The sequence below is a fragment of the Necator americanus genome, chromosome X (assembly GCF_031761385.1).
Source record: "Necator americanus strain Aroian chromosome X, whole genome shotgun sequence".
In the NCBI taxonomy this organism is placed as follows: domain Eukaryota; kingdom Metazoa; phylum Nematoda; class Chromadorea; order Rhabditida; family Ancylostomatidae; genus Necator; species Necator americanus.
In genome coordinates, this window is record NC_087376.1 from 27148007 (window position 1) to 27249947 (window position 101941).

General features: G+C 36.9%; 7 protein-coding genes across 16 annotated transcripts; 3 read left to right on the top strand and 4 right to left on the bottom strand.

Annotated features, from left to right (window-relative positions):
• Window positions 1-15333: 15333 nt before the first annotated feature.
• Window positions 15334-15618, top strand: RB195_025667 (uncharacterized protein; the record flags this gene model as incomplete). 2 transcript variants are annotated; one of them, XM_064213905.1, is made up of 2 exons in its annotated part: window positions 15334-15360; window positions 15418-15618. In XM_064213905.1, 2 exons carry the CDS (start codon window positions 15334-15336, stop codon window positions 15616-15618), a joined length of 228 nt encoding a protein of 75 aa, XP_064069786.1. The 2 variants fall into 2 exon arrangements, with proteins under 2 accessions (XP_064069786.1, XP_064069787.1); XM_064213906.1 differs by lacking the exon at window positions 15334-15360 and having other exon boundaries at window positions 15394-15618.
• Window positions 15619-31978: 16360 nt separating this feature from the next.
• RB195_025668 (uncharacterized protein) lies at window positions 31979-32523 on the top strand (the record flags this gene model as incomplete). Its single annotated transcript, XM_064213907.1, has 2 exons — window positions 31979-32137; window positions 32368-32523. 2 exons carry the CDS (start codon window positions 31979-31981, stop codon window positions 32521-32523), a joined length of 315 nt encoding a protein of 104 aa, XP_064069788.1.
• A 3968-nt stretch (window positions 32524-36491) lies between these two features.
• Window positions 36492-45307, bottom strand: RB195_025669 (uncharacterized protein; the record flags this gene model as incomplete). Of its 2 annotated transcripts, XM_064213908.1 has the most annotated exons (10): window positions 36492-36541; window positions 36877-36885; window positions 36940-37018; window positions 37509-37547; window positions 37610-37746; window positions 38657-38809; window positions 38883-38985; window positions 39511-39631; window positions 39778-39863; window positions 39986-40054. In XM_064213908.1, 10 exons carry the CDS (start codon window positions 40052-40054, stop codon window positions 36492-36494), a joined length of 846 nt encoding a protein of 281 aa, XP_064069789.1. The 2 variants fall into 2 exon arrangements, with proteins under 2 accessions (XP_064069789.1, XP_013305678.2); XM_013450224.2 differs by lacking the exons at window positions 36492-36541; window positions 36877-36885 and adding an exon at window positions 45260-45307 and having other exon boundaries at window positions 36902-37018; window positions 39986-40057.
• A 4913-nt stretch (window positions 45308-50220) lies between these two features.
• On the bottom strand, window positions 50221-51425 carry RB195_025670 (uncharacterized protein; the record flags this gene model as incomplete). Of its 2 annotated transcripts, none has more annotated exons than XM_013450225.2 (5): window positions 50221-50313; window positions 50377-50525; window positions 50588-50720; window positions 50806-50943; window positions 51324-51425. In XM_013450225.2, 5 exons carry the CDS (start codon window positions 51423-51425, stop codon window positions 50221-50223), a joined length of 615 nt encoding a protein of 204 aa, XP_013305679.2. The 2 variants fall into 2 exon arrangements, with proteins under 2 accessions (XP_013305679.2, XP_064069790.1); XM_064213909.1 differs by lacking the exon at window positions 51324-51425 and adding an exon at window positions 51019-51021.
• Window positions 51426-53076: 1651 nt separating this feature from the next.
• Window positions 53077-54142, top strand: RB195_025671 (uncharacterized protein; the record flags this gene model as incomplete). 2 transcript variants are annotated; one of them, XM_064213910.1, is made up of 5 exons in its annotated part: window positions 53077-53106; window positions 53337-53474; window positions 53565-53697; window positions 53795-53943; window positions 54050-54142. In XM_064213910.1, the coding sequence occupies 5 exons, from the start codon at window positions 53077-53079 to the stop codon at window positions 54140-54142; spliced, it is 543 nt and encodes a 180-aa protein (XP_064069791.1). The 2 variants fall into 2 exon arrangements, with proteins under 2 accessions (XP_064069791.1, XP_013305680.1); XM_013450226.1 differs by having other exon boundaries at window positions 53077-53079.
• Window positions 54143-54658: 516 nt separating this feature from the next.
• On the bottom strand, window positions 54659-69175 carry RB195_025672 (uncharacterized protein; the record flags this gene model as incomplete). Of its 4 annotated transcripts, XM_064213911.1 has the most annotated exons (13): window positions 54659-54799; window positions 54863-54955; window positions 55018-55163; window positions 55337-55469; window positions 55993-56136; window positions 58020-58147; window positions 59477-59651; window positions 59768-59859; window positions 59934-59997; window positions 60073-60156; window positions 65472-65632; window positions 68893-69027; window positions 69127-69175. In XM_064213911.1, the coding sequence occupies 13 exons, from the start codon at window positions 69173-69175 to the stop codon at window positions 54659-54661; spliced, it is 1545 nt and encodes a 514-aa protein (XP_064069793.1). The 4 variants fall into 4 exon arrangements, with proteins under 4 accessions (XP_064069793.1, XP_064069792.1, XP_064069794.1 ...); XM_064213913.1 differs by lacking the exon at window positions 68893-69027; XM_064213912.1 differs by lacking the exon at window positions 69127-69175 and having other exon boundaries at window positions 68893-69013.
• A 3093-nt stretch (window positions 69176-72268) lies between these two features.
• RB195_025673 (uncharacterized protein) lies at window positions 72269-85344 on the bottom strand (the record flags this gene model as incomplete). 3 transcript variants are annotated; one of them, XM_064213916.1, is made up of 33 exons in its annotated part: window positions 72269-72409; window positions 72677-72798; window positions 73624-73705; window positions 73760-73856; window positions 73926-74062; window positions 74529-74647; window positions 74719-74815; window positions 75506-75578; window positions 76015-76124; window positions 76294-76491; window positions 76669-76797; window positions 77026-77187; window positions 77246-77323; window positions 77762-77845; window positions 77995-78153; window positions 78686-78782; window positions 78845-78942; window positions 79189-79299; window positions 79367-79483; window positions 79621-79725; window positions 79782-79937; window positions 80009-80110; window positions 80175-80253; window positions 80340-80470; window positions 80691-80797; window positions 81584-81662; window positions 81716-81880; window positions 81935-82022; window positions 82299-82426; window positions 82506-82520; window positions 82667-82801; window positions 83955-84064; window positions 85329-85344. In XM_064213916.1, the coding sequence occupies 33 exons, from the start codon at window positions 85342-85344 to the stop codon at window positions 72269-72271; spliced, it is 3627 nt and encodes a 1208-aa protein (XP_064069795.1). The 3 variants fall into 3 exon arrangements, with proteins under 3 accessions (XP_064069795.1, XP_064069796.1, XP_064069797.1); XM_064213914.1 differs by lacking the exons at window positions 82667-82801; window positions 83955-84064; window positions 85329-85344 and having other exon boundaries at window positions 82506-82595; XM_064213915.1 differs by lacking the exons at window positions 72269-72409; window positions 72677-72798; window positions 73624-73705; ... (26 more) ...; window positions 82506-82520; window positions 85329-85344 and having other exon boundaries at window positions 82634-82801; window positions 83955-84059.
• Between the last annotated feature and the right edge of the window lie 16597 nt (window positions 85345-101941).

The following is a 101941-nucleotide window of genomic DNA, read 5'->3' on the forward strand; positions in this document are numbered from 1 at the left end:
AGTGAGAAATTGAGATGGAGCTACAACAACATATAAAATAGAAATGAGGTTAATCAAGAAAAAATCAGAGAGATTTCGAATACATCAAGCAAAACGTTGAAATCATAGCATAGGAGCGAATATAGGAGGACATAAATGTGGGGTGGAGTCAAAACTCCTGAAAGTACTATGCATTCGAGTTTATTTTCATGGATATAGCAGCTGAATTCTAAACGACACAATACTAAATGCCTTGGAGACGAAATGGATTGCATGCACCAAGAGAGAGAGAGAGAGCTGTGAAATTTTAAAAATCCCCCTACAAAAAATGTTATTAATCCTGAAAAGAGGAGTTAGGAACTGCGGAATAAATAAGAAGATATCTTCTGCAAGTTATATTTTCGATTTGTGTTAGTTATTAAAAAAATAAAATAGATGAAATTGACCTTCAATTCCACGAAGATTTATTGTGAACTGCTGTTGTGAAGTACTAGAGGGTAGGATTAAAGGAAGAAGAACACAAATTATGTCTTTACTCATATCTTTCCTGATAACCTCGAATATTCACTGAACCACAGGCTATAAAAAATTAAAACTGCTGCACTTTGTGAAGTTCCACACGTAAACAGAATCCAAATCGAGAGATTAGTGAGGTTTGTGTTTGCAAAAAGACGGGCGAATAAGTGCAATTAATAGCCTCAGCGCAGTGCAAAATGACCTATGGTTAATCCGGCAAGAAAAGGGAATTAACAATAGGAATAAGAGTTGCCGTCTAAATTTTTTTCTGCTCAAGTGGCCGCGACACGTTTTCATAACGTACTTATTTTTACCCATCCCATTTTTACGCACCCATCCGGACTGCATGATAAAGGTAGCGTGGATTTAGATCTCTTTGTGAGGAACTATAGAGATCAGAATGAAGATTACGAGTATAAACTTCATCCCGCTCACTTCTTCCCTATCGTCCTGAAGAACACCGTGGGAGGTGGTGTTTTTTTTCTACGTTAGAACGCCGCACTCATATCCACATGTCGCATCCACGAATGAGCGGTCGAAATTCGGTGGGGTCTCCTCAGCAGACTATTCAAGTAAAACCAATGAAGAGGCTGCTGAGGAAATCGGGACGTGTACGTGGGAGGGTGGTGCGTCCTAACGTACATCGTAGGAAAAAAAAGGCCGTTTTGCACGGTGCTTTTCAGCACGATTAAGGCGAATTGGGCGAGAGCACATTTATACTTGTAATCTGCACCCCCGAACTCCACATTATCTCACAAGAACTCCAACATCGTCAATTTCCTGATACGTTGCCTTTAAAGGCATCACCCCCACGAATTTGAGGTGATGCAGATTTCAGGTGGAGTATTCTTATGAGGAATAGTAGATTATAGAGAGGAGGATGATTCCGTCCATTTCTTCCTAAAAGACGGTCTGGAAGATTCGGCGCCGCACATGACTGGCGCGCTCTAGTCGAACTCCTTGTAGAAAATAGTGTGCCAGAACGCCGGAGGCCGTATCTTCTAGGCCATTTTTTAAGGCAATCGGGAAGAAATGGACGCAATCGCCCCCCTCTCCATAATCTAATACCGTATACAAATACTCCACCTGAAATTCGTACCACCTCAGATTCGCGGAGTGATGCCTTTAAGATCTTAACCCGTAATGGATTCATGAGATCAAAGTAAAGATTCCTCCAAGTGGATGAGATAGCGGCAATAAAGAGGTATTATATACGGAGACCGCCGAAACTGATTGAAAAATAGCTGATAACTGTGCGCGAAATAGATCCAATGATCCGATTGAATGTGTGAAGTGTACGGTAAGTTAAAACAGTCAAAAGTAATATGTATAAGTAGCACAAATTGAATAAGAATAAACAGTGGACAAACAAACGAAATGACAAATGGTTTTATCTCGTACAAACCTAGAAAATACAATGTACAGTAACGTACATGCATCGTGTTTATTTCTTCCATATTTGTTTTTTATAAAATTATTAATATGTGAAGGGTGCGCCGTCGTTAAGATGCTTTCTACAGCGATTACACAGGCGATGGTTCGACACCTCACTAAAGCCAGCCAAACTTTCATCCCTTCCCTGTGAATACATTGGTAGTAAAAGTGACCGTAATCACAAAAAAACATACTTTATTTTTAATTGATTATTTACAAATCAGTATATAACAGACAAGTTGTATAATTACTACTAAGGTTCTATCAACCAAATCCTGGCCGCATCCTTATATTTACACTGCATTTTTGGCATATTTTCAAGGAACAAATAAACTAAGAAGTAATTCTAATGCAAATGTTTATACCTGAGCATATTTTCATTGTTTTATTGAATATTCTAACGAGAGAATGAAAACAGAATCTCTGTAGATGTGTATCCATTAAGAATTTCAGAAATGTATTTGTTTAGTGCGTTAGAGGAACTGTTAACCCCTTTAGCGCCTATACTGTATATATCCAACATGAAATACACTTTGTGTACAGGCGCGCGCCGCTTAAAGGGAGCGAATCTGACGTAGTGAAGGAATCCACAGGAAGAGCTAGAGATAGGGTTGTAAGTGGCGGGATTAGCTCTGATTCCATTCACCAGTCCCTGATCGTGGTATGAAACGTCGTGAGAAACATTTTGCTTCCTGCGAAGCACGTTAAAACGCTCTTCTATCCCCAACACGTTCCAATCCCCGTAGCACTCTCCCTAGTCATTGATTTTACCTGAACAGGCTGGTAAGGAGGTCTCATTGATCTTCGACCGCTCGCACTTAGATGCGGCGCGTTGCAACAGAACTGAAAAACGTCGCCTTCCACGCCGTTTTCAGCGACGATCAGGGAGCGATGACCGAAACCACTCTTGATCCCGGGAACCTACAACCCTTGACAATAAACAAAAACTCAAAACAACAAAAAAATAAATCAATAAACTCTAGATTTTATCGCCTATTCCCTCTTTACATCAGATTCGTGGTATCCTGCCTTTAAGAAGTTAAGGAACGTTCGGTATGTGCTTAGTTTCCACTCACAATAAACGTAGAAACGTAGAAGTGTATACTGTTTTGACTGAGGTCATCCTCTAAATGTTTTCCAATCATCATTTCAACATTTTCGACCTCGCCTTTTTTGCGAGCATGAAAAGGTTCTCTGAAACAATATTATACTGTGAAGCAGAAGCAATTGCTGAACCTTTTTGTGGCGAATTCGGAGAAATGCATCCTTGAAAATTCCATGAAATTTCTTCACGTTTCACTTCCTTTTTGATTTCCGTTTGCAGTGCTCTTTTTTTTTTCTCATCCATGCGCTATACATAATTTTCAAAGTGAAACAAAATCTTTCAAATATGGAGCAGTTGGGGAATTTAGGAGTGATACTTCTATAGTAATTTCTAGTGATCTTTTGTTAAAAGATAAAAGAGATAAAATGAATAACGAACAATACCGAACACTAGAAAAAGTTCATGGACTTATCGCCATAAATAGAGATTGCATTAGATCAGCTGATGTTTTCATCAACTATTCACTTTATCTATTTGCAGGGAGAAATGAAAAAAAAACATGCAAACTCTTTATTTTCAACCACTTGCTAGTTCTCACAGTTTTTATGCGTTAGCTCCAGCATCGAAAATGCAGACCTTTTTTTTGCAATGACTGTCCAGGATCTCATGATTATTCATGTTCTAGAACTTTGTGTCTGAATTTAGACAAGTTTTCGAGGGATCCTACATAATTCAAACCTCTAGGCATTAGCTTTAGACTTATCCAGAGTTATTGTCGGGATGAATATCGGGGAATCCTGCACACCGAAATCAAATACAGTGTGCAGAAGCGGGATTAGAGTACGGTACTATTTACATGGACGAAGCAATAACTTCCCGGACGCAATATATTCCTTTTTTTCAACTTATTCCATTGAGTATCTCGTGAAAAGCTTTCTACTAAGTTTTATGACGATGACATCATTTCACTAATCCTAAGGGATTTCTGGATCTAGACATTATCGAATACGTTCGAGGATTCTCACCGAATCAAAAATTTGTGTTTTGCTTTGTAGTAAAAATAGATCCTAATAAACCAAGTAAAACTTTGTTCAATTTGTCGTTGGAAATTTTGCTCAATGAAAAAATAAGCTGCCAACATAAAAGCAATTTATAGATCATAGAAAAAATATACACGGCTTGAAGAAATTGGATCCCTATGAAAAACTGCAAAGAAAGAACAAGGAAAAAGAACCTTCTGCATGTATGCAGAATAAAAACCTGCAATTAATAAAATATTATAAAAATTTAAGAATTCTTTGTTGGAAAGGTGCATACGTAAAAGTAAATAAAAATAAATAATAAATACATATAATAAATATAACGAAAAGACAAAGATGTAAAATGTAAACATATAATAAATATAAATAATAATAATAATACATGTAAGAGGGTGCTTTTCGCAAATCACAATGTTTTTCGCTACCGCGACTGTATTAGAAGTCCAGAAAGGATTGCGAGCATTACTCCAAAAGTTTCAGTGGTGAGTTAGGATGTGGATCGAACGGATGGTTTCTTTTTACATTTTAAAGTTTAAGGACGTAAAAACACCTTAAATTATAACTACTAGAAATGAAATCAGAAATAGAACAATATATTGAAAATAGTGTTTGCAGACATTACATCATTTTTAATTTCTTTTGAAGCGTACATAGTTCCAGGATGATTCGCATTTCGCAACAAAGCAATTTCCACGATATTGTTAAAATATTCGGAAAAATTTTCAGGAAATGTGATGTGCTTCCAGCAGACACGCACGAACGAAAGCGGAACTATGTTCTCTTATATATACCATGATTAATAAGATGATTAATGAGCGTAATTTTTGTTGTTGATTTGGAATTTCAACATAAATGTAAATAATTCGTGAAAATATGTATAGAGTCATTCATTTCGTGATTGTTCGCCATGGATTGAGAACCAAAAACATGTTTGAATATTCGATAGTTCCGGATGGATGATTACAATTGCGTAGGTTGAAACAAACAAGTAAGAAGAAGTGGTTCAGATAGGAAAACAGTATGTATGTCCAGAAAGAATCATTTATACGTTATATACGAATTCTATAAACAATATCTTCCTTAGAAGACCTTGTTCCGAGCAATGGCTAGAAAATTGTGTCACTTTGTAGGATGCTTGTTATCCGCTAAGGTAATTATACCCTCATATTCTGGATTCATAAAGTAGGAAAACAGTGAGTTAGTTATGTAAAAATATGAACATTTTGAAACAAAGCAGCACCTCTCAAAGGCGAGAACGTTCCTAGAAGCTGACGTCACTTTTTGTTTGCGGAAGAGCAGTGGAATTTAGGGAAAAAAATATCCCTGACCGTATGGTCCAGCGATATTCACATTTTTGACTACTGTAGAAAAGTAGACGTAGCCGCGGCTTTAAAGGCTTCACCACAACGAATCTGAGGTGGTACGGATTTTAGGTGGAGTATTCGTACACAGCCGTTCCGGCGCGCTATTTTCTACAACGAGTTCGATCGGAGCGCGCTGCATCTTCCGGGCCGTTTTTTACCGCAATTGTGAAGAAATGGACGGAATCACACCCCTTTCCATAATTTACTGTACCATATACGAATACTCCACCTGAAATCCGTGCCACCTCAGATTCGTGGAGTGATGCCTTTAATATATACATATATAATGTAGAGAGAGTAAAGAAGAGAATCAAAGAATTTATGGAAAAGTGACTCATATCTGATGTGTTGAACATTCTTCTGAGAGAAAAAATTCAACTTGAAAAGAAAGCAACAAATCCGTAATTATTCCCGGGACATTGTATGTGACTTGGACTTCAAGATGCGACATATCCACGACACTGATGCTGAAGCGAATGGGCGCCGCGAAATGAACTTAAAATTCCACTAGTTGCACTCAAGCACTCACATTGCACAAATTCTCGCCATTGCCATTGCATGCACATTGTATGTATAAAACATGAAGAAATTCTGGATCAACTTACATTCTTTCATGGAAAGAAAGGAGAATAACTTTCGAGATGAAAAGAACAACTTCAGTTTCCATCATCGCGATTAAATCTACTAAAAACACTAAAACACTCTATTTGTGAGCTCTGTTACCACATAAGGCAATCATATATTGCATACTGCATTCTATCATTATATTATGTGTTATTGGTGATTAATTAATGAATTAATTACATATTATTATACATAAAGTGTGGATAACATCTTTGACTCAATATCACGTTACAATAGACGACTGTTTTGTTGTATGTTAGTAGGAATACCCTTACAATCCTTTATAAAAATGTAGCACCACATATGTTCAAAGCTATTAATCACGGAATCGGTTCCGATTAAACAGAAATTCATAGAAAATTAATTTTAAGTAAGAAATTACTGAGACTGATGGAATATGTATATGGTTTTTCATAGCGGGGAAAATCATTGAAGTACGTTGTGTACTTTCTCTACATTAGGATCGTAATAAACATACGTCAATTCCCCTTCTGGATCTGGAGGCTAGTATGGAACATTTTTAAAATAAAACAAAGATATCTTATATCTAGCCTTATCACGTTTAAAAATCATCTAAACACTATGCAACATTTCATATAACTCTTCCATGATTGGTTAAATAGCAACAGCCAATCATGTTCTTTCATTCAAATTTGTTTCATTTAAACTATAATGTAGGACTACAAACTACTACTATTACTAAAACTTTTGTTTTGTCGATTACGATTGCTTGAAAAACTATTCTGGAAGTATTTCTATTTCTGTTAATGCCATTTTTATTAAAATCATTAGAAATAAAGATATCTGGAATAAAGCTAATAAGTGGGAAACGTTTTATTGCAATGAGGAAAGTATTTTGGTGAACACTAGTCAAATATTAGGTGCTAGAAGTAAAATAAACCCTGAACGTGAAGTGTAAGCTGGATAGTTAGTTAAAAAATTATTTTCGGAATCAGATCAACGATGTTTCATCACCGAATTTATATGAATCACGCTCAAAATATTGAATCGTTAAAAATTATTTGGAGTGATATCTTACTGAAAAAAATCCTTGAAAATAGGCTGCAAGATATTGATTTTTCTCGCAAACACGTCCTGATCTGGCTCGGATAAGCAGGTAGAAATTTAACTGATTATACTAAATTTTGTGCAATGTGGTACAAAACTAGGATACGGTTAATTAAAAGGACGTAAACTTATGAAGTGCTACACATTTCGATCCTTCCCCTGACGCGAAAAAAGTTCTAAAAATCCTCAATTTCGGAATAGTTAGCGGATAATCAAATGCACAAAGAAACGTTTGTTGATACAGCTTCGAGCCCGTCGAACATATCAAAAAATATCATATTTACCGACATATCATTGTTTATATTCTGTAGTGTTCGATATTGTTTAAAAGCTATGTATACCTTGCTTGTGTTCATTGGCCAGGATTGTATCCACCATTCAATTACGTAATGAGAACGGCTTTGTGGATTGTGAAATAAACTGGTTTCGACTAAACACCGAACAAAGGTAATGAAATTAAATAGCGCATAGTCGGGGAGGATTCAGCATAGAAATATCTCGGATACTGATTGAAATTGAGTCTGGTTGCACTACCTTATATAGAATCTACATAAAAACACTTCTAACAATGAATTTGTCCAGAAATTGCCCTTTCATTTCGACAACGCTTTTTTCTCAAATAAAATGCATAGCATATGAGGTAAAGAGATGCATAGCAGATGAAGTAAAGAGATGAGATAGATTCTGGATTGTTCGTTCGAACTTTTTGACTTTGACTTACTAGATTCTCCTAATCTATTTCAAATCCTCACCACTACTTTATTTGCCATTTCGTACAAACTATTCATTAACTCTTCGAAGTTCTGATAAGCGATTTTGACCAAAATCTGAGCACAAAGTTACACGATACAATTAGTTCACATAAGAAGATGTTGTCTCTCGAGGATTAAACCATATTACACATTATAACATTTATAACAACACAAATAACCTGTTCACTTGCAATACAATAAGTGAGAAATTTATTCTTCCATTTATTCTTCCCAAAATTAAACTGAGCTCTTCATATGGTGGTTCAGGTGGCAGTTTTGAGTTTCTCAATGCAGCTTATATAACCAGAATATTCCCATGACAATAAAAAAAAACCCTGCAAAATGGCTATGTATCGAAAACCAGATTCGATGTAATATTCAGCGAGAAACAGGCGATGCAAAATGAAAAATTATTGAGGAATAAAATAACGTTAGTCCAATGAAAAGTCCTCTACATAACAATATAAATTGTTTGGTTATCATTTTGCAAATATAAAATTTCAAATATTTAAGAAAAAAAATAAGTAGCATTAGTGTGGAGAAGAATGGATAAATTGCCTCTCGTCGATCAATATGTTTGGGATGCGCCAACGCTATCGACTTTAATTCAGAGGTTAACGAACGCGTATCACTCTATAATACGGTGGTTTACGTGGGCTAGCCTATTTATCATGTTTTTATCCTCCAAGGGAAGCGTGGAAAAATTTATCGACCACGAATGAATAAAGGGCTTGGTTGGCCCCATTGAACTACGTTATATCTGCCTCAAAGGAAGATGGCTGCAGTACAGTGGTAAGAAGTTCTCACAGAGCATTTAAGCGGTGGATCGTTCGTGACCGCCCAATGTCGACCAGGATTTTATCCCACCGGCATAGTACTAGACCTGTCTAGGAGGATAAAAAAATCTAGGATGAATTGATACATCGGCTGAACTCCGCAAGTAATAGCCCGCATACCGCATTCACATAAATCTCAAACGATCCTGAATTGAAGTCAAATTCTTTGTGTCGCATCCAATTCCCACTGATCAATGCAAAACACCTAGTCTTTTATTCTAGTCTGTAGAACAACAACCGTAGAACTATACATTTAGGTGGCATGCTTAAATTCAACCCAATTGTTACCTGTTATTTTTTTTAATTCGATAAAATCGCAAGCATTACTGAGCTGAGCTGGTAATTTACCTGAGACTAGGCTTCTAAATTAGTAGCCTGTTCCTCCACTGCTTCCAGAGCCGCCACTTCTACACGGTGATGAAAAATCGAAACAATGGTTTGTAATCTTGTATCTCACATTGTACCGATCTGATTCGTTCCTTTAAAATATTCTAACTTAGACACGGTGTGTTTCTTTTTTTTTCCTGTGCATCATAGGTGTACGTGAACAAAAAATACAGATATAATATGAAATAAATAAAATATAATACATAATACAACATGTAATTTAACGAAATAATATAGTATGATATAAAATAAATAACAACAAAAGATCACCAGAAATGTTTTGTTTCCGAGTTGTTCACTTTAAAAAAAATTTTTAAACGATTCAGGAAAGCTACTCCATGGGTCTTTGTCCTTATGATATCATAAGCATGTGAATATTATAACATCTAAATTCATAAGTTGCTCTCCTTTGCAAAAGACAATTGAAATACGGTAGCTAATGAAAAATAGACTAGGAGAACATTAATATGCGCGACGTGCTTGTTTGCATATAATAATAAAAAGACCACGCACTTCTCTTGAGATTAAAGTTTTTATAGAAACAGCTATGGTACCAGGATAAAAATGTTCTATTCTCAGTTCTTCAAAGATTCTTCAGTTATTAGTCTCTTAAAAAATACTTATTTTATTCGTACAAATATTGGTACAAATATTTTAAAAAAACATTTAAGCGAATTTTTTCACAAGTTTGTACTGGAGAGGGACGGCACCAGATCGTACAGTATTTCAAAGAGATATAATTTCTCTTAAATGTAAAAATAAGATCTTTAGAGCATCCACCGCTCTGAAGGACGTAGACGTGGTGGTCTGTGTTCCTAGACCACCACATTTCAACAGAATACTTTTGACTCCTTTCATTAAAAGCAAAAATTCAGTGGTAAAATGTGTAATGTAAGAATATATAGCGGTGCAGATTATTACTACTCTCATCTTCATGGATTATTGATCGCAACAAAAAACTGTTCACAATGTTAGTATCGAATGTTCATATCCAAAAAGCTTTTCTTACAGATGAAAATTAGGACTAACGTGAAAAGAAACTGAATTTTAGCTACACCATCCAGTAGGACTAAATGAAACTGTTGCACCGTTTAGAGAAATCCAAGACATTTTACGAATGATAAAGGATATAGCCTAGGGTGACATCAAATCAATCTGCGTGGGATGCGCGAACACATTCACTTCAATCCGGAATCGTTTCAGTTTTACGGTCAAGCCTCTAGAGTGACTTGGAGCGGTTTACCAATGTATGACGTCAGTGTTTTTATCCTGTCAGGGAAATTTGGTGCCAATTTATTCTTTTCGGAGAGATGAAAGACTTTGTTGGCTCTGGGACGATTTCGAATCAACGACCGGTTGTGATGTGGAACCTCTTATCCACTGCGCTACACCCGCCGTACCCGAAAAGCTCCTATACTCCAACGAGACATGAGTTTATTTATAATGCATGCTTTTAGACCTACCTTAATCCTTGCGCTAGAATCTGGAGCCTTGATAATATTACTGTAAGGAAGAATGGAAATGTTATAACATCTAAAACACTTTTTTAATGAGAACATTAAACTTACCTGCTTCAACTATTTCTGAAAAACAATCTGGTTACCATTTCACCGTTGCTTCAGAAGTTTAAAGGTATCACTCCATAAATCTGAGGCGGTCCGGATTTCAGGTGGAGTATTCGTATACGGGATAGTAGATTATGGAGAGGGGGGTGGATCCGTCCATTTCTTCCTAATTGCGCGTAAAAAAAAGCCCGGAAGATGCGGCGCGTGCACAAGGCTGGCGCGCTCCAATCGAACTCGTTGTAGAAAATAGCGCGCCGCCGGAACGTTCGAAGCCTTATCTTTCGGGCCGTTTTTTACGACAATGAGGAAGAAATGGACGGAATCACCCTTCTATCCATAATCTACGATCCGATATACGAGTACTACACCTGAAATCCGTACCACCTCAGATTCGTGGGGTGATGGCTTTAATCATTTAAACCAAATATATCTGGAAATTACTTAGACACGACTGCTAAATTATGACTACTGCAACTATAAACTATTTCTCCTATTTCGTTGACGTTGAGTAAGCACAGCAAAAATGGTTAGGACCGAAGTTGACAGTACCGTGCCATTATTGGATAAATCTGCCTTGCCACGAGTATATTTCTGGAATATTTTCAACTCTGGAATAACTGATACTTTGTGGCAAGAACTATTTCGGAAATTCACTAATATCATTGATGGTTCTTCCACTAATCTAATTACCAAAATTTATCAAAAATTTAGGCCTTTGTTAAACTGTTTTCAGAAACATTTAATTAGGAGTTATTAAGAAAGAATTCTAGAGAGAGAAAAAATAGAAGAAGTTGAGTGACATAGTTTATGAGGAATCCGAAGACATTCCACTTAAAAAATCAAAAAATCAGAATTAATATTTGTTAAAAAAAACAAGTTTATATTTTATTCAACCACATAATTCTCAAAAACTAGCAAAGCTGTAAAGATGGAAGAAGTGTAAAAATAAGAAGTATGAAAGTAAAAGTAATAACACAGTATGAAAGATTTCATCCGTTTATCAAATTATTATTTACGAAATTCAAAGTGCATCCTGAAAGTACACCTCTATTCTCAAATTTTCCCACATTTGCATAGTTGTGTGGATATATGATTCAGATGATATTGAAAGGAAGCTGATTGCGGTGTGGTGCTGGACAATTCTTCACGGAGAAACGAAACGAAAAACAATTTTCAAAACGAATTATGTGAGACTCATCATAGAACACTCTTTTATACTTTGTTTTGCTGGTTATTTCATGTGAGTCTGCAGTTATTAGTGAAGACTTTGACATCAAACATTATTTCAGAAGATTCTTAAGATCTTTTTTGAAGGGAAAAAAACGTAAGATGAGGTAGGTCTACTAGTAACGAAAACGCATTGAAGAGCCCGTAAGCCATTAACAGAGCTAAATTGTAGGATCTCTTATGAGGAGGCGAAATATAGCGTCCGCTGGACAGAGTTGCGCATCAAAATTAGCCAAATTTATTGTATGCGATGCTCATGGGATTGACACTTCCTAGAACTGTCTCGGGTTCAGGAATAATATTTAATACTCGGATAACTCCTGACTACTGCTATTCACTATCGAATAAATACCAGTGATTTAGAATTGTTAATGGTTTATAGTCTAACCGGAGCGACTGTCGCTTCCCCTCCGTTTGTCTCTCGCGCAGTTATCACTATTCTTAACACAAATACTAATCTGAGAAAGCATTACGCACTTGAGAGAACACTTAGTTACCTAAACACACAATAAGTCAATAGATTATCCTTAAACGTATGGGGATTTCATGGCATATGTGAAAAGTGTGATCATTGCATGTAGGAAAAACCTCAACTACCAACTTCCCACCGTCACATGACCACAATCGGTCAATCTCGTTAATAAGAACAAAACGACAATTGCTTGGAGGTATTGTCCACGACATATCGATATCCACAAACAGCACTCTTGACTAACATTGCAGGAAAGTTTTACCCGCATAAACTCTATATAAATAATAATTGGCGGAGAAGATGCAAAAAGGATGAGAAAATCAAATGTAGGATGAGTACGTCGTCAGTATATCATGGATAATCTTGATCAGCATCGTCGATTCTCTCTCTGAAACGCATGTTCCGTTCAATTCCGTACCTTTCGACAGGATGGACATGATTATCGCTCCAGACAATGTTCCCCGATTTCCTAGACTCGTCTCCTTGCTCATCACAGATCGCTTCGATGCTGCTGAACAAGGCATTTCGTTCAGATGTCGTCTCTAAGGTCGAAATGGACGCTCCGTGTGAATATCTCTAATCCAGGACGTACGATGAGCGGCATCATGACATGCTATGCCTTGGATCGTCTAAGAAATCAGCCTAGCAGAAAGTAGACACAGTTGCGATCTTCCCAGGAAAAGATAGCGAATGTGTTAAACTTCAATTTCTCCTGAACAGCTGAGAAATGACGTGGGAAACTACTTTCCCGCTCGAATCTCCTCACGAGGCACCTCATAACACCATCTTAGAACGCGCATTGGTTCTCTCAGTAACCTATCCATTGGTTTTATTTGGATAGGGTGCTGGGGAAACCTCACCGATTATCGTTCGCTCGCTCACGGACGCGGTGCATCCACAATGACGCGCTGTAGAGTTCGTAGAAAAGTTCGTAGGAGACTCGTAGGAAAATTCGTACAATATGTTGATAGATCGCACATGATGATCGGATATCGGATGATCGCACAAACTTACATCACTGTGTTATGTTTAAAATACACTTAATTAGTTTTTTTTTTTTACTCTCAAACATTAAGACTCATTCACTACCATACTGCAGGAATTTGTGTTAATATCTAGGAATAATGTAAATAAATGTAGCTCTAATTTGCATGTTTTAAAAGTTATATTTGCTCAAGGAAGAAGAAATTTGCAGCTAATCGGTCATCCCGTAACTAATTCGTCTTCTTATTTCATTCACGTAAATTAGCATCTGATTGAAAATTTAAAAGAGAGGCATCGAACCTCTACCAGAAAAACGGAAAAAGATAGTAGAAAGTAAAAAAAAAACAGCACAGCTTATAAACTGCTGCTTATATTTTAAAGGCATCACCCCACGAATTTGAACTGGTACGAACTTCAGGTGGAGTATTCGTATACGGGATCGTAGATTACGGAGAGGAGGGTGATTCCGTCAATTTGTTCCTAATTGCCGTAAAAAACGGCCCGGAAGATACGGCTTCGGGCGTTCTGGCGCACTATTTTCTAAAACGAGTTTGATTGGAGCGCTCCAGACTTGTGCACGCCCTGTATCTTCTGGACCGTTTTTACGGAAATTAGGAAGACATGGACGGAATCATTCACCTCTCCATAATCTACGATCCCGTATACAAATACTACATATGAAATCCGTACCACTTCAGATTCGTGGGGTAATGCTTTTAATTCTAAAAAGCAGAAGAAGAATGGAATACTGCATTATTTGTAGAATAAACCAGTACTGTGTCACTTCGGTGCGGAGGCAATCACGCTGTATACTAGCTAGTTTCGAAGAAAGTAAATAAACAATGAGCTTCTTACCTAAAGAACAGCAGAAAAAACGGTAGGAAAGCCTGACGTATTCCAAAAGCTCTGGATTATTTCAGAGTTCTTACGGTGTTGTTTCAAAGAATAAATGACAAATACGCCCTAAATACGGCCTATGCAGTCTGAACGTTTTTCTAAAACGAGTTTGAACTAGACGATTTGTGTTTTTTCTGGAATTGTCACATGTTCTGGAGTGATCCTTTCCTCTCTTCTCCTCTCTCTCTCTCTCTCTTCCTCACTTCTTCTCTCTCTCTCTCTCTCTCTCTCTCGCTAGCTCTCGTTCTCATCATCATCGCAAATGAGAAACAGAAATTCTTTGAAGAACGTGAGAGAGAAATGTTCTAGAGAGTAAAATCCTAGAAAGACAGACATTTTTAAAGATATGTATCAGACAGTACTAAGCAAATTAAAAACAACATCTCTATCCTTCGTTTCTAACTAACTAATCGTTTCTGACTAAAGTAGCAAATTTCAAGTTGGTCAAAAAAAGTTCTCCTGTATATACTGACTCGTGAAAGGAAACAAAAATACAGTATGAGACCCTTACTACCTATTGAATGTAAAAGAAAAGAGAAAGTTTGTGAGGTATTTTTATTAGTGGACACCCTTTTGTTGATACAAAGGGATGTCTGAGGGCAATAAGTGAAAATTTTCACTGAGCCGAGCAGCACAAACGTGTTTGGAATGGAAAAAAACTTTGCCAGTGCGTCCTCTAATTGCAGAATTTCGTAAATTTCCCGACAGAAATAAAGAAAAGGGAATTGATTCTTTTATTGTTTCATTGATTTGAAATAAAATTTACAAAAATTAAAATTAAAAAAAAATTAAAAAATTAAAAACGAAAATTATCCAGGTGTTCAAGTTTGTTTCTGCGGTGTGTTAAAAATGATTGGAAGTTGAACAGTAATCCTTAAAGGGTAAGAGGATAACGTCTCTGGCGTTAATCAATCCGCTTGGGATGCGCCACCGTTAAGCATTAGGTTAGCTACATTTTTTATACACCTATACCCTTTACATTTCCACAGTTTCTCAATCATTCATTATGTCTATCACAGTGCTTCATCTTTCCAAAGGAATTACAATTCACTGGGACCAGAAGCTGTCCTCTTCAGACTCAAAGAACAATTCAGCAGCGGATTTAAAGACGGCGTAGGAATCGAACAGGTTTTCCTTCAGAGAATGTTCGAGGACATGGAATATGTGGTGGTATGATACGGCGAGATCTGGAAAATACGGCGAATGGGAGATCTCTTCTCAATCCAGGGCTTCACGTTGACGGCGAGTGGCCAAAGCGAGCATTATCCTGGAGGAGATGAACGGCAGCATGTCTCAGCCGCTTTTCTGGGTTGGATGATTGACCGACTTGCGGAACTGCCGCCTGTAGACGTTGCTGCAGCGTCGACCGTCCGCCACAACATTCTCTGCAAGTCCCAGGACCAGCAGAGAACCTTCCATTGGTGTTAATTAGTTGTGCGGCTGAACGCCTCGGAGAGTTAGCAGGCACGTTTGAGGTTTTGAGGTAACTGGCCTATACAATCATTTGCGGTGGGTAGCCGATGTGTCAATTCAGTGTTTTTATCCTCCCAGAGAAGTCTGGTACCAATTTATCGACTCCGAAGGGATGAAAGGATTGGTGAGCACTAGGGCATATTCGAACCTTCGATCGATCGTGCAGTGAGCGGAACCTCTAACCGCTACACCACACCCCCATCCCTTGAATATGATATCGACTCAATTGCATTTCAACGGTGGCAAAACAGAGACGCGACGTTTTTATAGAACTTTGGCAAGGAATCTTCCAGAAACACCTAGCGCTTTCCTGAGCCGTCGAGAGAAAGGTGTGTCCTAGCTTCCAGACGTGAATTTTCTTCAAGGTCAGAAACTAAGTAGCCAACCCAATCCTACTTCACTTCTGAGTGAACTCTTCCGTTTTGCGGTTTTCTAGGCCCAAATATTTCTAAAAATTACATTCAAGGCGCCTTAGAATAGTTAGCTACTGAGAATTCATCTTTACAAACGATTAAAAGTACCAGATACTTTTTAATGAGCAGAAAAGAAGGAAAAGACGTCTCGAACCATTTTACAAGATAGCGATGTGTATTAAGGATACTTCCAGTGAAAGTGTTTCACGCACCATTGGCAAAATTTTCAGCAGAATTTTAACCAAAGCATAAACAACAACTTGCAGTTTATTATGAATAAATACATTTAACATTTCGCGTAGGATTAAACTTTTTTTAGATTTTTAGACCTTTTCTAGCATTGGAAAGAGCTGAAAGTTTGATATCTCCGGACAGATAGAGGAATTGGCTGCGTACTAACAGTAGCAATAACCAATGAGTTTTGATTACTTTCAGTGAGAAGTAGATTTTTTTACTTTGTAAATATACTGTTTTTTTTGGATGCAAATCACTAATGTTAGCTTCCCTTCTCTCACTTCAAATAACACTTCTTGGCATGTTCGATAAACTAATCTTCCCCCCGCTTATTGAGTAAGCTCAAAACTTATTACTGCAAATGCATAACTTGTATTTATCACGTAATTTTTAGGAACTTTTTTTTATCGCAATTTTTCAATGAGACTGGAATAACAGGAATGTTCCGATTGGGTCCGTTACCGTTTGTGCAGATTTCACAGAATAAGGTAAATAGAATCCTTTCTTTCTACCTGAAAGGAAGACTGAGGAGGCAAACGAATTAAGGCAATTTATATATCCGAAGGTAATAGTACGAAGGTTATATGCCTCTTTCATTCATAATTTTTGAAATCATCCCAGGATCCGCTATCAAAAGACGAACTATATCCTCGAAATGAAATGACGACAAGTCCGGTAATTTCAGGTACATATGTACATATGTGAAGGTAAAATAACTTAAGAACACTTAAATATATTATAAATCTGTAGATATTTAGCTCAGCAAACAATCTGAAACCTCAGAAAACTATACACAATGCAACTATCCGTAAAATTTCCATTCACAAAACTCGAACAGTCATAGTGAAGTGAAAATAAATAGTACTTTACCTAGCGCTCACCACTAATGTTCTTCCTTTAATTTTCTCAAATAAACTCAATTTTTATAAAAGAAAAGAGAATCATCTATTTCACCTATCTATCTATTTGCTATGGCATGAGGATATTTTAAGGAAGAACCCTTTCCTAATAAAATATGACTGATTTGGCGGAGTTTGTCGTTTAGTAGGGGAAAAGAATAATATGATCTAAACCGATCATTTTATATCAAATCCGAAATTTAAAAATAGTCCAAAATAGACTGCCATAAAGCTGAACACACAGTACATCTATTAGTACATCATTACTTTTATGGCTTACTGGATTTAATAAAAATATAGAGTGTTCGTGCTCTCATGTCACAAATATTGAAGACGAAATTTTTTTGATACATAGAAGATAGTACACAGTTCATATGACAAATGTATGTACGCCCACGCGTGTAAATAATACTAAACATTTCCCAATCTGAATGATACATAACAGATCTTCACGGATCTTCACCACTTTTGTATTGATGTATAACTTCGTCTATCTATATGATACAAGCTTATATTTATACATCATGAGTTAAGTAAAAACTGTATTGAATTCAAGGTGACAGTCACAAGAGCTTTCTTCCCGGAAAATACTGCAACCTTCTCCCCGCATTCACAACGGGTCTTCTTCGCTGTCTTAACGTCATAACTGAATAATCATTCTTAAAAATTACTAATCATAAGTTTAAATTTTTTTGGTCATCTTTCTCGGAAATAGATCCGATTTTTTAATTCGTTTGTGGTACGAGAGGACCGTCACTCTTAAGCATAGTCGGATTCGACTTTATTGAAATTGAGAGTGTAGTGAGTTCGATGTACCATCGATTGGCGCAGAGTAGAGGTGTGAGAGAGAGCGCGTCCTCCTGCGGACGCGTCACGCCTACTCGGCTCAGCTATGCTAGGATCCACTGTCGATTCGCGACCTTATTTCTCGGGACGAAACGATAGTAGTGCCAAATGTTGTGACGCCAGAGTAATTAGAGAGCACACGGAGTATACAACAGATTTTTTTTTTCAATTATTCGATTCAACTCACAGAACTCACAGACTCAACCATCGGAAAAGTACTCTATTTAGTAGGTAACTATCTAGGAGATTTCTGCAATCATTTTCAACACCAGATATATTGCATAAATTCACGAAAATATTGCTTAAATTCACAAATGCTTTGAAGAAAGCCCTGAGGCACTTTCTCTGAATGATTGACCTTACCTCTAATATGACTTTTTATATGATGGCAAGTTACTTTCATATCTTCACATACAGTATTCATATTGCGGTTGTTGACAACAGAAAACTGTATACAGAAATATTTTTTCAAACATTTAATTATTGTCTGCGAACCCAACAGCTAATTTAGCAATCGTTTCTTGAAATTCTGAATATAATCCAGAAAGAACGAGTCTTTTTGTTTACATCAAGAGCTTCGTCAATTTCCATCGTCAACAAAATTAAACTCAACTGAATCGGATCTCACAGATTTTTAGGGTCATTCAAGTGTAAATATGCGACCAAATTTTTAGAAGATGTAGCAGTAGTAAGAAGACAGTAGCAGCAAGAAATGAACTCGAACTCAATCCACGAAACAGTATGTTATGGATGTTTTTTTTTCTCCAAAAATCAATTAGAAGGAGGTCCGTACTGCTCAAACGTCAGTTAGTTGCAGTGAGAACAAAGTAAGACGAAACAAGACCTAAGGGACATTGTTAGTATGTTTAGAAACATAAATTATCAAATAAATGATTAAATATTTAGAAACATTGTTTGCACACATGTTCATAGCTGAAGTATGCATGTATCCTGAGCAATACTAACAATTCCTAGGAATTTAGTATATGTAGTCTTTCCTTGCCACGAATTTATTCCATAGAAAAATCAGAAAAATCAGGAAAAATAGCAAAAATAAAAAATAGCAAAAATCAGCATAGAAAAATTAGTGTAGAAATAATAATTTTTTCGATCGAAAGAATAAGAGTCTATAATGGTGGATGGTGATAATTGCCAGAACCCCTGTAACAGTGGCAAAGACTTTTAAAGAGCAGACGACAGGATTTCATGAGTCGTCCAGGATAGGCAGAAATGTAAAAAAAGCCTAACCTTCACTTCTTCCATCTGAATGCATATAACTTGCAAAAAGTATTTTTAAGTGCTCAGAAAATATATGCATCGACTCTAGTTAAACATGTACAAGCGAGGAAGAGATGTACGAATTCCATGAAACGGTCGTCCTTAAAAGTGGGGAAAATTAATCCTGAGTTTGTCACTTCACAAAATACGTAAAATGCCACCATGCATATCAAGAAGAAATTCTTAAACAATGTTTGAAAAATGATTTCATGGTCCACCACAAAATTGCACCCTTTTTTTTCGCACGAATGTCTGTAGTCTTTTACCCTGTCATATCTATTTAGCGGAATTCTAAATGCAAACTCAATTTGAAGCAATTTCAACCAGTAATAGCTTTGGTTATCCAGGAAAGAGTCCACTCGTCGTATTGCAGATGATAGACATAATAAATGTATCATATATGACTGCTGCTAGCGAAGAAAGTCAAACCGTCTGATAGATCAATAAAAACAGATTTAAAAAATAGCAGTTAAATAATTTTAGGGAAAAATTAATACATTTTGTGAAGGATATCATTAGAGCAACCTGGAGGAACTATCCAGAGCAAAATAATCGCAGATTTTTCGGGTACGCAGAAGTGGATATCATGGTGCATAGCGATGTTTTGGGCTAATGTACGAATATTCCTAGAACTACCATAGAAAAATTATTCACAAATTTCTAATTGTTCCATTAATCCTATTAATAGAGGAATGTGTGCACTTAGAGGACTCTACTCCTGGCAATATGGACTATGAATAATAGCGTTAGTGAAAAAGAATAAATAATGAAATAGTCATCATATTAAATAGGACATTGTGGATAATGGAAATGTGAACTTAGGAACTATGTATTGATTAACAAATAAAGGGAATAATCAGAAAAACAGCAACAGATTTTTATTTCGTGATTTTCGAAAATTACTGGATTCGATGAGTTGATGGGGTTGAATTTCTGCCCCAATTTTTGAAATGATTACATCCATAATTTCAGCAAAACACTTTTATTAAATGATGACAGATGCCGAAAAGATTCAGGGAATTCATTAAGATCGGCTTCATTGCGAAAAAAAAAAGCTACGTCCTGGACGATGTGCACACAAACACAACAATAGCCGATAATTGTGGTTTATACTATTCCAAACGAGGAATAGCAAAGATAATAGCGTAGAAAAAGGGTCAAATAAACAAATCCTCGAAAAACATTTATTGTCCCTTATTTTATCGTTTATAAGGGAATTTTTCTGAATGGTTTTAATTAAGAGCGCATGAACATTTAAAAAAAGCGTCTCCGGCAGAGGAAGCTTCAATTAAACCTATAAAATCATTTAATAATTCCTTCAAGTTTTTCGATCGACAAGAACAAAAATTATTCACTGATTCCCTATAAGAGAAAAATAATGGATTCCGTTAAATATTGGACGCAATGACAGAAAAATAGGTTGAGATATCAAAATGATTGAAAAATATTATAATTTTGATTGATTACACTGAAAAGCCTTCTCCACCCTAACCCTTCTAGGTTTGGGTTTACAGGTCAACTTTTTTTTTTAAATTCATCTCAATTGAAGCAACTTCTATAAGTTATTGCCATTTAGTCATCAAAACATGAATATTTTGAATATGTTTTAATATAGGCAGATATTTCTAGGTTTCTTAGGTATGCAGAAGTCTACAAAGGTGAGGTTATAGAAGTTATACTGAGTTTTTTGGGTTTTTGCACCATATTTTTTGTATCCTATTGTATCGTTAGTATTTGGTAACGTTCCTGGTTCTCCATTACTTATGTGCATTTTTTCAAATAGTCATTTTAATCAATTTATAAAAGTTATACTATAAAAGATGAGAAGTCACTTTTTTACTGTGCATCTACTCCAACGTGAACGTAAAATTTCGGGATTCATAATTTGAAACAACACAGTGATCAAATTACTGTGGATTAGTAGTTTCAAGTTCACGGATTTTAAACTCAAAGTTTAAATTTAAATCCTATTTTCGAATTTTCGTTTATGAACGTTCTATGTGTATTTATACATTCATTGAAACCGTTTCCAATTTTCAAGCTATTTTTACTGTTAAAACCTTCTTTCGATAAAACCAAATGTACTATATATCACATGCACAGACTTATTTTAATCCACAGTAACTGGTTTGATTTCAACAAACAAAACAGAAAAGCAATGAGCAATGGAAATAATACTATTTGTTCAACCACAGCGGATTGGCCCTCTGCTAAGAGAATAATATTTCCGGAACTGACTATGAGACTTTGTCACAAGCAAGTGATGCAGAATGTCGTAAGCATTTTTAATGAAAACTGATGCAATACACCGCATAATCCTTCTTACTTATTCATATAGCAAAATCCTGAAAAACAGTCGCAGAAATCGGACACAGAAATATTTAAAGCCAATGAAAAAGAGTTGGTTTTCAGAGTTCTTCTCCATCTCTGAGACAAGAAAGGCCACTATCTAAACAGTTCAAATATTGCGGAGATAGATCCACAATGTACTGATGAGTTCCAACATCTCGTAGTTGTTGGATTTACAGTTCTTTACCGAATATGAGCACGAAGTCATAGCACAGAGGAACAAAATCTGATAACTTGTCATTGCAACTGACTGGAAAAAAATCCTAAACATGCATTATAAAGCATGACCTTTCACATGATTTTTTTACTGGATATTGCTTCACTACCTGAATTTAAGATTCAGCAAGTAGTAAAAAAAATATAGTCATTTACTTTGGATTAGGAGAAAATTTTTATCCGTACTCTTATTACATGTTTTTTCTTCAGCCCACATCTATTGAAATCGCACTTTATGTTGGTGAAAACTAAAATAAACCTACGAATAAATTTAATTTACAAAGTGAGGAAAATCTGGTACTCTGAAAATGCATCTCCCTTTTCCACGAAAAGGAGAAATGTGAGGAGAAACTCGAGTTTATCCCGAAGAGGTTCTTCGCACTTTTGAAACATATTTGAGCTTCGTTTGACCAATACAAGAAGCAGGATAAGAGTTATCGAGGAGCAGTAACATCCATTGATTATCCAAGAAGACTAAGGAACTCCGCTGATTTACAGTTACATGTCTCAATAAAGTCTATACACATTGTGAGGCTGCAAAAATGAGACCAATCGAGGACTGTGAGGAACAAATGAGTTCGTGGCGTTTGCAAAACACTCTATGTATACTAAAAATACAAACAATATAGACATGCGGTCCTACTTCTGATCGCTGACACTTTCGAAAATTGTCGAGGCTTCAGAAATTAGCTTTAAGTAGATTTTGGCAAACGATATAATAACTTTCATCTCAAAACAACTTTTTTCCCCCTTTAATGAATTGTGGAAACAGAATTAGTTCATCAGACGGAATTAAAAGAGAAGCTGCCAGACCGCAGATGTGTATGCGAGTTCAATGAAAAAAGTAGAATTTCCAACGAGAACCAAGATTACGGTAATGCTAAAATTGAAAATCGTCATGAATTTGTTACCAAAACTTTGCAATGAAAAGAAGGAAAATATTGGATTTAAACAAATTGATGAGCAATAAAAGAAAAGGAAAACGACTAGACAAGATCCACCAAGCACCTAAGCAAGCGAAAGCAACAAAAGTCAATAGTGTTGAAATAAAAAACAACAGTAAAAAGCTATTGCAGTCGGTGTATTCAAAATTTGGAAAGTCATGCATATACATATAGACAAGTGACTGCATCATATGCTACAAATTATAGAATATATATCTTGAATACAAATCCACAAAAAATTCATTTAAATACTCACTAGGATTTAACTGCAGAAATTTGATCGAATTCTCGAGAATGGAGAAGAACGATGCGATATGATACTTTATTTTTCTTACTCGTGTTGTTTCTTTGAAAAATCCGTTGCTATTGAGGACGATATGGATGAAATCTAATATTGACCATTAAAAAAACTGAATTTGCATGTCGTACAGCATTTATAAAAGGGATATACAAGCAGAATCTATTGAGACATAGACATTAATTGCAAGCAGCAAGATAAGTGGAATAGCAAAAGAAAAAGTAGAAAAACCTTTTTTTCATAAAGAAGCTTCTTCTCATTCCTTAATGAACACTTGAACGTAAAAAAGTACCGGCAGAATACTTTTGTCACAGTATTTTTAAAATATTCACTACAGTACTCACTAAAATATTTAATGTATTTTGTAACTACATATATGTTAATTCCCTAACTCCTTTTTCTCGCCCCCTGATCAAAAACAGAACTAATTTCATATGTTAAATCCTGAGTTTTTAGGATATTATTTGAATGCATTCTCGCCGAAGTATTTGGAAACCAAAGGCTTAAATGTATCACGCGTCGGAGTTCACTAAAATTCCTTTTTTTCTTTGTATACTACAGCAGATTTTTACACTGGATTCATTATTCCTTAAAGAAACCTAATTTGGTCAGTAGACATTCTATTCAGTACATGATAAATCCAGACAAGTATTTTCTCAGCAATACTCCAGAATGAATACTAAGATAAATAGAAAAACAGTTTTAAAAGGCAGAGAAAAAAATTGTGGAAGTTCTAAACGTCACCAGAACCCTCACACAGCCTATCCTACCATGAACGCTTCAAGCCTTGTTTTATTAATTTGAACGGATTTCACGGATTGATACTGCCATTGTTTATTTCTTTGAACGACAAGTGACCAGGTACGTCTCCCTAAGAATAAAAAAAGAAGTCCTTCATGGATCTACGCCCACCATACATCGCATTTATTTAATCGCAGATGCCGTAAACAACTATTTAATTTTTGACAACATTAACTCCTTATCATTTAATTACTGGATAGTCTATTAGAAATTCTCTCCCATCAACGTCATTGCACCAAAGTTGCCTTCAGTTCCTCTATTTTGTTTTTCAAAAGCAGGAACTTCAAACAAACGATGAGTCCACCAAACATGATTTGGTTTTTGAAAAAATTGACCGAATGAGAATTACTATTTCCACTTGCATCTCAGTTTCAATTTATGTTTTTTTTTTTCACTTACTGTGCTCCACATTTTTCTTTTCATTCTCAGTTAATATGCGGTGAAAGAAGAAGTTTTGTAATACTCTAAAAAAGGCAAAAAAAAATATGTTGAAGGACTGGAAAAAAGCCATTATGGACGCTCACATGAGATACCTTTAAAAATAGCAAATTATTCTCAAAAAATTTTTTACAGGATTGGAATGTCATGCTTTAGAAGGAGAAGAAAAGGTATGACATCGTATCTCTAACGTACCTACATCCGAAAAGGAATGAAGGAATAAGATTTTCTATAAATAATAGTGGTATTTTTTAGAAAAATGTCATATATAATCGCGTTATTTAACAAATGCGTCATCGATTACCGACTAAAAAAATCGATTTCCCAGAAAATAGAAGAACTGATGTGAATTTTTTTTTTTCAAAAATGTTTCATGTTAGTGTTATTTTCTCAATCTGAGTGAACGAAAATCGAACACAAATAAATTACCAATTACTCATTTCTTATGACTTTAAAGTACTTAAAAATGTGTTTTAAACATCTTGTAACAAACACATTCGAGAAGATGATGGAGAGTGAAATGTGAAACATTGTGTGGGAGATCCGAAACGACATCCGAAACTCACTATAATGAGGGTGATCTCACATTCGTTCAATCTGTGACAAGCCGAGCTCCCTTTGCAAAGTTATCGGAGACTTCTTCCATATAAGTAGCATTATTTTATAGAAATATTTTTTAAAAAGAACTGCTATTATATAACATTTTAAAGTGTGCAACTAGTAATCGCGTTTGCAGAAAATCTTCTTATACCGTATTTGAAACATTTTTTTATTTCGTAAAATTAAATTACGTTAAGCGTTCGAGACAAATCACTTCTTCAAAAACGTTCACTGGTTCATCAAAACTACAAATTTTGAGGATTCGATTTTGTAGTCCTAAATTAGCATTTCCAAAGCACTTTAAATCAATCCTTTTGCTGCAAAGTGCTACAATCGGAAACTAACACCCGTTGACACTTCAAAAATTCACCACACGTCATCTGAATGTTCAGATATTTCGTTTGGAATTCAAGACAAATTAGAGAAGAGATCTATCGAACATGAACATAAAATCGAGATTAGCAACATCTTTACAAAAACAACGGAATAAATGAGAATAGGAAAACGCGAGAAGCTTGTCATAAAACAAAAGAGCTACCTTAAATGTGGTAATTCAGCGTTTCTGCTTGGAATATTTCTTCGGAAAACCATACGTGACGCATGAACTTCATTAAATTCTGGTTCCACACCCAATATATTCGTTCTTTTAGCGGAAATTGCAGCGAAAATGAAGGTATCGGCGTGATTCTGCGCTCCGTTTAATGCTAAAAGAAGTGGAATAAAATCGTCTATGTTTCTTCTATCCAATCATGATTTCTTTCAGTTATTGCCCCAAACTGGGTACAGTGGTGTTCGCAGTAAATCCTAACCGCTTCTCGGATAAAAAAAAAAACTACTGCTGAGACACATGGATACAGATGTCTGCTTGTCTGTCAAGAGTTTATCCGAAATCTATCGTAAAACATTTTTTAGCAGGAGCAATACATCCAAATAATACACCCAAACATCCATCATACCACGTTCCTTCTCAGAGTTACAAAAAAAATCTCTAAAAAAACATGGGAAACAAAATTTAACGGATTCCACAACATTCCGTAAAGCCCTAAAAATGCATTTAGGAAATTTTATGCAAGCGTTTTCAAATGGATAATTAATTAACAACAGCATCTTTATTTTTTAAAAAATAGGTGGATCGATAGATCGATGTTTTTAGAGGCACTTTTACACTCAATAAACGAAATAGAAGCCAAATATTGTTTTGTTTTCAATTTTTAATCTGAATAGTGCAGCCAAGAATGCTTATTTAGACAAAATGCAACAAATTTTTCAAACAATGCAATGTCCGAAATGTCCGCATGCAAGGAAAACAGCTAGTACTATGTACAAAATTAGTATTTAGAAAAATCCTAAACATTTCCCAAAAATTCTATAAGATGGCAAAAATATGAAGGTGTTTAGCATAGGAAATAGAAGAATTTCACCTTAGACTTTTCCATATATGTTGCTGAAATCTATTTGTATATAGTTATGCAAAACATGTAAATGATAAATATGAATAAATAACTAAAGCAGACCTTTGTGTAATAGTGTAGCAGTCCCAAAAATGAAAGTCGGAAAAATTTACAATATAATCCAACAGCGAATCAAAACGAAACGAAAGTCTTCGGAAATCAAAGCAATTGCTACCTACAGATAAATTTTTCCAAAGTTCTTAGAGGCGTTAAACCATTAAGATAATCACCATAGTTCACCGTGAAGAAAGAACACAATGACGTGAGGGAATGAAGTTGAGAAACACAAAAAAGAAACGGCAGGATTAGCATTAGAGGACAATGCTAGAAATATATTCAGAGAAAAGTATTAAGATTATTACCGAATGACGTCTATGCCCATTTTTGATACTGAAGGTGACGTTAGACATTACCTGGTGAACGAAAATTTGTTTGCTAAAATCATTACCTTCGAAAACCGTAACGAAAATACTGTAACACAAACGATATGACATAATCCTAAACCAATTATCTCATATTTTATCAACTATATAGCAGAACATGTGTCAACATGTGCGTCATGAGAAAGTAGTGAACTATGATGAGTTTCAGTATAGCATGAAAGACTGGGATAAGAGAAAAATAATTTGCATAATTGTCAAGAAAAAGAAAGAAGGATAATGAGGATTTGCAAAACGATTCACAGAAGCATTAACTTTTTTTCCATCAAGAGAAAAAAGTACAGAAACTAAGAATTAAGGAAAAAAAACTGCGCAATTCTAAAATAAAACATAATTAGCATGAGAGAAAATAACAGTGACGTTGACTAATAGTGCATATTTGTGGATAAAACTTCTTCAATCAATAAGTAAGAGAAAACGATTGATGCTGAAAGAAAACTATAGTTCTACTTCAACATCTGGCTCGAACTCTACACTCTGATTCTATTCAGATTCTAAGCTCAACAAAATCATACGTTGATAAAAAATCGAAAAATCCATTTTTTTATATTTACAAAACATGTGTAGCTCTGGAGCAACTGGAAATATATTGGGAGGAACCTTTGCAAGGATGTCACTGCCAGTGCTATCAATCTAGAAAAGGAAATTTCCTCATTTCATAGTATCCGTGAAGCTTAAATGAAAACTTCAAGTAGATTTTTGACCATAGTATTGTTAGCGGAAATCATTTTGAACTACATTTTTTACACATTTTTACCTTTTGTTTTACGTTCCTATTAAAATTATTTAGGCTGTCGCAGTACCTAAAAAGTAGAAACAAACAAAAAATATTTACGTCAACGTCCTACTTTCTCCAGCACTTTCTCTTCAAAATCACATGACTATGAAATAACTCAGAAATGTCCTACCACTGTAAAACATAAAATTTCATCCATTATAAGTCATTATCGGATGTTCTACCGCGCACATATGTAACCAGTTACACTGACAAGTATCTTTCATTAATAGACGTTCATACAAATAAGGATCAGACGGTGTTTTGAACAAATTTTTAACAACGTTACTTCGGAATTACGTGAACATAGAATTCGGAGAATAAGGAAATGAACAGATTGAAAAAGTCTATACCTGTAAACATAAACAATGAGACACAAATTGCAGATGTTTCCCGTAAGTAATGGGAATAAGTATCACGAACAGAATGTCCAGTCAACTCTTATTATACTCCTGCTGTCTAATGTATAGCAAAAAAAAAGTGAAGTTAAAACCGGATGAGACATGAGCGAGAAGGTATGATCAGGTGAAAACGTTCCTATCCGTACTGTAACATGTCAGAAATGATTACGCGTAAAGATGATTGGTTTTAACTGCCTTTTCTCGTGATTTTGCTTTTTGCAACAAAAAAATGTTCCCACATGGTCATAACGATTTTTATCATTTTGCATTTCCCACCACGCCGCTAACACAGGCACACGACGAAGCAACAAAAGACGGAGATGGCAGATTTCTTTTTGTCAGATTGGAAACCGCATTGTCTACCTTTCTGAAATATGAAATCTAAGGAATGCTTATTAAAGGTATCACTCCACGAATCTGAGGTGGTACGGATTTCAGGTGGAGTATTCGTATACGAGATTGTAGATTACGGAGAGAAGGGTGATTCTATCCATTTCTCCCTAATTGCAGTAAAAAACGGCCCGGAAGATGCGGCGCGTGCACAAGGTTGGCGCGCTCCACTCGAACTTCTTGTAGGAAATAAAGCGCCGGGACGCCCGAAGCCGTATCTTCTGGGCTGTTTTTTACGGCAATTAGGAAGAAATGGACGGGATCGCCCATCTCTCTATAATCTACGATCCCGTATACGAATACTCCGCCTGAAACCCGTACCACCTCAGATTCCTGGTGGTGATGCCTTTAACTCAGAAATCTCAGCTGACTAGTACTCACAATCCAAAAATCTGCAAAAAAAATAAAATAAAAATAGAAATAGGTATTGAGCAACCACATACATATTTGTACGTGCAATCCACGATAAGTTTCCTGTCCAACAAGCAAAAAACAAGTACATGCAAGACAAAAATAATTGGCTATCAATTATTTACATGTCAGACATTAAAAGAAGCAAGCTTTGCAGTATGCAGTAAAATACTCGAGAAGAGATTTCTGCTTTTACAGACAATCAGGAATGACCTATCCTTGCCTATCACTCTTTATTTTATAGGATATTTCCATTAATCTGTTTGTTTTATTTCTTCCTCATGAGCAGGAAAACTCGTCTAGGATTTCTGCGCTTCTGGAAAAAACATCATTACAAGCCGCTATCCGGAGCTAAACGAACGGCTTATTGATATTGAAATTGATATGATAGGGGACGAAAGTAGTAAACAATTACCATAGCGGGTCTCTCAAGGGCTGATACTGAACTCGGAAAGCCCTATGGAATCCAACTACGGACATACATAGTTTGTTTGGTTGTGTGTCGATACTGTGATGTGATGTCAACAAATGCTTGCAATCAAACCGTTGACATAATCAACGCTTATTTACTAGTAACCACTTTAATACGAATTCTTAAACTTGTCATATTTTCATTTTCAAGTAAACAGAAGTGAAAGTAGTATAAAGCATTGTGTCGTTAGATCCTCAATCACCTACACATTCAATTTCTACTTTATTATTCTACTTTCTCATTTATTTATTTATTTTTATTACAATTATTTGAGATTATTGAATTATTATTATCATCACTACTTCTACGTAGGTCTACATAGTAATACTAAATCGACTCATTTGTAGATGAGCAACGAAAAATTTTTGAATGTTTTGAGAGACCAAGAAATCAAATAAACATATACTACATATTTGTAATAATCTTTGTGAAATTAAATTAAAGAAAAAGTGATGTAGAGCCCGTAAAAATAAAAAACGACGGGTGATCCAAGAATCCTACTGCGGGAAAAGAAGGTACGGAAAAAAAAATAGATATAAAATATGACATAGTTGAACAATGAGAGAAACTCGTTTTCAATTGCATGACGGGGACTGAAAAACATTTCCACTCGAAAACGAATGCTGCTCGTTAGACTCTTACTGTTGTATTGTTTAAGCCAGACATTTTAAAAACTATTAAGACATCAAGTCGTACAAATCAACCGATAAAGAATTTACTTGAAAAAAAAAGATTTTGTCAGAAGAAAAAGTTTCAGAAGTTTCTTATTCACAATGTAGTAAGGTTTTAACTGAACTTGTTCTTCAAAATGGGCATTGTGACGTCAAAATCACAAAATATAACTATGGGATTAGAGGATAAGAAGAGCGAAACCGTGAAAGGATTTGCATGAATAATTTCCTAACTACTCTCTACGGTGGGCAATACTGAATAACAGCTTATCCTTACTATTCTATGTATGTGTGTTAGAGAAGGTTTGACAAAATTTCTACAGAAAAATTGCAAGGTCTACCTATCTTTTTCATACGTTTTGATCTAATTTTATTTTTTTTCTCTTTTTCCAAGAAAAATTTAATATCTCAAAACCATCGTACTGGGAAAAGTTGCAACATTCGTACGGATAAACACCACAGCAAAACTCTAATATCAATATTGCATCAGATTCATCAACTTCCGCAGAATCAGCAGATCTTTTCTTTTTTGGCCATTTTTTCGCAACGTTTTTCAATGCTCTACATCTTCAAGAATGCATACATATTGGGAATCAGGAGCTCTTCACCAACACGGCGATGTGAGTCTCATAATATAGTCCAAAAATTTTCAGCAAATTCCAATGAAGTTAAGCAAAATGTTTAAGCAGAGTTCCGTAACTTATTTTTCTAAATATAACAACTGTACAGAAAAAAACAATAAAGCTCATTTCGACTAATCCACAGTGATATAAACTGAAAAACACATTTTTGGCTAAGAACTCACCTAGAAGGCTAGTGAGGGGGTTCAATTAAAATTAAACGAAAATAAAAGAGGTGAAGATAATAGTAGCGTCTTAGTAACGCGCTACAGACGTGAAAAGAAAGTTTCCGATGAGCAAATGCTATCAATCAATCTCAGGATTCGAAAGAAAGCAGAAGGAAAAATGAATGCTTTCGCCTATTTCAAAACATTTGGTTCTAAGAGGGATGGATATAGCGCAGCCGGTAACCGGAGTGGCGGTGACTGCACGATGCATCGATGGTTCGAAACCGCCCCTGCGCCAACCAAGGTTCTTTCCTTTTCGAAGTCGATAAATTGGTACTTGTCATGGAAGATACTGAATGACAGTGACTTGGGACTTCGGGTCGCTCTCAGAAATCATCGTAAGGCTACTCATGCGTTCATAAATATGAAAATCATTCTGAAATGAACTCGAACGCGTCGCCTCATCCCCATAAGGTTCGATTAACGTTGCGTACTTAGCTCTACCAATGTACTTTGGGGCTGAAAATTCTGGATTATCAGCACTACATAAGTGCATGAAGTGTCCTAACATTTGATATGAGAAAAGCAACGAAATTAACAAGGAAGCGGAAGATTCAATCGTTACTTACCCAATACAAAAGAAGATTTTAGAAAATTTCAGAACCTTTTTTATTTTAATCTTTTTTATTGGGTAAGAAACGACTATGTAATTGTACAGTTTTAAAAAAATTGAAAAAAAAATAATAAATAATAAAATTAAAGCATTCAAAGGAAAAAAACTGCTTTTGCTGTGAAGAACTCGGCTTCCATTCAGCTTAAAATTCCTGTAATATTGGAACGAATGAATGAATTTTATTGATCTCAGGAGGTGTTCCGCAGATCCTATACATACTAGTTTCTAGATAAATGCCTTTTGTTTGTCGACTCCAACGATGCGCTGAGTTCTCTCGATTATTCTTTAACCTATGTCCTTATTAAAGGCGAAGATTGTCTGTCTACTGTCAGATCGCCAAGAATATGATCTAAAAGTACAATTCTCGATAAGGTGTAATTGGTATAAGGCCTATATAAAGTAGATTTATCAAAAAAATGCGATCACAGGCGACCATGTTCATTCCAAACACTCTGTTTCCTAGTCCCTTTCCTTAGTTTTTATCAAAGAAAAAAGAATCCACAATAGTTTTAGCTTTGTCATTCGCAAATGAATCGCCCTACTTTGGCCCTACTTGTATTCATCGTTGCTGTGGATGCCAACCCTCTTAAACCATCAAACGGGACCGGCTACTTGTGCGAAACGTGCAAAATGTCTGTCCTGCTCGTTCTACCCTCGCTAAAAGAGGACCTCAGAAAGCTCGAAGATGTGAGTGTTTCGGATACGTTAGGGATTTTTTCTTTGCTACTATTTTGTATTTTATGCAAAAAAAATGACGCAACGGAATAATAGTAAATAAATAAATAAATATTGCAGTTTCTAAAATTAAAAAAGACGACATTTTAGGGCAAACGTTCATTTCATGATTTCAGAAAACAGTTGTTTCAATATTAGCAGTTATTTCAGACTCATCTCGTTTATCCATTTGAAACATTTAGGTTTTTGTGAAAGGATGTGAGAAATTCCTCGAACGGTTTCCGTGGGCTCAAAAGGAATGTGATCTTTTGGTCAAAGAAGAATTAAATGGAATTCTCGATTTTTTGAGCTGTTTGGAAGCACCGGAAGTGATCTGCAAAAAACTTCATGCTTGTTAGGAATAAATTTCTTCACCTGTTTTATCGAAAAATGTGATTAGAGTCCGATAAATTCAATAAACAGTGGCATATTCATGCTGTACTCTTTCAAATATCTTTTAAGAAGATACAAATTAGACAACCTTCTGTCAAAAGCCTCAAGGATTACCATGTACTTCACTTCTGCTGAAATCAATACATTTCAATTCTCCTCCTCAACGGTCGACGTCGTAAAGAAAAACCAAGAAAAACAGCTCATCATGAGACCAGTGAAATAAAAGCGAAAAGCTCTAAACAGTTAATAATTAACATTTGGCAAAACAAAGGAAAAAGTCAAAGAAAAGTGGTGCACTAGCAAGTGATTTCGCCTAATTCTACCCTGAGGTAGAATAGTTGAGCAAGAGAAAACTATTTAAAGGCAGCATACCACGAATCTGAGGTGGTGCGGATCTCAGGTGGAGTATTTGCACACGGGATAGTAGATTATGGAGAGGGGTGTGATTCCGTCCATTTCTTCATCTCTTCTTCTTCTTCTTTTCTTCTCGCCGTAAAAAACGGCTCGGAAGATGCGCGCGTGCACAAGGTTGGCGCGCTCCAATCGAATTCCATGTGGAAAATAGTGCGCCGGAACGTTCAAAGCCGTATCTTCCGGGTCGTTTTCTACAGGCAATTAGGAAGAAATGTACGGAATCGCCCTTCTCTCAGTAACCTACGATCCCGTATACGAATACTCCACCGGAAATCCGTACCACTCCAGATTCGTGGGATGATGCCTTTAACGCCAACTTTGAAAAAACCGCTGATGGAGCCGAGAGCAATTCTCCAGCTCCAATTTAACTACAGACGGAAAAATTATTTTTTTCCAGAAACCACCCATAGCCGTTCACTGAATGTAGCGTATCACGACACTGACGATGTTAAGGTCTCTGTGGGCTGTGGGTTATAGGAGCTGGTGTATCGCAGTCGGCACGAGTTTCCGCTGCCACGATCGATCTGAAGTTCGAATCCGCCCTTGTGCAAACCAAGTTCTGTGCACCTCCGGGGTCGACAAATCGGTACAGGGCCTGTCTGGAAGGATAAAAACATTGAGTTGACTCATCGGTTAGCCTCCCCAAGTTACTTTATAGGCCAGTTACACGTTCGTAAACCTAAACGATTCTGAAGTGAAGTGTTGGTGCATTCCAAGCGGATTGATTAACTCCAGACACTGTATCCTTCATCTTTTGTTGAGCTCCGGCTGTAGATTACGAGTACTAGCATGTTTCCGCTCAATTTCCATAATCATCCGGTAAAACGGCGTGGGAACCGCCTCATTCCTACGGGGTTATTTAGAACGTGCCACCTTTGTACGGGCTCCGGTTCACTCGACACCTTACTCATTGTTTTTACTTGGATGTGCTGTTGAGGAAACCTCATTGATTTTCGACCGTTCGCTAATAGTTACGGTGAGTGCACAAGGGTGGACCGTTCTAACGTAGATCATTAAAATTAAGGCTATTATTACTCCTTTTCGGGGCGATTAGGAGTTATTTATTTGCCCAGATGTCCAGTGTCGTCAGTTTCGTGATTAGCGTTTAATATTCTGCGTGAAAACGGCTGCAGAGCAACAAAGAAGAGAAACTCCTCGAACGTAGAATTTTCACGGACTTTCCATCTTCAAGGAAAAAAGACGCAAAATCGCAAAGACTTGCATTGATTCATCAGATGGCACCTTTTCATCATTGTGCTTGCCGAGGCCCATCAATGCCATACGCTAATAATGCTTCCCAAGCCTGTGCTAAACTCTCGCAAATTTTCCTCAAGGTATGACATAAGTTATTGTATTAATTGCATAATAAACAAAAACAAAGAGGATATTCTCCATGTGCGACTTTCGATAAACCTCGGCATGTTAATGCTTCAATAATTGTTTTCTTTAGTAGAGCCGTACACGAGGTTATTATAATCCTTTATTTGTGGCTAACGTTTCGGCAAAATCGCCTTCTTCAGAGCCTGAAAGGGGTGAAATCGAACGTGACTAATCCGATCAAACGCCTTATCCACCCAAAAAAGAAAGTCCTACGTAAAGAAAACAATTAAAGAGGATATTGTTTGAAAATTCCAATTTCTGCTCTATGCATCTAAGAGTAATGAAAATTCAAGAGCTTTCCCTTCCTATTCTGGGAATAGAACCGTATTCGCTGAAGTCCGAACTTCAAACGAAGGTATTATGGGTTTTTTCAAGGAGTAGGACATCCACAGATAGTGGTATACAAAAATGAGAAAGAAACAAGTATAGGAAAGGTAACAAGTCCGCAGATGTGGTTCAAAAAACAGTGAGTGGTTTATTACATCATCATGTATTTAGTAATGACTTTGCCCGATGCACTTCTCTAGCTAATTCGCTACATACGGTTCTTAGCAGCCTATTTATTAGTTTTACTTAAATAATCTGGTGAGGAGGCTTCATTAATCTTGGAACGCTCGATTGTGGACGCGGCGCGTGCACAAGGATGCGTGTTGCAACTGCAATCGTAAGAAAGAACGCTGTCTTCCATGCTGTCTTTTACGACAATTAGAAGAGGATAAGCTGAGTCACGCTCGTATCCATAATCTAAGACTCAGAACTCTACAGTTCTGCTGGAGTTTCCATAAAAGATAAAAGATAAGATTTCTGGCATTAATCAATCCGCTTGGGATGGATGCGCCCCCACGTTCACTTCAATTCAGAATCGCTTGAGGAGGGTTATGAATGTGTAACTGGCCTATACAATGACTTGCGGTGGCTAGCCGATGTGTCAAGTCAGTGTTTTTATCCTCCCAGACAAGTCTGGTACCAATTTCTCGACCCCGGAGGGATGAAAGGCTTGGTGAGCGCTAGGGGGGATTCGAACCACTGATCGATCGTGCAGGAAGCGGGACCTCTAACTGCTACACTACAGCTGCCCCGAAGTTTCCATACCACGTCAATTTCGTTGTACGTTGCCTTTAAAATAACTTTCCTCTCTGAACTATCTACGGTATATAATCGTGATCTTGAAAGAAACGGAACAGAAATCCAGGACAACTTCACTACATTAGTGCTGAATTTTGTTTAAAATAATGCATCACCTTCATAAAAACATCCTCTAAATGATAATGATACAGATACACAACGAGTGGTTCCCTTTCGCAATATTTATCATACTATAACACAATTTATCAATACTGATGAGTACAGAAAAAGATATTTCGCAAACTACTAGGAGTATCTTGGAAAGTTTCAACTTTATACAACATTGAAAAAAAAACTTTAAACACCCTAACTATATGTACCCGTTACTAAACGCCAAAATAATTTGACGTCAATTAGTTAGGTACAGCAAAATATTTTGTTCCATATCACATAATAAACACTGGCGGTTAGCAAAAGAGGATAACAAAATTTGAGACAAAAGGAAGATGGGCCATCGAATGACGCGGTGAAATGGAACAATGTGGAAACGATTTAGTTAGAATTAATGTTGGAACCGTAATGCATGAAAACAAGGGAACACCAACAATGTTATTCGAAAATGACGAATCCGAAATTGAAAGCGGCCACGTAACATAGATATCGTAAGAAGTGGTAGTTATTTGAAAATATTACGGAACGTTCTTAATCGACTCGATATTGAGAAAATTCGAAAGTTTTGGTTGTTTACAACAAGCATATATACGACAAACAAAATTGGTGTTGTTACGTAGTACCTAAGAAAATAACCAGATGATGAAAATAGAACAGGAAAAACATTCAGCTGCTTGGTGCCTTCATTGCAGTTGTCGAAGCGTAGCACTGTTAGCACACCGCGGATTAAAAGACAACCATATATTCACGAAAGGGACAAAAGCAATAAAAATGCTAATGACCACATTACACTTACTGCACTGCCATTCCATATTGAAAGAAAGCATTCCTATATTTGAAATGGAAGAAGAAAACAACTTAAGAGAAATGCTAGAAACATATGTGCACTGTTTTCAAGAAATGATTAAACAAAAATGTTGTAAGGAAAAGAGAAGCATTTGGCAGGACCTCGACCTGAAACAAAAAACAAGTGAAGGAAATCAACTCTCATTCAGTCGCATTTAGGGAGGATTGGATGCTAAGCGTTTTTTTAGAGCTAAAATTTTGGAAATTCGCCATTTCAAGTCAATTCATGGAAGGTTTTCCTCTGGAAAGTTCAAGCCATCTATTCATTCGTCGAACCAAACGAAAAAAAAATTGACTAGGAAATGAGAATCGTGGTAATCTATGACCAAACAGCAACTTTATCGACTTTTATAGTTTTGTTTGACATCTAACACATGAGTAGCAAATCACCAGCGCAATTTGAATGAAGAGAGAAAAACGATGAAATAACATAAACAACTTGCCACGTTTATCTAGCTCCGCCAAATATCACTCTCGTTCCTCATGAGGAGGTGTGCAGGGAGTACAAGGAGGGCCATCAGTTCCATCACCACGTGGAATCGCAACCGGACTCGAACAGTCATAGTGTGCAAGACGCATGGCTAGCTTAAAACAGGGAAAAGAATATGCGAAGGAAGTGTCATACAGTTTTCTTTTTGCAAAAAAGAAACAGTCGCATGGGAAAGCGAAAATCTAGTCATAACTAGTGGACCAAAATTAAAAGAAAAACTTTAAAAAAGTCTGCAAAGGGGCTCTCTCTAGAGGGTAGATTGATTTAAAATGCTTTAAAGCTTCGGCAGCTACTTCAGGAGGTTCAAAGCATGAAGAAACATTGGGCATTTAATTGAGAATATCGACAGAGAGGTTTAATTGGAGACGTAAAACAAAACTTCCGTTTGGGCTGCCTTTTTTTTTGATTTCTCCAGTGTGTACTTCACACCTCAGAAACAAGCCTATTCCCTTTGAAGGGCTTGTCTATCGTACAAAAATTCCGTGATTATGTCCAAGAATAAGAGTGGTGACCTGATCAACAACAAAAGGAGCAAGATGTTTGTAACGTATTTGAACAAGCTCATTCTAAATCCAATAAACTCACCCTTTCGTTGACATCCATCCCCATAAAATCGTCAGCCATCTAAAAAATACATAAATGAGACATTTCCATAGTGAACGTATGCCAAAAAAGTGGTGACATACAGTTTGAATTGGAGATGAAGTCGAGAAAGGATTGTATCCGGTAGGTGAGTTGGCTCGGCCGAGAGGAGCACTCGCTAACTGCTGGGTAATATCCAAAATCCCGTCGCTATCAACAGCAATGATACACCAAATCGCCTCTGCAAGCCGATCAACATTTGAATAACATTTGTAAACATGTAAATAAGCCAACGAAGAAAACTAAGTGAGGATCTCTCACACAATCCACAGAAATAGTGCAGTGGTGTTCTCCTTAACAACGAGTGAGTAAAAGAAAATGGAAAGGTCAATGACAGTTGGGAAACACTAGGTGTTCTAAAAACCGAAGAAATCATTATCAAACCGTATTTTCAAATATTAAAACTAGCAAACTATAGATGCACATAACTGCACTAGCTCCTCCTCGTCCACATTCATCTATTTTTCACTTGGAATTAAGAATAATATGAAAAAACGAAAATTAAGTAGAAGCTCCAAAAAGTGCAAGGAGTGAGATCTAAATATAGTCTCGCCAGAAGGAAAGATGCGCAACTAGTTTCACTTAAATAGCTTCTTTATCCATGAAAAATGTTAATCCCCATAATTTCCACCAGTTTGGTTAGAGATAGAACCGCATTCGAATGATTTCCTTGTTGAGACCGTGCATGTAGAAGAGAAAACCCACTATTGTAGGCGAATCATTTACTAAAATAATTCCTGAATGGGGTTGCGATGAAGTACTGAGCATTGTGACTCCCCCGAAAAAAAGAACGACGCTGTCATTAAGACTGAATAGTAACCATGACTTAAGTTCATATAAAACAAAACATAACCCAAACGGAATTAAAGAATTTTTGATAGTACAGCTAAATGGATCCAACTGAAGCAAGATATTTTCTTTACTTATCGAACAGGAATGTTATTAATGAGTTTCTTCGAAGCAAGAACGTAACGAACGAACGAATATTTTAAAAGCCGGAAGAATGCAAAGTGCTAAAAGAGAATAGCCGCTCACCAAAAATCAAAGAGGAAAAGAAATTGTTCGTTAAATGCCATACAGTAACTACTAACCTCCGAATGGAACACTCTGAGGCGTATTCAGCTGCCAACGACTTTGATAAATCCCTGGAGTCGGTGGACTGATCATTTCTACAGTTAGTTCTGCTTCACCTCCTGGACCAAGACATGCCACTGGTACACGCCGATCACACGAAAGTGGAGTTCCTATGTATGATATCAAATAATAACACAAATAATGTCCACAAATGTAGTCAATAATTCATAGTAGTAGGTTTACCATCCACAAAGCACAAAGCAGTTCCCTGGGGCCAGTGAACTCCTCCAGTATTTTTCACTCGCCAGGACTTCACAAATCGTGTTTTCGGAGGAACAGATTCACCCTGAAGGAAAAGTAATAAATAAAGAGATAGAAAGCCGCGTGAAAATTGCGTACAGTGAAAGCAAAGAAGCGGTTTTTAAAATTAAAGTCGAAAAAAACTTCAGAGAAAAGTTAGGTTTTTAATGCGGGATGTAGTCAATAAATCAGAATAGCACCAGAAAAAAATGAATGAAGTTGGTGAGTGAAGTGAACGACACTTCGATCAGTGTTTCCCCAATATTTTATTACATGATTCTAATATCAATGTAACATTATCTCAGAGCATCAGTAAATACTCTCAGGAACCATATTATCCAAGAAAAAATATTTAACGCAGAATTTGATTAAATCATTTGCGGATTTCAAGAAGTAAATTAATACTGTACAACTACTTCAGGTACCCTTTATAACTCCATATTCCCTCGCAATAGAAAATTAGATGGAAAAAAGTAGTATACTAGTGAAATTCTCAACTACTTCCAAAATATTTCGAAAAAGAGAAAGTAAATGTGAGTGTGGTCGAGCATAAAGAAGCATATAAACCTACTTCGCCAATAGTGACGTCCTTAACTAACTGCATATTGAGGAGAGGTAAATCGAGGCCAATTTCACCGACATTATTCGTATGTCCGTGATCATAGTATGCGCCTACAGCATCCTGCAGATTCCTGAAAAAAAAAGAAACGGAAGTGCACAAGCAACATAGCAAACAAGGAGAAGAGTAACCTTCATAATTGAGACAATAAGTGACAAGGGAAATAAATGTGGAGAAAAAGAAATAGAAAAGCATAGTACATTAGATAACGAAACGTACCAATTTGACATATCTAGGAAGAAAGCACATAATTCCGGGGAGAGCGAAACATCTCCGAGAATGCTTTGAAACTGTTTCACTAGCACCTAAGATATGGAAGCTCTTGAACGCAATGCAGGTAATATATGAAAGAACTGACCATGAAAACTACGACAACTACAAAAATATGACTTTAAGCTGAAAAAAATTGAAAACAATAAATCACAACCTCCTTGTCGCTAGTCCCCAAGCAGGACAGCTGCCGAATGAGCATATTGTCAATGTCGTCGGTATCCATTAACTGAAGAAATCAATGATTGCTTATAAATTGGAGGTTACAGAGCAATGACAAATAAAAGACAGAGACGCGTTAAAGGAAAAACAGCTTAATTGCAGCAACAAACTTTGTTAACAGCTGCAGATAAGAACTGAATTCAAACGAATGAAAATTCCATTCGAAAATTTAGATATATTTGTAAAGTGCATTGTAATTACCGTTCATAGAAAACAAATAGTTCTAGAAGTGTCATGGATAACAAACAAACAAGAACAACCTAAATAACAAATGTAAATTCTATTTATTATAGTGCGACTATAAACTACGTCCAGTGGAGGAGAAACTTCTAATAAACAACGAAAAGTACGTGAAAAGTAGGGCCTAAAAGTGTATACGAAAATTGGACAAAATTAAATTTCACTAAATAAGGAAAAAAAAACAAATCGGCAAAGCACATTCACAGACTGAGAACAAGCGAGTTGCAACTGGAACAAACTAAAAAAAAATCTGAACACTAAACAGTTATCAGTGGCCCAAAAAATAACACAAACATAACATTCGACATCATAAAAGCGACGATGAGATGACTCTACAAACGTGTCATCATTACCACCTCTTCCCGAACAACTGCTAAAACAAACATTCCATTCACCTGCATGATAATTCGCAATGAAACATGCGGCTTGCAATTTGTTTTTATTCAACGACAATAGTTCACAAAAGTGTGCGCGTTGTGATTGTTGCTTGGTGTATTGTAGGTTATAAACACCACAATGTTCTCAAATAAAAGTAGTTTATGTTTTGCTAGGGATATGTTGTTTAGAGCCAATATTTATGGAGAAGTGATATCGACAGGCTTATGTAGTGAAAGAATATCTCTGGTTTCGCGGAAGCTGCTCTTACAGTGCGTATTCGTAGTTCCGAATGACTTTATTTTTCCTTAACTTGCTGCACTAATAAGTAGACAATATTTCCATAGAAGGGGGAATATTCGTGAGCTGAAATTCATTAAGAAGAAAACAGTTGGGCGTTTGTTGTGGAGTATTTTGGAATTCGTCCTTTGAGGTGCACTTGTTTACGGCCTATTGTTCGCTTCATTTTAATCCGATTACTCCAGCGTTTTGCAATCAATTCGCGGGATGGAACGAATACAAAAGAAAAATTTTAACAGAGCTTCCGATCTGTAAGCGAAAACGTGCACTTTTCCATAATTTGCATCTAATTGAATGCAAATTCAAACAGTTAGCATACTTGCTCGATCGATGCCGGAATGACCCTCCTCCGCTTTTCCCGTTCTGAAGTTGCTGAATTCTCACTACTTGGATCAACGTCACACAGCACGTCACCACTACAGCATGGTCAAAACAAAATGAAACCCAGTATTTTTGAAGCGGTGAGGTAGAGCGTTAGAGCGTAGCAGTTAGGATCGAGGGAGCACTCTTGGTTGTACCATTATTCGCTGTAGTTCGGCGTGTCCCACCCCGATTCCAACCGCTTTCTCCACCGCTTCGAGCGCAACCCCTTACGAAATTGCACCGTGCTTCATATCGTGTTCAGTCTGGCACATATATTTATATTTATATCTATATATGCCAGACTGAACGTCCGACTAAAGCCGGACTTCGGGCTTATTGTGGTGTTCGCTTCGATAACTTTCACCGATCAATAAAAATTAATAGTAGTGGCACTTTCTGTAAAATTAGAATTGTTTTCTTCTATCAATGCTTTCTTCAATTTTTCCCCTCGAAAATTTAGGCTGATTTCAAAGATGAAAGATTTCATAGTTTTCCTCCTAAACGCGGTTGTTCCACATTTGGAGAACATTCAGACTTGATTATACATCTACATTTCTTTAAAACCTCCAGATTTTGGGAACATCATCTAAAGTATGAGTTCCTCTTTTTTCTCTCAGCAAAGATTTTAATGTTAGCTTTAGAAAAGATGTCAGCAACCTCAGCATAACATGCCGGGAAGGAGCCATAGAAAGCAATTTTAACGTACCACGTAAGAGCTCCCGCGCACCAATCCGAAGCAGTGGAACCCCTGCCATCCAACCCTATAGCTTTCTGGCACCGGCTCACCAATCCGACATCGTGGGACCTGTCTCCCTCTCTTTTTGGAATATCGTGACTGACACACACATACTAAGACGCACACGTGACAGGATAAGTCCGTTATTACATAGCATGATGGTTTGCAAATTTGGAAGTATTTATTCACCCTCACTAACATATGACAGAAACTAACTTGCCTTATCGAAGCCAACATACATAGTGGCATAGTTCATAGTTTTGCGATAATTCGGCACCTGATCGGCGCCGAATTTTGCATCATTATGAGGTATTTTCGAACACAGAAACACAAACACACGTATATACCACAAGCGAACTAAGCGCATTATTATATGGTTTGACATATATGGAGAGAGAGCCCTACTCAGTGTCAAGCGTGGTGATGAGACACCACCCTCTCGCCTCTTGTACACGATATTGGTACTGAAATATTTCAGTTACTAATCTATTCCATTTTTAGTTAAAAATCTATGAAATATTTTAAAATACTGATTAAAGCACATAACGCGATAAAAAAGAACAGTCATATGCATAGGTCGAATTAGAGAAGAAAAAAAACCGAAAAATCAACATTTTGTTCCTACAATATGAGGGTGGGACGACGCAGGTTTGACACTCAGCTGAGTTTAATTTTTGCAAAAGAGCTAGAAACTTGAAATCACTTCTAAAAGATGAAGAATTCAATTATACGTAGTTTTCAGTAGTCTAAAAGTGAACTTATTGGAATTTAAAGGCAGCATTCCACGAATCTGACGTGGTGAGGTAATCCGCGTTAGAAACTAGAGATGGTGTTGTAAATGGCGTTATCAGGTGGGGTTCCACTCAACTCTACCTAATCGTTATTAAAAAAAAAAGCGTGGGAACCGCTATAGTTCCTACGAGAAAAGCTAGAACGCTCTTCTATGTATACGTTCTGGTCCCCTTAGCAGCCTCTTCATTGGTTTTACTTGAATAGGCAGTCGAGGAAAACTCACTGCCCTTTGACAGCTGCGCAGCTGGACGCAGCGCGTGTACGACGGTGGCGCGCTGCAGCTGAAATCGTCGTGAAAAACGGGGCCTTTCACGCCGTTTTCTTTTTACGATTAGGGAGAGATGAGTGGAATCACTCCTGATCCCACAATCTACATCCGATCTCTAGCTTCTCCAGCGGTTTTACTCACTGCGTCAGATTCGTGGTATCCTGCCTTTAATGACCAAAAAAGCTCAGATTCTGTGGACATTATTAAATCTAGGGGATTGCGAATAACCTCGTGCTAAAAGGACCTAGAGAAGTACTTTGGGTGACTTTTTGTAAGGGGAAGTTTGCACTACAAAATACTCACGTCTCTGTTTTTTGAGGCTTAGTTTTTTTTGGGATTTAGATGGGACAAATGTTCAAATTTTTCGACTTTTTTTTGCATTTTTCCCATCTAAATTTTGAGAGAACCTGAACGTCCGGAAAGGAGAAATTTTGCACATAGAGACTTCGCTTCGATTTCGAGTCGCTCTCTCCTAATACATGGTTGATTTTCTAAAACACAGTCTCGTCTTTCTAAAATGAGAAAACAGGTCAAAATCCCGACTTTTGCTTGCTCCTCGAAGTGTGATCTTGAATAAAATGTAAAAATGTAAAATGTAAGTAACTTAGTGCGAAGCATATCACCTTCCACTATGTTGCAGCTGAGGAGTTCCTCTATCAGATGTTCTTATCGATCGATTTTGTTCCAGTGCTTCGCCGTTTTTCCACAAAGATAATGGGTGCAAAGATGGAAAAAATGCAGTTTTCCCATCATTGTCCTATATAAATCCCAAAAAGCCTAGAGGGGGAGGGGAAAATACGGCGATATGATTGTGTTGCAGTGCAAACCTTACATGGTTGATTTTCTAAAACACCGTCTCGTCTTTCTAAAATGGGAAAACAGGTCAAAATCCCGATTTTTGCTCGCTCTCCGAAGTGTGATCTTGAATAAAATGTAATAATGTAAAATGTAAGTGTGTGAAAAGTACCTGACATATTTTTCCTGGTCCTCTTATCACGAGCTTATTCAGGGTCTTCCAAACGTAATAATGTACGCAGAATCTGAACTTTTTGGTCACTAATTTCCATTAAATCCACTTTTAACTGCGCAGTACTATGTAAAATTAGATTCTTCTTCTAGTAGTGGTTTCAAAATTCTGCCTTTTTTGTAAAAATTTGCCTCACCGGGTGTCGAACCTGCGTGATCCTATTATTACATTTTCGACACGTTGTACATTTTCAAAAAAAAAGGCGGGGGCTCCATACTGTCCTACGCCTGAAACTAAACATAATGTTTGTAATTTATGTAGCGACTTAGTATTATTCATTGTAATATTTCATAATAAATGTAATTATCTAATACTACGTAATATTTTGCCCTGTTTGTCATGTTATTCTTCACGCTCTGCTGCCCACCGCTCATCCCTTACGACATTCTTCCCATGAAACCTCCTCCTTCTACGACTCCTCGATGGAAAAATCCCATCACACGCTTGATTCTGGCCCTACTCCATTGGGGACTATACATTGAGATTAAAAAACGTAACCCGTTCACCCGGAGATCGGAAATTTCGCTATAAATTAAGCGCTGGCTAATTAAATACTAGCGAAAATAGGGACTAATGAGGAAGGTGCGCTCTATTTTCTGTATTAGGTGATTGCACAAGTTTGCGCCGGATCCAAAGATGAACCCCAGCAAGTGAAATTTTGAAAATAGTTTCATTAGTCAAGTACATCAATATCCTCCAATTTCTTTACATTTGTCTTCCAACGATCTACAAAGTTGTGGATTCCATTTCTGAAGAAAGAGCGTGGGTTTTCTTGAAGAGGTTGTGAGGTGGTTCAGGATAGCTTTCTCGGACTTCACTCAAACTGTTCTGTAAGGAACGGAACAGATAATATTCGGGAGACGGAATAGCTGGGGAGTATGATGTATGCTGAAGGATTTTCCATCACAGCTCGTGCAATCTGCGAGAAATGACCATATTCACATTCAGTTGAGGTTATTCTTTCCAGACAAATCGATATCCATAAATTGAGCTTGGAAACGTATACAAGCTTTTTCAAACGACAAAATACGATCGAGTTATCGGTTCTCCACTCCTCAGCAATCACATCAGTTGTTATACTTGGGTTTTCTTCCACCAAGGTACTCACAATATCGTCGTCACTGTCAGAAGACTGTCCAGAGCGAAGAGTTAACATTCCAAAGTGAAATGCTCATTTCGAAATCTACTAAAATTGTTTTTATTTATCCAGAGAGCAAGAGCAGGGTCCAAATAAACGCTCGAAATGTCTTTTTTGTGCAGACCCAACACTCAAATCTTTCCGAATTTCGTATAGCATTACATCCCGCAAATGAACTTTTCAGTTCTCCTTTAAAGGCATCACCTCACGGATCTAAGGTGGTGCGAATTTCAGGTGGAATATTCGTATATGGGATCGTAGATTATAGAGAAGGGGGTGATTCCGTTCATTTCTTCCTAATTGTCGTAAAAAACGGCCCGAAAGATACGACTTCGAGCGTTCCGACGCGCTATTTTCTACAACGAGTTCGATTGGAGCCCACTCTTGTGCATGCGCCGCATCTTCCGGGCCGTTTTTTACAGTAATTAGGAAGAAATGGATGGGAACACCCTCCTCTTCATAATCTACGACCCCGTATAGGAGCTCTCCACCTGAAACTCGCACCACCTCAGATTGCCTTTAAAGCACCCCAAACGATTCAGTGCATGCAAAAAAGCAAACGGAAATTCTGAGTTCAGTCACGCCGCACGTTTTAATGAAATCTATGCTTGAGAATCGGGTAGGGGCTTATGCAATTATCCAATATATATGATATTTATCAAAACAAAACTTATTACCACGAAATTGTCAATTGTAAAACTGTTGGTACTGTCATGATTCGTTTTCCCCCGTGTCTGCAAAGTCATTGCACATTATAGAGAAGCCACTTTCTTGTATGCAAAGCACCGTTTGCTACCATGTAGCGCTAACAGTTAAACGCCCTCTTTAGTGAGTCGTAAAACAAAAAAGTCTAAAGTAGTATCAATTAAAAAATGTATTGAATTCCTTGAATTCTTTTCAAGGAGGTTCAGAAATGAAACGAAACAGTAGACGTTCAACTTTGTGCATGAACAAAATTTGAGTTCTCCAACTTGTTCTAATTGAGTGAATATCAACAATTCTGGAGAATGTGAGTGAAAATTCAGACAAAAATTCTTCTCGAATTTTTGAATTAGATTTGTTAACTGGTGATTCCAAGAATTTAATAGTAAAGAAAAAAATCAAAGTATAACTTTACCTTTCTCAGGAGATCTTCGTTTAGATGACATCGAATGCAAGTACATAGGTTTCTTCGAACACTGTGATAACTTGACATTCTTGATTTCAAAGTTCATATGGACTTAAGCTACAGCCCTTCCTTTTTTCATTTCGACAACTTTCTAACGATTAAGATTTTCATTCTGATTATTTGAGAACTCAACAGCACGACTTCATCGGTTACAAATTGTGTTTCACTGGTAGTAGCAGCTTTGCCGCTAATTCTCACATCATCTGACCGCTCAGTTCTTCATTTGTGGCTCATTGATGTTCTAAATTTTTGAGACCCACCGATGCGTCAGTCACTTGAACTAATAAAGTATATATTTTCTTCTACAAAAACCACTGAGTTTTTTTTCTCAATTTTTGATAATTTACGTGGTATTAATAGATATCTCATAAAATTCAGTTTATTTCAATCATTAGTAGGTCAAGTATTTCTTTCTAATTTTAGTATATTTAGATATTAGGAAAGTTTATCCAAACATAGTATAATATATATTAGTATAGCTAGTGTAGCATATTTAAACATTAGGATAGTGGTAGTAGCTAATTTTGATTCACCTCCAATCGGACAAGCTATCGGAGAAAATGCGTTCGATTTGGATTTTCCGCACTCCCGACTAAATTTCCCGTAATAAACGTTGATCATTGACATGTTTTCTTTGATTATTTGGTTAAATACCACTTCCTCGCGTCATGTATGTATATTGATGATAAACCGACATTACTATCCATACAATTTATAGTTTGTTGCTTACTGAACTTTTTGTTTATTCGACATTATGATGCAAAAGAAGATGATAATTATTCCGACAAGCAAAGTATCATGATATATAATAACGAGCTTAGTCCGTGGTGTGTGTGTGTGTGTGTGTGTGTGTGTGTGTGTGTGTGTGTGTGTGTGTGTGTGTGTGTGTGTGTGTGTGTGTGTGTGTGTGTGTGTGTGTGTGTGTGTGTGTGTGTGTGGTGTGTGTGTGTGTGTGTGTGTGTCACGAAATTAAAAAAGGGGGTGCGACGGTTCCACCCGGCGTCAGATGGCTATAAAATGAGTTGCGACGGGTCCAGCGGCGCCGGATTGGTGAGCCGGCGCTAGATAACAATAGAAGGGGTGCAACGGGTCCACCGGAGTTATATACCTAGAGAAATGGGTGCGACGGGTCCACCGGCATCGGACTGGCATGGCGACGCCAAGTAGCTATAAAAAGGGGTGCGACGGATCCACCGGCGCTAGATACCTATAGAAGGGGGTGCGACGGGTCCACCGGCGTCGGGTTGGCGCGCCGGCTCCAGAAAGCTATAAAACGGGGTGTGACGGATCCACCGGCGTCGGATCGCCACAAAATGGGGAGAGGCGGGTCCCGTGGCATCAAAATGGCGCGCAATGACTTCGTGTGCATGTCACAAAAGGTAAATGGGATGGCTCATAGCTATGGCCACTGAGCGCGTTGCTTTTCAACATTATCACTCCTAAGCGTGTCTATTTCTTTCTCCGTTCGCCTTAAGATGGTAGCATGCCTTCCTCAGAAAGTGGAAGATGCATCCAAACGGCTACTTAAATAGTAGCGAGCAGTTTACATGATCTGACGTAGAACGTTATCGTTATCTGTAGGATAACGTCTTTCACGTCATTTTGTGCTGAAACATCATTCATTGATAGTGCATGGAGGGTAGCAGGAGGAAAACCCAAATTTCGAGAAATACTTCCAAAGTGTGTATACATTATACTGGAATCGACGGAGTGTTTGAAGCTAAAGTTTGAATATTCTCCAAATGTAGAAATGATGCAGTTAGAAAGAAAAATATGACATCTTTTGCCTTTATTTATAATAAAAAAAGATGGAGAAAGATCGCCAGAGATGCACAAGTCTAATTTCACAGAAAAGAGCACTAATATTGATTTTCGTTGATCAGTGAAGGGGAGCGAAGCGAACGCCACAGAAAGTCTGAAGTCCGGCTTTAGCCGGACGTTCAGACTGGTTTAAAATAAAACGCAACACCTAATTAATTGCATATTCAACTAAGGCTCCTGCCACTCAAGGTTATAAACTCTAGATCTAACATACGCTTTGAAAGTCAGAGTAGATGTGTGACTCTGCGTAAAAAAGACGTTGTACTGAGTACCCTTCAGATGAGCAGCAGGCAACTGCGTCTTCGAACTTCTGTATTACTTTTGTATATAAATGGATTTCGTCTTAAGTATTTTACTAGACCTGTTCTTTGAATGCAGAGCACTATTTTTCCTGCTGGAATCTACCTTTGAAAAATAAAAGATAAAGTTAAAGTTCCTGGCGTTAATCAATCCGCTTGGGATGCGCCCCCACGTTCACTTCAATTCAGAATCGTTTGAGGTTTACGAACGTGTAACTGGCTTATACAATGAATTACGGGGGCTAGCCGATGTGTCACGTCAGTGTTTTTATCCTCCCAGACAAGTCTGGTACCAATTAATCGACATCGAGGGATGAAAGGCTTGGTGAGCACTAGGGCGGATTCGAACCTCTAACCACTACACCACAGCTGCCTCGCTCCTTTGAAAGATAGGGCGACGAAATTCTTAAAATGAGGACACGACTAAAATATATGACTAATAACTAATAATAAATAACTGTAACATTTATTTCAGTTGTGCCCTCACTTCAAGGAATTTCGTCTCTTTATCTTTCAATGGAAGATTCCAATAGAAAAATTATTGCTTTGCTTTCGAAAAAGAGTGCTAGTAAAGTGTTTAGCTGGGAAAATATCTACATCAAATCACAGCACTTTTTTAGAGATAGCTTCAGGGCGTATTGAGAGCTACGGTGGGTGTATCGGAGTGGTAAGGGGTCGCAGCTTCTTCTGCCCAGTAGGTGGTTCGACATCAACCAAAGCCTGTTAATTCTTTCATCAATAGAGGATAAAGCTCAGAGTGTATGGCGTTAACCGATCCGATTGGGATGCACCAACGAGATCACCTCATTTCAAAATGGTTTGGGGTTCACGAACACGTGTCTGCCCTATACAATGCCTTGCGGTGGGTACCCGATGTGTCAGGTCAGCATTTTCATTCTCCCAAATAAGTTTGGTACCAATTCGTCGAATTCGGTGGGTTGAGGAGCTTGGCTGGCATCAGAGTCGTTTTGAACCATCACTCGATCGAGAAGTCACACCGGAACCTCCTACCGACTATGCTACACCCACCGTTTTCATCAATAAGAGTTTGATAAATCGTTTAGAAGATTTGTGCGAAAATTTAATAAGCTTCACACGATAAATAGGTTGGGCGCTGTAGGTGACTGCATAGCCCGCACCTTCGCTCATGAATGTCTTCGATTGTGGATTAAGTCCGAACGCACTGGCATATCCTAAAGGGATTTGTCAACACCAAGCATACTCGTGTCTCTCTAGATTTTTTTCAACGCTTCTAGGTTCTTTCTGTAGAAGTGTACTGGACACATGGATCCAATCAATAATCAAATGCTAGTAGTCCTACATCTTAAATAATGTAGATCTACTGAGTACAAATTAGGAAAGTTTTTGTTACTTCTCGTATGTCATCCAATGTTCTGTATTATGATAATAATTGACCCATGGATACTCCTTGAACCACTGGTGTCCATCTCATACCGTATACGTGTTGTCCAATTACGTCATATTCTATACAATTTATTTCAGAATATAAAACAATCAGCTTTATTCAGCAACGGCGAGTTTTGTTTAATGCAAATCGGTCTCTTTCTCTATATGATTTTTGAATTTTGAGGAGTAGACTGGCATTATTAGTGATATTCTCGATGATGAATAGAAATGAAAATTTATGCGGCTGCAAGTTCGTCTTGAGCACCGGTGGTGATGAGATGAGCGAATGCCTTGTAGTCGACTTCACCGTTCTCAATTGGAGGTTTTCCCTGGAAAAAAAAATCAAAATAATGAAAATACGAAGTTGAGGAATTTATCGAATCGTAATATACCTTGTACATGGCCTTGACCTCATCCTCATCAAGGGGCTCTCCTCGCTTGTTTTGGAGGATTTTTATCAATTCATCCTCCTTGATCTTTCCACAGTCCTTCTTGTCGAACATTGCGAATGCCCCAACAATAGTGGCTTCAGGATCAGTTCCTTAATCCCAATAATCGTGGATGTTACTACATAGGTCAACAACACCGTTGCTAGCAACGAACCTGTCAATCGCTCTCCGAACAGCGTCAAGAAGACGGTGAAGTTGATTGGTCCAGGGGCTTCCTTGATCATGTCCTCGATTTGTTTTTCGGACGCGATCTGCCCCATTGTGGCGTACAAGTCTTTGAGATCACCCTGAATAAGCTCATTTTTCATTTTCATTTTCATCTACGAAGACAATATTTTTCCGTACTGGTCAATTAGACATATACACACTTACCTTGTCAATAATCCCATCCTTGTTTTGATCCATGATACCGAAGGCTTCCTTGAATTCATTGATGGTTTTCTGATCGAATTGGGCGACTTCAGATCCGGATCTAGCCTTCTTGCTTGACTTCTTCTTGGCTGCCTTCGACTGAAAACGTGGAATATCACGGACAGTTTTGACAGACATGTAAGAGAATAGTTGGAAGAGTTTATGGCTGCTCACCATTCTGGATTGTGTGGTTTGCTACCAAGCGGGAGAGCCTGAAATGAACTATTTACTATGATTATTGATTATCAATTGAGTGACTAGATAAAAAGCATCGTAGTATTGAGAGCAGAGTCAGCGAGCGTTCGAAAAACAGACGATCTCTCTGGGCTGCAGCTAAGCGATTGCTGGAAGCTAATCAATGATGATTTGAACGTGTGCAGAGGGAGAGGAGAGCTTGAGACCGTCCGAGAGGTGGCTGGAGTGCGCTGTAACACCCTCCAATTTTTGCCCGCTGAGATAACCGGAATCCGCAAACATACGGAATCCGCGGCAGCTCCGAACTTCGTCCTTTGGGCAAGTGAACAATCATGAGCATGCGTTTGTACTGTGAAAAGGTTCTCTGTGTCTCTCTTGGGAAGCATTAGCAAGCAAAAAACTGTGGAAAAATCCCCTAGATGAAATACCTAGAATGTACTCCTCTTTTCCTCCTTTAATAGAACTTGGAGATCTGCCTAAGAAATATACTTGCACGTAAACGTATTATAAAACATCGTAGACACTTCGTGAATATTTGACTTGGAGTTTTGGAAAAAGTTGGAATGAATGTTCAGGAAACGTTTATAAAGACAAAAAAAAAATTCTACCTTTTAACTCTAAAGCTAAAGATTTGTTCAATCAGAGGTAGTGAACGATACTATGTAAAAAAAGGAGGATTTGAGCTAAATTTTTCGTATAAGAACTGAGAAAACTTAAATATTAAGATCTGGATCTACGTGACAGGTCGCACTTGAGCGTAAATATGTTCCCGACGTGCTGTCCCTCCAAATGAACAAAAAGCTGATTTTTCTCACATTCCACGGAATGTTCTTTCTAGGAATTTTTTAGTCCGGGGGTGGTATGGGTTATCGAACAAAAGTGTGTAATGTGTACTTGGACTATTGCCAATGTTACGGTTAGAAAAAAACAGGATTACGCTTCTGCTTCCGGAGGAACTAGAGAATTTCGCTCGTTTGTTAAAAAGTCATTTCTTATGCTGGGTGAAAACAAATATCAATGGATTCTGCGTGAAAAGGGCACTTTAGATATTTTTGAACTCCGACGTCTGCTTTTACAACACTTAACTGCTGCTCGAAAATTGTGGAGAACAACAGATTCACTGACCCTCAAAATTAAAAAAGTTTTCTCAAAAATCTTCCCTCTTTCCAGGAATATTTCGAGACGCTGTACTTGAAATACCCGATTTACAATTCACGGATGCTGTTCTTGAACTTTAGCTTAGTATAAATACGAAACCAAGATTAAATTACTGTCACTTGAAGAAAATATTGAAGTCAGAATATACCAAGCTTTAGCATGCCGCTATTGAATGAAATCTGAGGACTTAGGATCTAGTAGTTGCAGTGAGTTATCTCCAATCTAACGGTAAACAGAAACAGAATAACACGTTCTGTAGGACATTTATCAAAGTGGTCGTGGATCGGTGAGATTCTTGTTATCATCCTCGGACCAAAGCGGAGTTTTATCATCGTTCCGGAACTTACAACTTCAGAAAACATTTAAGACTTTTGATCCATTTGATCGCTACTATAAGCTGAATTTGAAGGGAAATATTGAAGATGGAAGGAGCTGAGTGATTTTTTTTATGCTGTAAGAGCTGAAGAGACTTGTAGGAAATTGAAAATCCATATGAACGGGGAAGAGATATGTTTTTTTTTAGATTTTGTTTGGGTCAAGTTCTTGGGGGATGAATTAAAATGTTCTAGAAGGTAGAAACAGAAAAAAAAATTACACAGATCGGATCTCAAAAGATTGCAACCGAGAAAAGCACGCGTGTGATCGCAAAGAGTTATCTTCCAAGAGCTCGCGTAATGACGAGTGAATCGTGACGCAACAAAATCGCAATGATCTATCCGTATGCCGTCGCGCGCGTTGAGGGACCGTAGGCGTCCGAGGGCGGGGCGATGCTGTAAAGTTGTTGAGAATCACAGCTAAAATAGCCTCGGAGCCCCCGTGGTGTAACTGGGATCGGGCCTGCCGCCGCAACTCACTCTCAGCTACTGACAGTCACACAGGATGGTGAGTCTCATTAGCATATCGTTCGATGTATGCTAGGGATTTCAGTTGTAGAAATACGGATGGATATTATTGAAGTAATCTTTGCGTTACCAAAATTACAAACAGTGGCAGTGAAATACGTTACTTTGGTTTACTATTTCTAATTAAATTTTATTAGAGTACAAATACACAACCTTAATTGCAAGGATGAAGCTCTGGTGAAAATTCGGAGGAATTCGCATATGATTCGAATTTCTATCAAAACCTCATAATTACAGTCGAAGGCCGCCAAGAAGAAGTCAAGCAAGAAGGCCAGATCCGGATCGGAGGTCGCTCAATTCGACCAGAAGACCATCAATGAATTCAAAGAAGCCTTCGGTATTATGGATCAAAACAAGGACGGGATCATTGATAAGGTCAGAGGTTGCTGTCAAGTTAATTCATGTCGTTCGTATTATCTCCGATATAGAAAGAGCTGTTCCAAAAATTGAACGACGAGCTTTCAGGGAGATCTCAAGGATCTATACGCTACAATGGGTCAAATCGCCTCTGATAAACAAATCGAGGACATGATCAAGGAAGCTCCTGGACCAATTAACTTCACCGTCTTCTTGACGCTGTTCGGAGAACGATTGACAGGTAAACTGTTGGTTGTATGCATTTCAAGTATGCATTTGTAATTGTCTTTTATTGTATCCAAACAAAAATGTGAGGATTTGAAACCGGTTGCATCCAGGAACTGACCCTGAGGCTACGATTATTGGTGCGTTTGCAATGTTCGACAAGAAGGAGACCGGAAAGCTAAAGGAGGAGGATTTGTTAAAGATACTTCAAAATAAGAGAGGAGAACCTCTCGATGAGGATGAAATCAAGGCCATGTACAAGGTGTGTTCGCAGCTTCGCCATTAATTTTTTTCAGTTCATAACGGCAATATTTTGAGAAGGATCGTTTTGCTATGCTGCTGCAACTATCCGGATGAATTAAATTTAGGGAAAACCTCCAATCGAAAACGGTGAAGTTGACTACAAGGCCTTCGCTCATCTCATCACAACCGGTGCTCAAGACGAACTCGCCGCTGCATGAACTACTGCTGCTCATCACCAGTTCCAGTCGCTGTGGGAGCGACGCAAGCGGGCGCAATGCGACGATGATTCGTCGACAGATCGTTGCGTCAGCTTGCCCTGTAGGGCGCACTCGCGGTCGCATCGCGTTGTTTCGTTTCATTCCGCGCATCTAATCCATAATATCCTGCCCGCCTTTCCGTGCTTCGGATAGTGAAGTATGGCCAGGGTGGTACGGCAACCGTGATAAACCCTTTCATACGGGGTAATTCGTCCGATCGCGACTGCCGTCCACCCAGCCCGACGCGCGATACGGCTGCAGCGCGCCCACTTCCCACGGCTAGTTCCCTCCCTCACAACACCCACACACACACACAACACAAACACAAACAAATACACAAACACACATCCTCTCTTACTTCCATATTCATGTTCGTCCATGTTTTTGTTCATACAAATTTCATGAAATTGTGCAAGATATGTTTTATGTTCGCATTTGTCACTCACACAGATGTATTATAATAAAACAGATCGTAAATCAGTGGAGTTCGCCGATGAAAGTTGTTTGTTCGCCTGCCCATGGTTGAAGTTCGCCGGATGCGAATTTCCAGAAAATAGCTCCCCCTATGGCATAGATTACAGCTGTTGAGTAGAAAATCACGTTCCATTCCGCAACAGTCTGGAAACACATCGTAAAATTTTTGTATTTTAAAGTTACATTGACGACTTCACCGAAACCTACTCCTGATGAAACAATGTATCCAACAATAAGTGGACATAACATGCCAGGTAACGTTGCCAATGTGTTCGATATTCCCATCAAATGTCCAGCAAACTGAAATTGGTCATCGAACACTTATTCAAACATGATGCTGCCGTAATTGATTTTGTACATACTTGTGGAGCAAGATCCAGATGATTCACAGAAAATCCTGCCCAACAAATTCCTCCCAATCCTATGGAAATTGACAGATATGCAACTAGGAATGGTGGCGATGATGTAACGGAAGCCAGTGCCAGGAAAAGTGCTTGACCGGCGAATCCTGAGGGAAAATCGTCACTGTTGGTGTGATGATCTAATTCTTTATCCTTATTTACTGTATTATTAAAATCTTGTTCATCTCTTGAAAGCCCTCACAAAATATACAGCTTCACGATTTTTTTTTCTTCAAAAACCCTCGTAAACATTTTGAATAAGGCGTGTTGAGAACCTTACCTGCTACGCAGAACCGACGCCTTACTGTTAACGTGTCGATGTTACGTTCTTTTCGAAGGTAGTCGGCTAATTGCCCTCCCCACACTAACGTGCAGCCCATCATCAGATACGGTAATCCAGAAACAAAACCGGCCTAAAACGTACATATTTTATACTTCATCAGTCGTCTTCTGTAGTGGAACATGTAATTTTCTCCCTCTTCTGAATATTTTTAATTGCTATATTTTTTTCGAGAATATTGCTTATGTTTTACAGTTGTAGTTTGTTCAACAGTGTTCATTGAAAAGTTATCTGTGCTTCTTAGCACACACTCTCAATCCTCCGCAATTCGCTTCATAGTTCAACGGGTTTGGGTGAACTCATATCCTGTGCCGGAGTGTGTTGAGGAGAATCCTGCATGAACAGAGATTAGACAGTGGATGCATCCACGAGAGCGTAAGAGAGGCGCGCAAATACAACGGTTGCGCAAGTTCCACTCGTCTTCTGTGCAGTTCGCTTAATGTTAGCATTGTTGATGTGTCGACGGGAAAAAGATAAATCGAGAGAAAACATGAGAAAGCTGGGGGTCTTTGAAACCACAAGAAAAATCACCTTCTAAGATCATTGTTGCAAATCAAAAGCGATGCCAAGAAAAAGACAATTAAGACCTGGACTACCTTCTGTAACTCATAATTGACAAGTTCTTTGAGTATACGTGGCAGATTTGTGAGCATCGTATAGAAGCCCCAATTTTGGCAAAAATGCGCCACCATTACTGCCCATACCGGCTTGCTTTTGATCATTTCCATCCAAGGTACGATCTGGAAGAATACGAACATTATTGAGGACAGTGTAGAAAAAAATAGCGGTCATACAAACAAATTAGTAACTACGCTAGGATGGTTTTCGCTTGTTCAAACTCCGACGACGTTTTAATCTCATTCTTCTACCTCCCAATTTTTTGTTAAGTATTTTTGAATATAGTAGATTTAAATTAATCACAGGGCGAGTGTAGTGTAGCGGTTAGAGGTCCCGCTCCCTGCATCTATCGGAGGTTCGGATCCGCCCTAGTGCTCACCAAGCCTTTCATCCCTCCGTGGTTCATAAATTGGTACCAGACTTGTCTGGGAGGATAAGAACACTGACTTGGCACATCGGCTAGCCACCGCAAGTCAATGTATAGGCCAGTTACACTTTCGTAAGCCTCAAACGATTTTGAATTAAAGTGAACGTGGAGGCGCATCCCAAGCGGATTGATTAACGCCAGAATCTTTATCCTTTATCCTTTAAACTAATCACACAAAGAAGCTAACGAGAAGAGTTTTGCGACTTCTAAGAGTCACAGTTGTTTTTTCATATCCAAATCGTCATATCAAACTCGAATTTTCAGATCTGAATATGCGGCAGCACTTGAAGTCCTCCTTGATTCTGTTGCATCTATCATTCACTCCGAACTGATACACACACATAGTTCTACGCTTTGTTAATGCTGTTCTGGACTACATAGAGCCGAAACGAAAGAGAGAGTTAACAATTTTTAAATTTTCAGAAACTTGATGAAAACTGAACTGAAACTGAACTTGATGTTACCTATACGAGCTTTAAGATTATTTCGACTCGTTCCAAGAATTTCACTTATTTGTTTGATTCTATTGTCAAATAATCGAATTTCTAATTAGATACTTCGAGAGAAAAGGTGTATCCGTATGAAAATCGGTTCTCACTGCAAAGGAACACGAAATAAGTATCAAATTTGAAAATATTTAATATCACACATGTTGCATATGTCAGGATGGAAATATTTTGTAACAGTCCGACACAATATATAAACATAATAGGTTTTTCTTTAGGTATTGATCTTGAAGATGCAGAAAAAATTTCCGTCGTTCCTAGCGACTTGAGTAACTTCTAATGTTGTTATTTGCAAAGATTTTGTTGGTCAAAAGAACTTTTCAAAATTTGCATTATTACATGTATTTTTGAAAATCGTAGAGCCTTTCAGCAGATCTTTTCGTAATCCAACATTTTGGAAGTGATGTACCTTCATTTCTAATATATTTCTTCGACGAAACAATGAGATCTGCAATATAGAGTTATGCAAACACTCGGATTTTACATTTTATAGGAAAATTCGTCATGTCGCATGCAATGCAGAAGATATCCTGGAAGTAGTTCCACATTTGGAATATTCTATGCACATGCTTCTACGCAATTATTGATTAGAAACGTCGAGGCTCTAACCTCCCAGTATCCCGTTTCTTTACCATATCCACTATAAAGAGGCCGTTCTGCTGTTAATCAACGTTCGAGCAAAGACTGGAGATGATTTACGGTGGCAGGATGTTTATTCGTTCTATTCGGACACTACGGACGACTCGAACTCGTAAGGTAAATCCTCACAGTCAATGAGAGCATCCAAGAAGAACACAATCAATTTCACTTGCTCAAACACGTGTTGTAAATCCCTGACACCAAATACAAACAGAATGGTTTAAAATCGAGTCAAACGATGGTATTTCTCACATATGTTTCCTCAACAGTGGACGAGGGAAGAGAGAGGGAGCAGTTGTGCATTGCTATCCAGTGTAACACAACGTTAGCACCAAATGCAACCAGGGATACGAATCGTTCGGTGGGGGGTCTACGTGGAACACATAGTGGAAGTGATCATGTTGTCCGAGAAAAAAATCTGTTAAAAACGTACGTAATGAGTGTGGCTGACTGCATCACGTTGTAGTAATGTTAGTTCTTCAGTGGTGATATGTGGATCAGTTGCTGGAAAATCGCTGACACGTCTGGCCCAAATTAAACACCAAAGAAGTCCAACGAGACCTGCAATTCAGCGATATTTCGACCAATTTAATTAGTCAAACTATACAACAAACTGATATAAAACGTACGTAAAAGAAGTTAATGGAATTTAATAGTAGAATAAGAATAAGACTGTAAAAATGAAACATTAATAGGAGAGGTTTCATGTTTTCTCCTCATATGTACATATGTTATTAGAAGTAGCTCTTCTCGTCGGATGTGAATACAAGTTCCTCCGAAAAAAAAAACGAAAACGAAAAGCAGCACATAAAGCCATTGTCGCGTGAATAAATCGAAACAATGCAGAGTATCTATTTTCTGAGAGATATTTTTTTTTCAATAAAAAAATATTTGTGTGTATTCCTGCTCTTTTGGTGGTCACACATGTAGAAGTAATTCGGAAATGAAGAAAATATCCGAAAGTACATACTTTCCGAGTTCCAAGATTTTACGTTTCTGATTACACAGCAAAGATATTCATGCGTTGGCATTCATGCACAACCACAACTCATTTTAATCAAAAATAATAATTGGCGATTTTAGTGAATAGAACAACAACCCAAAAAGTATTATTACATTTTCTCTTCTCCATTTTTTAACTTTGAAAATCTCAAATTGATTTAAAACAGACCTAACCTCAGCTACAGTTTCCTTATTATTAACCAACTTAAGCAATCATACATGAATTTTTTTTAAGAAATAACGAAGCACGAAGCTATGTGGATACTGAGAAATTACATCAGTATTGCCTACGTTCCTCACTCTTTAAAGGCATCACTCCACCAATCTGAGGTGGTACGGATTTCAGATGGAGTATTTTTATAAGGGATAGTAGACTATGGAGAGAAGGGGTGATTCCGTCCATTTCTTCCTAATTTCCGTAAAAAACGGCCCGGAAGATACGGCTTCGGGCGTTCTGGCGCACTATTTTCTAGAAGGAGTTCGAATGGAGCGCGCCAGCCTTGTGCACGTGCTGTATGTTCCGCGCCGTTTTTTTACGGCAATTAGGAAGAAATGGACGGAATCACTCCACTCTCCATAATCTACTAACCCGTATACGAATACTCCACCTGAAATCCGTACCACCTCAGATTCATGAGGTGATGCCTTTAATTTTTTTCACTTCAAGTTCACTTGGAAAAAATACTTGAATAAAGAGTAATCCGGCAAAGTTTAAACTGTGCTAATCCACGAAATTCTTCACACTGACCCTTTCTAATTTATATATGAGATATGTATATTTACATTTTTTGCAGTACTTTTTATCTAGTACCGACCTTCTTCCAAAAGCTTCTGTTTATCCAGCATGCACCAACTTATTCCAGAGAATGTTTAGAAACAAAAACACACCAAAGAAGTAGAAGATGAACGGCCATCCGAGTGTTTGTCCAATGACAGCTGATAGAGGCATCGAAATGACGGTACCAAAGTAAGATCCGGAAAAAGCAAATGTCGCCAATTTTGTCTTCTCTAGAACTGGTGCCCAATGACTCCACATCACATGCATAGCCGGATAGGTAACACCCTGAAATTAGTGAAAGGTCTGGTAATGAGACGGATAGGAGTATATGGAAAAAAAAACAGTGGAAATAATACAGACATAACCACAAAAATTCCACCATCAGAAAAAATTACTCAAACCTCAAACAATCCCTCTGCAAATCGCGCGAATACAAGAACACCGTATCCAATTTTTGCCAATGGCGGAGTAAGCAGTGTAAAAACGGCAGTTCCTAGAAAAAAAAAACGAATATTTGCAGTTTTATGCTGTAACCGAATGCTCGACTATTGGAAGCGGAGTACTCACCGAAAATTCCACAAAGAAACACATTCTTGCCACCGTAGTTATGTGCAAGAAAGCCACCAGGTATCTTAACATTAAGATTTGAGGAATTTGTTAGAATTTGTCTCAGTAGTATCGGCATCAAAATGCGCAAAAAAAATACCTGTGTAAGAATATATCCATAGAAAAATGAACCCAACACTACACCTTGTGTTACTGTTGACCATTCTCGAAATTCGCCTTCAATCTGTAAACTATAACCGATCCAAACACACCTAGTTATATTAAATTACATGTCTTTAATACACATCTCTTAAAATCTCAACCTTTTAATCTCCAAGTCCTCTCCTCTTGAAACCTTCATATTGGGAACTGCATTTATAATATTTTTCTTCTCATGCCAACGAAGTTTTGATGAAACTTCATTATTGCCCTGACGTTTTGACAGCTTCGCCTTCATCAAAGCCTTGAAAATAGTTCGAGATCTTTGAGGCTATGCATATCCCATCAAACTCCTCTCCTCTTGCCGAGACTCAATATTCTTTTAAATCCCTTAACATGCAGTTCCTTAACACTATTCAGACATCAATACTTAAGGATACTGCACAGCGTGTAGATCTCATTGGCCCTGGGTGACAACCTGCAAGAATGCGGTTGTACACCAGCTCCGCAGGTCGGTGAGACTGATCAGTTTGTTTTCCTTTTGGACTCAAAACGATATCGAAGCTTGGCAAGGAGAGAGAAGGAGTTCGATGGGATATGCATAGCCTCAAAGATCTCGAACCATTTTCAGACCTGTGATAAAGACGAGGTTGTCGAAACGTGAGACCAACAATAAAGTTTAACCAAAACCTTGGTAGCAAAACAAGACAACATAAATACATCTTGTAAATGTTTGCAAAATTCTCAGACTTCATTTATAGATATTAACGTATTTTGCTCTAAACTTTTCTTGCAAAACAAACATCTCCGTAATAAAAAACACGTTAACACAAATTTAATATTGATATAATATTGACTGGTAAGAGGTTCCGATGTTTTCTTTTTCATCTGAAATTACAAGGTGCAAAATTGAGAAGAAAATTCGTTCGAAAAATCATGGCATAACTAGAACCATAGATCTTCGTTTCGCAAAAATTCCACTAAAAAAAAACTGATTTATGAAGGCTATTTTCCAGATCGTAATAAATACTAGTCCTCCTATCACTTCAGACTTATCGATCTACCACTATTAAATCATATCTTACAAAGCCATACGGATGAACAATCCCTCAAGGCTCTTTTCCTTTGCTAGCATCCCCTTCGCTTTCAATATACATCGTTCTTCAGGCCTTCTAATGTATTTTCGCTTCCATTAGCCATTAGGCCTCAGGATACACGTTCTCTTGCAGCACGAACGATCATTTCGAATTCCCCAATGACGATAAGTAAGCGAATTCAAAGCATCACTACACGATTTCGCATTAACTACAACGCTCTCTTCACTTTCCATGACAACTATTGTGAATTTCGTCGGGATTCCGCATTTGATATGAGCTGACTACCAACGACATCGATGAGAATAGCCTCCTCTTTCAAGAGTGAAGACGATTCTGGGCATAAAAACAAACAACAGGATGAACGTTGGTCTCGTGCCACACATTACGATTTCATGTCCATAGTAGTTAGCAGAAATTGAAGTCAAACAATTCAACTTGTAGTACATAATTGTAGCAGGAGTACGGTATTGTATTAAGTTTAGTAGTTCGATTAAGAGAAGAAACTTGAAATATTGTCGGTGAAACATTTTCCAACGTTACAGTATTTAATATTCACCATTTTCCGTTCACACACAATATAGAAATTTCCACAAAAATTGTTCGCTTGCAACGATACCGATATTGTACGGTAGCATTATTAGAAGTTACAAAAATTAACTATGTTTATGCATGTCATGCTCAATTTTTTATTTGATAAAAAAAACGACGCTAATATGTGGAGCCCCTAATATTTATTGCCTGAAGAGGAGCAAAAAAAAAAACACGAGCACGTCGCTCGAACCGTCTTAAATGAGGTTAAGCCCGCAGAAGCAGTTAGTGAACATTTCGTTTCAGTCCATATTCTATTCCAACAGAAGGTGATTACTAACGAGCCACACTTTTTACGACGTTTCCAGGAAAAATGTTCAGTTCGTCGTTGCGCTGAACTTTCTACACGAAAAACATCAGTTCACATAACATTCAATTGGAAAGCTTCTAATACCATTTCAGAGGCAATTTACCCTCACGGATATAACCAGTGGAAGCGTTTCTGTTAAACAGGAATTTGATCCAGAAATCACCCTATCTCTAAAACACAGAAATTTACATGTGGGTTTTTTTTTAATTTAGGATTAAAAGAGCCGTGATTCAATAGGATCGGATGGTCGTAGGTTGGATGAGTAACCGCATGTGACGTTAAAAATATGAATTCATGCAAACGTCTACGTCATTCGCGCATTCATGCGTGTCAGGATATGTATGTGCGTCTATGTATACTCGATCATGTCCAAAAATAGATACACAGATTATGTCCACGCATGAACACTCTCTACATGTTTATTGCGCTGGAGCTTATGTGTTTTGAACTGCACATACGAAAGAGTGGATTAGAAGTGCTGGAGTTTTTAGGAGGGTAGACATATGGGAGAAATACTTGCACGAATTCCAGATATTTATTTAAAAGAGAAATATTAATATTTGATGACAGTCATGGGACCTAGTCGATAGGCTAGAATTTTGGCAGGTAGTCATAAAAATTCGGGTGATATTGAAGGACATGTCATGGTGAATGTGAACAAATATGATACTCTGCGCTAGAAAAGTTAGCAAAATCAGGTGTGTTTCTTTTTTTGTGGATAGCTGAGACGACGGATTGTTCAGCAAGGATTAAGAACCCTAAAATGGAGTGGGCTCGGCGTGAAAACTCAGAAAAAGGCAGAAAGTAGAACGTTTAAAATAACAACTACTGGTTTCAAGCGGGGCTGTTTTTGTGCACGGAAAAATAGTAAACTATGGTTTCATCGCTTTGACGAAAATCTGGATTGTTTTTTGACTAGTTCAACTTCCTGATATTAGAGACGAATGATGAATTAGTAAGAGTGAAATAAATCGATGAATAAAAATTCATTAGACCGTTGAATAGTTGAATAATAATTGATATTCTTAAATTCTAACGGCAACAACCAAACGAAGTCGTCAGAGTTTTTTCTGACGAGATTACACTGTGTGATAGATAAGAATTGTGCCGAAAATAGTATCTTTCCCCCGAATGACCCTCCATTTTCCCTCGATCCCCCCCCAATCCCACATCTTCCATTTAATCCGTCATTATGTCTGCCGCTCTCAATGCGATGCCTCCCTCCAGACGTAGATAACATTGCCGAAGCAGAGTAAATTGACTCTCGATATCGAGCTGCCATAGTGGCGGCCGACTGACTCGATTATGCTTATTGCCAGACGGATTTGTAGCATGTTCGGTTAGCTCTCAAAATATGACTACTTCACTCTCTAGAGCATTTTTTTAAATTGACTTATGACTGGATTCGATTGTAATAAAAACGAGGAAAGCGCCAAGAGAATGAAAGAAAGAAAAATCCAAATGAAGACAACTTAATCCCGGCTGATAACATATTTTTGCATTTTAGCCTGATGTCAAATACGCTAAAATCCCATTAAACAAACCCTACAAGAAAAAATATGTCATCCACTCCTTTCGGAGGCTTACCGACATCATTCCAGACATCATTGCATGCATGTCTGCGTTCTGAAAACATCGTCATCGAGGTGTTTCCAAAAAAAAAAACGAAAACTATGCACTTGCATTCAAAACTCACATGGAAAGCTACAAATCCGTGCAAAATGGAATCAGCTGCAGAGTACAGCTAATTGATTCCGTCATTTGCAATAAATTTCTCGGTGAATAGTGAACAAATGTACATGGATACAATTATTTTTTTAAAGCATAATAATTTCAGCAAAGCTCAAATCTCTTCGGAATGTGCACAACAATTTTATTTGAATTTAAACGAGTTTTTCACATTTTTTTATTGTTTCATTAATTAATTTCAAGAAATGTAATTGATCATTGTACGTAATTCCGTTGTACGTAATTCCTACTTGTGTTATGAATGCTCCTTGGGTTTTTTGTTATATTTTTCAAAATTTACTGAATACTTTTTGTCTTATTTAGTAAGTGCATCGTTATGTACACAAATACGTGTACATATATATGTTTTATACTCATTACGCTCAAATATGTTCTAAACGATGATTTAATATATTTGGGTTATGTTGGTCGTCCAAACCCAGTTATGTAGATAAATAGACCAATGTCAAGCGTTCTGGATTGAGATAGTAGATGACATAAGAGCATTCTTCACTTTCTGGAGTAGGACAGCGACATATTTGAAGTGTTATCCGCCACGTAAAGGACTGCCCCAGGCTATAAGTCTGGCGATTTTTCTTAATGTTCTGGCTGAGAGAAATGTGTTTTCTTTTTTTGTGTATCGTTGTGTATGTGAATAAATAAACAAATAAATACCTCTAAAATTTACTCAATAAAATTGCATCAAAAATCGTCTACAAAAAAATTTGGCGTTTCAGCTACAAAATTTTCTACTGCCTATACTTTATTGCATGGGACGAATCCTCAGATATTTATATATCCATGACTGTTCGCAACAACTATTGCCACGAGGAATTGTCCATCTAAGGATTCCGGAATTGATAGTATGGATGAAAGAAAACACTAAGAGATTTGTTGATGTATGTACTCTCTCCTCAGCGAAAAAGACAGCAATAACCACTTAACAACAAGAATAGGTGATACATATACTTCAATTTCTCTATAAATATTCAAATATAATAAACCGTAGTAATCACAAAAATAATAAATCTGCTAATATATTCGATATAACAGAAAAAAACTCCTGGATCAACTTTTTGATCGACAAAATCCATCAAACATTCAATATCTGTTTTAGTTGATCTCAATCGATAGAAGAGAATTTATTTGCCGTGTTTGCACACATCAGCAGACGTTTTCATCCATTTTTCCCCCTAAATATTCCTTAGTATCCCAAATTGTAATCGTTATCTCCTTTCCTGCTCAAAATTCTCATAAAGTACAGCGCAAGCAGCCAACGGGCTTATTAATTGCGTAGCGAGCGGCTATAGAAAAACCGATTTATCCAGCAGCGGTTGTGGATTTTCACTGTCTTAACATTCACACGACCAATCCAGAATTTTGAAAAAGATCCAGAAAACCTAAGGCTAAAACATATAAGTCACTAGTGCTTACTTAATTGTTATAATGAGCTTATTTTTGTTTCATTTTGCACATCTATGGGTTTTTTTAAATACGTAAATAATAGTTTGTGAAAGGATCTTATCATAGGATGTTATTTCCTTAACAGCACAACAAGGATCATCACAAATTACCTAGAGTTTTTAGGAAAAAAAGAGGAATTATCAGGGCAATTCAATGAGTAGTAAGTAGTATTTTTCATTTTTAACCACAATTTCATTGTAAAGTATAACTCACATGTACGTTGGTTCCATTGATTTGTTTATTTGTTCCGGTAGTCATTTCAACAATAGCTACGCTTAAATTCGCCCGCATCGCATAAATATTGGCAAATCCAAGCAACGCCAACGCTGCAACAAAATGACGTCGAGCTAAACGCCATTTTGGTGGTCCGAGATCTGAAATTAAATGATATTCATCATATTAATATCATGCAATATGATTAACTAATCTGTAAATATCATCCAGCATAGCTGATATATTATATCCCTCACGATTAATAATTTCACGTGTATTTCCCGGCAACCAAATGACTAATTGGCTTATCGCTGTGCTTTTTCCGCTCGAAACTCGTTCAAAACACGATAGTCACCTAGGGAACTCGTTAGAAAAAAACTAGTGTTTCTTACTTGAAGAAATCATTGAAGCCGCATAATAAGATAGTTTTAAATGTAATTACGGGGAATTACTCACATTCCTCTTCATTTTCATCTGTTTTCAATCTACGATACATACGAATACGTGGATAAGACGGGGAAGGACATTGAGTGGGATGTTTGCGCGACCGCTACGCAGCCGGTACGCGTGACATAGTTATGAACAGTACGCATCGATATACGTTATCGTGGATGTGTGGACGTTGGTGGTTCATCTTCTCTTTTCTTCCCCACGCTTATCTGATTATCTCTTTTCTGATTTGATACGAATGTAAACACTGGAGAACTAAATCGGAAACTGTTTATGTTGTTGTTAATTAGGATGGTATTGATGATAATGAATCGTGATTGTTCGAATTTCAGTATGATGTGATTTATTCATCGTATCCTAGCCTTATCCACCTGCATCCTTCATTATATCCACATTGATTAGATCTAATTAGGGGTTTTGTTCGGTCTATAACTACGGCAAAAGAAGACTTAAAGCTATTGATTGCATAAATTATGTTATTGTGATATTATAAGGCGAGTATCTATGATTATCTTGATAATATCTTCCAGAAAAAGGATTTTTTTCGTTTCCGAAGAACGATTGACATAGCGATAAGCATGCAGCGATGATTCAACTACAGTTGGATCAAAATGATCCGAATTTGCGATAAGTTGCGTAGGCGTTGGCGCTCGTAGCGGGTTCACGTCATTTCGGCACCACTGTAACTGCACTATGTACTTTTAGACGAAGAAAAAAACCTACCCTAACAACACTAATAACATCCAAAAGTGGATTATTAAAAACTATTCAAAATCCATGCTTGCGTGTTATTTGTTTTGCTTGTAATATTCAGGATGTAAGTCCAGCTATTTTAAATGATTTTTGCGACTTATTTTTCTCGTAATCTATTGCTCAAACATCGATTTTTTAGATCTTAAATTTGGTTATTATCGATATCCTTCTTACACTTCTTGTCAGCTTCAATTTCTTAAAAATTTTCAACATACGTACGTATATTTAGTTCATTGCTAATGTGATTCATCTTTGTTTTGTTATCTTTCTCTAGAATAATTACATAAAAAGAAAAAAGAACCTGGATCTACTCTTTCTTCCTTGAAACTCTTGCATTTTTAACATTTTTATGCATGGTAAATGTTGAAAATGTACTTTTATAAGCTATGAGTTAAATACGACATCATTACAAATTTTTTAAAAGAACTTCATAATTATTCATTATTTCATTATTATTATTATTATTATTATTATTACTATTATTATTATTATTATTATTATTATTATTATTATTATTATTATTATTATTATTATTATTGTTATTATTATTATTATTATTATTATTATTATTATTATTATTATTATTATTATTATTATTATTATTATTATTATTATTATCTGTTTTGACTCTTCACCCTCTCTTGACATAGTTTCAATTATGTTTCAATTATTATTTATCTATGTATGTATTGCTTAAATTCTCTAAATTTTAACGGGATTAGAAAGAGGTGTTTCACTGCTGGAAATTGAAATGGCTCTTTTTCTTTTCTGGCATTCTCGCATGTTATTTCCGTTGAGGTCTATTGATTTTGAGGACACAGATAAAATTTCGATGAAAAAGAGCTGAGAACAAATCCATTACTTCTTTCACAAAGAGCAATTATAGATGGAAGGTAGTAAAGCTTAGAATTCTACTATTTACTATTATTCAAATCATCTATAACTATTTACTATCACAATCATTTTGAGCTATTTTCGAAACAATTCCGTGAATTTTCCCGGAGTTCCATATCTACAAGATGTCGAAAGTGTATTAATTAAATTCTTAGATAGAATTGATTGTGTTTCTATATTTTGACTTACATTTTTCCTCATTTCTTCTTCAAAATCCAGAGATTTCCTCGAAATCTCTATTATGAATCACTAATCCTAACGTGGAAATATTTGCTTCCTTTGTTTACTCGTCTTCAAAATGAAAATCAATCTTGAAAATGCCCTAAGCCAGTTTTGGATTTCAACCCACACACATGGAATTACGCGCATCTCATTCACTCTCTTCCTCTTCCTCTCTCTCTCTCTCTTTCTCTCTCTCTCCCTGAGCATACATACACATATATAAAGCCCAAATCGTTGTGTCCGTGATTTTAATGGATGTGGTGCATTGTGCTCCGTGCGAAATATGACCATGGTGTGCCAAATTTGCCTAGAATGATGTCATGCTGTTGTAAGAATCGAGTAAATAATAACATGGATTGTGTGAAAGGAGGACGGAACGCCTCATATGGCTGGTGAATTCGTTTGCTTTGTAATTCTATACGATTGCGAGAAGAAAAAAACATCAACAAATAGCATCTAGTGATAGCCGTTAAAGGAATAGTGTGAATAATGTAAGATGATGAATACTGTAGGGAAATATTTTTGTTTGGACATTTAATGCATATATCTTAAAGAGAAATTCTATAATAAATAATTTTATCCCGAATAATTCGGCGCTTTATGCCGCTTTCTTTGACGAATGTAGGTGAAATGCTAGCGCTTTAAGGGTTATAAATTGGATTTATTATTTTTATGATTTCATTATTATTGAATAGAAATTGGTTATCACGTAAACATGACGTGCACATGATGTCATAGTGCTCTTCGGACGGACGGCAACAGAATAAGAATAATGGATATAGGACGAACATAAATCCCATAGTCGTACATTAGAGATTCTGTAGCACACACACACTTCAATGCACAGATAGTGATTTATTCTAAGGAATTTTCTTCCCGAACAGCTCTTCTTCCTCATAAATTAATTACGTGTAATAAGAGATATCCCTTCAATTTAATTTTTCTTTCATATCTCCTTTACGTGGATAATTTAATAAAAGAAAAGACCTTCTCCCCGATAAGGCTATTCATGAGAAATGCTACAATTTGCAAAAATTCTGCAATGTGAATGTAGAATTCCACTGACGACATCTCAAAAAGCTGGAAGAAAAAAAAAACAAACCTTGGTTTGTACTCTGGAAAACTAACGTAATCTCGTGCAAATCTTTTACTAGATTCGATAGAAAGCGCCAAACTTTTCGATGGAAGAGAAATTCGATAGGAAGCCGCTTAGAAGTCATCATTGACAGGTTTACATCTATTTAATATGTGGAAAGGACGTTATGCATTACACTACCGTAACCACACTATATTTCTATGTCTCTAATCGTCTGGTCGCTTTTCGTACGACACTCACCGGTCTCGTCGACGGTCGTACCGTAGGACTGAGATCTGGAGAGCGACATATGGCAGATGACGACGGTGACAACGACGACAACGTTGATGGGCCTAGTGCATGATGTCGACTACGTCGCCGCAAGCGGGGCTCTCAGGGCGGGCACATCGATCCCTCATGCCTCCACCAGCACCTCACACACTCGCCGTTCATACTAGCCATACGGCAATTATCTGAACACTAGAAATAAGTACGCAATGGTGAAGGTGTTAGTCCTTCAGGATGAAATGCGCAGTGACTGGAAATTGACGTCATCTGAATGGCTAATCACGTGGGCCTGGATGAAGTCATCTCTAAAGCTTCTGGGAAGACTTCTATTCCACTTCATAGTACATACATTCACCAATGGAGTTCATATCGAATTAGGTAAACGGTATCGACCTGTGATCAACCGATTTGATTGGTAACTTAAACTTACTTTGTGATTTGCTCTACCTTTCTCTTACACAAATACTCAACGGAAAAATTATTTGATTAGCAAATCATTATATTTCCAGATTGTCTTTTCAGATTCTTTTATATTTGGCCGAAAATTACATAATTAGTAATTTTGCCGAGATTAAAATGAGGTAATTGAAATGTTGCAAACTTTTTAAAGGAAGTTAAAAGATGATGAGAAGCGTTATATTATTTCCACAGGGTTAGCACGCAATTGACCACTCAGTCAGCATTTGGTGGAAGGCAGATGAACCTCCAACGAGAGTTCTAGCATATTTCCTCATCCAGAAACTACACAGCAAATTTTGTGTTGTGATTCACGACTATGGAATTCATTAAGTTACGGTAAGACCGTGTTTACAAGTAAGTGTAGTATGTGTAGGTTTTCTTCGATTTTTTTTTTTTTGGAAGGAATCATTGAAAACTGGTAAAATGATTTTTTGTACCTTCACGTGTCATGCATTTGAAAGACGTGAACTGCTGGTTAATTTTATTGGAAATTTTTATTTGAGTCGATATGGCTGAGACATTCGAGCGGAGTTACACTATCCTTTAAAACTTCAGTATAGACTGAAGAACAGTCGAATCTTTTTTGGTCATGCGAAGTATGGTACGGTCATGGCTATTAAAAATAGCAAAATTAAAAAAAAACGGTCAAAAATAAACGAAAATTCAAAGAAAATGGAACAAAAACAATTGCGATGAACTTTATTAGACATGACTTGAGATTTGTAACAAATATCATTTAATATTATTTCTACTATCCGTTTAAACTTACAACTGTTTACTTAATCATTGAAATAATTATCTGAAAAAAAACACTTGCTTATCAGTCTAATACGACTTGATTTTCTCATAGAGCAACTTCGCTTATACCTTTTTCTGGATATGATAGAAAGATGTTCTGAAATTTTCTGGTTTTCTTAAATTCCACATTCAAAAGGAACATGTACTTTACATATATAAAAAGTCAAGGATAAACGCTAGCAGACAGACCGATGCATTGCGTTAAAAAATCTATCAAGCATTTAATAGAAAATCTAGAAATCACGGGACCTACTAAACTGACTCGTAGAAGGCAAATTTAATTTAATATTTTAATACATATAATATTTAGAACAAACTTAGTTACTCATGTGGTACTTTCGGGCAGGTCAATTGTTTTTCATAAGAAACAGAATGCATGATCTATCTCACAGCTCATGTCTGTAGTACGGTGTACAGATTGCTGCACTCATTATTTTGTAACTCTACACTGAATCCAATAAAAATAATTAAAGTGTACCTTGAGTGCCCTAATTCTATTACATATGCACTTGCACCTCATTGATTGCTTTCTTTTTATCGAATCCAAAAAATTTATGCACAGACCAAGTGCAATTAGAAGAATTCTCTTGCGTTATATGCAAAACTTCTGGGATTTCTTTTATATTGAATCGATAGAATGCGTTTGAAGATGATTCCCCCCACTCAATTTTTTCTATTGTAGACACGTCTAAGATGTCATCAATTCGATATCAATAGATGAAAAATTGTTGCAGCGACTCAAAACTTAAGTGCAAGTATTTCTACAGATTCATGCTAGAGTTCTCTATAACTGCAAATGCCTAGGTATTCTTGGAAGAGGTTAGTTTATGTGTAAATAGCGTAAATTTACTATTATTCAGTGACACTGATTTTGAATAAAAGAAAATAATAAATGCAATAATATTAAACCATAAGGTAAACTAACAAATTTCCTAAAGATTGAGGATGTTCATAAGAGTGAGCTTACTGAGTGTGAGTGAGGAATACCCCTCATACGATACGACTAATCCGTAGAAATATAATATATCTACGTTTGGTGACAAGGAAGATTAATATCGTAATATTAACTGTGGAAAAAATCGTCTTCCTTATTTCACTAACAAATAAATCGAAATCGTTTATTACTGTGACTTTTGTGTTAGTCATGTACAATGGCTACACTAATATAGTGATCACCAAATGACCGGTGCGAGTGTGAAAATTCTCATGCAAACAATCTATGCGTATCACATATATGTGATAAATAACTTACACCGGTGATAACTAAACTGTCAATGTCACTGCCACTGATTAGGAGATTTGGTGGCAAGCGAAACCGTAACGCAGTTCGAAACATTGAGCTGTTTAGGAATCGTAAGTAAACTAGACTTTAACTACACTGTAGTTAATAATAAGGTTAATAAAAACCATACATCAACGCTTAAAATATTTCAACGTTACTATGTATCGCTCATATATAAACATCTAGTTGTCACCAATCGAACAAATAACTGTACAACAGATTACAACTTAAAATATGATGAAGCTCTCATTCTAAATATACCGTATATGAAAGTATCTCTATGATGCAAAACGCGATGCAAACAAGAAAGTAAAGATGCAGGTGAAACGCAACTCGAAACCCAATTTTGAGAAATTACAATAAAATATGAGTTTTGTAAAGAAGTCTTGTTGAAAGGTATGGAAGTGTGAGGCAGCAATGACTTTAGGCAACACAACATTCTGAGTGCGAAAGAAATTTTTCAACCTCCGTATATTGATCAGGAATAATAGCTAGAGTATTGTTTAAGTGCTGTGATTGAAGAGGTTTTAATTTGGAGGATGGTGATGAGTAAGCGAGTCGCTGGTGACTGTTACGTTACATATCACAGTCGCCTTCCAAATCTCCACGAACTCTCAGTTCACGTACTGTAGCTTGGGCCATCGCTCCAAGTAACACTTCTGGACAGGAAACAAATGTGACGTTGTTGTTATGAAATTGAGCACAAGTTTGTGTCACCTAAAATATGATTTTAAGAACACCTGATAGACGAAACCGTACAGTGATGGTAATCTTGATTTTTAGCGTGATCACTTGTCTGATCCATTTATCTTAGAGAGCATATATTACACGTCTTATAACTTGAAATTCATAGCAATAATAAGTTGTAGTGCTTCTAGAAGATTTTGACTTGTTTATTTAAACCAGCAAATACAAGTTTGTATAAAGTAAACGGTATGAAGTGCTAATGAAATGTAACGTAGCGTAACGTTTCTTGAGACGTACCTTCGCCTGTAACGCTTCATCTTTCGTCACCCATATCGTATAAACGTTCGGAGGGGCAACTGACAAACATTCCTCCAACATTGGAAGGTCAGTTTCCGAGTCACCACACACGAGGACATTACCTTAAAATTTGTGATAAAAAGATGACTGGATCTTAGATATGTCACCTACGAAAAAATATCAACAAAAAAGCTTGAAACTATTCTGCTGCAGTACCTTTAAAGCTTGAAAAAGTGGATTTCTCTCAAATATGCATACGTAGGTGAACGGAAGTGCTGATCACGAAAATCATGACTTCTCCACCTATATTATCGATTTTCTCCAAAAACTAACGACTGATTAAGGGGTTATTCGAGGGATTGATCACGAAAAAACCATTATTTTGTACCAAAGCGGTATTCTGCACTCTGTAGTGTTCCTTGAAAGTCTGCGCTTAGGTCCAACAAAGAAAGTGAACATCTTGAAGAGAAGAATGTTCCTTGACAGGTTTTTTTTTGTTATTTTAGGAGTTCCTTAATGCCACTTCTTCCGGAGTGGTGTAGTTAATCCTACACTGAAAGACTTCTTTCAGAGAGTGTACTTGGTTCATTTAATTTGAACCCACAACATTAAGAAAAACTCGTGAACGGAACTTTGTGGGCAGTAAATCAAGACAGTACGATACCGGTTCAACTTGCACCTCTACAACATGTAACTACAGTCTAGGACGATATATCCATGACCAATCCTGCAAGCAACCCTTTGGTGAAAACATTCTGAGAACAGAGTTAAGATTGAAGCCATGAAAATAGTAAAATAGATGCTATGCAGAAAGGCGATGCGTCTCGTGATCACCACTTTTAACTATCTTCGAATAAGAATTTCAGAAAAATCCTGTTTTTAATTCTGGGACCTCTACTGAAGCCGCTCAAATACAACGGTGCGAAAGAAATCAAAGAAATGTTTACCATCCTGCAACTGCATCCCCATCTTTCGCTCGATAAGGCGAACACCGTGACCTTTATTGAAAATTCGACCGGAGAGTTTCGCCTAAATTATGAGCAATATCTCCGAGATATCCAGAGAAGCTGAGCCTTAAATCACCTTCGTGAAGATTTTGATGTCGTATTCGTTCTCCCTAATCGTTAGAATAGCTCCACTAGGGTCTACTTCATTAACAATCTTGGTTACTTCATCGAGCCTATAAATATTTTTTAAACGAAGTATCCATTTAAAAAACATATACTCGCTATCTCCACTTCATACTTACAACAATGAACTCTTCCTGTGAGGGATAGAATTGTTCACATCCTGTTTGGCAATGGTAATATGCCCGTAGTGCTTTTGTAGGCCACTACCAATCCACGTGAAATTACGGAATTCGGGATTCTCCAACAAGTCCTCGACCTAGACGGAAATGTTAAATTGTGAAACAAAAACTACGAATAGGGTTCCTCATGAGGAAAAAAGAGTTAGTTGCCAGTACATAAACAAACAATAGTTTCTTCCAAGTTGTACTGCTTTTATTTGTGGCTGTTACCTACAGGAATTCTAGACGGTTTATGGTTCTTCCATAAGAATTAGAATATTTTTAGTGGTTTGCACCGAAAGAAAAAAAAAACACTATGAACGAGTTCGAAAAAAAACACACAGAACAGGCTTGCTGCGCTTTCCACAGTTTGTTTCATCTCTGTACAGACAAAATATTAGAAGACTATATAATTGTGGAAAATTGAATAAATGAAGTTGGAACTAAGAAATAGCCTATGTGAGAATGAGAAAGGACATATATTTCTGCGTAGCAGAAAAAAAAAAACGGATTAATAGGAGTGGGAACCATATTAGCGTCATTTTCGTTACATAACATACTCACCTTATCAAAAGCCTTATTTAGAAGCATAAGATCAGCATCGCTAACGCTATCATCCTTAAACTGCATAGCAGGATTAAAATACCATTCTCGACCAGCAGATGCACCGTAGGCGTAGTATCCTGAGAACTCGGAATAGTACCGTAACATGGTTATGTCTGCAGAAGCTAAAAGTTTTTCTTTCACAACGAACCTTCTGGCATTGTGCTCATATTTAGGATTCCAATGTGAACAAGTGGGGCAGTGGTGACAATAGCACAAAACTGAGCACATCGTCGAGCGAATTGAGCCTAGAATTTTGCATTCTTCTAAGTAACAATCTGCAGAAGTTATCTGGAATGCCACTTAATCACTTAAAATACATATATTTCCATTTTCAGGACCTTTTTTTTTCTTTTATCATCAACACATCACGGTATTTTTTTTCTAAGCAGAAGGATGTCCTAAAAGGACAATAGGTGCAAAATTGTTGAGAAACCCTTATTATTCATTATCTGTTTAGATAGAAGAAACTCATATGAAAAGAGTAGAAATGCGGAGGCATGTGCACCTTTTTTTTTACTCTTCTGATACACTAGAAACTGAACTCTTTCTAACAGAGTAAGCAGCATGTTTTATAGAAACCACAAATGAAATGAGATAATTACACCCACAACACTAAGACACTTAAGTATCTTTCAGAATTAGGATAAGCAGAAACAGTAGATTATGTTCAGCGCACTTCCGCACCCGTTTTGCCACCACAGATAATGTCCCTAACTGGAATGAATGTCGCTATTTGATATTCACAAACTTCAATTTAAATAAAACATTTATATGTAAAAGCTAAATTTGACTTTGTAAACTAACTAGCGGCGAGGTTTCTAACAAAATCAATTTATATGGCTCGAATTAATTTACTGACTTCAACCACCATACACCACACAAGGAAAAGGACGGAAAGAGGAGGAAAAAAAATCCAAATGAAAGCTGGGAAGTACCTGGATGACGGCAGAATATGCCGGCTGTACGCTGGTTGGATACGAACACGAATAGCTCTTTAGGGTACCATCCCTAAAAAAGGCTTTCATTGCTCAACACTCAAGCGTGAATAACCAAGATTTCGAGGAACGCCATATTTACCACCACTAGTGTTCAGATGGAATGAAAAAAATGTAGAAGCTTCTGACAAAATTATCACGACGAAAAAAAATTCAGAATGTCGGTTTTTGACTGCATCCGCCAGACGCTGGTCAGTCAAAAGATCATAATGAATGCATATAGAAATAACTCAATTGCATATAATGGATTTGATTTCAGTAGTACGTGAAATTCATTAGGAAAGACTGATAAAGAGACTATGATGGTTATTTTTTAATATCTAGAACTATGAGAATTTTGGTTACATTCTCCTCTATTAACGGAAATGTGAAATTTCAATGCCAAGTCAGATAAATACTTAGTACTGCCAGCGGGAGAGTTCATTGAAGCAAAAAAAGCAATAAATTACCTGTCTGTAAAAACATAGTGGAAATGATCGCCTTGAGACAAAAGAGATGCAGCTTTCTCCACTTCTGCAGCAAAGGCTGTAGGACCAGATGGATGGAATGAACCAAGAGTCTGAAATAATCAATTTCTCCTCCGTGTCAATTACATATATTGAAACGAGCATTAGCAATATTCTCTATTTGAATAACACGAATATTTTATGGGTATATTAAAAGAACACAAGTATCCTTGTGCGATAAATCGGATATAGTGATTCACGAACAAATACTAGCCCACTCACATCAATGAACTGTTCAACGTTGTTAATTTCGTCTGACTGGATGAAGGAAAGAAACGCAAGATCTTTCTGGAGTTCAGTCAGTTCATCGGTAATGTCAAAAGTTGCATGAGTATTAGCGCCATCTGCATCTTCTGCATGAGAGGTCGTTTCCAATACTAGACGATTTGTATCAGAAACGCAACTATTTTCCAGAGAATTCTGAAAAAAATCAGCTTTTGGGAGAAGGTACATGATGAAACGTTGCTTGCAGGATAGAGGTTTTAATGTCAAGATAAAACATTGAAATATTAAACAGATAGGCAAATAACAGGTGAAACAGCAATCAACAGAACAAAAATTCATTCTCGACAGATAAGAAAGAAACCGAAACCGCACCTTGGCGTTCTCCAGTGAAAGAGCAAAGTGAGGTCGAATAGGCATACCCTTCAGTACTACTTCCACAATCTGCCGTCGAATTTGTGCTGTTTGAGCCATTAGCATATAGAAATCTGCGAGCTGCTTTATCTAAAACGAAGTCTTTTTTGAAAACAGACGGGCAAACGTGAAGGTTTGGGGAGAACAGTGGTCTAGTGGTATTCTTATATTGTTCTTGGGATTAACCTTGGAGAAGAAAATACTCGAGCAGTTCTCGCAATAAAACAGTATTCTTTTTACATCATCAAAAAATAGGATACCAACGCAAAGAAATTGTTCTATGTCATTATGGAGCAGGAGAACATGAGCATACCACACCTCGCATGGTCGGATTACTTCATGAGTCCAGCCAGGATCAAGAAATGCTGAACTCCATTCATCGATGTCGTGACTTTTGAGAAACTGGTTTAAACGACCTCCGTGTTCCTGCCTCAGAGCCCTCTCCTCAGTAGCTGCTCGATAAAATACCTCCGCAAAATTCTAAACGGGACAAATAAGAGTATGAAGGGATGAAACTTCTGCATATGACGGCACTCACCTCTGTGTCAGAAATATCATCGACTCGATGGTAATACTTCTTGTCTTCCGAATAGAATCCTGCATTTCCAAGTTGGACCTGAACATGCAAAGAAAATTACAAAATACAGAATAGAGTACGACCACAGATGCGATAGGGAGGAGTCGCACCCTCCTCAGGTGAAGGGGGTCTAGCTCGTGGGGTGCAGTTCAAGTGATGAGGATCCCAAGCCGTTCAAAAGTTAAGGGGGTAGGAGCAACAGATCCCATTAGAGCATCTAAGAGTACAACAAAATCTTCTTTCACAACTTCTAAGACTTTTCAATGTGATGGCCAGTCCCTTGTATTTCGGACTTTCTCTTCTTTTTTACTTTTTTTCTTGCTGCTGACCACAGTCAAAAAGCTTTATGACTATAAATGGAAATGGCTATATCAACAAGAACATTGAGACTTATAGTATTGGATCAAAGACTAACTATTTATGTTTTGATTAAAAAAGATATGGCAGAAACCTCCACGAGTCTTAAAAGCTTTATACCTCCGTTCCCGCTCCAGAGGAAAGCACGAGAGAAGCTCCTGGATTGCATACCATCATTTCTTTGGCTACCAAATTCATGCCATCCTTAAAATCAATATTTTCTTCTTTTAATATTTCACAGAGACCTCATGAAATGAAATGACAGATATTCAGTCAAGTTAACAGTTAGTTTTGTATGAACAATAGTATATTAGACAGATCTTGAGTGAATCAAACCATTACAAAATGCTAACCTTAGATGGAGTAACGACACCGATATCCATAGCCAAGTAATGAGCAACAAGTCGAGTTCGCGGCAAACCATCGGTCTCAAAACGCAACGGTTTCCATTCAGGGTGAGCGTCAGATTTAATGGTATCGTTGATTTCATGTGCCACAGCTAAGCAACTGTCCTAAACGATTAGTGACGGTACTACAAAGGATTGTGAAGATTAAGAATTTGTTATCTGTAAGATATTTAGAAAGATGTCGCTCACGGCAAACCGAATATCAAGAACAGATAATACAGGTGATGTGATTTCTGGAGAGAGGAACGAAAAACCATTCAGAGTAGAGGATACTTCTAGGAACTTATCGATGCTATGATCCTCGATAAAACTATCTGCCCGACGGGAGTAAAGGGGCCCATACCACCGATAAGCTAAGCTCCTAGAAGCATCCTGTCACTTTTTTAAAACTAAATTTGGTTACTTTCTCGTGTAATTGTGCTTAATTAAGATTACTTCATTGTCAATGTCATAAGAAAAATCGTTTTCTTCAGCACATTGTTTGTTTTGACCTTTTCTCCATAATTTTCATGTGCAGGAATTGGATTTGGACACACTTTTCAGGTAAAAATGCTTGAGTAGGATTACTGCTACTATTAAGACTACTAGTGTGTTTAACCGTCTACAGTTGTTTCTACACGACATAGTTGCGACGTACCTGGTACTTTTTATACGACTCCACAGCACGCCTATTTGTCACAGCAACTTGATACAACACGTCTAATCCTTTTCTTTCAGGGTGTTTCTCGAAATATCTCAAACAAAAAGTTAAGAAAAATAATGTAAAACACGCACACCGTAGAATGAAAACGCTTGCCGTTTCCATGCTTTCAGTTTCTCCATAATTCCTTTGGTGTAGTCAAATCTCTCGACAGAAAAAAAGAAGCAGCCACCTTCACCACTGTGTGCAAGAACCTGAACATATGTGACACTTATAACCAGAAAACAAGCGGCTCCACTGCATTTTAAAGAAAAAACTTGAGGATTTATTGAAACTGTAGATGAGAAAGGCCGCTCTGCCCGAATTCACGAAATTTTCAAAATTTTTGGAGGTTCCACTGCAAAACAACCATAAAATAACAAAAATGATGAGGCGAAAACGAAGATGTTACAATCACTTTACATCTGTCAAGAAAAGAACGAGTCGGACCAATGTCTCACCTCTTGCCTAATTTCCTGCGCGTCTATTGCACATTGTGGTTCGTTGGCAATCGACAAGAAATCTTCGTTTTTAATGGATACAGGAAACACTCCCAGAGAACAAGTCCAACCCTACGAATAAATAATGATAGTAATAACCAATATGAAAGTAGAAGGAGATATTAATAAATTTAAATACCTCATATGTGATGGTGAAAATATCAATTCTAGTGTCATAGTGAACTCTGGCTCGTGGAATATGTTCCCTTACCATCTGAACGTATCGCTCGCGATCACGATGAGTTTGGAAACCAACCTTAGAAAACACCGTAGTCAGAAAAAGAAACTAAACAGTTGCTGAGAGTTGAACTCTGCCCTTGTAAGTTACGTCACAGTTAAATCAGGTTAACTATCCAAGTAGAAAGCGGGTACAAAAGATTAAGTATCTCAAACCTTGGTAAAACGAAGAATACCGCGAAGGATCGGATCTGCAACAAGCTTGTACTTCGTCATGAAGTTCGGCGGTGGTTGAAAAGGAATATGGAGAAAGAACCCAACCTAAATGAGACATAGCATAGAAATATCAGAAAAGATGTGAAGAAAATCTTCTCTACCTCTAGATTACTATCCAAACTGCGCATTATTTGCCCTGTAAGCATGAGGTGGTAATCATGAATCCAGATGAAATCCTGTGGACGACTGTTTCGTGCCGCATTTATACCAAATTGATAATTTACTCGCACGTAGGCGCACCAGTGTTCTCGAAGAATCTGAAACAATACATGACTGTGGCATAACATAGTCAAGAAAATAAGTGTTGTTTTGAAACATCACTACTAACAGCAGGATCGTCGTACTCCTTCACAATATACTCAGCAAGGTTATGCAAAGCTGGCCATAGCAGGCCGTTGCTGATCCCACCATAATAAGCGTTATAATCCTCCTAAACAAATACACTTGCTAAGAATGAGAGACATATTTTTAAAAAATCAGAACGACTCAGATACCTGGCTCACAAACACAGGATTGAGCTGGTAGTTTGTTCTGTTGTAGTCGTGCAGCACGGACAACAAGGACATATCCCGCCTGAACAAAACAATACGATAGTTGGTCCTGATAGCAACAACACAGCAAATACAGTATCATAATAAACGCAGAGAACTAAAACTAACTCGACAAGCTGTTCCTTATCGGTAAGCACTTGCTTCTTATCATTTTCTTCTAATACATGAAAAATTTCACCAGCTCTTGCCTGTTTGATGAGAGGTAGTCCAAGGGAGTTGGTTGAGGGTGGATGTACATCCTGGAACAGCAGAACGTTTAGCAATCAGACCGAATTTCTAGTGAATTGACACACGTCCCACTGATTTATCATGGTATATCTTATTTTACAGCAGTTCATACCACTATGAAAGTTCCGTATGCGGCCTCCTGTTCAGAAATTTCTTATTCATCAGAGAAATACCGGATGAAAATGTATGGGTGCCCTGAACCAAAACTCTTTCAATGAAAAAGATATCCACCATCTCGTCTCGTTCCTCCTTGATGTTTATACCCAAGTTTGAAAGCCAAATGTTCTCCTTGTCCACTGACATCACTGGATCAACACATGATACAAGGCCACCAGATCCTTAAAAAAAAGCTGTGTACACAACAAGAAATACAAGCACATACGCACTTCTGCTTACAAACGCGATACATTTCAAATAGCCGCTGGTAACTCGTAACATTGGTAATAATTATTAATTATTGGTAATTATTATTAATTACTATTATTATTTCGTATTATTCGTGATTTCACGAGGCACAATTTTATTTGCAAATTTTGCAAAAATTCCACCCTTAAGTAGGATATTAACTCAGTACACATGTTTTTTTTCCTAGTTGCGGTGCTCTTTGTTCGCATAATAAAAGTTATTCATAAGTTGAAAGTTGGAGTGTAAACACTATCAGAACTATGGGAATATAATTGTGCAAGCAATGTTTTTAGTAAGAGAAAAAATAATATATATTAAATATGTATATACATATGCATAAAGTTAAATTTAAAGTTTCTGGCGTTAATCAATCCGCTTGGGATGCGCCCCCAAGTTCATTTCAATTCAGAATCGTTTGAGGTTTACGAACGTGTAACTGGCCCATACAATAACTTGCGGTGGCTAGCCGATGTGTCAAGTCAGTATTTTTGTCCTCCCAGACAAGTCTGGTACCAATTTATCGGCCCCGGAGGGATGAAAGGATTGATGAGCACTAGGGCGGATTCGAACCTCCAATCGATCGTGCAGGAAGCGGAACCTCTAACCGCTACACCCGCCCCTGCATACGCATATATATGTATATGTGTAACCAATAAATAACTTAAAAATATGGAAAGAATATATAGCTATGCCAAAGGAAATAAATAGAAGACTTCTACCTTGTTTGATTTCCCAACATCCACTGCCTTTTCGCTGAATTGATACTGGCGGTGCATTCGAGACATTTATCACTCTTTGCTATAAAAAAAACGCTCTGGTCCACAAAAATATGCTTCCTACGTCATTCCAACCTTATGATGTGAGGTATTTGTGAGTCCTCCTACACCTGTTCCTGTCGACAAACCCTCGCTTGCTCCATCTGACTGATCATCTACGGTATCGTTGTCAAGAGACAGTAGATCCTCCGCCGAGCCATGTCTTGATGACATCCTAGAGTTCGCACGGGAACGAACCATCTGAATGTTGCAGCTTATTGAAGACAGATGAGGAAACAATGATACTCATTACACCTGAATATGGCGGTACTTTTCGCCGAATCGCTTTGCGTGGACACCGAGCATACTTTGACGTACCCCAGGCACAGCTGCGTACAGTTCACTAAAACACAAACAGCGCACTAGATTTCATAGGATGACTCCAAAATTTTTTCTCAGATCCATTCTCCTGGATTTAGTGAGGTCTGCAGTGTTTTCTAATCTTGAACAATATCTTTAAAAACTGTACCATGCGTAAAAAACATTGATAAAAGATTGAGAAACAGCACGAGACTCGTAAATTCACTATGGCAACCGTACTGTTTTCTAAAACCTTACCATTTAAGTATGAAGTCAATAACGATAACCAAAGTCAACATAAAATTTATAATGAACCAACCGTAAGCGATTCTTGCTGTTGTTAACATCATAAAGAGCAAGTGAGAACAGGAGCGAATCCCGGAACTGTGTGCCAAAGGACAGGTCTGAATCGTAGACTAAAGGAACGGCAATTTTCCAAAACGCAACCTGAAACAAGCTCAACTTTGTAGATTCGTTGATGTTCAGTGCATGGGATGAACCATGGAAAACAACGCATGAGGCTTACCGAATTAAATCCAAGCTGGCTGACCAAATTGCCAAAAACTGCATCAAAATTCGTCGGACGTTGCAGACACAGTTCCAGTACTAGTAACATCCCCAGAAAACAAAATAGTCAACGACAAAAGCCGATAATTAGAAGCAAATAATTAGGGAACTATTCCCCACCTTTAAAGCTATCTCAGAGTTTTGCTGTCGGAGTCTCCATTCTGCACAACATGCATTTGTCGCAAATGTCAGGAACTCCTCGTCACTCAATGTTGGTACGCTCACGTTAAGGCGTGATAGGATTCTTTTACATGACTGTAAATAGCAATAGCACAAAAGCATAGTTTTCTAACTCTAACTGATGAAAAAGAATACTAATACAAGCCCTAATGATCTGTTGCTTAACCGCCAATCATTACTCAGTACATAAAAAACAACCATATTACTTGAAATAAAAGAAACAAGGACAAGGAAAGAAAAGGAACAAGCCGAAAACAAATAGTTAAAGGTGGCCATATTTCCATTCTAGTTCTACATACGTCAACGATGCGACAATAACCACGGAATAATTCTTTCTTTCTACAAGAAAAATCCATACCAGTTGGGTTTGTTCATTACGGTGGGACATCAAGAACTAAAAATCGGCTTCATGATTCAAAAAGTTCAAAAGTTCAACGAAATTTGACGCATTGAAAGAATGATCTTGGTAGGCCCAGAAAGTACAAAAAATCACAAATATATGGAAGCAAAAAATTCCAATTGTGTCGTATGAAACTGCATCTCTGTTGAGCTGTGATAGCGAAAATTCATATGAAAAACGACCTTAAAACCAGGCAAAACGCATGGATATAAATTGAATAACTCGGCACCCTGCTCAGTTACATTAACAACTCTTAGGACATTAATGAAACGAAGTCTTCAAACATTTTCTATTACACAGAAACAACTGATACTACCCTATTTGCTTTCTCCCAGAGACAATAATAAAGTATAGATTTGTAAAGATCCAATCAGAGCTTAAAGCTTTTTCAGCCCGAGAAATAATTGGGTTCCGTCTCAATTATGAACCACTCCAAATGATATCACAACCGAACCGGCACTTATACAAACCAAACCGTTTATTTACTTTAACACATGATTTTAATGGGGGTCTAGAATTTAGAAGATCTAGTTTCTTCAGCACGGGGAACAAACAAGAACAAAGTTCTCTTCCAAAAGAGCAGTTAATCAGTCTATAGAGTTTTGTCATTCCTGAGATCTGAGATTTGTGCTTGCAGTGACCAGACTCTAATTTGCAGTTAACATGCATGAGTCATAGTACTTCACTAAAAAAATATGTGTACGTAGGTTAAAATGGTTACACATTAAAACGCGCTTATAAAGAGGATCACTGTCCAAATCAAGTGTTAAAGAAAAAAAAAACTATGAAATGATATAGGATGAGAAATGAATACAGAACAAATCGAACCTCTTTGACTCGTTCGACTGCATCCGGATCTCCAACACGTAGTGCTCGTTGGAAAGGGCGTTCAGGTAAAGGAGAATTTGACCGAGCATCCGTCTCCACATCCATCTGTTCTACAAGGACTTTCCGTCAGTGTTAAGAGACTTTTCAGAAAAATGTAACACTCGTGAGCACACGAAGACAAATATGAGATAAGAGTAAAAACCAAGTCAGTTAGGCGTGTTTATTTAAAACCATTACGTGCTCATTAACTCTTATCGTAGTCATGATAGCAAGTAAAAGTGTGAATTCTGAAGTCACTGTTTCTGGTCCGAACAATGATGATAAGTTGCTGAAATTGAAAGAAGAATCATAATTTCAGTGATACATAAAACATTATAAACGGTTTAAGTATAAACACAGAAATAAACTTCAAAGATTGTTTGTCAAGGAGTCAATTCCAAGAAAATTTTTTTATAATTCATCATTTGAGTACCAATTCATGTGAAAATACCAAAATTTCCACAAAAAGTAAGCGCTAAACGTCAATTAATTTCGAAATTGTGTCTCGTTTGGACGTCGATCACTTGTCATAAGGATCAGGTTGTCACTGTTACAACGTCTTCCAACAACTCAACCCGTATGTTTCACAAAAATAAGAAAAAACTTTGTGAGATAGAATACCATAGGTGAACAAGGATATAAAAACAAAAGAAGTGCAGCATTTTCTGCAAATGTTAGAACAATAAAAAGATGGCCGTGGCAAACAGCACAGAGACGGACGTTAAATAGGCTGCAGTTACTGTAGATAAGAAAAACTCAAACAGAGTTAACTCTTTAGAGAGAATGAATGAATCGTCGTTGCCAGCAGGTTTTGCTAAACACTTTGCAGTGAGCCGAATTCGAAATGTCAGGTAAGAACTCACAAAAGAACGATTACGACCCCGATGATAAAATCTACGATGAGTGAATGTACATACATAAACTGCGAACACGCCGCAAAATCAGATAAAATTGGAATGTAAGCGAGGTGAATCTCGCCTTCATAAATCTATGACTTGATATTGGCAAATATGATAGGGTGAAAAGATTGCTTAAAACTTTGAAATACTAAAACACCAACAACTGGAAGTAATGGAGTTACAAGCATCTGATAAGGAGAAAATATGAATGCTATATACCATGGAAAAGCTGTCGTATCACCGATCAACGTGAACAAAACACTTATCTTTAAAGACGTAACAAATTGCGCCTTTGATAAGGAGATGAATTTTACAACGACATATGATAAGGAATATTCGAGAACAATGATAGGTGCACTTTCTACTTCCGAAAAAAAACGTCAGAAAAATACATAAAGAGATGAATCAGTAGAAAGAAATTAAAATTCTTACTCACCAATAGATTTGTTCATAACAAAGAAAACATAGAGTCAATTCGAGCTTAACAATGGTCCGTCGGATTTATTGGACGCGTTGCGGTCGGCGCTGCGGCGCTTCACTGATTCTGACCAACTACTCATCCATCCACATAGTTGACATCTGAACAAAGCGGGGATGCTTTTCACGTGAAAAGCTGTCGTTTTATTCACGTGACATGTCGGTCCACGTGAAACATGACGGATGACCCAGATCATGGGGATCATCCATGAGAGCGATGCCGCTTCTTTCAGATCATAGCGAAGACGGCTCCGAGGAAATGCAAGACCTTGTTCTAAATTGTTTCTCAAAAAGTTAGATTTATAAGGCTTCGTATCCACTTCATTTCGATAGAATTTCGTAGTCTTTGGATGAATATTTGCTTCCGGCCTGAGTCTCCCGAGTAGGGATTGACTCTACAATGCAGTAACTAAATTCTTCATATTACTTAATAGTTACACTACTTAGAAGACGGGAAAAACGAATTAAGAAAAGTTCTGAAGCATGTTGAGAAATATCTGGAAATATCGATCGACGCATTATGGCAGGTCATGTCATAATGCGTCTGGGCTTTGTTGATCTGCGCTCATCCAGATGAGATTCGTGATTCGTTTACTTACTTATTTATTGATATGGTTGTGATTAGTTTCCTCACTTATTTACTGTTGTCCATTTTTTCAGGAAAAGGTTAGTATAGGTTTTAGGTTTTCTACACTTTCCCATTGTTTCATATCATATTTATAAAAATATTTATGCGGAGTTACTTTACTGGTCATGTATTCTGAGTAATGAAATGTTTCTTCCACTTATGTAAAAGTTCAGTCTGAGCAATTATCTTCCATTTTCTTTTCCAGCATTTTCAATTATTTCAACTGTTTTTATATTCGCGTGCATTATGAATAGTTCCATTAACTGCATGAATTACTGAATTATATGTAACAGCAGAAATTCTTCCCAAGAAATTCATTCGAAATGCAGATTTCATTCCAGTCGATGACGGTTCCTGCAGCGATTATGCAATATCAAAATAGGATCCAGCGCATGATACTGTATGTTACATTTTTGACGTCAGTGTAACGCTGAAATTTTTCTAGCAAAATTCATTGAAGTTAGCAAATAATTGCGAACATCTGTAAAAAATGAGAAACTTTTTTTAAAAATTTTCTTCAAAAGGGAACTATTTTTGTGAGAAAATATTCTGCTCACATTTTTGAATGCATCAGTGGAAAAAAAATAGAGCAGCACTAAACTTGATCAAATGAAGTAAGGCAAAATAGAAGGATGTTCATTTAAATTTATATTAATTTATATTCGATACATCAGACCAGCTAATTGAAATGCTACCCGTTTTTCTTCCCGAGGTTCTCCTGTTTGCTGATTGGAGTTCTTAGGCGGTAAACCCCTTTGTTTTACGTTTGAGCCGAAAAGTGAGAAACACCGAAAAAAAATCGTCATATCTCATAGAATATCTCATAGAGCGCGAAAATTGCAAAAAAAAAAAAGCAAACAAAAAACAATCAAAAAACCAGAGTCTTTGTATTCCATTTCTTGCTACTTTTGCATAACACGTAGTTATTACGTTGATAAATTCAACAAGCAAAAACAAACAGGGGAAAAAATAAGCAGGATGATTTTGCTGCGTCTAACAAACACATTATCCAACAATTGTTCATCTGTTTTTTATCTCCTGTGCCTCATGTTTCAAGAGAGGAGAAGCTCGTTGAACAGCAAACAACAAAGTAAAGCAACTATTTTCTAGTTGAATTTAGTTCGCGCTAAAAACAAACAAATAGGAAAATCAATTATATGAGGAAATCTCATTCTCTATGTGTTACTGCTGGATGAGAAAATGAAGAGGTGCACAGCTTAATGGAATAGCACTAATTGTCCAGATGGTATAGTCTGGAAAAAAACAGCTGAAATCTGGAATTGTCCAAATTATAGCGATGAATGGGTGGAAAAGTTCTCACATTTGAAATAGTCCTTGATTTCTCATATATAACATTTATGTGAAACTTGAGTCCAAAATGAAGCTCCCACATATGACACCAAAATATTTTGAGAATCTGTAGTAAAAACGGAAATATCTTAGTGGATATGACGGATGAGATTAGATAGAGTGACAGGATGATGTTATAGTAAACACTAAGTCAACAGTGATCAACTGAGTCAATGGGCTTTCGACCGTTTTTTTTTTAAATAATGAGAATTGAAACTTCTTTTGCACAACATGACATTGATAAAAGCGGGATTCAGCAACAAATTTTATGGAAAATGACGGAAGGGGAAGTGTTGTGGAGGATAAACTTACCAAGGGAAAAACTATTGATTGCGAATTTAAAGTAATTTCACTTGTTTCTCACCAAAGGACATGATAATAAAACAAATGCTAATGATAATATAAAAACGGTTTTGAAAGTGAATTTGAAAATAAACACACTAGGATGTATAAGCTACTTAATTACGATTTTTATGTGCACCAGCATCTATGTATCCCTTGAGGTTCTTAATCGGATGAAATGTATGGTGGAGGATATAGCGTTCACAAATAAACTCACGCCATAATAAACAAATGATTTAAGTGCTGCTTTTTGCAACAATATTTAAATTGACAACAGCACTAAAAAATAATCATTAACAGCAGAAGTGCGTCATCAAAATGCTTATTATACTTTCAAAACAAGAATTCGTACAGAAAATTTCAAAAAAAAAAGAAAACGTAGCGTGAACACGATTAGTGTAGCGAGGTGTATAGATAGGTGGAGTTGATGTGATGAGAAAAATCTAAAGTTTATAACGATTAAGTAATTACCAGTATGTTTAGATAGAGTAAGGTGGGCAGCAAACAAAAGTAGGGAAATAAATAGTAATGAGTTCTGGTTACTAGCAACAGAATGGGATTTTCTCTTTTTTTTAAGGTACACATTGAGTGCACTAAGAAGTAGCGTCTAACTTCTTCTTCAACGTAACATATGCCTTTAAAATTTATTTTTGCTGGAAAGGTCACGTAAGACAAAGAAGAAGGAAAAAAAAAAAAACTTTGCACGGGGCTTCTTTAACCTGCCGAAACGTCGCTAATGAAATTGTCTGTGCTCAACAGTATTTACTCCGTCGTGCATCGTTTTTCTTTAAAGACGCCGACCCGTTAAGATGTAGTTTTTATAAACGTCGAAAGCTTTGCAGCAATTCGTGCAGAAAGTGGACGAAATTTTATGGGAGAAAGGTGATTGAAGAGAGAAACGGAGGAAAGAAATGAACCTTGGGAAAATGAACATCATTTTTAAACTTATAGCAGTGAAATAAACTGATTTCTGGTTGTTTTCTGTTGGATCAGCAATATCTGAAAATTTTGAAGCCATTATGATTTTGGATACAGATTCCACTAAAGTTTTTTCCCCCTTCTTCAGTGTTTCATGAAATATCCGAATATTGTCCCCGTTCATGTGGTTTTCGATAGAGAATTTTTTGCTGACGACCTATTTCAGTTCACTTCTCTTCTATTTTAATCTCCTATTATTTGTGGTCGATTTTCGTTCACCGACTCCTCATTTATCAACTCAGGGAGTTATTGAGGATCCTCATACGGATGGATTACTGTGGATTTCATTATGTTGGTGTGCACTATTTGAACTAAATTGCTGCCGTCATCCGTCCAACATGGCTACTTTTCCTAGCAACTCAATAACTCAGTGGTCTGCAAAAGCAGTGGAGAAAAAAATTCTCACTGCTTTTGAAGCTATTGATAATCGCTTGAAAATTAAGATTGCTAAGAATGAAATAGGATTAATAAAGATCATGCAAATAGGCATATTCCGATCCTTTTTCTTCTTCGCGGTTTCAAGATCATGTACAAAAATTGAGACGAAAAATTGGGGACATGCGGACAAGATTCTCCAGTATCAATTGGTCAGGATTAATAATGAACAACGCTAACTATGCAGAAATGTTCGTGTTTTGCGGATGATTTTCGATAATATCGAAGTTTTTTTTTGCGAAATATCAAAAATACAAGATATGGATCATGGAATACAAAATAGAAATAATTAATATAATCAGGAATAATCATAGAATAAGCTTAATTGAAAAAGAAGCGGGAAAAATGAATTTTTAGTTGTAATAAGAAATACTCTATACAAACATGATGTTTTTACAAGCGCTGGGGAACTGATATCGGCAAAAATACGAAAATCACCATTTCAGGAAGCTGCTTGATGAATTAAATGAGAAGATGGAAGAAAAATATCACGTTTTGTCAACAAGGAGGTAGGAAATTAATAGTTATAACTCAAATATTTGCATTCCAACAACGATCCAACGAGTTTTTGAGCGCAGTTTGCAACCAGTTAATGCCCTAACGAATGGGATTCACAGCTGATGTTAGCAAATGAATAAGGTGGGGAAAGATGAAAAGCTCTTTGAAAACACATTACGAAAACAACAACAAGTTTTATATATATTCATATATAAAACATAAATGGAAATAAAATTTACGCACTTTTCTCAAAGAAAGAATACAAATCCATATTTGTAATATACATATGTCAAATAAAAACAAATAGTAATGGTAAAAATCCTTCAAAGCAAAGGTTAAAAAATTATTTTCCAAAATCTCAATTGAATCCAGAACAACCTAATAGATTTTTCTTAGCACAGTTTTATTCCGTTTGCTTGAAGGATTAAAATTATGCAAGAATAAGAATATCGCCAATCTTTCCTATGAATTTAATTTAATGCTCATGATATATTCATGTGGATTTATTTGTTCTGAAATGTGTATTTGATTGATGCCATCAGTTCGGGCAGCAGTGGCTAGGTCTAAAAAAAAAAGTTCGCTTTGCAATATTATTTCGTTTGTCAGCAAAAATAAGACCAAACAGAAAAAAACAAGAGGAAAAAAAGGAAAAGAAAGAGAGATACTAAAAGATGTGTAACAAAAACTATTTTTTATTTCTATTTCGCTCTTATTTTTTGATTAATATCCTCACTCACATCCGATATCATAGTGTGATCTAACAATATGTAATCAAATATTTAATGGATGTACATAGCTGTGTTAACCAACAAAAAACCAGAAATATGTCCTATTTTTTACAGTCATCCATTCTTTCTTCAATGATATTAGAATGTAAGAATGCTTGCTATTCTAACTATAAAGCGATGTATGTACCTTACATTATTGTTTAATAGATGTAAAGCAAGTGTAATGTTCGTACGAAAACAAAACAATTGTTGTGAGGCAATAACTCAACATAGAGAACTCACTAAGTTCTTCGCAGCCTAGTTCTTCCTTTTTTTATGAGAATTTGTCTCACCTCATCTTATTTGCTAGATAATTTATGGAAACATCGGAAGAAGAAAGTATTTCTTTATTCCACGAGCATAGAGCATAGATAGAGAAGTAGCGCATATGTACAGCATAATTCAACATTAGCTGCATATATTTTTAGAGCAAACCCTCAATCTCTTCAAATATAATTTCCTGGAATTTTTGAGCAACGATTAAGATCCTTTGTGAGGTAAAGAAGACTGGATAACGGGAAGTGGAGTCGGTAAATTTTTTGAAGGTTAAGCAACTGTAATTCGAATGTAATTAAGGCTATAAAGGAATAATTGAGAGGGCTATTTCAAAAAAAAAAAGAAAAAAAAAGGTAGGAGTTGTTCATCTACGCGTACGCTGAGCTTTCTATTAAAATTATTGGGAATAATTCAAAACATCTCACTGACTCGACAACTGAGTACATAAATGCCGTTTCTGAGAAAATCTGCACTAGCCGATGTGAATAAAAACACCAGAGAAGTAGTTAGGAACGCTAGTTGGTGACAAATTTATAATTGAGTTTCAAGGTTGAATAGAAATCTCTCTGATTTTTCCTTCCCTGCGTCCCATCACCCCTCTCAGGAGACACGAATTTTCTAAAGAAGAATTTAGTGAACAAATTAATAAGTATAAAGGTTGGTTCCTGAAGAGAATTTTCAAATACACGAACAAAGCTTACATTAACTGTAATAAGGGGTCAATTATGTCCATGTTAATAATTTAATGCGTCATATAAACTTATGAAAATAGTTCTAAAATTTTTATCATGAAAAGATAAATTGTTCATGGCTATGCATTCGCATTCACTGTTGATCTCCGTTTTTTCAAATTTTATCGAATATGTTCTCACTGACCTAAGATTATAAGAAAAAATTCATTTATTTTTCATCAGGAACACAAGGCGAAAATAAATGTACAAGATTAGTAAGGGAGGATAATAAAACTAAGCGTACATCCATTATTTGTTTACTACCTAGCAAATACATAAAACCAAATCAGGCCCGCTCAAGCTTGATTTCCGGACAACACTTGGCGCAATCATTATTTTGACTTACTCTTCGGCCTCCTCATTAGATTGTGCGTTTCTTCGAAACATTTCCAGCACCTTGGAGGGATTTGCAACACGTATTCGTGCAAAATAAAATATTTCGAAAAGGTCTCGAGTTGCGAAAAAATAGTCCTATCTAGCTAGGTTAGCCGGTGGGTTATTAGTCTAACAAAACATTACCTAATCTTTGAAAGTCTCTTTTCCCATCTTTGTGTACAATTAAGGAGTCCTTATCTCTTAGAATCTAAAAAAAATTTGTTTGCTTGCTTAAGAATTTTTAGGTAGAGATGGTATCGCAGCCCTGATCGCTAAAAGTAGTTCATTTCGATTTGCTCAAGTATTCCTTCAGCAAAAAGAAAGAGTGGGTAAAGTGATCCCGACAGTTTTCTACTTTCTTACGTAACGTGGACGCCAGTAATTTAAGTTTAAAAATTTGACTTTATGGATTCTTACTTGCTCTTATTCTTACTTAGATCTTATTACTTATTCTTACTTAGTTACAAGAGCGAGTGTAGTTATTTTCCCTTACAAGGATCAAAAATAACACACTGGTCCTGAAAAACAACGCGAAAGTAGAATTTGCAGCTTAAGTGGTGTTGCAGTTGAGAGTGATTTAATTGCGTTTAAATAAATTAGTAATATTCGTTCTTCTTCAGCAAAAAATAGTAATTCTCTTTTTATGTGTACGGTACTACATACAACGGAAAGGTGTACAATTTTTCCTTCCATGTTCTCTTCCGCGACTGATTGTTTCAAAGAGGTTAGAATTGTTAGTTTCTTATTTGATAAGTTATGGTTGTTAGAAATTTCTCCTAACCTTTCAGGAACCTTTTCTCAAGAAAGAAACAAAAAAAAAACAAAGCGGGAAGAAACTTCGAGAAAAGAAGAAGAGAGAAAGAAAAGGAAAATTCTATGGAAACGAAGCGAAAATGAGAGAAGCGGTTCGTGCTTCGTTCCTGTTCCCCTTTAATAATGAAAAAAAAAGAAATTTGTCGATCCTTGTTGCGAAGTACCGAAGAAGGAGCGAAGAGAGAGTTCATGCTCTCTCGACGAATCCATATGATTTAAAGGCATCACTCCACGAATATGAGGTGGTACGGATTTCAGATGGAGTATTTTTATAAGGGAGTAGACTATGGAGAGAAGGGTGATTCCGTCCATTTCTTCCTAATTTCCGTAAAAAACGGCCCGGAAGATACGGCTTCAAGCGTTCTGGCGCACTATTTTCTACAAGGAGTTCGACTGGAGCGCGCCAGCCTTGTGCACGCGCCGCATCTTCCGGGCCGTTTTTTACGGCAATAAGAAGGAAATGGACGGAATCACCACCTCTCCATAATCCAATATCCTGTATACGAATACTCAACCTGAAATCCGTACCACCTCAGATTCGTGCCTTTAAGCAATTATAGTACATAAGCTAATATAAGCTAAAGAATTAATGAATTGAAGAAGAATAGAAGAGCACAGCTTCTTTTTACGCGATGAGAATCACAAAAGCAACTGACTGAACTAACTAACTAATTCTAATAAAAATCTGAATAATATTTGCTTAAAGCTGTACAAATATCACAGTTTCAATAACTATCCAAAGAAGTGCAGAGCAATATATACATATATGTAAACAACAGCGCACAAAGTGCTTGTATTCACTTTTTTTAATGGAAAATTTGGCACATTGTCAGGCTATCCGCAAACTTACTTAAATAATTTTTAAAATACGAATAATTTAAACATTTTTGAATATAAAGTAAATGTCAACAGACCCTGGCCTTTCACAAAACTTTCTTTTCAATAGCGTAAAAAAAGATATTTTGCTTGAATTCTGTTCCCATATTTCTACAATATTTATAAAGTTATTTATATTGTAATAAGTTGCAAGGAGTCTGCGCAACAGATAACAAATTAATGCGACATTTCAGTTGGAAATCCATGATGAAATAAATGTAAGTTTTCATATCTAGGACATTCTCAGATACATTAATGAGAAGGAACTATTCCTGACCGAATTTGTACTTTCTCTTTGTTTCCTGTAAGCTTTTATGGGGCCTGCAATATTCACATTAACATTTTTGCACTTTTGAGTCCAATGAATAATATACAATAATGAAATAGGAGGGATCTGTTCTACATAGAGGATATGTAGAGGAAATTGTATTTTTGTATTTTTGATTTGTATTTTTGCCATTGATTTTTATTTATAACACTACATCGCTAGAATTTATTTTGAGAACATCGAAATTATCTCTATGGTTTAACTGCTTAAAATACGAATATCTGTTTAAAAACACAAGAGATAAATTGAGCTAAGGAATGAACTCACAACTATGTGAATGAATGGAAGAGTGAATGAATGGAAGAATGAATGAATGAATGAATGAATGAATGAATGAATGAATGAATGAATGAGTGAATGAATGAATGACTGAATGAATGAATGAATGAATGAATGAATGAATGAATGAATGAATGAATGAATGAATGAATGAATGAATGAATGAATGAATGAATGAATGAATGAATGAAAGGGGTTAAGAATGACTGTGTTTACAATGAAGAGGGACTAAACGTGAGATCTTGTTAATCTTGTTTTCTTCTTCTAATATTCTTTCATTCGACCAACTGACGGATCGAAGACAGCTATCGAAGAACGAAATCATGCCGTTTGGTGAATTTATTGCCAGTCATAGTCAAGATTTTCATCTCAGTGTTCATGTTGTGCACGTGAAAGAAAAATAACATGTTCAGTTGATGACCAGCTTTTTCTTTCAGGAAGATGAGGTAAATTTTTCTTCTAGAATTAGACAATCAGAGCAACCTAGATTTAAAGCAGATTTGTTTGCTAAAGTGTAAAATATGAGTATCATATTTCATTGTGACATCAGTAACATGTAAAAAAAAGAACACTAAAGCTAAATAGGGTTAGAGTTAAAACCAAGTAGGTAACAGTTAAGAAATAAAATTAGAATTAAAATATGTGCGGTGTTATATAAAAGGGATAAGATGGTTGATATCTTTGCGAAATATAGAAAGTAATTAGGAGAACTGAGCGTTATCAGTAGAATGTCTTGAAGGTTACAGATGTATATGCATGAAAGAGCGCTTAGTGGAGGAATGCGATGGTGTGGGAATGTGGGAATGGATGTTCCTGCCTCTCCGGTTACAATACTTCATGTTATCAGGAAGTTTTTTCAAAGTGAAAGTGTAATGTGAACCAATCTTTGAGAGCCGAAATGATTCATTGAGTTCAGTTTTCGAAATGACTCATACCAAAGAATCGATCCTGAAATGCACACATATTGTGTTATAAATATCCAGAATAGCTGTGTAATTATCGGGTAACACTAGTCACATGACGGGATCAATCCGTGTGTTATGTTGTTTGCTTGCAAATGGTTTATGAACTATGGGGACTAGGTATGTTACTAACACATTGAAAAAAAATCCAATGTTTGATGGAGCGAAAACGGATGGAAGAGATCCGAAGACTTCACATACCTTTAATTTTTAGATGGAATTTAAATCCATAAAACCTCCTAACCGATTCTTGACATGTGACAGCCCCTTAGTCAAAACAGTGAATTGATACATTTTTGCCCGTACTAATTTTTTCAATACATACTCTAACCGTCACGATAGGATGTGCATTCAAACAAACGAGAAAATTCAAGATATCTATGTACGTACTCCAAAAATTCCTACATTTATACATGTTATGACAACGAATTTGGGACAGTTCAGGCGCGTGAAATTCTTTGTTTCTTTGAAATTCTTTTGAAAAAAAAAATAAAAAAAAATAAAATAGCGCTCATTGTTCAAGTGTAGCTGTTAACCATGAAGAATCTTTTTTTTTTACAAATTTTCTAATAAGAAGTAAATTATCAAAATCGCTGTTTTAAAATTTTCTCCCTATAGAAGTCTTCAAATGAAAAGAGGGAGCACTAAAGTGCCATTTTGAGAAAATTTTAGGAATAAGTTTTGTTAGCATGTTCTTATCAAATCTTACTACGCAGCAAAAATTAGAAAGTTCGTACTATTTTTAAAAAAAAAGTGTTTCTACAGCAATTTAGTTGAAGTACGCTCACAACTTTGACGTTACGAAAAGTCGAGTGATTCGCAGTGGCTAAACTGCAATCAGGCATTATTCGAATTTTTCCAAAATGAGATGATTTTGGGACCCTCACAGAAGCGAAACGATCATTCTGTGCTGCATGAGAAGTTGATCAGTTATCATTTTCTGTGGCGACGTTCCCTGGGTACTGCCGATTATTATGCGACGGCGTAACGTATGCGTTTTTCCACGAGGTCCATAGAATTTGACTTTATTTGAGGTGCTTTTTTTCACTCAATGAGTAATGGAACGTATTATTTTCATTAGTGCACAACCGTATAGTTCTGTTCCTGGCTACGATCATTCTGCCTATAAGTGTGACTGAGTGACTCAATACTGAGGAATTCTACAAGTTGAAGCATCGCCAAAAATGAAGTATAAGCAGAAATAGATACCTGAGTTAGCTTGGTCTTGTCTCCTGAGGGTGAAAATGTAACGGAGAACTTCATACATGGTGGAACAGTTGATGTTCAACGAGATATATAATAATTTTTCAACAGCTGAGAAGGTGCCATTAGCGATCGAAAGGAAATTTTGCTTCAAACGACAAAAACGACGTATTTTTAGCAGTTGTCTGATATTTGGGATATCATCAAGTTTCAGGAGAAATGCTCGAGGAATTTACGCCTTGAATATTTGGAAACATACTAACAATCAAAAGTAATCGCATTGCTTTAAAACTACCCTACCACATTTAAGAAAAAAAAATCTAAATTCAGACCGGACTATTTTCACTCACCACTTCGAAAGATAGCGGTGGCAAATGAGGTTTCTAATCATATGGGGACGTTTTTCAGTTAATCGTGACGTTTTTTTTATGGATGAGGAGAAAAGTGCAGGACTATATTCGGGAAATCACTTATTACTAGCAAAGTCATTGCACAAATTTTATCCTCGTTCAAGTGATTTGTGACTTCCCCTCCTACGTGAACCAGAAGACTTGACACCTTCTGCTGCAACTTTGAGATAAGCTGAAATAAGGCCTAACAATTTTGCAAAAAAAAAGAGAATTGTGGTGTTGTTGTAGAAAATAAAGTATGTATGTTGAGACGAAAAACAAATCGACATGCTCTTGGATACTCAATTATGAAATTGAGCTTTGCTTGGCAGAAAGCGTAGTCCTCTGAGAAAATGAAAAGAGAAGAAGAAGACGGACTGACTGATAAGGTGAGTAGCTGTTAAATTCTGATCATAGTTTGACATCAAGGATCTCATTCAGGTTATCTCCGGATAAAGCGCCTCAAGATTGTGAAGATGAAGATGATTCATAATGTAAATATGTAAATAGTTCTGCAAGATCTTCTGCACTCAAATATCAGAATGATAAAGAACATGAATGAAGCGTTCATCGGTCCTCTCGCTCTCTTTCAACGAACATCTATGCGCTGATTCACTGTCTTGTGTGCATAATTGAGATAATCATGAAGAAAAAAAAATAGAAATAATCTCACCAAAGCATTTCACATGTGCAAAAGATAGATTGGTACAAAAATAGGGGCCGCTTACGTGTATCACTGTATTCGTGGAGTGTTATTTAAATAAAATCTTCCATGAATGTGGTCATAATGGATTTCATTCGAAGAGGTTTTTTCACTCGATCGATTGATATTGTTCCTTTCAAATTTGAAATAATGTCGTATTTGTAGATTTTGTTAAAAGGAGATGATCGCGTTATTTTATTGTTCAAATTTGGGCATAATGCCGCAGAAACGACGCTAATTATCATCAAGAGCTGGAGTGATCAGCTACAAGCTACAGCTTCTCTACGTACAACGCGTAAATTGTTTAAAAAATTTCCAAATGGTGATTTCGGCCTCGAAGTTGAGGAAGGTTCTTCATGTTTTGAATTTGCTTGAGACTGCGAACAACGGTTGATTGGGCTACGTCTCCAGCGACATCATCCGTGGATTTAATCGTACCTGTTGTTGCCCTCTGGACCTCGATTCAACTTCTGAGGATCGACCGCGATCCGCCCTCATAATCGTGATCAAAATCGCCGATGCGAAATCATTCAAACCATCTCCATGTCTCCACGTAATACCCTCAGAAGCTGTATCGTCACTTCTCATTTTTAGGATATTTCCCGTTGTTTCCGAGGCATTATGCCCTGGTGTGAACTTGTGCAGTAAAATAAAACAAATTTCCATTATGACAACATCTGCAAACATGACGTCATTTCAGACAAAAAACAACAATAGAAAAATCCAACAACGATAGTGGATAGTGGGAGAAAACGTTCTAAATGAAAGATATCATTGTCAGATTTGTAAAAGATTTCACTTAACTTAACTCTTAACTTACTTAATATATAATAATGTTAGGACCATAATGATAAATAAAAACGGGCACTTCTTTTTGCATCAGCCTATATTATTACAAAGTGCGTAGTATTTCCGTTTAATAAGAGACAACGAAAGAAATGAATAATCCTGAACAAGAAAGAAGAACGAAGGAGTATGCATGGAACTGAACAAAAATCTCCAGAAATAACACTTTAATCACATTTAGTGATTCTCACATGTATACTACTCCCCATTTCCACACTTCTGTTCACCTAAATTTCATAGCCGATAAATTTTTAAAAGAATATTCATTGCAATTTTATCGAGTATAAGTGTTTGCGCCTATGTTTGCGAAATCCTGACTCATCTTAAGTCTAGTAAGCTCAACAATTTTTATTGACATTTATTCTACAGAAACATACATGCAAATATAAAATATAGTGCGAAAATGTATCAAGAATGAATCAAAATAGAAGAGAAAAAATGTTTTTCTCGACGGATCTGGTCCTTAGAAAGACTTTTTTTAACAGACTTTTTTTTGTTCTGAGAAGTATTAGGAGGAAAAAAATTCGCGCCTTTCCTAAGCTTAAACTAATATGACTTCTTTGATTATATTTTGCTTTTTTAAATTCTTTCTAGCATCTTCAGAATCATTAATTTTTTATTTGGAATTTGTTGAAAGAATGCGGTTTATTTGAATTCGAATCAATCCAAAATCGGACATATTAGTCAGATTTGTTGAATACTTTAATGTTATTACTAACTCAAACACTTCTTTAAACTAGATTAAACTATAAAATTTTTTCTCTTTCATCTAAACACATAAATGAATTGAAGAATTCTTTGAATATGCATCCAGAATTAATAAACATGAGTATATCATATTAACAGAGCACAAACACATAAGGAAAGAAGAAATTCGATAAAAACATTTCACATTGCACTTAGAAGCTTGAAAGATAGATTTCGTTTCGGATTTGCAACTGAGAAGAAATTCTAGGATTTGAAATGATGTTAAGGTGATTGGAGAGAAATTTTACTGCTATAGCTGGGACGTCGTGCAAATTTCTGGCTGGCTGTGTATCATGCAGTTGCGGTGGATGAATCATCTGTCCATCATAGCAACAACGTGTTCGCACTAACAAAACGTAAGGATTTCATAAATTCCGCTATATTTTGAAATACAGATGTAAACATATAAATATTATGTGATATTACTGTACAAATAATCTTTCTTAACCACTATCCTGAAAGATTTAAGATTAAGTGTTGGGTATTACGGAAATTTGGGAAAACACCATGATATCGATTGAGACGGCTGTAACATATTATTTTTATTTACGTCCAGTATCTATTTATTGGATATATTGGATATAAAAATCTCTTGAGAATATTTAAAAGGACACGCCTATAAAAGTAATGGAGTTAACTGACCTGGATAAGGTTACCTTTTTGTTCTTGGTTTTTTTTTTTCGTTTAACGGAGGTGTTAGAAAAATGCAACCATGAAGAGAACAACTGCTGAGGCAACTTAACTTATTTTTGTATTCTCAGAAAGGAGAAAAAATGTCCAAACATTGTTCGAGGCCTGAAAATGCATCTACTAATGATTTGTTCTTATCGTTATGTAGTATTAGATTATAAAATCTGCGCAGCAGAATACGGTCCAGAAAATGTGAAAAAGGGAGTATCAGTACAAACAGTTTTGACGGTGATTTTTTAAAGATTAACGTGACAGTAAAGTTAGTTGCATTTCATTGAAGTTCATTGAAATGTGTAAGATGATAGCGCTAGGATTCAGATAGAAAGATGTTTTGTTACACGTCATTTGCTTGCTAGGTCGCTCTTTGTAGTATCCTTGTACTTTTGCAGATGCACACAATACGAAGAAGAGGCTGAGAGCGGAATTGCAGGATTCTATATTTCGAGAATGTGACTGGGGAACGAGGTTTATGTTGAAATCGCGTTTCAATTTGTCGGATTTATTTATTCCAAACCGCTAATACCATAAATAGAAGAAAATAAGAAAAAACAAATTCGAAGAAAATTTTGTACTAAGTTCATAGAGCGAAGTTGATCCTTTTTAGTATATTTTGTGGTCGTTTTCCTGGTACAGAAGAAACGTTGAGAAACGTAAAAAATCCTCACGCGAGATCCTTTTCCCAGGTCCAGAACGTTGCACCTGAACAACGGTTACCAGGATTTAGGTGAACAAGTTAAGCCCGAACGAATGAGTCCATCAGGGGCTCTGGACAACCTTTGTGCGGGTAATGAGCAAATTCGGGTACGGGACCGGGTACGGGAAGTGGTGAGATATTACTAAAGCAAATAAAAGTGCTAAAGTAAATTTTTAGAAAAAGAAATTTTCAAATATATATATATATATATATATATAGTTACGTCTGCTTGATACTCAGTAAAGGATGAGATTTCTGGAAGAGAGCAGAGCATATGTATGCGAACCTAACCTAGAAAAGAGCTACAATTACGGATAACATTTGTTCGTTCCATTCGTATAATTATTTGAAATATATCAAAGCAGAAATGTGAAATACGTCAAGCAATTCATTTATTATTCATTTATTACATGTCACACATATTTGATACGTTTTTAAATGGAAAAAGTGAAATAAGAAGGAGTGCTTGTAGGGAAATATTTCTAGGAAAAAGGCTCATCGTTTCTGTGACGATGTACAGACGAAAATTTTACTTTCTGTAAATTTCCAACTTTTTAACATCTCTGCAACCATCTTTTGTTGCTAAACAGCCATTGCACTCGAGTTGCGGGTATCCAAGCAAAATATTTTTATGACTTGTACCTGAATATGTGTAAGTACTTGGGATTTATTCATGTCCGAATGGTTTATACGTACCTTGCCCTTATTTTATCTAAACTAATTTCACGGTAACATGGAAAATTTACGGAAGCCCCTATAAATTCTATTACAAGGTATTTATCTCTGGGGATTTCCTCTCCACTTATGAAGAAACTGCTTTCAGATTCAATATTACAACATTAAAATAAAAAGTACAATATTTAGCTTCGCCACGACGGGAATCCACATGCAGCTGTACTGTGTTTGAGGATAACTCATTTAATGAAATTTGCACAAATAAAAGGATATAAACCCTTGAACCTTGTTCGGAAACGTTTCTCTTTATCTACACATCAACAGATTCTCTCTCCAAATATTCTGCTTTGTGATCTAACATTACTACAATACTGCTGTTCTTTTGGAATGTAGAACTCACTTTTTCGATAATCTTTATTAAGGCAGCGCATCACGAAATTGACGGAGTGTAGAAACCTGATGAAACGCATTGAGTCCGGATGTGGATTACAAGTATAAGCGTGGCTACTCACTACTCTCCAATCACCTTAAAAAACGGCGTGGGAACCGCCATAGTTCCTGCGACGTACATATATAAGTTAGTTGCGCTACCCTTCTGCACGTTCAGTGTTCCCTCAGCAATAGGCTGCTGAGGATACCTCATTGCACTCCGAGTTGTGGATGTGGAAGGGTTGTGCTCTCCTACGTTCTTCTCGGGAATTTTTACCACGCCATTTTCCATGACGATTATGGGGAACTGAGAGGGAAACTCGGTACGCTTACGCTCGTAATCTGCACCTCGATGTCATACATTATTGGCAACAATACTGTCCACGAGGTATCCAAGCATCGAAAATCTTAGGCTGCCTTTAAAGGCACCACTCCACGAATCTGAGGTGGTACGGATTTCAGGTGAAGTATTCGGATGCGGTATGGTAGATTATGGAGAGGGGGTGATTCCATCCATTTCTTTCTAATTGCCGTAGAAAACGGCCCGGAAGATACGGC